The sequence below is a fragment of the Notamacropus eugenii genome, chromosome 5, assembly GCF_028372415.1.
Source record: "Notamacropus eugenii isolate mMacEug1 chromosome 5, mMacEug1.pri_v2, whole genome shotgun sequence".
In the NCBI taxonomy this organism is placed as follows: Eukaryota; Metazoa; Chordata; class Mammalia; order Diprotodontia; family Macropodidae; genus Notamacropus; species Notamacropus eugenii.
The window spans coordinates 161574029-161718207 of NC_092876.1; the positions used below are offsets into that span (position 1 = coordinate 161574029).

At 38.2% G+C, this 144179-nt stretch overlaps 3 protein-coding genes and 1 pseudogene across 5 annotated transcripts in view; 3 read left to right on the top strand and 1 right to left on the bottom strand.

Annotated features, from left to right (window-relative positions):
• Positions 1-14364: 14364 nt before the first annotated feature.
• Positions 14365-16253, top strand: LOC140503196 (kinesin light chain-like; annotated as a pseudogene).
• Positions 16254-58698: 42445 nt separating this feature from the next.
• Positions 58699-60276, bottom strand: JRKL (JRK like). The gene has a single exon (XM_072615681.1). It carries the CDS (start codon positions 60274-60276, stop codon positions 58699-58701), a length of 1578 nt encoding a protein of 525 aa, XP_072471782.1.
• A 690-nt stretch (positions 60277-60966) lies between these two features.
• On the top strand, positions 60967-110031 carry CCDC82 (coiled-coil domain containing 82). Of its 3 annotated transcripts, none has more exons than XM_072611300.1 (10): positions 60967-61119; positions 61333-61399; positions 66458-66673; positions 68062-68795; positions 69325-69529; positions 72021-72113; positions 76157-76281; positions 77536-77706; positions 102164-102349; positions 105801-110031. In XM_072611300.1, exons 4-10 carry the CDS (start codon positions 68076-68078, stop codon positions 105864-105866), a joined length of 1566 nt encoding a protein of 521 aa, XP_072467401.1. In that variant the 5' UTR covers positions 60967-61119; positions 61333-61399; positions 66458-66673; positions 68062-68075; the 3' UTR covers positions 105867-110031. The 3 variants fall into 3 exon arrangements, 2 of the variants coding, with proteins under 2 accessions (XP_072467401.1, XP_072467402.1); XM_072611301.1 differs by having other exon boundaries at positions 61025-61119; positions 61328-61399; XR_011967481.1 differs by lacking the exon at positions 105801-110031 and having other exon boundaries at positions 77536-78593; positions 102164-102246.
• Positions 110032-111977: 1946 nt separating this feature from the next.
• Positions 111978-144179, top strand: part of MAML2 (mastermind like transcriptional coactivator 2) — a 427023-nt gene continuing 394821 nt past the window's right edge. The window contains exon 1 of the mRNA XM_072616389.1: positions 111978-113890. Within this exon, the coding sequence (XP_072472490.1) occupies positions 113363-113890 (528 nt within the window). The 5' untranslated portion in view covers positions 111978-113362. The remainder of the gene's footprint in view (positions 113891-144179) is intronic.

Sequence of the window (144179 nt, forward strand, 5' to 3'; positions counted from 1 at the left end):
TTGTTACATAAATTGAATACTCTCTTATGATCTGCTACGCGCATGACATGCTTTTTTTTCTTTTTAACTTTGTATTTAAGTTCCTATATTTAAGTTTATGACATGTTTTTGGTTCTTTTTTTAAATTCTGTTTTTGTGTTCTGGCATTTGAGTCTAAAAAAAAATTTTTTTAAGTAAAGCAAACACTGAGGAGACGGGGTTTGGGGGAGACAATAAGGGGGGAATCTTTAGAAGGGATAGTGAGGGAATAGGTTAAGGGGGGTATAGAATGATGTTTAGATTAATGGAAATGAGAGGATAAGGGAGGGATCCTGGAAGTTAGGGGGTAGGTTAAGTAATAGAATGACAAGGTAGCAAGTCGAAGTAGACAAGTCAGGAGGGATAGGAAATAAGAAATACACTCAGACATAAAGAAAAGGAGCAGAATTTATTAGGGAAAAAGGAGTAAGGGTGGTAAGCATAATCTTAGACAAAGTTAAGAATAAAATATATAAATATATAATATATAAATTATATATAATTTTATATAAATATAATATTCTTAATTCAATTTAATATTTTAATTTAATTTTTATAAATATAATATTATAATAATATATAACTATATAAATCAAAAGAGAAAAACAGAGAATCTAAGTTTGTGTCAGTCATATTCAACGTTATTTTGGACTATTTAAAGCAACTAGACAGCATAAGATTGGGATATTGTTGTGGTATAGGAAATGATGAGTTGATGTACTTGGAAATATATGGAAAGACTTGGCCTTATGAAGAAAGGGATTATCTATTCTCAGAGAAACAGAGGACCAATTAGTATAGTATGGTCTTACACAAATACATGTAAATGTATATGTCTATATATGATTGTGAGTATATGTATTTGTAAGTGTATGTATATATGGCAATATGAATGAATATGTATATCTTTGTGTGTACATATCTGTATATGCATTATGTATTTATGTATGTAGGCATATATCTGTGTGTACATGTGCATCCATGTTTGATTATAGTCTCCTGGGAGGTAGAGAGAGGAAGGAGGAAGAAAGAAGTTAAAACTGAAAAGCAAAGAACAAAAGAAAACTTAAAAGGAAGCAAAGAAAAGATGGAGAGCTCTCAATACAACACACAGTATTTATTATGGAATTTTTATTACGGTATTTATTATTTTTGAAATTATTATTATTTATTTTATTTTCTATATTTATTTTATATTATATTTATATTATATATTTTTATATTTATTTTATTATTATTTATTATTTTTGAAATTATTTTGAAATTTTATTATGATATTTAGTATATAGGCTTTCTTGAAATGGAAATTTATTGCTGTATATTTTTAATCCACTCTCATGTTCTGCTGTGCACATGGCAGTGCTTTTTTTCTTTTCTTATTTTGTATTATTTTAGTTTTAGTATTTGTTTCTTTTTTCTTTTCTTATTTTGTATTTGTTTACAATAAAATTTGCAAAAAAAAGAAATAATGACTTCATAAAAGTATCAAGATATGACAGAACCTAAAAAAAATCATTAGCTTCTCTGTATGTTTCCAACAGAAGTTAGTGAGAAGGGATAAAGACAGACATTTCATTCAAAGTAACTAGAGAAAGTATAAAATATTTTGGAGCCCACTCACCAAGACACTCAGGACTTACATGAATATAACTTTAAAGCATTCCTTACCAAAATAAAGTAAGACAAATAACTGGAGAGATATTAGTCACTCATTATTGGACTGTGCCAATATAAAAAAGATTACAATTTTACCTAGGGAGTTTAAGACAAATTGTTGACATGGCATTAATAGAAGACTACTCATCATTCATAAGGCAAGGCAGTGAGCTAGTCTGGACTACTGAAATCAGGACATTCTCTGAATTGCCTAGTAAGGAATGAAGAAAGACCAGGAATGCATGCCAGGAACTCTTTGCCAGAGCAACCCAGCAGCTAGAGTGGCAGATCAATAACAAGTTTCTAGGTCAGTTAAGCCTTAGCATACAAGCAACCTGAGATCTAGGGCCATACAATTCAAACTGGTTTTCACTGGCTCACAGAAAGTAAAGGCAGATAGCTGAAATATTTTTGGAAATTTTCATATATGTGAGTTCTGTCTCTATTGACTCAAATAGTAATCATACTTTACCTTCTCACTTTCTGTGATTATGTTCCATATTTCTTCCATTTATTCCATAAATCTTCCAAAGAGGATCAGAACAATTGACCTTACTCTCTCTTATTATCTCATTGGTACCAGTGTAACACTTGGGCAATTTGTTGATCATCTCTTAGTCTTACTATTTCATTTTCACTTCCTATCCCCCCATTCCTTGAATTGTCACCTTCCACATCTCTTCCTCGTAGCTCTTCTCGATTCGTTTAAGCCCCAGCTAAAATCTAACCTTCTACAGGAAGCCTTTCTAATCTCTCTTAATGCTAGTACCTTCCCCATATTGAATATCTATGTATCCATCTAGCTCTCTATCTATACATAATATAGTACATAACTATATCTTCCCCATTGGACTGTGAGTTCTTTGAAAGCAAGGACTATCCTCCTATCCTTTTTCTTTGTTTGTTTTTGGCACATAGTAGATGCATAAGAAATGTTTACTGACTGACAACACTTGACTGAAACATCTCTTTTTCTGGTAATATGTATTCTTGGTAAATCTTATCACTTCTTCAGTGCAAATCATTTTTGGCAATATGTCATGACCTACTTAAAACAACTATATGTCTTTCTTTTACTCTTTAGGTTACTTATGCTTTAAATTCTTCTAAAATTGTGATGTTTTGTAATTTTGTAATTCAAAGCTATAAAGTGTCTCAATAGAATTTAATAAAGGTAAAATGAGGTACAAAATTCCAAGCTTTATCAATTTATTAGCAGGGCACAAACCTCTTAATAAGGTGGGTCAAATAGATACCTCAGTTAGGTCAATGACCAGGGAACAAGACACAGCTCCTTTTCATAAACATAGAATAAAAAACAGAGCTGGATTGGTTAGGAAAACAATGCAATTGGTTACAGAGCTGGCAGCGTCATGGGAATGAGGACAGCATGGCTGGAAATTGGGGATAAGAGGCTAGCAATAACCCCTTCTTCCCTCCTGTGACTAAGAAATGTTCGTTGTTTAAATCCATCTACATCTAAAGGGTAGAAATAGTGGACCAGACTTCTTTGGATAAACAAACCAGACATCCTTGAAGGATAGCTTGGTGATGTAAAGATGCTAGACCATACTCCCTGATGTCTACCTGCATCCCTCAAGAATAATAGATTTCCTTGAGGCAAGAACAGAACAGTGATTAGCAGGAGCAGTGAAGTTCTAAACTTAGCTCATAGACTAAGAAACAAAAAAATGTGGCTTGAGCAACATGGGGTAGTAATACAGAATAGAATCAATTACAGAGTAAAATAATTGTAAAGTGATACTGAATCAATTTAATTTTTTCAATAGCATTACCAAGAGAATACAATTATTATTAAAGAGATGGAAACTTAGAGTAGTGGGAAAGTTGTTGTCATTGAATAGACGCTACAGTTTTAGAAATACAATCCAATCTGATCCTCTCAAGTCCTATCTCATTGCCCATTCATAAAATGGCACAATCTGAGAAATGTTTTCTTTTTCATTTTGTTGTTTTGGCAGGATGTCTAGACTCGTACATTTTACATTGTTATGGATTTTACTGAAGATGCTTGTGGTAATCTGGGAATAAATCAATGTCATATCTCAGCATCAAAATGGTATTACTGAACTGCAAAAGACATCTTCCACAAAAATGGCAAACACTTTGGACAAATACATGCCTTAATATTTTATAAGTTGCTTAGTATCAAAACTGAGTGGATAACTGAATTTCTATAGTTTCATCATTCATAAAATCTTTTATGATTTAACACTTATTTTGAAAGAAATTTTATCTAAAAGAATCTACATCAAGGATACATTTTTTCTGTGCTTTCTCTAAAAATAAACAATAAACCCAGTAGGAACTTACAGTCCCTCAGACTTCTCACTCAGTCTTATGACTAAAAGATACAATACAATGCAGGTGATTATCTATAAAAAGCCTGCTTGTTCCCTTCTCTTGTTTTCATTGGATATACCCTCAATGACCACATGGACTACTATTATAAAAAGTTTATAGAGATGAGAAAACAGTCACACAGTTGGTTTATTTTGTTATTGATTGTCTCTTTTTAAAATAAAATCACCTTTGTAATTATTTCTATAATTTTAGAATTGTCTTCTTTCTGATATATCATGAGAATTGATTTCTGAGTGCTTTCCAAATTTTGCCAAAATGGATTTCTTCATTATGTGAGGTCCAAGCAGGGAGGGATGGGATTCCAGGCTTGGGGAATGTCCAGTGCAAAGGCTTGGAAATAGGAGATTAAGATTTATATGGAATATACATGAAGAAGGGCAACTTGGTCATCCAATCTATCTTAGGGATGCCAAGGGGTTCCCCCTTTTTGAAGATCTCTAAGCAATCCTCTCTGAATACTTTGTAGATATGTTGTACAGTGAATTATTTTTTTAGACATGTCTTGGACTAGATAATGTGGCAACTAAAAGCATTTCCATCTCTGAAATTCTATGCTTCTGAGCCTCCTCAGCCTCTGTGGGAATATAAATTAATCCTCCAAAATATATATCCCAGCAACCTCTAGGGAGATAAATACCTGTAATTTACTGCAAATATAACCACATTGAAGTCTTTTCCCAGACCACTTTTACCAGGATTCCTTCTGGATCAGTTTCTGAGTCTAATCAAATCAGTGCTGAGATCTAGGGAGTCCCTTCCAATCAGTAATCAGAACATCTTTTTTTTAATTGAAAATCAAATTATCAAAGGAAATGAGCATAATACAATGGAAAAAAGATTGGTTCTGGACACCAAGGAATCAAAGGCTTATTTTCAAATTTCAACTCTGATGTCCACTATCAGTGTGACCCTGAGTAAGTCACATAACCTTCCTATCAGTAAAAGTGGGGGAGGGGGGTGGCAATGGGACTAGATGAATTCCAAGCTCCTCTACAGCTCTAAATCCATTACTGTGAAATATGTGTTCAAAAATGCATCCCTTAGATGCCCATCACTTGGAGAAGGCTGAACAAGTTATGATATATGAATGTAATGGAATACTAGTGTTCCATAAGAAATGATGAGCAGGCAGACATCTGAAAAACCTGGAAAGACTTACACGAATTGATGCTGAGTGAAGTGAGCAGAACCAGAAGAATATTTCAAACAGTAACAACAATATTGTGTGATGACTAACTTTGACAGACTTATCTCTGCTTAGCAGAACAAGGATCTAAGAAAACTCCAAATGACTCATGAAGGAAAATGTTATCCATGTTCAGAAAAAGAACTGTAAAAACAGATCAAAGCCTATTATTTGCTCTCTCTTTTTTGTTTCTTCTTTCTCATTGTTTCTCTCTAATTCTTCTTTACAAAATTGCTAATGTAAAAATAGGTTTAATATAGTTGTATACATAAAGCCTGTGTCAGATTGCATGGTCTTGGGTTGGGGAGAGGGGAGTGTTGGGGAGAAAATTTGGAATTCAAAATCATATGGAAGTGAGTGGTGGAAACTAAAAGTTAAGTAATTTATTAAAATAAATTTTTAATTTAGAAAGCATACCTATGAAAAAAATTTTAATAAAAAATTCTGTCTGATAAAAAAATGCATCCCTTAGTGAATCAACCAGTTCATTTAACTTTATATTTCTGTGTAATGTTTTCTTGTTTTACTCAAATGATATGTACCTAAAACATTAGGTATAAAAGAAATTATCATAAATCACATTATTTTAAAATTGTCTAGTGAAACTATCTGTTTAAATGGATATAATGAATTCTTTGAAAAGTAAAAAAGTATTTTGTAAAGTAAATATTTAAGACTTGGGCATTAGAATGCAAGGATTGAGTGTGGCTCTGCTGCTATCTAACTATGTGACCTTGGACAAGTCAAAATTTTTCTAAGTGTCAATTTCTTCATCTCTAAAAGAGGGATAGTAATAATTGTGTTACCACAGATTTTGTAAAGGTCAAATATAAAGTACTTGGTAAACAGTAAATTATAATACATGTGTTTAGATGAGCTAACATTATTATTTGGTTTTTGTGTTTGTCCTTCATTGCCGGGAAAAGACCATGCCATCAGAGAAATGATGACATGACTTGCACTTGACTTTGTTTTGAGTGAGGGAGGGCTGTGCAGGTCACCAGCCTCACTTCTCCTCCAGAGCCATCTGAATCCAGGGCCCAGATATTCATCAGGATGACTGGAGATGACCCAGGATGCACTGGAAGGAAAGTACAAAGGGCAAAGGAAAAATTCAAGGCCGAATTTTTCTAGTTAAGTGCCTTGTCCTTTAACAATATGCAAAAAATAAAGTTTGAGATTAGGTGGAAACAGTAAGTTTATGGAGTCAGTCTAACACAAAGGACAGAACACTTGATAAAAAGTTTAAAAAGCTGAATCCAAACCCTAACTAGGTTGCTCACTGTGTGTGTGAACTGGAAAGATCTCTTGGACTCCACCTGAGTGGGTTAGACTAGATGACCTGTCAGGTTGCTTTGGAGCTCTAAATTTTATGAACCTATGGAATAGATAAACTAGCATATTACCAAGATGATTTGTATGGGAGGAAGTGTAAATATCATTATCAAAGAATGACGTGTATCAGGAAAAGGAAATAAGCAAATGGATAACAGGTCACCTAGTCTCTGTGACTAAGTACTTATTCCATTCCCCTAACATGCCAAAGTGCCGTTGGTCCCCACTTGGAGATCATTTTGAACAATAAATATCCAATGAAACTCACAATATGCCGACAGACATTGAGGAGGACCTCCACCACAATGGTGGGTGGATACATTAAGGACGACTTAGTAGATGGTGTGGGCAAGAACTGTACAGATTCTCGTGGGAAGACATAGATGAGTCATCACTGAAATCAGAGATGCATCAATGTGGTGAAGTCATTCCTAATTTTTTTTTTTAATATGAATTCAAGCAAAAAAACACCTGAAGTGTTTATTTTTGCCACTAGGTGGCAATCATAAAAACTCAATTTCACTAACAAGATCAATCACAAGTGGCAGAGGAAAACGTTTACATCACTGTTCAGAGAGAAACTCATTTTGGGGTAAATAAAAAATATCCTTTAGCAGATTGATTTAAGCCAAAATGATCTATTATCTCTATGTTGCACTGTTATTCATTTCAGTGTCTATTGACCTAAGGCAAAAATAACCCCTTAAATAAATGAGAAACTATATGTCTTGTAACAGATTATTTTATACCCCCTCTTTTTAAAGGGGTCATGTGACTTAGAGGATAGAAGCCATTCTTAAAGTCAAGAAGACTTGGGTTCAAGTCCTGCCACTACCACATAAGGGCTGTGTGACTCCAGCCATGTAATTCATGTAACCTTTCAGTGTTCTAGGTGATACTCTAAGACAGAGTAAGACAGAGTAAAATGCAGAGAAGGGGCAGACTTGCATTGCTGGAGGGAATGTTCTTACCAGTGAGTTCCCTATACTTGTACAATCAGAGCCAGCCCCCATCTCCCATATAAAATCTGTATCAGCTTTCTTGACAGCAGAACTTAATATAAGAACTGTCACTAACTAAAATGTTTTTGAAAGGCTTCATAGAGCCCTCAAAATAAAGCTATTCAATTTATTCTAATCCGAAGTTATAGACCATAGAAATGTTTTTTAACAAGTTTTATTAAGCACCTACAATATGCCAGTCCCTGTGCTAAGGATTTTACAAATATTATCTCATTTGATTCTCACAACAGCCCTAGGAGGTAGGTGCTATTACTATTCTCATTGTACAGATGAGGAAACTGAGGCAGACAAAGGCTAAGTGACTTGCCTAGGATCATACAACTAAGTGTCTGGGGTCAAATTTGAACTCAGATTTTCCTGTTGTCAAGTCCAGGGCTCTATCTAGTTTGCCACCAAGTTACTTAAAGAACATCTAGTAACACACACACACACACACACACACACACACACACACACACACACACACACCCTTTACAGACAAAGAAACTAAGGTCAAAGGAAGTGACATGACTTGCCCAGAGTCACACAAGTAGTTTTTTGCAGATTCATTATAGTACCTAATTAACAGCCCAGGAGAGTGCAGGAGTAGGCCCATGTCTCACCACAGGTCAGCAGCTTCTGTAGGGTGACAAGGTGTCAGAGATACACAGGTTAGCAGCTTCTGTAGTGTGACAAGGTATCAGAGATAGTTACTTCAGCGCTAGCATCTACCCATAAAAGTCTCTGGCTATTGAAGTGATAGCACCACACATGAGAATGGGAGTTTGAAGGGTCATGTCTTTGACCACATCAATCTATTTGCCAGGGACTCCAAGGTCATGCTGACTAGGCAGTGTAGGGCACTGGCACTGCTGGTGCTCAGCAAGATGCTCAAGGTCTAGTCTGGTGTTGTAATTGATATGGTACAGTATTACTGTAAGAACCTATGACTGCTCTTCCAGAGACATTCCAGACTTACACACTCCCCCCCATACCACAAGGACTGGGTTTGTTCCTAGTTAGCACAAAAGTGTGGCCATCTTCCTACTGCTGGAGCACACTAGCCTACCAGGCTTCATCAAGCCAAAGGGGTTTAAGTGCTTCTCCAGCTGGGTGCGGCTGGAGGTACTTTTGTGGAAATGGATGATCCAGGTCACCTTCAGTACCTTGTTGGACTCTAAGCTCTTCAACTGTAACTGGTAGCCATTGTCAATGCCATCTTCCAGCCTGAAACCCAGAAGTAAATGAACATACTGCCTAAATTGGCCCTCACATATCACCACCACCAGTTCTGGGCTACAGGAATAGCTTTGACAGGTGGTACAAAATGGGGGACAGAGATTTCTCATAGAATCTGTCCCACTGTAGTAGCCCTGGAGGAGAATAATTCCAGAACCCAGCAAAACCAGGTAGAACACTGGAAAAACTTCCTAGGTTTGGTCAAGATTTTCTGTATGGGTATCCCTGGCCTCTATTCTGTCAAGATCATCATCATTTCCATGACCCTCACTTTTTGATCTGTACAGCAGCCTGCCTTACTGAAAGCTGAGAATTAAATTTTATGCCAACGTATCTATTTCCAGCAGCTAGATGTGGCCCTAAACAAGGCTCAGGTGCTGGCAAGGAAGGTAGCCTGGCTGTGGGGCATCTGATGAATTGTTCAGAATCCAAAATGGACATCTTGGATACTCTCCAAGATATACATGAGTACATCTACCAAATACCAGAGGTAGAGTTTTTAAGTATCTTGTACCACAGAGGCTCTTAACTTCAGGGGTTCAACAATTAGAAACATAGGCAGACAGATAGATAGATAGACAGACAGACAGATAGATTTGTATGTGTGTATATGGCTATATTTTGAAAACTTTCAATATAATTGTCTTTCTTTGCAATCCTATATATTTTATTTTATTCATTTACAAACATTATTCCAGAAGAGATCCATAAGCTTCACCAGACTGCCAGAGTCCATGACACAAAAAAATACTAAAGAAATCCTTTTCTATGACAGACTAGGCTGTCTGCTCACCAGCTCTGAGCAGCCTCCCTCCTGGAAGCACACAGATCTCCTTTGGGGTTTCCATTCCATAGTGGACATCATTCATGTCAATTATGCAGATACACTGCCTGGGCTTGTTGTCATCTTCCTCAACATCATCATCAATGAGCAGCTGGCTAACACTATCGTATTCACTGAGTCCCTATCAGAGTGGCTGCTCACTGCTCACTGTTATTCAACAGTATTCTGCCTCTGATGCTTAGTGTGCTGGGCACTATCTTCTTTCCTGTCTTCTGTGTCCAAATTTAAGAAGGTCTGCCAGGAGGGGAAGTTGTTATTATTGTTTGATCTTCGTTTTGACCTCCCCAGCATACCAATTAACACAGCTGTGTGATGATAAGATAGATCCACAAGGTAAATCAGAGAACATGGCAGGGCCTGGGTTTTTTGCTCTAAGTACTAAAGGCGCTTAGAAAAGTTTTTGAAAAACTTAAACTCACAAGCAGCCTAGAAATTATTCAATAGAAGAACTCAACAACTAGATGATGACATTTCAGCAGACATGACCAGGCCAGAGTTTTCTCCAAGCCTTCCAAGAAATTTGTTTTAAACAAAATCCTAGGCGTATACAACTTTAAAATGCTTACCTCTACTGTTATAACAAGATTAGAATTCCTATCATAGAGCCTAGGGCAGATGGGTGGCACAGTGGATAGAGTGCTGGACCTTGAATCAGGAAGACTTATCTTCCTGAGTTTGAATCTGGCAACTTTCTAGCTATGCAACCCTGGTCAAGCCACATAACCCATATTTGTCTCAGTTTCCTCACCTGTAAAATGAGCTGGAGAAGTAAATGGCAAACCATTGTGCAGTATCTTTGCCAAGAAAAGCCCAGTGGGTCACAAAGAGTTGAGAAGGACTAAAAAAATGACTGAAATCATAGAACTTGTATTATGGATCAACTTTCTTATGAATTCTCTGCTATAATAGCATTTTATATTCTGAATAATGCCCTGGGTCATGGGTGGAATCAGTAAGTTAGTTTTGGGTGTCAAGAAGATGATAAAAACAGTACTCATATAATCTCTACTTCTTCTTTGCCATCCTCAAGTCAGTCTATTTTACCAGAAGTACTAACATATATTAGAACAAATTTTTAAAAGAGAAAAAAGCATCTATCTAATATTTAGATTAATTCTGTGAGGTGAATATGTGATATATTAAAAGTTGCAAAATAATCCAACTTTCCCATCAGCAAAGGTTTGGGTATTGGAAACTATCCCTTAGCATATGCAAAACAAATTAACCTGTTCTTATTCTGTTTAAATTGGGGATACAGTTCATTGGCATCTACCACCACTAAACATGAGAAGCTTTACCAACATGTCAGGTTTATCCACATTGTAAAACTATTTAGAGCAAGACACGCATGTGTGTGTGTGTGTGTGTGTGTGCGCGTGAGTGTGTGTGATGCCTCTGGCAATCTATCCAAGCCTATGGACTCTTCAGAATAATACTTTTAAGTGTATAGTAAAATACATAAGATTAAAAAGGAAACCAAAAGTTAGTGAAAATAAACAAAAATTTTTCCCATCTAATTTTTTGAACTCCCCAACATTAATTTATGTTCCTGTAGTGATCTATGAATCCCAAGCCAAGAACCCTGGTTCAGAAGACAGGTGGCACAGAAATGAACTTTTTGAAAAAGTACTTATGACTTGGTATAACTAAAGGAGATGGTCTAATATTATATTGACCAATCAGTCAGTCAATCAACAGGCATTTATTAAACATCTGCTACATGCTAGGCACTATGTTAAGCCTGATGAATATCCACATGGCTCAGGAGGAGAAAGTGAGGCTGGTAACATTTCACAGACAGCATTCCCTCGTTCAGAACAAAATCAAGTGAAAATTATGTCATCATTTGTCTGATGTCATGGTCTTCTTCAGAAAACAAAGGACAAACACAACAACTATGCTAAGTACTAAGGATAAAAGTACAAAGAGCAGAGGCACCCTTACTAGCAAGTAGTTTATGTTCTAATGAGGGTGAGAATAAGTAGATATACAAATAAATACAAAGGAAAAAAATACAGTGAATAAATACTACATACAAAACAATAGTGGTAAGACCAACATCCCAAACACTCCTCCCTCCTTCCTCATGCAAAACAAGCTAGTTTTACCTTAAAAGGTATTTAGTACTTCCTTGAAACTGATTGACTCAGGTGACTAAAGGCTCAGCCTGCTGACATTACATCCTCATTGTCTGAGTACAAATTAGCCTTAGAAAGCTCCAGGAGATCTCTGATGCTCTTCTGGAGGAAAGCAATGGGAAATTCAGGCAAGGCACCTTTGCTCGACTAAATCAGCTTAAGGTGTCTTTAATGCCTGTCCTTATTGCATATCTTCTTTCTGCATTTATGACTAAGAAAAAATTTTGTTCACTGTTGAATGATTTATGAGTGTTTCATTTTCTTCCAGTATCAACTCTAAACTACCAGGGTACCAGTCTGAACAAGGCCTAGTAATAAGATACAGTCCTGAATAAGGCCTCGGAGTAAGATACAAGATAATTTGGGAGGACACTAACAGTTGAGGGACCAGAAAAGTCTTCATGCAAAAGATAATGTTTGAGCAGCATCTTAAAAAGGGGAATCTACATGGCAGAGGAAAGGAGGAATAATATGCCAGCCCCAGGGGATGGCCAGTGTCAAGGTACAGAAACAAAAGATTTGCCTTCTATGATGAACCACGAGAAAGCCAGTTTGACTGGATTTCAGAGGGTAGTAAGGCAAAATTGAACTAAAAAGATAGATTGGGTCCAGGTTGTGAAGGGTTTTAAAAGCTAAACAAAGTTTATCTTTCATCCTAAAAGCAAAAGTGGAACAATAGAGCTTATGGAATAGTGGAATCACATGGTCAGATTTGGGTTTAAGAAAAATCAACTTGGCTGTAATATAAATAGTAGTAGTAGATAGACTAAAATGGAGAGACACTTGAGGCAGGAAGACTGAATAGAAATCCTTTGTAATAATTTAGATGAATGGAAATTAGGGCCTGAACTGTTGGTTGTTATTTACATAAAGAGAAGAGCTAAGATTTGAGAGATGTTGTGGAGGTAGAAATGCAAGATTTGGTATTTGATTTATGTGAGATAGGAGCAAGTGAGAAGTAGAGGATACTAGCCTAGCAGGCAACAAGGATGATGGTACCTCTGACAGAAATAGTATAATAATTAATTCATCATATTTCACACCTACACTGGCTTCATCTTGAACTTTACATACAAAGGGGCATTGTCCAGCCAGTACTACTCTTTGTGCCCAAAGAAGGGGCCAAGACTACCAGGTCAATATAAAAGGAATTGATGTTCAGGGATATTAGACTCTGCACAGTGTGATATGTTCACAATTTAGCAGAGACTATGTTGGCTTTACATAGCTTAAACCTACAGGCAAAAGGACCTTGTCTAACTCTTAAACAAAAATTTTTTGCTTCCTCCAAAACACAAAGATTAAGTTTGCATAAACCTGCCACATTGGTAACACAGATGCTGGTTGTCCAGTTTGAAAAACAACATCCCAAACCACTCAGATTTGTCATTATTGTAAATATTCTTTGGAGGAAGATTCTCTCAGCAAATGTCTTTAGGTCGACAACTGTCTCAAACCCACTTAACTTCTTCCCTCAAATGACAATTTCTCAGATGTTTTGTTAATGCTTAAGAATGGAGTGGAAGGATTAAAAATATCTATCCATCCTCAAAACAATTGGAGCCAACAGTTTAACAGTCTTCTACTACTTTAACAATTTTACTTCATTATAGACACTTTGCTATGCTCAAATGATATAAAACCAAAAATGAAAAAGTCTCCACATTCAGGGAACTTACATTCTTCTCAAGGACTTATAATCCATAGGCTATATGTAGATTTGTGTATAATGTCTTATTTTTTCCACACAGAAAGGTAGGTAAATTAGGGGTTATTCCTCCTCCCATCACCCTGGACTACCAGACCACCCCGCCCAGATCCCTCCTATACTCTTCTCTGTATTTAAGTTCCTTCTTGCCTCCATGAAGGCGCTCAGATTCAATCCAGCTCAGACCCTATCTAGCTGGGATTCTATCTGGCCCGCTTGTGAATACAAGCGTTACAAATACTAAGGCTCTTTAAGAGGCAACCCAATTAGGCGAATCTTTAATAAACTTTGTTTTCTTTGGCTTTAAGAAGGCTTGAGTTGAATTCATTCGAGCACGACCCAAACTGTCGGTATTTTGGGGTACCCATCACCCCGAAACCTCGTCAGTGGGAGAGAGGTTGGCCTCCTAAAATCTCTTGGAGAATCTCCCCTCTTGGATTCAATAAGGAACACTGTTTCTTCAATAAATCACTCACTGGTATTCCAATTATCAAATGACATCAAGTCTACACACCTCTTATTTTACGGTTCTTAACAACATGATCTTCTTTCAGACAGTAGAAACATCTAAGCCTAAACTGTAGGCTTAGATTTTTCTTTTTCTTAATTTTTTCCCTCATAGACATACTGGGTGGTATTTTTTAACTCATCAATTCCTTTCTCATGCCACCCTGAGTGATTTATTTTTTAAGTTTCAGAACTCAAATATGAATTTATAATTTCTAATATTTAAAATCAATTTTACTTATAAACTATTTAAAAGTAAGGACTGATTTAAGGGACAGTCCCAGAAGGGGATTGAGTGGACTGATGAACATATGGACATACCAAGGGTTGGGATCCTCCAGCCTGGGATGTTGGGGCTGGTGCTGGGACAGTGGGAAGAGCCATCAATGAGAAGTGGAGCCAAGAGGAGATCCTGGGGAGCACTCAACTGGTGAGCCAGGGCTTGGAAGCACTGAAAAGCAAGTACCAAGCAGTATTACAGAGCCTGGCTCATGCTAGGCAGTTCCTGTAGCATGAGGGCCATGAAGCTGGACTAGTAAAGGAGAAAGCCCAGCAGCTTCACCGATCCATGAAAAACATTGAGCTGGGTCTGGGAGAAGCACAGGTGATGCTGTCTCTGGCAAACCACCTGGTCACAGTGGAGTCAGAAAATCAGAAGCTTAGGGTCTAGATGCAACAATTATGTCAGGAGAGCCAGTGGCTTAGAGATGAACTGGCAGGTACCCAGCAGCACCTGCAGCACAGTGAACAGACAGTAGTCCAGTTGGAAGAGGAGAAAAAGCACCTGGAGTTCATGGGGCAGCTTCGGCAGTATGATGAAGATGGACCCCATGTGGAGGAGAAAGAGTCCAGTCATGATTTGCCCATGGGCGTTTGAGCTGCTCATCGTGGGGGTTATGAGATCCAAGGGAGGTTGCAGACCCTGCACAACCTGGTGATCCAGTACGCAACTCAGGGCCAATATGAAGTGGCAGTGCCACTCTGCAGAGGCCACCCTCAAGTTGCTACCGTGCTCAACATCCTTACCTTGGTCTATTGGGACCAGAACAAATATAAGGAGGCAGCCCACTTGCTGAGCATCCCTGAGAGCACCCTGGGCCAGGACCACCCAGGGGTGGCTGCCACTCTCAACAATTTGACTGTACTGTATGAGAAGAGGAGCAAGTGTAAGGAAGCAGAGCCACTGTATCAGCAAGCCCTGGAAATCTTAGAAAAGGTCTTGGGCATTGACCACCCAGATATGGCAAAGCAACTGAACAACCTGGCCTTCCTGTGTCAGAACCAGGGCAAATATGAAGCAGTAGAGTAGTACTACGGCCAGGCCCTGGCCATCTATGAGGGCCATTTGGGATGGAACAATCTGAATGTGGCCCACACCAAGAACAACCTTGCCTCCTGCTACCTGAAACAAGGAAAATATGCAGAATCTGACACTGTACAAGGAGATTCTAACCCACGCCCATGTGCAAGAGTTTGGGTATGTGGATGATGGACCACAGGTCCTTATGGATGCATGCAGAGGAGTGAGAGGAAATAAACAAAAACCGGCACCAGGACAGCATAACTTATGCTGAACATGGAGGCTGATACAAAGCATGCAAGATCAGCAGCCTTGAGGAAACTTGGAGCTCTCTACTGCCACCAGGGGAAGCTAAAGGCAGGTGAGATCTTGGAAGAATGTCCCCTGGGCTCCAGAAAACAGGGCACAGACTCTATTAGTCAGACTAAGGTAGTGGAGCTGCTTGGGGAAGTCTAGGAAAGCCCTAGAGCCAGTGCTAAATTTGAAGGGGGTGTGGAAGTCTCTGTGGTTGTAGAGTAGTCAAGGAATGGTAGTGGGAATTCTGCAGAGGAGTGGTTCTCTAGGCAAATCAGAGATGTGTCTCCATGAAGCAGCGAACTGCTAGTGAGGAAGCTGCAGGGAAATGAGCCCCAACCTTCCAGAAGCAACATAAAACAGGCCACCTCCTTAAACCATCTAAATCAGCCTACTGAGCAATCCCTTCAGGACTCAAGAGGCCTCAGTGCTAATCTGACCCCCAGGATCTTCCCTACTATGATTCTGCAAACATACAGCATTCTCTGTGGCTCCTACCTCTACCACGTCCTAAGGAAAAGACTGCCAGACCTTGGTAGACCAGTGAGGATGAAAACTTGTAAACTGCTGGGTTGGTCTACCCATTTGGACTTTGGATCTGATGGGGTTCAGACTCTGGGAGCCTCCTTGAGCTCCCCTTGAATCTTCCCACTTAATCTGGCCTTTCTTACTCAAATCTAATCTTCCCATTTGTTCTGGCAGTCTCAGGAAACCCATGGGCTTTTCATTATCATTCTACTCAGGTCTCTGTTGCACCCCCCCACCCTTGATCCCATCAAAACCCCATTCCCCAGGTTGCCAACCACTCCCATCAAGATCTGTATCCATTCCCATACAGTCCCTATCCAGGTTCTATGGATTGCCCCACCTGCTTCCCACCCAAACCCTCCATAGTCTGACATCTCCTGATAGCCTCCAGCTGTTTCCAGCCTTTGACCACAGCCCTCCCCCGCCTTGGATTCCCTCCTTGGACTTCTCCTCAAGACCCTTCCTAAACCCCTCCTCCCATCATCCTGAACTACCAGACCACCCCCCAGATCCCTCCTATACTCTTTTCTGTATTTAAGTTCCATCTTGCCTTCATGAAGGCGCTCAGATTCAATCCAGCTCAGACTCTGTCTAGCTGGGATTCTACCTGGCCTGCTTGTAAACACAAGCGTTACAAATGCTTAGGCTCCTTAAGAGGCAACCCAATTTGGTGAATCTTTAATAAACTTTGTTTTCTTTGGCTTTAAGAAGGCTTGAGTCGAATTCATTTGAGCTTGACTCCGACTGTCAGTTTTTTGGGGTCCCCTATCACCCCTCAACTTCATCAGCTCCACCCCCAGGAAGGCCCTGCTGAGCTCCCTTTTATTCCTCTGCTGTCTTCTAGAGTAGTGCTAAATCCTCCAGGGACTGGGTTAGGAAGAAGGTATGCCACAGGAATGGAGGGCTGAAGCCCACTATCATCGTTTTAGTATGAAGGGTCTTTGGACTGGCCAAATTCCTATTCCTTGGCCTCTCTTTTTTCTATATGCTCCTTCCTTCAGGTCCAAATATTTCACTTTTCTTAAATTTGAAAAGCCCACTATCATCGTTTTAGTATGAAGGGTCTTTGGACTGGCCAAATTCCTATTCCTTGGCCTCTCTTTTTTCTATATGCTCCTTCCTTCAGGTCCAAATATTTCACTTTTCTTAAATTTGAAATTCTTCAAATTTCTTAAATACAATCGGGATAAAAAAAGATAAGGATTAAGTTTCACTCACCCTCCAGTCACTCCTTGATTTAAACAAACCTATTCTGTGGGGTCAAAAAGAAAGACAGTTCTTAAAATTAAAATTGTAAATTTGCTTTGAAATGTAGCCCAATAGTGATTTCCCTTTCTTTGTTCTTACACTGACATGCATGTAGGACAATGGTCTTTAGTTCCCTAAACCCTTTTCTTGCCAACCAAGCCCTAAAGCATACAAATACCATTTCATCTCTAGCAGGAATTGATTAACAAAAGTAAAGTTAATTATTTCTACATCACGAGGATGATTCAGTAGATCTAATCCTAAATTCCACCTAATAACTTCTACATTTTTTTTAATTTGAGTGGCAGAAGGGAAATACCCAGAGAGAGACATCCAGTGCTTATCTCATCTGTTTCTTTTTTCTCAAATCTACATCTTTTTTCTTTAAAACAAATTTCTATAGAATATTGCCCTGAAACTCACGTAGCTATATTAGCATTTATAAAAGCATTCAAACCACAATTTGGAAATTCACAGTAGAGAAACTGCATTTCAGTCTCTGATTAGTTTGTGACACTATAAATTCCCTACAGATTCCTTCTTAATCTGTATCTCTTGCCTGCTTTCTAACTTGGTCAGAGTCAGGAGGAAGACAGAGACTGTCACTGTGAAGATTTCACATAGACAAAAAACTTTCCAAGCTGATAAGGTCATGGGAAGAAAACAGCTTGATATTCACAGATACAATGATGGTAAGCACCAGTAATGGAGCTCCAAAGGGAATCAGTGTGAACACATAAAAATCTCTTTTTCAAGCCAATCATGAGATTTAAGATAATTTGCTCCATGTTTTAATTATTCTCCTCTCCAACTAGGAAGACAAGCATTTCCAGTTCTTTATAGGTTCTAAAGAATGTCAATATGGTATGCATACTCTGATCAATCCCCAATCTCAATTAAGGTTCTTCTTTGAGGAAAAAAATTCCTTCAAGGAATTATCCCTAGGGGATTTTCCCAGATTTCATATCACCAATTATTTCCAAATTATCATACTGAACACAAAACAGCCCCAAGACAAATATAGGCAGACAAAATCGTAACATTTCCCCAACAGGGAGCTTACCTTCTAACTCAGATTCAAAATTGTGAAATGTAAAGTCAAGGGGAAAGCCAGATCTCTGCTTACAGTTCCTCTGGAGAAGCCTCCTTCCAGGTGAAAAAGTCTCACCAGGAGGTCCCCAAGAGGGGAGATTCTCCAAGAGATTTTAGGAGGCCAACCTCTCTCCCACTGACGAGGTTTCAGGGTGATGGGTACCCCAAAATACTGACAGTCCAGGTTGTGCTCAAATGAACTCAACTCAAGCCTTCTTAAAGCCAAAGAAAACAAAGTTTATTAAAGATTCGCCAAATTGGGTTGCCTCTAAAAAGCCTAAACATTTGTGACGCTTGTATTCACAAGCGGGTCAGATAGAATCCCAGCTAGACAGAGTCTGAGCTGGTTTGAATCTGAGCGCCTTCATAGAGGCAAGATGGAACTTAAATACAGAAAAAGCTATAGGAGGGGTGGGGGGTAGGGGGAGGAAGTCTGGTAGTCTAGAGTGATGGGAGAAGAAGTTCAGGAAGGGAATCAAAGGAGAATCAAAGGCTGGAAACAGCTGGAGGCAATCAACAGACATCAGACTAGGAGGCACCTAGGTGGGAAGCAGGTGGGGCAATCAAGAGGTAACAGACAGCGATCACAGATTTGAGTATGAAAAGCCAGGTTCTGTGGGGAGAGAGATACAAGAGGAGCTCAATTTGAGTATGAAAAGCCAGGTTAAGTGAGGAGATTCCAGGGGAGCTCAAGGAAGTTCCCAGAGTCTGAACCCCATCACCATTAACTTGGATAAGCCCCCACAATTTTGGCAAATAAAATCAACAAGGGGGGGCGGAGCCAAGATGGCGGAGTGAAAGCAACGACTCACCTAAGCTCCTGGACAAACTCCTCTGGATATCTCTGAAAGGAGAATCTGACCAAACTTTGGAGGTGTGGAATCCAATGGGTGACAGACTTTGACAGATTCGGAGCCCAGGTTAGACTGGAAGGTCCACGGGAAGGATCTATTCTGCGGGGGTAAGCCCCCAGCGCACAGCGCAGCGCGGTCAGCGCAGCAGGGTGGAAGGGACCTGAGAAGCCCGAGAGTGGCGGGCGAAACCAGCGGAGCAGGAGACAAGCCAAACCGAGCCGGTGAGAGCAGCTGAGCGCCAGATATCAGCACAGCAGCCCTGGAAACCTTCAGCCTGAAGACTAAACTTCAGTAAGTCACCTACTTGAACTTCCGGGAGCCAGGACGGCGGAGTGATCAGTAAATGCTCTCTCCTCCCCCCTGATGACCGTGAAAGAACCATAAAATATTTCCCCGGAAAAATCCTGGATCAGTGGGAACAGCAGAAGGGGGCAAATAGTGTCATAACACCAGAGGCTAGAAAAATAGCAAAGGGGGATTCTTCCTACTGTGGCAGAGGCGATCTGGAAGGACAGACGACCCAGGGCAGAGAAAATTCGCACTGAGACCCAGGCAAGCCTCAGCGCCCGGAGACGAGCCCCAGGAGGGCCGGGAACATGCATTAGCTTCTAGGCGTGCCCCAGCCCTCCAGGGGAAAAGGGAAGACAATAGGGAAGCTGGGATCACCATCCCCTGACCTTGCCTTTGCCTCAGGTCAGCTGAGGAGATCTCCTGAGACCAGACCACCCCTCCCACACACCTAACAAGCTAACCTCAGGGTTGATCTGGGAAACAAAAAACAAAAACCTGCTTTTAGCCTCGACACACATCAGCTCTCAACACAAAGATCTGTACCTTCTGACTGAAAGAACAAATCAAAAAAAGTGCAAATCAAAACAACTCTGAGGTACCACATCACACCTATAAGATTGGCAAACATGACAGAACAAGAAAATGATAAATGCTGGGGAGGATGTGGGAGAGTTGGAACACTAATTCATTGTTGGTGGAGCTGCGAGCGCATCCAACCATTCTGGAGAGCAATTTGGAACTATGCCCAAAGGGCTACAAAAATGTGCATCCCCTTTGACCCAGCAACAGCACTACTAGGACCGTATCCCCAAGAGATCATAAAAATGGGAAAGGGTCCCACATGTACAAAAATATTTATAGCAGCACTCTATGTAGTTGCCAAAAACTGGAAGTCAAGGGGATGTCCATCAATTGGGGAATGGCTGAATAAATTATGGTATATGAATGTAATGGAGTACTATTGTGCCATAAGAAATGATGAACAAGAAGACTTCAGAGAGGCCTGGAAGGACTTATATGACCTGATGCTGAGTGAAAGGAGCAGAACCAGGAGAACTTTGTGCACAGCAATGACCACAGTGTGCGAGAGTTTTTTCTGGTAGACTTGGAATCTTGTAATAACGCAAGAACTTCTTATAAAAAAAAAAAAATCCCAAAGGTGGTTCTCAAGGCAAAATGCCTTCCACACTCAGAGAAAGAAATATGGAAGTCATTCACAAAATGTAGCAGATCATGTTTGTGTATGTGTATGTGTTTGTGTATCATGTTCTGATTTGTTATACGATTTCTTTCACTTATTTTAGTCTGACTACATAGCATGACTATAGTGAAAATATACTCAATAGGAAAGTATATGTAGAACCTATACAGAATTGTATGCAGTCGTGGGGAGGGAGGGGGGTAGTGGAGGGTAGGTGTGGGGGGGATAAAATCTCAATTGTATGGCAGTGATTGTTAAACATTAAAAAAGAAGAAAAAAAGAAAAAAAAGAAAATCAACAAAGATAAACTGATTTTGCTCAGTCATCTCAGTTCAGCTTTAGTGATTTTATTTTCCACAAGCTAACAAGGACAGATAGGAGGTAGCATCATAAAAGAAAATTTGACCCTAATGGAGTTGGATTGACAACATTTATGGTAAGGTTCAGATATAAAGGGACTATTCAAATAAGTCAATCTATTGCTATTCATTAAGCACCTACTATGTGGCAGGCATTGTGCTAAACTAGGAATTGTGTTCGTCCTTTGTTGCCAGAAGAAGACCATCCCATCAGAGAAATGATGACATGACTTGCACTTTGTTTTGAGTGAGGGAGGGCTGTGCAAGTCACCAACCTCACTTCTCCTCCAGAGCCATCTGAATCCGGTGACTTGAGGCACCTCAGGATGACTGGATGACCCAGGATGCAGTGGGAGGCCTTGGGCCCTTTAGGCCAAGGTCTTTGCAGGTACTCACTTAGGGTAAGGCAAAGCCCATTCATTGAATAGGCCTCTTTAAAAAGTAGCCAGGGCATGTCCCCTTTAATGAGGTTGTGTGGGATGGCTCAGGTCCCTACATAAATCAATTACTCAGAGGCCTCTCAAAGTGATGACAGAAAAGAGATTTATTCGATTCTCGAGAAGCGGGGCTCACCTGTAGAAGTAGGAAAGCCGAAGACAAAGAAAAGGCAGCGATTTATATAGACTCTAATGCAAGTCCCTCCCCCCCCACTGACCATCATCCTCATTAGCTGAGAATATCATCTTACATTCTAGACACGAAATCTAACCAATCCCTTTTGAAATGAAGACATTGAAGAATTAGGTAAACTTTATCCAATCACTGAGACCCTAATGTACTACATAGTTTTATATCCTTATATGGAATTATTCTGTTCTAAAAATATAGTAACCTTGAGCCTCTCAATCTTACCTTACCCCTGGGAGAAGAATTACTATCTGAGAAGTCTTCACTAAACCTATCCCACTCAAGGTCAAGAAAAAACAGAGGGGCAGCTAGGTGGTGCAGTGGTTAGAGCACCAGAGCAGGAGTCAGGGGGGACCTGAATTCAAATCTCACCTCAGACACTTGACCCTCACTAGCTATGTGACCTTGGGCAAGTCACTTAATCCCAACTGCCTCATCCTGGGTCATCTCCAGTCATCCTGATGAATATCTGGTCACTGGTCAGATGGCTCAGGAGGAGAAAGTAAGGCTGGTGACCTGCACAGCCCTCCCTCACTCAAAACAAAGTCAAGTACAAGTTATGTCATCATTTCTCTGATGGCATGGTCTTCTTTGGCTAAGAAGGATGAACACACACTGGTTAAGAAAAAAGAAAGACATCAGGCTGGGTGGGAACCAAGCTACAGTTATCGTTGATAATCACTCTAAAGCTAGGACAGTCCAGAGGAGCCCTTAGGCAGAGGCCCACTAAAAGACAAAGGACAATCCTTTACCTCAGGAAGCTCTCATCTACTAGGGGAAGGGGGACAATAAGCAAATAAATATATACAAGCAAGCTATATACAGAACAAATAGGAAATAAGAAAGGAAAGGCACTAGAACTAGAGTTGGGAAAGACTTGTTGAATGCCTGGCAATGGCCAGGTGACTAGGTATATAAATATGTTGTTTTCAGGTTTAACGTTCTAGCCTACAGATAACTGTAGTCCAAAACATTGACCATTATTCTGTTTCTTCCAAATAGTCCTAAAATCTCTAAGACTACCATGCTGACTTTCTTTGCAAGCTGTCTGATTAGTGTTATTTCACTGGTGAGGGGGAACATCAAGTAAGCTGGAGCTCTCCTAATTTGGGAACTGGAAAGACTAGTGGTATTAGGAATGCAAGAGGACATCAGGTCAGAGTTTCTCTAAATCTGAACCAGTTATCTACTCCACCCCTATCTAGTTTTTAGACTAAGTGTTAAGGTGTTAAAGAGTTGGTGAAATTGAAGACATAGAGTAGGGATATTACTTGTCAAATCTAAAAGTAATGCTTCATACTAAAGAGTACAGAATATCTTTGGAACCAGTATTAGGAATTATTGCTTCATAATATAGTTTTAGCAAGAGTATGAAAACAAATAACACATCCTATGAGTTAGAGGATTTATTGTTATAATTCAATTCAAGAAATATTAGGTTGTGAGAATATAAAGACAATAGCAGCCATTGAACTTAATAAACTTGAACCAGAATAAAAAGAAGATCTTATTTGGGGTGAGGGAGAAAGTGTGTGTGTTCAAATTTAAATGCAAAATGTTTCAGATAGCCACCTTTCTTCAACCTTACTAGGGTTCTATGAAGACCACATTCTGCCTCTTTTCCATTAGATTTCTATGAATCATGACTAGTGTGTAATTATCTTTCAGTGGCATTCATGCATTTCTCAAGCAGCTTCTTGGTGGAAATATCAGCATTTCTCTATTCTGGGTTTTTGTTGTTGCTGCTGTTTTCCCATTGAAAAAAAATAACCATTCTCGTTTAATCCTGATCTGACTGAAAAAGACTCCACCATGCTTTCCAGCATTAGTTTCATCTAAGAAACTAGAGCCCTGGGTACATCTGTCACCAGGTTCTTCATCAACTTCCTCATTCCTCCATGGGTGTGGGACCCCTAGGAGGATGTGGTTCTTTTTCTTTCCTTTCTTGAGCTTTTTTTTTCTATTTCAAGAAAATTATATTCCATAAACAGAGGACGTGACATGATCATAGAAACAAAATCATTAATCATTCTCTCTTCTCTACTTGAACCTTTTGTGTTTAATGTGTGGGCACCATGTCACAAATACACTGCCAACAGGATTGTTTTTTTCAAAATGTGTTGGTAATATGCACTAAGGTTACATCTTCTCTACTCACAGAGCGAAGAAATTTCAGATTGCTGTTAGTATCACTTATATCAAGTTCTACATTTATCCTATCTCTAATTCTATGTAATTAGAGCCAATTTCTTCCTAGCAGTGGGCAGATGGTGGCATTTTCCTTTCTCATGCTATGAAGAAGTTCTGTAAAGCAATTTAGTCTCTGGGAAACATTTGGGTTAAGATAAAGTATCAGGGAAATATTCTGGGTCATCCTACCAGTGTAGGATGAACATGGTAGGTTGGTGGGCCATCTCATACCTTCTCTTTCTTTCAGTATATCTAGTCTCCCCAAAGACCTGTTTCTGGAATCTTGTGGATTAAAGTTGATACTAGAATTAAGACTAATTGTCCTTGATTTTCACACAGTATCCACACGTATGTACATAATTTGCAAATGTATATACTTTGTAGCTTAAAGTTTGTTTCACTTTAACCCCATACACAAGGCAGTTTTAGCATCAATGTAAGCCAACACTTCCATGGTTATCTAAAACATGTTCACTATGACAATGCCTTTATAATTGCCTGCAGCTTACCATATTTTAGAAGTTTTTCTTTAAAGGATACAAATGATGATTCTTAAATGTCAAATGAAGTTAGTTGGCAGAACGTGATGTTAGGAAGTGTTATTTATTGCCAAATTCACTAATTTTTACAATCAATGACTGTTAATGGTTTTGAGGGGTTGTTTTTTTTTAAAATTGTGTGTGTATGTGTGTTTGTGTGTGTGTGTTTTTGTCTGTCTGTCTGTATTTGTGTCTGTACCTCTATGTGTCTATGTGTGCTGTCATCCTGGGCTGTCTAGATACTTAGAAAATCCAAAGTATAGTTGATGTTATTTCTGGTATTCAAATGAAAGGAAAAAAGTTTTCCATAGACACAATCTGGAACTAATGTTTGGCAGACACCATCATCTGCATGCATACAACTCTGAGATGCTATGGACTTGTGCTCTCCTCATTGGGCTTCATCTGGAAGTCAGTATCCCTGCAGCATTTTCATAAGGTCTCATCCATTAGTCCATCTTTTAAGCATCTTAGATGTGCCTAGTTACCTGAGCTCTTCTTTCAGAATCTTTAGGGACTGCTCAACGTCCTACGGGAGGCATAGGCAGTTTTGCATCTGCCCTTCAGATGCTAGTACCAGATGAAGACTGTTCTTTGCTGGACTATGAAATTATTTTATTTCTAAATGAATTTTTCCTAACCATAGTTGGTTTAAATTGGGGCAAGGTGTTTACTTTCCTATTACATTCTTGCTAACACCTAGACTAATTAACAGTCTAATGATAATTGAGTTAATGATTAATTTACAAAATTATTGAATGAGACAGGAATGCCTGGTTTTTTAAGTACTTGCCTGGAAAGACTATGATGGCAGCAGGAAATGAGGCTGCAAATACACTTTAATAAGGCACAAAAGGATAGGGGAAAACAGCATAAAAAGTACAGAGACAAAAAACAAAAAGGTATATAGAAGCAGACAGCTCAGAAACAGGGATAGGGTGATGAAGGAAGGGAAGTAGCATGAAGAAGAGGATGGGAAGGAGGAAAGGTACTGAGAATCATTCATGTAACCATGGATTAGAATTGAGAGCATTAAGTAGCATGAACCCAATGGAAATGTAAGAGTTGGGGGGGGAAGTAGGGTCGAGGGGTAAGAATTTGAGGTTTCATTTTGATAGAATTTTTTTGTAGGGGACAGACTAACTCTTATCCATGCCACCCTGGGGTTGGTTCATTAATATATCCAGGGCATCTCAAAGTTATCAGCAACATTTGGTATTCTGCTATCCTTACCTGTCTGGATTATCTGGAACTTTTCTGAAATCACATATGATGGGATCAAAAGGTCCCTACAGCAAAGTTTAAATGGCTTCCCCTGAATCAGCACATGTTATGATTTTTAGTTAATATATGATGTAATTTGTAAAATATGCTCCTTTGATCTTTGGGACAGTTTGTCCATGACTTCTAAGTTCCCCTTTGAAATCTTCCTTCCTGCTATTGCTACTTTCTTTGGCTACTTATTAACTTACTGTACTAACTAGAAGGTGAGGGGGTGTCAGTAGGACCAGAACAAAATAAAATTTTGAGACAGTAATACATTAGATTAGGACATAAACTCCTCCATTACAGCATAAATTCCTTGTGGGCAAGGGCTGTGTTATTTGCTTACATTAGTATTTGTAGGACAAAAACAGATAATGCCTGCCTCCTAGTAAATACTTAAAAAATGCTCTATCTACCCACCTATCTAGCTAGCTGCGATCTGACGCACAGTGATAAAAAAGCTAATTTTTCCAAAGCAGCTAAGTAACTCTGGCTGAAAGATGTTAAGAGTTGGTTTCAGGATGTTGTTTGGAGGCTGCTAGGACTTCCCTACTCTTTGTTACTTAAATTACACACTGCCAACCCCCTCCCCCAGACAAAGAAATGTTTCTTTGGGTAACATTGTGGATTTCCTACTACTTGGTGTTTGCTTCTTAAAGGGTGCCCATTCAAGAGCATGAAGATAATAAAGCCAATTTGATCCTGATCATAGTCTCTGTTCCACGATGCTTCTTAGAAGGGCTTTGTGATTGTCAGGTTAGGAAGTTGCTCTTGAACTCCTTCATCATCCTTTATAACTGCTATGACTTATTTTACCTTAAAGTTAAAGAGATGCGACTTTTAAAAATTCAAACTTGGTGGGGAGAAGGGAAAGCTCAGGATCCTGCTTTTCCTTGTGAATTTTAGCAAGATTAATTTTAAGATAACTTATCTTTGGGATACTGCTTGCTTCTTCAAGCCCTAATCATTGAAACCAAAACATTGCTTATATGGAAGAGGCAATACAAGAAATGGGAAGGGGAAAGTGGGCAAGCAAGTCTCTTGAGAATCACAAGAAGCAATGTGGATTCATGGGAGTAAATGTCAGACTGAGGGAGAGGGAACTAAGTTTTTCTCTTTGTTAACATCTGACTAAACATTTTTATACACTTTTTCATTGGCAGTGTTGTGTTGAATACAGGAAGAACCATGTGGGTTCAGGACTGTGACTCTTCCAGAAATTCTATTCTGCAGATGAAGGGTTGGGGTTACCTAATTAGAAGTCTACTAACCTGTACCGTTCTGTTCCACTAAACAAAGGTAAAAATAGTAATGGTACAAATCTTCTGTTTAAAATGAAGTTCTTGGCCTTATGAGCCCTGAACATAGTTGAATATTGAGGATTCTAAAGCAAATAATTTTTTGTGTGAATTAATTCATAAAAAAATTTCATGGGCATTTGAATTTAGAGTTGGCTATTTTTCTTGTTAAACAAGTTTAGGAGGATGAAATAAGAGAAGAGGAGAAAGAGAGGACAAGCAAGAGGAAGAGACAGAGGAGAAGGAAGAAGAGGAGGAGGAAAAGGAGCAGAACCAGAAAAAGAAAGGAGGAGGGAGAAGAGAAGAAGGAAGAGGAGAAAGAGAATGAGGAGAACAACAATAGCAACCCTTTTGATAATTAATTGCCTTTTAAGACTTCATAGTAGGCCATCATGCTCTGTGATTATATGTGATCAGAACTTAACTGGGTAGGGCAACTAGAACTTGGCCCTGGGCACCAAAATGTAGGGAACATTGACAGCATTTGTACTTCCTCAAGAAGTAAAAACAACTAAACAGCTGAGTGAATAGCAGATGTGGAGGGAAAGAGCTTGCTTGCTCCTGCTCTACCATACCATGTGAAAACCCCAAGTTAACCAAAAGTTAACTAGGCATCCTCTGGACATCCAAATTTACCTTCCTTTGGAGAGGAGAAGGAGGTGGGGACAGAAGGCAAACAATGAGCTGGGTCCCCATTCAGGAAGCTCAGTCTACTCACAGGTTGTGTTTGTCCTTCTTTTTCAAAGAAGACCATACCATCAGAGAAATGATAACATGACTTGCACTTGACTTTGTTTTGAGTGAGGGAGGGCTGTGCAGGTCACCAGCCTTACTTTCTCCTCCTGAGCCATCTGACCAGTGACCAGATATTCATCAGGATGACTAGAGACGGCCCAGGATGTATTGGGAGATCTTGGGCTTTTTCAGCTAAGGCCTATTCAGGGGATTCAGGTGCTTGCTTTCTTTCTTTCTTCCTTCCTTTCTTTCTTTCTTTCATTCTTTCTTTCTTGTCTTTTCCAAAACCTTAAACCCAATGCACTCTGAAGCCCATAGATTGGACACCAATAGGTCCCTGCCCAAACTCCACTTAATGACTGTTTTCTGGATGCTCCTGGCTTCAGAGTGATATCAAAAGTAACTGTTGCTCTTTCCCTCCCAACTTGATTTATTTATATTTTTTTCTTTTGCTCATTAAAGGAGCCATTCCCTGATTACTTCTTAAAGAGGCCTATTCACTGAATGCACATCACCTCTCTCTAAGTGAGCACCTGAATAGGCCTTAGCCTAAAGAGACCAAGGTCTCCCATTGCATCCTGGGCCATTTCTAGTCATCCTGATGAACATCTGGTCACTGGATCCAGATGGCTCAGGAGGAGAAAGCAAGGCTGGTGACCTTGCACAGTCTTCCTTCGCTCAAAACAAAGTCAAGTGCAAGTCATGTCATCATTTCTCTGATGTCATGGTCTTTTTCAAAAATGAAGGACAAACACAACAACCATACTATGGCTTCTCTGTATCCAGATAACAACCATCCTACTGACCATAAAGGGAATGAAAGTATGAAAGTGGTAGTGGGAAGCAAGCACTATTCTTACCTCTCCACCATGACCAGTGGCTCAGAAGCTATGAGTTAAAGTACAACCAGTGCTTGAAAGGGTAGCTAGGGAGGCAGTGTCATTCTGAGGGATCCAGGTTTCAGTAACAGCTAGAAGATGGAGAAAGTGGGAAATAAAATAATATAAAATGAAAGCAACTATTAACTATGGAATAGACATTATACTGAGCACAGAAAAAGGAGAAGATAGACCTGAAGTGGGACATTTGGTTAGGAGAAAGGAAAAAGGGAGTAAGATAGCAGGCAATAGGGAATGGAGGATGGGGAATAAAGTTTGTACAATGAGAGCCCCTGGTTCAAAATCATTGGGATGGGGAGATTATAGCAAGGGGAAAATATGCAAAACATTGAGGAATGAGTCCAGGCAGAGTACCAGGGATTGGAATGGGGTCTCTTGAGGAAGGTGATTAGACTTTTCAAGGACCTCCCTCAAAATCCAACCTTGTATTGAGTGTTAAAGTATAATCCTGTGAGGTCCAGGAAGTCAGATTTACAACATTCAGGAGCATGTAAGGCATATTCTTGGAGAACCTGGATAGGAGTCAGGAACTGGCAATTCAGTATGGGTATGATCTCCAAAAAAGCCCCCCAGAGAACTAGAGAAAGTCTTGGGATGAAGCAGTCTAGATCTGAGACTGATGCAGTTAAACACAGAATGCACTGGTAGATATATGAGTTTCAAAAAGCTTTTCAAGACGTATCAGCTCTTTTCCAGTATGTCTATTATAAGATATAAGCTGAATAAAGCATCATTTATATGTATTCATTATGTGTGGAGAATTTTTCCACAGTTCAGTTTTCTCCTAAACCTCTATTCACTCACTCACGTATGTACCTATAAGTGTGTTACCTCAGGAGCTTAAGTCAAAATTTCAAGAGAAAGTCTAATAATAAAGCAATTACTTCTTTCCATACTGTTCTCTATCAAACTTAAATATGCAAAAGAGACCTACCTTCCTGGAATGCCACTATCATCACCACCACCACCACTATCATCATCATCATCATTACAACACACACACACACACACACACACACACACACACACACACCCCAACACCTAAGGTAAACATGGTTTTTTCTTGTGCCACATGCTGAGATGCTTTTCCTTACCATCATCCAATGCTAAGGGCATATCATTATGTTAAGGTATCCTAGTAAATATTACAGAAAAACTTAAATGAACAAATTACATTGTCCCAATTCCCTCAGTAACCCTAGAAAGTGTTTTCCAATTCGCATCCTCAAATAATCCCCTGCTATCATCCTGGATAACATCCACATTGGCAATTCTTCTTACAGTTCAGTTGGATTTAGCATATATTAAGCACCAGTGATTTTCATGGCACTGATCTAGGTCCTAAGGTTACAAAAAATGAAAAAAGACAAGGTTTCTGACTTCAAGAGCTTATTACCAAAATAGTGCAGCACTCTGGCTTCACAGTTCATTAACCTCCTTAGTTTAAAAAACCTTCATTTCCACTTCATGTAAGCCTACTTCTAGCACAACTATACCTTTAAACTGTATCACTTCTAGAAACCACTCCATCACCAAAATCTTGAACTCAAAAATCTCCCCCCAACTACAACCTTTCATTTATCAAATGAGAATTAAATAAAATCTATTCCTAGAATTTGTAGAGTTGGAAACTCAGAAGTCATCTACTTCAACTCTACTTGAAGGTCCCAATATATGGATATCCCAACTGTTAGAACCTGCTATCACAGATTCAATATTTTGGGGGAGAAGGACATACCTAATTTTATTTTTATATTTTAAAATGCATTTTGCTGATACCTTTTTATTGATTTTGAGCAGTGTTCAGAACTCCCTTCCCCATTTCCCCAATTAAACCCTCCCTTCTGAAAGGAAAAATAATTATGCAAAACCATGCTTAGATGTTGAAAAGCAGAATGCTATAGTGGATAAAGAGAGTTAGTCTCAGACCCAGCAAGACATAGCTGTATGACTCCAGGCAAATCATTTTACCTCTCAGTATTACAGGAAGATCTTTAAGACTCTAAATTGGAAAGAAGGTGCTGACTGACATCGTCAAAGGAAGCTAACCTCACCAGGTGTTCGGCCTAGAGGCCGATGGGCTACCCGAGTCTACTCACCTTTCGCAGGTCTTCAGAGGCCAACCGGATAAACATATTGAGAGAAGAGACTTCCCAGAGTCGAACAAGGGTTAGGCTTTATTCAGGGTCTTAGTTACATATGCAGGGTGAATTCTTCCTCAGGAGAGAGGAATCCTCCTCCTCCCAAGGGGCAAGGATCACACAGCAAGAGGATGGGAGTGGAAGAGGGGAGGGACCCTCTTCCCTCTAAGGGCCCCTCAGTGCAAAGAACGCCTTCAGGCTTTCCTGTCCCTACTTAATCTCTCCCAGCTGCATAGTTTGCACGTGAATACCGTGCCTGCTCTCAGCCCCTAGCTAGTCAACAACAGGGGTGCTCAGACCACAGGCCAATCTCAAGGGTGGGATGCTCTCCCCAGCAAGTTTCCAACTGAGAAGAGGTGGAAATACACAAGATAGCCTGTGTTTCTCGCCTCAATCCCCAGCTGTTCCCTGGGGGGCCTCATGAGAACTCTAAGATTTAGAGGTCCTCACTTTTACCTGCCCGAGACTGTCCTCATGAAACTGAGCTTACACCCCTAACAACCAGGCACTCTCTTCAGCAATGAAATCATAGGTCCAGTTCCTCTCCCCTGCTAATGTATATAGTCTTCTGTCCTGGTAGTCCCCTATCTCTCTTCCTGGAGAATGAAGGTATGTGTCATTATGTGTTCCCCAAGACCCTGAGTTCAGTCTTGGGCACTCTGTAATATTAATTTCTGTGAGTCATTTTACCCCCACTCAGAGTTCCTTCCAGAAAAATCAGAGTCTGGTTTATGTCTTTTAAAAGAGTTTCTAAGGGTACTTCAAGCACTCAGAACAACAAAAGCATTGACCAGAGAACAGGTTTATTAAATGCAGTAAGAAAAGAGAGGGAATGGTATCTAAATTTGTTTAGTAAAGTAGTTCCTATTGTTCCTTTAGGTAAACTCCATTTCCCTTCCCCAAAATGATTTAGTCACAATACTCCCACCACCACCACCAAAAAAAAAAAAAAAAATTCACACATTGCATTTAGTGGAATATAAGAAGCATAAGTGGAATAAATGAACTTAATGGAAAAGCATCTGCATTTTACAGCTTGGCTGCTCCTCTCTGAGATCTGCTCACTCCCTTGCTCCAGTCCCTGTGCCTTAACTATCACTCCAGCACTTTCTCTTAGTCTGCATTTCATTTTCAGTACGGTCCTACAATTCCCTGGTTCCAACATCCATGTGGCCATCAGCCATTACAGATCCTGTCATTCCCATCTTGGCCATGGAATTTCTTGGCATTCACCCAGCAGTGAAGTTTCTTCCTTCAGTTAACTCCACATTCATTGTGGCCACATTCCCTGGAAGCCCTGTCTTCCTATTCCATATCCTTCTTGGTTTTCTTCTATCCCACACAAAGGAGAGGACATGGGCAAAAATGCTTTGAACACTACAACGTGATTCAATGGTAAAAGGGCATTGTTTTTATATATTTTAGTTCCTCCACATCTGAATTGAAACTGGTTTTTCTTAACTTCTACACATTGGTCCTAGTTTAAGCCCCATGAAGTAAAACAGCACAATTTAGTATCTTTCACATGCTAGCCCTTAAATTATTTCAAGACTATTATATTTTCCCTTACCCAATTTTTAAATGAGTCTTAACGTGACATGGTTTTTAGACCTTCATCCTGGTCAATCTCCTCTATTTACTCTAGCTATCAATGTCCCTCTTAAAATGTTGCCACTGCTCAGTAATCAGTCTAGTGTTAGCAGTCCTTCCACCTTCTAAGAATGCTTTCTCCATTCCTTTCCCCCCTTCCATTGTACTCACTTACCAGAGGGTCACTCAGTTTACTGCAGACTGGGCAGTGCCTACTTTCAAGATAATCATTATATCTCATCAGTTCCTGCTGTTTGGCACTTCATGATGATCCTCTGAATCATAGAGCATGTAGATTTTATGATGCCTATTATCCCTCATCAATCCACGTTTCACAAATATGAATGGCTAATGAAAATAAAAGTAGAATCTTAACAATTTACCTCTTACAAAAGGACAATGAGCTTGGCACTCTCAGGGAAAAGTCTGAAAGAAAACTCATTCTCCTCATAATCTAAAGCTACAACAATACCATAAATATTCATACATGTGTATATATACATATATGATTAGTATGTGCCTGGTGCATAGTAGACACTTAATAAATGTTTATTGAATTGAATTGATGCAAAGTGAACTGAGTAGAACTAGAACAATCCATCCACTAAGAGCAATCTTGTAAATATAAGGAATTTTGAGACTTAATAACTGATCAACACAATGATTCCAAAGAACTCCTGATGAAACATGCTATCCACCTTCAGATAGAGAACTACTGAATTTAGAAGGCAGATTGAAGCATATTTTTTCTTTGTTTTTCTTTATTTTGGGTTGGGGTGGAGCATGGCTAATTTGTAAATTTGTTTTGAATGACTATGCATACTTGTGATTGGTTTGAGGTTTTTTTTTGCCTTCCATTAAGTGGAGGGAACTGAAAAAAAAAGGAATAAAAATAAATATAAATAATTTTTAAAATAAAAGGAATGGGGCCTGGGTATTTAATACCCCTAGCTAGCTTCCCAACCTGTGACATATAAATGACATATAAAGAAAAGGTGAAAGAAGAATTGGATCTTTCTAAAATCCATGGTCCTTGTCTGAGTTATTTGAGTTGCTCTGGTGTGGAAGAGGAAAGATCCAGGTATCTAAAAAATTGAACTAAGAGTAGTGAAAAGAGTTTGGTGTAATCTAGATCTATCAAGTCAGGGGGCAGCATTACACAAGATCATAGTTGACCCCTTTCCTCCTCCTGTTGTGTCCTAAAGATTCTTGCCTCAATGCCCAGCAACCTCCCTAACTGAGAACCAGTGGTATTCCCAATCCTGAACACTTCTTCCCTTTCTCTTATTCCACAGCCCTAGATATTTCTAATTAGGAGTTATGCATTCCCTTGAATGAACTTGGGTGAACTCCAATAGCCCAGTGCATTGATGATTTCAGTGATGTGGTATTCCCTCTGCTGATACAAACCAAAATCCTTCCATGTCTACCAATCCTGTGCAATTCTTATCTGTGTCCGTCCATAAATTTGCCACAGGGGGTCAACATGACATGCTCAGGGAAGACATGTAATCCAATTGCATTACATGAATCCCAATGGAACCTCTGGGAAATCTATCAGTCATCACTTTGTACTCTATGAGACTAGTCCATTTTTTTTTCTGATCATGTATTTTTTTATGTCATCTTTTATACTCCTGTTTGTAGTACACTCGTGCCTTGGCATTGCCTTCTAGGAGAGTCTCAGCTTTGATTCTTTGGATTTTTTAGTATTCTATGACACCTATACATATTCATATAACATTAACAGAATACCGATATTTTTTTAATGGGCCTGTATTTCAAGGTGAAATTTAGGATCATTAAGAGAATCATAAAGTTTCCCAAAGGCAAACCAGCCCATTCAATAGGAGCCCTCATATTCAGTTTTAAGAACACTCATTCTTTGTTTGAAATTTTTGTTCAAGATATGTACTAAGGGGATAAATTCTATGGGTTGTCTAACTGCAAATCATAAAATAAACAACAGAAGTGGCTTAATTCAAAGATCAAATATAGACTATTCTTTTTGGCATTTTAATGTCTTCACTGTCCAACTCTCCACACCTTTTATAATACTGTCAATTTGTTTTCCTTGGTGCTCCTTATTCATAATATTCCATTTTTTATCCCCTTTGCCTTTTTACTGGCCATTCACCATCCCTGAAAAGCATTCCCTCCTCACCTCCACCTCTTAAATCTTTATTTTCTCTCAAGCCATAGCACAAATGGGGCTTTTACATGAAGCCTTTCATCTTTTTTGTTGCTGGCTTCATCCTTTCTGTCCCTCCCTCAAAATCATCATGTATTTACTTTTTTATATACCTCTATCTGTAAATGCTGATGGCCCTTCGTTGAGAGCAGGGACTGGTTCACTAGTGCCTGCATTTCCAGCATTGGTATATTGTCTGGCACATAGGCATTTAATAAATGTTTATTGATTGCTTGATGGATTGGTCAATTCTTCATCCACTTGTTTTTGCTATGTGGATAGTTAAGCCAAATTCTTTTGAGTGATTATGGATCTAATTAAGATGCTGTGCAGCGTTCCAGGGCGTGATGCAATCAGCATGACATCATCTACAAAATCATCACTCACCACTTGGGGAACATGCCACCTATGGAGAATTCCTCTTCAGTTTAGACTCTGTGCTAGACATCTTCCCTGACAGTAGTAACCATCTTTAATGAGTACATATCTCCTTGTTTTATTCACTTGATATTAATAATTAAGTGGTTGTCAAAATCATGTCTGTTGTACTATCTTTCAAGAAATCTTGCAGAATTTTGTCATATGAATGTGAGATACCTTATTAGAGGAGACCCTTTAAAGCGATGTTTTTTCTCTAATCAAATTTTTTTTTAATAGTTAACAAGAAATCAGCACAGTGGGATACTGTAATCTATACCTTTCCATTAACTGTTTTATTATTTTATTGTCCACAGGACAGCCTTTCTGCCTATAAAGACAGTATTGAATATGGCTGAAAATCTAGCACTCTTTTCACCTGTGGCCATGCAAACTGACAGAGGAAGCTGGCGCAGAGAATATAAAGAGAGCATGCCTGTTGTCATGGCAATCAGCCTGAGTTCTGAAGGGAAAGGAGAAAGAAGGAACTGAATGGCACACAATCCCTTGCTGACGTAGATTCTCAATTTATGACTATCAGTCTCCAACTACATGGGCAGAAGCTATTAGCTTTTACCTTGGCACCACAAGGACAGACTGACACTATGCAGAGTTTTAGACCACATTCAGCTGAATGATGGAGAAGGTATAATAAATACAAACTGGGCTCCTATCCTCCTTATGGAAATAAACAAGATGTTTCCTATCTTTGGCATCTGAGACTACTTCATATCCCCAGTATATAATACAATATATTTCATGTAATGAATGCTTAATGTAGGTAGCTTGTTTGCTTGCTTCCTTCCAACCCCAGCCAGCCATCCTTAAAGGAACAGCATTCCTCACTAAACCTCAAGATCCCCCAGGAAGTCTGAAGCTGAGCCAGAAGAGAAAGCCAGGCACTCTGACTCCTAATCTTGCTCTGAATCTCACACTCTTTCTGTGTGTAATCTGTATGGTAACAGATCAATTATACTGCTGAAGAGCTTCCTTTAACTTCTTCTGTTTATATATGACAAAAAATGTCAATCAAATAGATCTCTAGGCAATTTAAAAATAGATTGTTTATTTAACAGTTTGATTTGTTTTACAGGGGTCCCAGGGGTAAAGAAGAAGGTATTAACAAATCAAACTCACGTTGCAGATGTTTTATGAGGACAAATAACACACATATACAGGGCTAGGGCTGACATAGAGGCTACTAGGACTAAGGGACTTAGCCACAGTTATAGTCAGAGGCAGAACTTGAACCCTATCTTCCTGACTTCAAGGTCAGCTCTTCTAATTAGTCTTCCTGCCTCAAGTCTCTCCCTACTCCAATTCATCCCTCATTTAACTGCCAAGTGATTTCCCTAAAGCAGAAGTCTGCCTAAGGCAACTCCCCAACTTAGCAAATTCTGATGAGTCCTTATTATCTCTGTAATCAAATTTAAAGTCTTCTTAGAGGCAGCTAGATAACTCAGTGACTAGAGAGCTGATCCCGGAGTCAGGAAGGCCTGTGTTCATATCTGGCCTCAGATACTTACTAACTGTTTGATTCTGAGCAGTTCATTTAATCTCTGTCTGCTTCAGTTTCCTTTCCTTATTAGGGATCATAATAGAACCTACCTCAAAGAGCTGATGTGAGGATCAAATGAGATAATATTTGTAAAGCACTTAGCACAGTGCCTGGAACAGAGGAGGTGCTTACTAAATGCTTTATTTTCTTCCTCTGTTTTTAAATCACCTCATAACCTGGCCCCTTCCTACCTTTCCATTCTTCTTAGGCTTTGCTGCTTTCCAGCCCTCTAAGATACAGTAGTACCAGCTCACTTGCTGTCCTTCAGATATATCACTCCTTCTCCTTTCTCTGTTCCTTTACACTGGCTCCCTGCTAATTGCTGGAATGTTCTCCATCTTCACCTGAGTCTTTTTCCTGACTTCCTTCAAGACAGTTCAAATCCTACCTTCTGCAGGAGGCTTTTACCAGGCGAAGTGATTAGTTTCTCCCCCTCTGAGATTACCTTCCACTTGTGATGAATGTTCTGCTTCCCTTTCCCCATAAGAATGTGAGATCCTCACAGGCAGGGACAGGTTAGTATAACGTGCATAAGGTGCAGTATCTTATACTTGATAAGCATTTAATAAATATCTACGCTGCCCTCTTCTCTTGAGTCCCTTGCTTCCTTCTCATACTATTGTGTTCTGCCAAGCCTAAGCTCTGGATAGGTCCCATATGTATGCTCACTAGGTCCACTACAAATTTATATTGCATAATGTCACTTAGAACCTTGAAATCCTTCTATACATCCCTAATTACTGCATTTATCCTGCTTACCAGAGCAGCTCTTCCAAACCTTTTCCTTTCTCCTCAAACCTTCCATTGTTCTCCCTTCCCCATTCTCACAAGTGAAATAGAATTTTGCCAAATATTTTAACTGAAAAAAAATTAAGGCCATTCACTGTTAGCTCTCTCTTCTCCCCTTCTCTTCACCTCATATCACTCAGATGCCTTCTGCCACTATCTATTCCTTTGCCCCTGTGTCACATAAAGAGGTGACCCATTTCTATGCCAAGGCAAACCCCTTTATCAGCACAAGCAATCACACTCCATCCCATCACCCAGCAGATTATTCCTATCATCCCAGCTCTTAATTTATGTCCAATCTCCCACTGCCTACTGCCTATAAACATGCCAATGTCTCACTCACTCACAAAAAGTCTTCAGTTAATCCTTCCATCCCTGCTAACTATTGTCCTATAGCTCTCCTGCCTTTTGTGCCTAAACTCCCAGAGAAGGTATCTACAAAAGGTGCCTCTACTTTCTCTCCTCTCACTCTCACTCTCATCTTAACTCTCTACAGTCTGGCTTACTACCCCATTATTCAACCAAAACTGCTCTCTAAAGTTACCAGTGATCTCTTAATCGCCCAATCCAATGGCCTTTTCTCTTTCTTCTTCATTCTTTTTTACCTTTTTGAAGGCTTCAACACTGTCCATTACCCTCTTCTTGATGTTTTCTTCTCTAGATTTTCAGGACACTTTCACGTGTGAGGAAGAACAGAAAGATAAGTTTGACTAGAACAGAGTGTATGAGGGAGGATGAACCTGGAAAGGTAGGCTTAGAGCCGGGTTTGTGCCAAACAGTGTCCTAGGAGCAACAGAAAGCTAACAGAGCTTTTTAAACAGACTGACATAGAGAGATTTGTGCTTAAATACTATCACTTTAGTAGTTGTATGGAGGATAGACAGAAAATGGGATAAAGGAAGCAAGTCTTCTTGCTAGTCCAGAAAAAGAGGTGTTGAGGGACTGAATTAGGGTGATGCTCAAATAAGGGACTGAAAAGGGATTAATGGGAGAGATATTGTGGGAGACCATGCATAGAATCAACAAAATTTGGCAACGTACTGGTTATGAGCCTGGGGAAATCCTGCCTTGCTTTTCTCTGCCACTGGTTCTTCAGAATGAACAGCCTCAGCCAAAATTCTTGCTACTGGCTTTTGAGCTCACTGCCCAAACTGGCTCATACTTGGCCCTTCTGCTAACTTGAGACTATATAGTTTCTGGAAAAACCTTCTGTCTCATTCCAGTCTACTTATGTTGGTAGAAATGAAATCCTCTAGTTGTTTATAGAGCTAGTTCCAACCCTGTTTTAAGAAAGATTTAGTCCTAATATCTCTAGCCTCCTTTCTGGGCTTCCTGTTTCTAGATAGACAAACAAGTCAACCCCTTTTGAAAATATTAGATTTAAAAGCACATTTTAGCATCTCCTAGAACTAAGTCAACCATACTGCTCTCAATATAATATACTCCCTAAACTAAGTTTTTCTAGCCCCCTATTCATTTACAGAGCTCTTATGTCTTATCTACTCTAATAGCTACATGTCTAATATCAAGGAACACCAAACATCTTTTGTTAGCTTTTCTACTTTCTGTATTCTTTTCTTTGAGAAATAGGCATAAATTGAAACTTGTTTTTTTTTTTCACTTAGTGTGTACCTTTCTGTGTACATGCTATATGCCTCCAGCATAATTATTTCATATTATTCCTCTTCATGCATAATCAATTTGAAACAAAAACTTACCAGCTAAGAGTTTCATGTACTTGGTATTTTGTCTCCCACCTCCATGCCTTTTTTACAAGTAGTTGCAGTGTCTAGACTGTTGTCCATCCCGATTCCTGCCTTGTAGAATTTCTAGTTTCCTTCTTAGCCTAGCTCTGGTACCATTTCCTAGTTGATCCCTGTTATTAGCACCATCTTAAAAATTTCTTTGTATAAATTTTATATTTACTTATGTACCTGTTGTATCCCCCAGCTTCATGAAAGTTGACATCATTTCAAGTTTGCCTTTCTATCCCAAGAAAATAGTACAGTGTCTTAGGTGCTTAATATGTATTGACTTGACTTGAACTGGTCGCTTCCTTATTGACGGCTCTTAGGACTACGAACATGGGTGTACAAAAAGTACATGGGAAATATATCAATTATCATAGGATTTAGAGCCAGAAGAAACTCTGGAGATCAGCAAGTCAAATCTATTCATTTTACAGAGGCACAGGGAGGTTAAATGATTTGCCCAGTGTCACACAGGTAATAAATGATGGAGCCTGTATTTAAATCTAGATTTTTCTGACTCTGAATTTAGTGCTTTTTTTCAAACTTACAGCCCAGTGCTTTTCTTGTCCTCCCTCTCCTTCCCTCCCTACCCCCTAATCTACTCAATAACGGGCTGGTAGGGCAAAGTCAACCAGCTTATACATGTATATATTTTATTAAATTTCACTGTATAAGATATCCAAGGAGGGTTAGAAATAAGGTAGTTATAACTGTCACTCAGATCCAGACACTATGGATACAGTTCCAGTGTGGGTACAAATTAGCTTAAAAGACTAATTAGAGACTAATAGTCTTTAGTATATTACAATTAAGTTCACTTTGTTTTTCACTACATTTGTAATGCACAGAATCAAAACAGACCAGTCTTAAATACAAATGGCAAATTATCAGTCGGAGCCTGATTACAAGACTGAATGCAGCTGCTTACTTTTGGTTGCCATGGAGTCCTCATACAACATCCCACTGGCAATTTTCTTTAAATGCTTTGCTTGTACAAAAAGCATGCCTTTTTCAAATGAGACAGGCTTTACTATAAAGCATAGGCTTCTTAGATTTTTGGCAATACATATATATAGATACAGAGATAATGTCACTTCTCAATTATTTATGCTGAGGAAGGGGAGCATTAACCAGTATAATTCTAGAAAAGTCCACTAAGACTCATTCCTTGTTGTCATGGTCACACCTGACTCAGAAAGAGAAATCAAAAAGGGGAAAAGAGCTGTGAGGCAGACTCCGGTCAACAATAAAACTACTAAGAAGGCAAACACAATCTGCTAGATCGACAAGTAAGAGGCATCACTACATAAAAGGAAAGAAGCTGCTTGGTTGTTGTTACACTGCCATTTGCCTCTCTATCCCAGGCTGATAGCAAGTATCACTGTCAGCTTGACCATCCTTCAAACCCAAGTGACTGCTGCAATCCCTCAAAGCAACATGAATCTAGTTGGAAGACTCCTATTTTTTCTTTCCTGGCTTCATGCCCCCTCATTGACCTTCACATCCTCATTTGCCTGACAACACTTATTAGGCTGGGGAGATAGTAGGATAGGTTTTTAAAAAAAGTCAGAAAAGAAATTGCAGCCTGGATTAAAGAGAGAAAACAGGTTTTTCAGCAAAAAGGAAGTGAGCCAAGAAGCAAAGAATGCCCTCCTGGGGAGGATATTGGGCAGGGAAGAAAGGACTCCCATTATTCATGGATAATCATATGCACATTCTGTATTGGTTTTGTCATTTGTTGACTAGAGAGTGGGACTCACATTTTCTTTTGTTACCTCTATAATGTCTGAAAGATGAGCTGCTGTGCAGTGTGGTCAATTAATCTGCCAGTTTTTATTAAGCATCCACAATGTGTCAGAAGACCTGTTTCAAATTCCAAATCACTTAACCTCTTTGAACCCTCAATTTATTCATCTGTACAAAATAGAAACAATAATATTGGTATTGAAATCCAAATCAAATGAGACAATGTGTTATTAAGCACTGTACAGTACTTAAAACACCACATAAATGACAACTATTATTATTAGCAGGATGCTGGACACCATCCATGTTGATTGATTTATTGATAAAGTTGAGGCTTAAATTGCAAATTTTTAAGCTAGAGTATCTCTAGCTACCTAGAGCTGGGGGCAGGGCAAAGTGGCAGGTGGAGGGGGATGGGGGGAGTGTAGTCAGAGCAAAGAAATGAGTTAGTTCCCTCCTGAAAGGGAAGGAAAACGTCCAGTTTAGGGAAGAGAACAATGGGGAGGCAGGGGGGAAATGATTTGCTTTGATTGGTTATATAAGAGATATTCAAAAAGTATGCGTTTTTCAGTCATGTCTGAGTCTTTGTGACTCTATCCCAGGCTGATAGCAAATATCACTGACAGCCTGACCATCCTTCAAACCCAAGTGACTGCTGAAATCCCTCAAAGGAACATGAATCAGTAGTTGGAAGAATACTTCATCTCTCCCATTTTTTCTTTCCTGGCTTCATGCCCCCTCATTGACCTTCACATCCTCATTTGCCTGACAACATTTATTAGGCTGGGGAAATTTGGGGTTTTCCTGGCAAAGATACTGCAGCTGGCTGAATGGGGACCCAGCTAACTGGGTAACTCACCTCCTCCTCTCCTGTCTGCCTCCCCCTCTCCTTCCTTCTCCTCTCTAAAGGAAGGTAAATTTGGATGGCCAAAAGATGCCCAGTTGATTTGGGTTTTACTGGCCTCTTTCCTGTCCTATCCTGTCCTGTTCTGTCCCAAAACCTTAAACATACTGTACTCTGAAACTGGGACTCCAATGGGCCCCTGCCTAAGGGGTCCTTTGGACTCTCCTAACTTTAGAGTGATTATCAGTAGTAACTATTGCTGTTTCCCACCCAGCTTGATTTCTTTCTTTTTCTTGACCTCATGCCCTGGCTACTTCTTAAACAGGCCTATTCAATGAATGGGCATTGCCTTACCTTAAGTGAGTACCTGCAAAGACCTTGGCCTAAAGGGCCCAAGGCCTCCCACTGCATCCTGGGTCATCTCCAGTCATCCTGAGGTGCCTCAGGTCACTGGATTCAGATGGCTCTGGAGGAAAAGTGAGGCTAGTAACCTGCACAGTCCTCCCTCACTCAAAACAAAGTCAAGTGCAAGTCATGTCATCATTTCTCTGATGGCATGGTCTTCTTCTGCAATGACGAACGCAAACAAAACTGGAATGGTTGGCCAGTTCCTTCTCCAGCTTATTTTATAGATAAGGAAACTAAGGCAAACAAGGTTAAATGACTTGCCCAGGATCACACAGCTAGTAAGTGTCTGAGATCAGATCTGAACTCAAGAAGATGAGTCTTCCTGACTCCAGGCCTGGCATTCTATCTACAGAATCACCTGGCTGCCCTGTTAAAAAAACAGATGTTCATAAATTAGGTTTAGGTATTGTTCGTCTTTCATTTTCAAAGAGGACCAATGACATTAACAGGCTGATGTCTTAACTTACAAGTGAATTGTATTTAAGTGAGACAGAGCTGTACAAAGTTATCAGCCTCACTTTCTCCTCCAGAGTCATCAAAGTCTAGTGGGAAGACATAGGTCAAGATGACTGGAAATGGCCCAGGATGCAGCAGGAGACCCTGGCCTTTTTAAGCTAAGGTCTTTCTCAGGTTTCTGTTTGTCTGAGGCAACACCCATTCAGGGATTAAAGGCTAGGTAAAAATTGAGGCCAATATGGACTAGTTTGACCACAAAAAAAATTTGTTTTTGTTTGTGTTTGTCCTTCATTGCAGAAGAAGACTATGCCATCAGAGAAATGATGACATGACTTGCACTTGACTTTGTTTTGAGTGAGGGAGGACTGTGCAGGTCACTAGCCTCACTTTTCCTCCAGAGCCATCTGAATCCAGTGACCTGAGGCACCTCAGGATGACTGGAGATGACCCAGGATGCAGTGGGAGGCCTTGGGCCCTTTAGGCCAAGGTCTTTGCAGGTACTCACTTAAGGTAAGGCAATGCCCATTCATTGAATAGGCCTGTTTAAGAAGTAGCCAGGGCATGAGGTCAAGAAAAAGAAAGAAATCAAGCTGGGTGGGAAACAGCAATAGTTACTACTGATAATCACTCTAAAGTTAGGAGAGTCCAAAGGACCCCTTAGGCAGGGGCCCATTGGAGTCCCAGTTTCAGAGTACAGTATGTTTAAGGTTTTGGGACAGAACAGGACAGGATAGGACAGGAAAGAGGCCAGTAAAACCCAAATCAACTGGGCATCTTTTGGCCATCCAAATTTACCTTCCTTTAGAGAGGAGAAGGAAGGAGAGGGGGAGGCAGACAGGAGAGGAGGAGGTGAGTTACCCAGTTAGCTGGGTCCCCATTCAGCCAGCTGCAGTATCTTTGCCAGGAAAACCCCAAATTTCCCCAGCCTAATTAGTGTTGTCTGGGAGGCAAAGAGCCTCAGAGTTTCTGGTCAGAAAAGAAACAATTGCTATTTACATTCACTCTGAGCTATCAAAATCCAAATAATGAGCAAGTGAGGCTTAGGCTGGGACCTACTATTGATCAGTGACAGCTAGAGTGATTTGGGTATAAAGACATAGTCAAGGGGCAGAGCCAAGATGGCAGAGTAGAAAGACGCATATACTCTAATACTTCCCCCATAGCCCACAAGAAACCTGTAAAAAATGACTCTCAACAAATTCTAGAGCAGCAGGAGCCACAGAGCAACAGAGTGAAAGAGGTTTCCAGCCAAAGGTAACCTGGAAGGCCAGCAGGAAAGGTCTATCTCAAGGGATGCTGAGCAGAATGGAACCCTGCCCTGGCCGCAGGGCACTGGGAGGAACAGGACCTAAAAAGACCGCCAGGGCAGAATTCCCAGCAGGGAATGTCCCAGATCTCTCAACCCACAAGCAACAAAGAAAGCTCCACAGGTCAGTGTGGGAGGGCTTTCCCAGCTGGACAAGAGGGGAGTGGGGTCCCCCCAGCACTGGCCCCAGGTGGTGGCAAAGGTGGTGGCAGCAGCAGCAGGGGGTAGCAGGCAGCTTAAAGCCTCTGGCAGAATTGAGCAGCTGATCTGAATCTCAGCCTTGAACACAGTACTGGGGAGAGGAGGAGCACTAGGTCCTTCCTCTTGACAAAGGATTCAGAAGTCAAGTAACTGACTGGGAAAATGCCCCCAAAATGGGAAAAACAATAAGACCATAGAAGGTTACTATCTTGGTGAACAGGCGTCTCCTTCCATCCTTTTGGATGAGGAAGAACAAGGCATACTGTCAGAGGAAGTCAAGGCCTCTGCCTCCAGTACTTCCAAAATGAATATGAAATGGGCTCAGGCCATAGAAAAGTTTGAAAAGCAAGTCAGCAGCCTGCTAAGGGAGAAGCAAAAAAAAATACTGAGGAAAATAACACCTTTAAAAAGAGGCTAACTCAAATGGAAAAAGACGTCCAAAAAGTCAATGGGGAGACGGAGGCTTTAAAAAGCAGAATTAGCCAAATGGAAAAGAAGGTCCAAAAGTTCATTGAATGAAATAGTTCTTTAAAAGAAAGAATCAAGTTCAGGGAAACTAATGACTATGAGATAAACTAAGAAGTTAGAAAACAAAACCAAAAGATTGAAAAAAATAGAAGATAATGTGAAATATCTCATTGGAAAAACAACTGACCTGGAAAATAGATCCAGGAGAGACAATTTAAAAATTATGGGACTACCTGAAAGCCATGGTCAAAAAAAGAGCCTAGACATTATCTTCCATGAAATTATCAAGGAAAACTGCCCTGAGATTCTAGAACCAGAGGGAAAAATAAATATTGAAAGAATCCATCAATCACCTCCAGAACGAGACCCAAAAAGAGAAACTCCTAGGAACATTGTGGTCAGATTTCAGAGTTCCCGGGTCAGGGAGAAAATATTGCAAGCAACTAGAAAGAAACAATTCAAGTATTGTGGAAATACAATCAGGATAACACAGGATCTGGCAGCTTCTATATTAAGGGATTGAAGGGCTTGATTTAGGATATTCCAGAAGTCAAAGGAACTAGGATTAAAACCAAGAATCACCTACCCAGCAAAACTGGGTATAATATTTCAAGTGAATAAATGGTCATTCAACGATATATAGAGGACTTTCAAGCATTCATGATGAAAAGACCAGAACTCAATAGAAAATTTGACTTTCAAAAACAAGATTCAAGAGAAGCATGAAAAGGTAAACAGGAAAGAGAAATCATAAAAGACTTTCTAAAGCTGAACTGTTTACATTCCTACATGGAAAGAGAATATTTGTAACTCTTGAGACTTTTCTCAGTATTTGGGTAGGTGGAGGGATTACATACACACACACACACACACACACACACACACACACACGTACAGAGTACAGGTTGAGTTGAATCAGAAGAGATGATATCCTTAAAAAAAATAAAAAGAAAATCAAGGGGTGAGGGAGGAAAATACTGGGAGGAAAAAGGGGGGAATGGAATGGGGCAGGCTATAACTCATAAAAGGGATAAGAAAAATCTTGTTCAATGGAAGAGAAAAGGGAGAAGGTGAGAGGGGAAAAGTGAAGCTTACCCTCTTCACATATGGCTTAAGAAGGGAATAATATGCTCAGTAAATTTGGTATGAAAATCTATCTTACACTACAGGAAAGTAGGAGAGGAGGGGACAAGTAGGCTGAGGGGAATGATAGAAGGGAGGGAAAATGGGAGAAGGGAGTAACTAGAAGTAAACACTTTTGGGAAGGGACAAGGTCAAAGGAGAGAATAAAAAAAAGAGGAGGACAGGGTAGGATAGAGGACAATATACGTAGTTATTACACAACATGATTATTATGGAAATCTTTTGCAAAACAACACATATATGGCCTATATTGAATTGTTTGCCTTCTCAATAGGGATGGGTAGGGAGGGAGGGAGGGAGAGAAGCTGGAATTCAAAGTATTAGAAATGAAAAAAAAAGACATTCTTCTCCTCAAAAAAAAAAAAGACTTAGTCAAGTAGCTCTATTTAAATCCCAATGGACTTTATCAAAGCCTGGTTTACCAGAGTTGTATTTCAAGAAATCATAAATGAAAATAAGAGTTAATTGTCCCAGTTTTAAAAAAAAAATTATAGAATAAGGAAAAGAAAAAAAATCTAGCTCCCAAACCCCAACTTATCATTGCAAAATATAAGCAACCAAAATTTATATTCCTTTGGACAGGGCTCCCATATGTAAGGGTATGACTTCTCAAGTGGACAGAGGGAAAAGAGGAGGAGGTTTGGGTATATTGTTAAGCAAAAGGAACTTGAAATATTGTTGTTAATTCGTTTGCAGAATTACAATCTGAAAGGGCCTCAGTGAAGATCTAATCCAACTGAAAGAAAGTGTCCCTATGCCCTCAGTAAACTCACATTATCCTCTATCCCTCTGATTGGAGGATGGAACTATGAAATACTCAAGTTCCATTTAAGGATGGGATTTAGAACACACCTCCAACATGGCCTCAGACAGTTCTCCTTTCTCACCCAGCTGTATGTATTTTGGACTTCTGTTTTGCTGGGTACCTTTCTCCAGCCCACCCCCGCCTTTCAGTTTTCTTTTGTGTGTTGTCATCCTCCATTCGTTTGTAGCTCGTTGGGGTCAGGGACTGTCTTTTTATTATTATTATTGTTGTTATTATCAAATTTGTATCCCTAGCATTTAAAATCCTGGCATACTGTAGGCACAGAACATTTATTGACTATTATGGATTATGACATATAGTTGTCTAGGCTCTGTTTTAAGACTTGGAGTGGAGGGAATATCTTCTGACATGGCACATTTCACTTAGGGATATCTCTAAGTGTTAGGAAGTTTTTCCTGACATCAAGCTTAAATTTACTTCTGCTCTAAAGGGTCAAACTGAATAACCTTCATGTTACTCCAAGTCTTCTCTTTTTCCAAGCTAAATATTCCTTGTTCCTTCAGTTGATCATATAACATAGACTTAAAGCCTTTCACCATTCTGGTTCTCTTCTTTTGGATGCTCTCCAACATTTCCATGTCTTATCTTTGTCAGAAGCTAGGTAGTAAAGTAGGTAGAGTGCTGGGTCTGGAGTTAAAGAGATGAGTTCAGATCTGTCCTAGACATTTACTAGCTGGGTAATGTTGGACAAGTAATTTAACTTATTTGTCTCAGTTTCCTCAACTGTAAAAATGGAGATAACAACATTACCTGCCTCTCATAATGTTGTGAGTATCTAATAAGATATATTAGTAAAAAGCTTAGCACTTATATCTGTGTTAGCTTTTATTATTCTTAAACTGTGAACACAGTACCTCAGATGTGAACTGTCCAGGATAGACTCTGAACACTTAGAACCTATGTCTGTCTTAAGATGGCCCAAGATCAAATTAGCATTTTTGGTGGCTACATCATACTACAAACTCATCTTGCAATCCACTAAGACTCCCAGATCTTTTTCAGACAGAATGCTATCTAATCATGCCTCCTTCAGTTTACACTTCTAAAATTTATTGATTTTAACTGAAATGGAAGATTTTACATTTTTGCCTACAATCTCACTTTATTAGATTTAGCATAGTACTCAGGCTCTCAATCTTTTCTTTTTATCCTGTCTCTTTAGTATGTTACCTCTCCTTTCTACAGATTTGACAAGTATATCAACTTTATTTAAGCCACTGATAAAATATTAAAGAGTATAGGATCAATCACAGACTTCTGGAGCACTTCAATGTAGATCTTCTATCTAGCTGAGACAACACCGAATTAACTACTTTTTGGGTCTGGTCTTTCCAGTGAGTTTCTCAACGAACTAACTATTATTGTCTAAACCACATCTCTCCAAATTCTTTACAAGAACAGTATATTTTATTGAATCTTTTTTCTTAAAATCTAGGGAAACTTGCCAAGATGGTGGAGTAGAAAGATGGACCTATAGAAGCTCCCCCCTACATAGCCCATAAAATACCTATAAAAATGACTCTAAAGAAATTCTAGAGCAGAAGAAGCCACAAAACAACAGAGTGAAAGAGATTTCCAGCCAAGACAGCCTGGAAGGCTGACAGGAAAGGTCTATCACACTGGGCTCAGAGCAGAGTGCAGCCCAGTGGCGTGTAAGAGACAGGCCCAGAGCAGGCTTCAGGGTACCACTGCCAGCAGCAGTTCCCAGATTGCTCAACCCACAAATGCCAAAGACAGCTTCAAATGTCAGTGAGAAAGCTCTTTCACCTGGACGAGAAGGGAACATAGTCTAGACCCACTAGCAGCAGCCACTGCAATGGCAGCATGCATTTTTGGAGCCCTCAGCTTAAAGACCCTGGGGGAATTCAGCACTTGATCTGAGCCTCAGCCCTGAGTAGCAGCCCTGGGGTGAGATGGAGCACTGGCCTGGTGGAGCTGGTGGAGGCCCTGGAGAGGGAATTCTACTCACATATCCTGGGCAGAAGAGTACTTATAATTGCTCCCAGAACAGAGCACAGGCCAGGAGAGGAGTAAATTCCTCTCACTTGATCGTGCCACCTTGGAGAAACTGACAGAGTATACCCTCCTCTTGACAAAGGACTCATAAGTCAAGTAACTGGCTAGGAAAATGTCCAAAAAAGGGGAAAAAATAAGAATATAGAAGGCTACTTTCTTGGCGAACAGGTATTTTCTTCCATCCTTCCAGATGAGGAAGAACAATGCATACCATCAGAGGAAGACCTGAAAGTCAAGACTTCTGCATCCAAAACCTCCAAAATAAATATGCAATGGTCTCAGGTCATGGAAGAGCTCAAAAAGGATTTTGAAAATCAAGTGAGAGAGATAGAGGAAAAATTGGGAAGAGAAATGACAGCAATGCAATAAAATCATGAAAAGTGGGTCAAAAACTTGCTAAAGGAGACCCAAAAAAGTGCTGAAGAAAATAACACCTTTAAAAACAGGCTAAATCAATTGGCAAAAGAGGTCCAAAAAACCAAGAAGGAGAAGAATGCTTTAAAAAGCAGAGTTAGCCAAATGGAAAAGGAGGTTCAAAAGCTCACTAAAGAAAATAGTTCTTTCAAAATTAGAATGGAACAGATGGAGGCTAATGACTTTATGAGAAACCAAGAAATCACAAAACAAAACCAAAAGAATGAAAAAATGGAAGATAATGTGAAATATCTCATTGGAAATACAACTGACCTGGAAAATAGATCCAGGAGAGACAATTTAAAAATTATGGGACTACCTAAAAGCCATGATCAAAAAAAAGAGCCTAGATATCATCTTCTATGAAATTATCAAGGAAAACTGCGCTGATATTCTAGAACCAGAGGGTAAAATAAATATTGAAAGAATCCACCGATCACCTCCTGAAAGAGATCCAAAAAGAAAAATTCCTAGGAATTTTGTGGCCAAATTTCAGAGTTCCCAGGTCAATGAGAAAATAATGCAAGCAACTAGTAAGGAACAATTCAAGTATTGTGGAAATACAATCAGGATAACACAAGGTCTAGCAGCTTCTACATTAAGGGATTGAAGGGCTTGATATAGGATATTCCAGAAGTCAAAGGAACTAGGATTAAAACCAAGAATCACCTACCCAGCAAAACTGAGCATAATACTTCAGGGGAAAAAATAGTCATTCAATGAAATAGAGGACTTTCAAGCATTCTTGATGAAAAGACCAGAACGGAATAGAAAATTTGACTTTCAAACACAAGAATCAAGAGAAGTATGAAAAGGTAAACAGGAAAGAAAAATCATAAGGGGCTTACTAAAGTTGAACTGTTTACATTCCTACATGGAAAGATAATATTTATAACTCTTAAAACTTTTCTCAGTATTTGAGTAGTTGGAGGGATTATACACATACACATACACACACACACACACATACATATAGACAGAGAGCACAGGGTGAGTTGAATAGGAAGGGATGGTATCTAAAAAAGTAAAATTCCAGGGTGAGAGAGGAATATATTGGGAGGAGAGAGAAAAAGGGAATGGGGCAAATCATCTCTCATGAAAGAGGAAGAAATTCCTTTTTCAATGGAGGAGAAAAGTAGGGAGGTGAGAAGGAAAATGTGAAGCTAACTCTCATCACATTTGGCTTAAGGAGGGAATAATATGCACACTCAATTTGGTATGAAAATCTGTCTTACACTACAGGAAAGTAGTGGAGAAGAGGATAAGTGGGGTGGGAGGATGATAGAAGGGAGGGCAAATGAGAAGAGGGAAAAATTAGAAGTAAACACTTTTGGGGAGGGACAAGGTCAAAAGAGAGAATGAAATAAATGGGGTGCAGGGATAGGATGGAGGGAAATACAGTTAGTCTTATACAACATGACTATTATGGAAGCCTTTTGCAAAACTACACATATGTAGCCTATATTGAATTGCTTGCCTTCTCAGGGAGGATGGGTGGGGAGGGAGGAAAGGAGAGAAGTTGGAACTCAGAGTTTTAGGAATTCAGGAATTGTTTTTGCATACTACTAGGAAATAAGAAATACAGGTAATGGGGTATAGAAATCTATCTTGCCCTACAAGAAAAGAGAGAAGATGGGGATAAGGGAAGGGAAGGGAAGGGTGTGATACAAGGGAGGGCAGTTTGGGGGAAGGGGTAATCAGAATGCATGGCATTTTGGGGTGGGGGGAGGGGAGAGATGGAGAGAAAATTTGGAACTCAAAATTTTGTGGAAATGAATGTTGAAAACAATAAAAAAAATACATAAATAAATAAATAAGTAAATGAATGAATGAATGAATGAACACTGAAAAGGAAAAATTAAAATCTAGGTAAACTTTTGATGGCCTTACCCTGGTCTATCTGCTCTGCTCTAAACAGCTCTTTAATGAACTGTTCTAGAATTTTTCCAGGAAATGAAGTCTTCTCTCTTGCTTTTATTTTTTTAAACTGGAGCATTTGTTCTTTTTCACTACTATGGTATTTCTTCCATTCTTCTTGCTAAAGTGAAGATCTAACCATGTCTCTCCCCCAATAAATAGACACAATAATAAATCCTGGTGGCTTCCCTCTTTTACTTTGTTGCTTTTCTTGTTTTGTTTTGTTTTTTTGTTTTGCTTTTGCAAAGGGTAATCACTTGTGCACAGGACTTCAAACAAAAATGGCTAACATAGAGATGATATTTAAGGTAAATAAGGTGAAAAAAAGACAAATAAGAAGAGAGGCAGAATGTCTAGCTGTCAAGCTAGCTAATCAAATATAAAATTCTCTATTTAGCATTCAAAACCCTTTATAACTTGACCCCTCCCAGTCCTTCCCAGACTTCTTACACAGCTCCCCAGCATACAACCCTCCACCTTCCCCCTTACTCTTCCATCTGGTGACATTGGTTTCCTTGCTGTTCCTCTAACAAGACACTCAGTCTCAGTCCTAAGCCTTTTCTGTGGCTGTCTCCCCATTCCTGGCCTGCCTTCTCTCCTCATCTCTGCCTCCTGGCTTTCATAGTTTTCTTAAAGTCCCAGTTAAAATTCCACCTTCTCCAGAAAGCCTAAATGCCAGTGTCTTCCTGCTATTATTTCTAATTTGTCTGGTATATAGTTTTGTTTGTACATAGGTGTTTGCATGTTGTCTCTTCCTTTAGACTGTGGGCTCCTTGATGGCAGGGCCTGTCTTTTGCCTTTTTTTTTGTATCCCTGGCACATAGTTGTTGTTGTTATTCAGTCATTTCAATCATGTCTGACTCTCCATGACCCCATTTGGGGTTTTCTTGGCAGAGATACTTGATAAGTTTGCCATTTCTTTCTCCACTGGCCCATAGTAGGTCCTTAGTAAATATTTAATGACTGACTGACCCAACCATGTACCTTATTTCACCTGGGCCAGGTGACTTGTACTCATCAAAGGCAACTAAGTGTTCTCTTACCATCTTCTTATTCATTTTACATATTAACTCATTGTTAGTCATTTTTGTTCTGTTAAGTCTAATGTGAAAGTTATTCTTTACAGGCAAAAAAAAAGGAACAAAGAATTCCTCAGCTTCACCTTCTGTATTCTACTATCATTTCCTTATTCACCCTTAACAGAAGTCTTATCCTTGTTCTGCCTCTTTCCCCGAAGAAACAAGTGTGTAACAGATAGGGCACTGGACTTGGTGTTAGAATGGTCTAGCTTCAACTACCACTTCAGACATTTTCTAGCTATAAGAGCCTGGTCCAGTCAGAGTTGTCTCAGTTTTCTGTCTCAGTTTTCACATCCATAAAATGGGGGGGCAGGGAAAGGGAGTCAGACCAGATGATCTAAGGTTCCTTCTAGCTCTTAATCTATGATCCCTTTTTTGCTGACCCCTGTTTTTCTCCCCAGCCTTGGCACATTTTCAGCTTTACTACTACTCACATTTTTTACAGGATCATATTCATCTTGAATTGGATCTTGTTATTAATAATAATCATAGCTAGCATTTATGTAGCATTTTAAGATTTGCAAAGCACTTTACAAATAATATCTCACTTAATCCTCACAAAAATCCTAGGAGGTGTGCTATTACTATCCTCATGTTATAGCTGAGGAAACTGAAGCAGATAAAGGTTAAGTGCCTAGTCACACAGCAAGTAAGTGCCTAAGTCTGGATTTGAACTTTGGTCTCCTTCCTCACTCCAGGTCCAGCACTCTATCTACTTAGTCACCTAAGTATCCTGTTTGTCTCTTCTATACACATCTTAAAATTTGGTGAGTTCCCTATTTAGCCACATTAGTCTCTTCAGATAATTCCCATTTTATGTCTTTATCTTAGTTGTTCCTACTGAACCTTCATTATTTCATTCTTGAAAGCTTCCTATCCCTCTTGGACTGAAGTCCCTTAGAACACTCTTTTCAAACTCATAGAGAAATAGATCTCTGAGGGTCTCATAATGACTTGGAAGACCACAAATTAACATTATCTTTGTTGAATAGTATTTTTATTTTGCTAAAGATTTCCCAAATATATTTTAATCTAATTCTGGTAGTACTATAGGACTCCACCCCACAGAATTTTAGTCCATGGCAGTTAGTTCTTTCTCTGAACTCCTTGAAATTTGTTTTCCCAATATTTAGGCTGCATGTCAGACTATAACTGGCTTTACTCTATCACAAATTCTACAAGATAGTGCTCACTTCTCTCCAATATTTGTATTATTTCCAACCTAGCAACTAGTTCTTCCATGTTGGAGAGAATCAGATACAGTATAGAATTTTCCCTGCTGGAATCTTTCACCTTTTTTTTTCTTGTGACAATGTATACTCCTCAAGGACAGGAACCATGTTCTGCGTTGGAGTGTAGAGCAGCTAAAACTTACTACCATGTATAGTGGGGGGGTGGGGTTGGGGGAGGGAGAGAAGTAGCTAGAAAGCTTGCTTCACTCCTACATCATCCTAAATAATATTATTTCCTGTTCAATTATAGTATGGAGAAGCACTGTATCAATGCATTTTCATGCATTGCGGCATAATGATAATTAATTTGGGGAGACTGTTGATGCAGGATGCAATCACTTTTATTTGCAATGGACAATTATAATCACATCAACGTTGCATTCAGCAGACTTAAAACAAAGGACAATATTTTTTATAGTTGCTTTCCTTCTTGTACTTCTTGTATGATCACAGCTCCATTGTGTTATTTAGTAGGGAGCAAAAATATTTTATTTATTTACTGGTATTAGAAAGGGGGAGGTAGTAGTGGGAAATGCTAAAAAAAAAAAAAAAAAAAAAAGAGGGAAAGAAGATGAAGCTGCAAGCTCCAAGAGGGCTAGAGCCGTGTCTTATCTAGGCCTTGCATCTACCCTTCTATGTAGCATAGTGCTCTGCAGACACTTATTAAATGTTTGTTAAATTCAGTTGATGAGTGGAGTCCAACAGAGCATATGGCAAACATCGATAAGATGGACTCCAAGAATATACTGTGGTGAGTGATATGGGAATAAAATTTAAAAGCACAGTTGTAAAGCTAGAAAGGAACTTAGAAGTTGTGTAGACCAACCTCTTCTTTCTGCATGAAACAGAACATGCAGAAACAGAACATCTGAAAGATTAATGGACTTACCTGAATTTACAAAGGTAATTAATGGCAGAGCCAGAATTTGAACTCAGGCCTTAGGATTATAGATTTAGAGATGGAAGAGACCTTAAAGACCATAAAGCCAAGTTGCCTCATTTTAAAACATAGAAGTTTAAGTGTATTGCTCAAGGTCACACAGGTATTAATTCTGAGGCAAGACAGGAACCCAGATCTTCCAGTGTCTTATCCATTATACTAGATTCTCTGAGTCCAAATCCAGTACTTTTTTCATTGCACCAGGTGGTTCCTGCTGTATCTCAAGAGGACAAGGTGGAGGATATTCTGATGTCACAGTTAATAAAACGTAATTTAAATATTCAATAATTAGCAAAGTTTGAAAATGTAAGCATGAAGCCAATTAAAGACTAAATGTCAATTATGAATGCGTGTTTGTTTCCAAATAGTATATGTTACTGTGACTAGGATATTTCTGAAAGATGAGGAGGGAAGGGAATGGCAGACTCCCAGAGCTTATTCCCTTCTCCCCAGAGAGCCAACATAGCACAGACCAACTGAAAAATAACCATGAGTATTCCCCAGGCCACATGTTTCTAAAGAGATGTGTAATCCTGGCAGCAGGAACTCTGTAAGGGAAGGAATTTTCATTAGCTGTACATATAGAACAAGGAGTTTTCTTCTTTAGAGAACTGTTAGGAACATAAGGAATAACTACTTTTATCAAAGCTATCCACCAATTACCATAAACATACTTTGAAGGAAAGGGAATGGTCTCAAGACTTTATCAGTCTCATCTCAGCTTCTGAGTCTGCCATATATATTGTTATCATTTTGATGTTTTCAGTCCCCAAATCTCCGACAAGGCCACAAATAAAGGGGAAGGAAACCATTAAGCGTACAAAGACAGAAGGATGGCACCCTGGACATCAAAGAAGATGTCCATGGCTACTAATAAAGGGCTATAGCAGCAAGACCATACTACCATTTAAGTCACTTCTACTTTGTTCCCCATACAGGCACCACATTGTTCCCATACTAGCAAATAAGATAAGCTCCTTGATGTCCAGAGTGTTCTATTTTTGTTTTTGCATCCCTAGCACCGGTCACATAGCAAGAGCATAATAAACGCTGAATGATGTATAGATCTGGTCAAAACACTTTGTTTAAAATCCTTCAGTAGTTTTCTATTATCTATGGAATAATGATAGTGCAGCATAGTGTATAGAGTGTCAGGTCTGGAGTCAAGAAGACTCATCTTCCTGAGTTCAGATCTGGCCTCAACATTTACAAGCTGTGTGATGCTGGGCAAGTCACTTCACCCTGTTTGCCTTAGTTTCCTCATCTGTAAAATGAACTGGGGAAGGAAATGGCAAAACACTCCAGTATCTTTGCCAAAAAACAAACAAAAAACACACCACCCAAATGGGATCACAAAGAATCAGATGCAAGTGAAAACAACTGAACAAGATTTGCCTAGTGTTCAAGGCCACCACAACCCAATACCACTCCAGTCTTTCAGTTTCATGTTATTTTCCTTCATGTACTCTTTCTTTCAAATTAGTGGCTACCCTCAGATCCTAAATGTGGCCTTCACTTTCTAGCCACTGAAATTTTGCTCACATTCTTCTCTATTTATGAAGCATCCTCTCTTCCCTGTATCTAATGAATTCTACTCGTTTGTTAAAATCTCAACTTAAATGTCATCTCTTCCACAAAACCTTTCTTGATTCTCCCTTCAGGTTTTACATACAGGATTGCACAATACAACACATATTTAGTAAGTGCCAGTTATGTAGAATGATGGAGATATAAAAGTTCAGGTAAAATGTGGTATTTTCCTTCAGGATGTTCACAATCTAGTATAGATATCTAAGACCAAGACAGATAGAATACTACATGATGAAGACATTAGAGAAATGCAAAACAAAGTGCTATATGAGAACTGAAGAAATTCAATGTCAATTAAGAGGATCAGACCCTACATTGTAGCACCCTAGAAAGCTAAGGGCAATGGGGAACTAGTGAGGCTGCTTTATTTCCCACCCATTCTCACTCTCTTGGGAGTTAGGTGAAGGCTGGGCCAGAGGCCTTGTAAAGACCAGCTCTTCTAATCCTGGTTTGTTTGGAATCTTTGCACAAAATGAATATCTGGTTGGACCAAAATATTCCCCCATAACAGAATGTTAGAAATACACTAAGCCTTTTCAAATTTTCTAAGTCTAGAATCTTCTAGGATTCACTTGATGCTTTTATTAATCAATTTGCATTTCCTTTCCTTTATTTTTCTGCAAAAATCCACTCTCTCCCTACCCCACACTCATTAATTCTTTTGAAGAATAGGTCTCACCCCAACCGACATATATCCTCCTTGTGTTGAGAAAGACCCAACTATTTCCTGAGAATATATATGTTCAAATACATGTTTCAGTTGTTGTCACCACAGATCTTTTTTTTAAGTGTTCCTACGTGGTACTGCAGCTGGGTTTTAGAAATATGATAAGTGTGCAATCAAGAACGTACATAAGGAAGCCTCAAAGTCCTAAGTTGTCTGAGGGTGTAAAGACTGAAGGTGGGAAGGACTGCATGTGAGTCCAAAGGTTGACCAATGAAAAACTACTGGATAAAACAATGGATAAAAGCATTGAACCAGAGAAGGTAATCTATAACAGTGGTAGTTTTCAGATGGGATGGTGGTTAGCTAGAAACAGACAAGGATGCAATGGTCATACCACAAATGAACCCTTATTTAATACCAAATAGTTTAAAATTACATCACTTAAAAGTAATGTTTATTTACCACTAGATGGCAATAATACAGGCTAGATTTCACTAACAAGGTAAGTCAGAAATCACGGGCAAACCTGGACAAAATTTCTGAGATTTTTCATACAGACTTTTCATTTCAGATAAATTAAAGTGTTTTTTTTTTTTAACTACTGTTATTTGTTTCTGGGACCTGAAGCAGTTCATGCAACAGATTTTTAAAACAAATATTTCATTATAGATCCTACTTTAAATCCTAGATATGATACATGAAAATTTCAAATGGCAATTATGGAAAGTTAAAAATGTCTGTAAGGGGCTTTTAGAGGTCTAAGAAAGGCACTATAAAGATGAAAAATATGTAGATGATAAAGCTAAATATTATTCTTAATGACTAATGAATTGAAGGGCAATTCTTTAAAAATTACATCCATATTAGGATCAAACCAAGAAGTATCAATTTCAATACAAAGACACTGATTTCAAATTATAAACTCCTTAAAGCAATATGCATGTCTTTTGAATGCTTCAGCAACATTAGGTAAACATACTGAGTTCACTATACAAACTTTTAGCTAAATCTTGATTGACATGAATTCAAAACCAATAAAGAAAAATCCCTTCTCTCAGTCTTTAAAATGCACATAGAGCAATGAAATTCCTTATGATCTGAAACTTTCCAAAATAACTTGTCTTCTTCATTAATAGGATGTAAACATATGGCTTATTTCAATTACTCACTTTATCTTTCCATTTTAAGGTTCTTTTGGGGGCAGAGAATTTTTGTAACTGACTTTGGATAGCACCTCAAAATCCCCCAATGGGATCTTTTGATAGTTTTTGAATTAGAAGATTGATATTCCCCAAAACTATCGTGATAGATGGTCTCTGGGGGTAGGGAATCTATACTCTGATATCAATGAATGTTTAATAAGTATTCTTGGGCTGACAGCCTGTCCCTTCTACAATTTGGCAGGCTTACTGAAAAAAGGACTATTTAGTTTCCTTTATACAATACCCTGTATTTACTGTGAACCCAGTGGTTTAGCAAATTTTCAGTTTAACATACTTAACTCTCATGAATCCACAAAGATGGGGTAGAAAACCTTGTTCTCCTCTCACCTGTCTATTTTTCCCATGCAGTTTAACAAGAGAATCCAAAATTACCCAACAATTCATATTTCCAGAAGAGCCTTTCCTCCTGCCACTTTCATTAATGTTAAAGGGAATAATAACTACAACTATCTGAGCCTAAGAAAAAAAATCCATACGTAACCACTCCTTCCCCTATTATTGTGGATCATTTAGAATTAACTGTTAAATATAATTATTATTTGCTTTGGATCTAATGCTTTATGATAGATTTTTCTTCACCCTGACAACCTAAATAAATAAATAAGACAATTGTTCAAGATGGCAGCAATAGTTGGCACAAAGGAAAGGTAACTGTAGCAGCCCCATTAATCAGGCAAAAAATTATTCTGGGTGTAAAGAAGGTGCTCAGTGACTATTTGTTAATTGTAGAATCTTGCCATTAATACTTAGGGGAATGCCACTTGGTCAAAAAATAAGGAATGGGACAAGTGATAGGCATATAAGTTTTACGTAGATAGATATGTATATATATAGGGATAGATTTATATATCAGCTCCTGATAATCTGCAGAAATGAAAAGGGAAAAGAAAAATAATACAAATAGTTTCCAAACTATGGCTCTGGAATACATTTTTGCATTTGAATTTATATCTGAGAATTTGGAACATTTTAAGAAACTAAGCTATATTGCAAATAGATTAATAGTCACAAATACAATTACCAAGACAGTGAAATTTTAAAATACTGTTATTGAGTTGGATTCATTGTCATCTTCTGTTTATTTCTTATGGTGGCCCGGAGCTTCCGTATTACCAGTTTGTCAGGCAGAATCATATCGCCTTGCTGTTCTAGATAATCCAATAAATTTTCAGTCCACTTGAGAGCAGCTGCATGATTAATATTCCTCTCTGGGATCAGTTCTATTTCCTCCTCCTCATTTTCACTTGATTCATCAGTTTGACCCTGTGCTCTTCTGATTATTTCACTATCAGTTAACACCTCATAACCTGGTTCAGTACTGTCCACTTCAAACCACTGTTCAATATTCTCAGTGTCCACCTTTTCACATCCTTGTGTATGCTGTAAGATGGTTGCTAAAGTAGCTGCTGAAATTTCTTCTTCATCAAAGTCCAAAACATCTTTCTCTTCATTGCCAGGGAAAATTTTGTTCCATGCTCTGATAATAGTAACTGGCTTAACCCTGTTCCATGCCATTGAAATTTCATACAGAGCATCTAATAATGTCAGTTTCTTCCAAAACATTTTCAGATCATTACCCTCCTCTAAGTTGTTTTGGAGAAGTCCTGCTCTATAGTGTCTTTTCATTACAGATATGACACCCTGGTCCATAGGTTGAATCAATGAAGCTACATTAGGTGGCAAATATTTTACAAATATTTGGCCATCATCTGACCTTAGGACATTTTCATTTGGATGTGTAGGTGAATTATCCAATAACAGCACTGCCTTTTCCTGAAGGCCTTTGGATCTTAAGTACTCTCGAACTTGTGGCACAAAGATCTTGTCAAACCATTGTCTGAAAATAGAAAGATCCATCCATGCACCTTTTTGGCTGAAATAGGAGACTGGCAGGTTTGAGGTGTCAGTCCCTTTAAAGGAACGTGGCTTTTTTGCTTTTCCCACTACACAAAGTTTAAGTTTGTGCAAACCTGTCGCATTGGCACAACACATGACAGTGACTCTTTCTTCAATTAACTTTCGCCCAGAAGCAGCAAATTTACCCTTGCCAGCCGATGTCCTTGTTGGTAGGCACTTCCAAAACAATCCAGTTTCATCAGCATTATAGATCTGCTCAGGCTGTAAATTCTCCCTCTGAACAAATTCCCTAAGGTTGCTACAAAATTCATCCACAGCCGTTTCATCTCCATTCAACTTTTCTCCTCTGATGTTAATCTCACGAATGCTATGTCTCTGCTTAAAACGAGTTAGCCAACCAGCTGAAGGATTAAAATCTCCATCCATTCCTAAGGCATAGAAGAAAAACTCTGCTCTTTTTGCACAAATCGGTCCAGATACAGGATTCCCCTTGGCTCTCTGCTGGTTAAACCATTCCAGCATAGCCCTGTCCAGTTCTTCATACATGGACGGCTTCATCGACTTTCTCTTGGCCAAGAGACTTGTTGAATCAGAACTGCTGGCGTAAGTTATGATTTTTTCTTTATTCTTCCTTATGTCCCTAACTGTCGTTTCGCCAATCCCATAAATCACCGAGAGCTGTTTGGAGGAGCTGCCTTCTTCAAGTTTCTTTATTATGTCAAGCTTATCCTTAATGGTCAGGACCACACGCTTCCGTTTCCCTGACATTTTGAAGCTCTGGGAATCGCTCCACCCTCTGACTTCACAAAAGCTGTCCGTCTTCCCACGCTTGTCACTTCTCAGACCTAGACTCAGTTACTGGGGCACCGACCCCTTCCAGGCTGGGCTGGCAGAGGGGCTCCCGGGGCAGGAGAGGGTGAAAGTGGCAGGCCCGAGGACCCTGATGGGCAGCCAGGCTGGGGGAGGGAGAAGGCCCAGAGTCGCCGCGGGTAATCCAGATTAGGAGTGTTTATTTACTTCATTCTCCCCTCCCACGCCACGGCGGAGGGAGTAAGAACACAATCTCGGTACTGGCCCCCACGCGGGGCTGGGACAGGTGTCTCCTGCTCCCCCAGGGAGAATCAAACTTGAGCCCGGAAGCGCCCCGGCCGGGGGAGGGACCGGCGTCCGCCGCCTCCCTCTCGCCTGGGGACTCAACCCTGGGGCCGGTATCCCCGGCCGTACCCCGCTCTCCCTCCACGCCGCAGGGACTCTTCCCCCAGTGGCCTCGGCCGGGTCGCCAGAGCCTCCCCGCGCCCCTCCTGGCCCCGCGGGGACCCGCTCCCCACCTCTGAGCTCTCGGCCAGGGGCCCCCCAGCGCAGCGCCCTCACTGCACAGCCCAGCCAGCTCCTCCCACACTCCAGGACGCGCTCCCGGAAGACGGCCCCTCCCACCCGCGAGCCTCCCCGAAAGAGGGCGGGACTTCCGACCGCCGGCTTCTGGCAGGAGCCGCGGGACGCGCCAGTCGTCGAAGCTGACGCCTGAGGCGGAGGTGGAGGCGGAGACGTGGGCGGAGGCGGAGGCGGAGGCGGCCGAAGGCGGAGAAGGCGGCGGCTGCGGCGTTTTGAAAGGTGAGGGAGCGGGACCGCTTAGGGCGGGGGTTTGTCCGCGCTCCCTCGCAGCGAATGACTTTCCTGGAGGGGCGGGGTAGGAGGCAGCCATCCCTCGGCGCTGTGCAGAGAACTCCCCGGGCTCCGGGGCGAGGGTGGTGGCCTCGAGCGAGGAGGCGCGGGGGCGGAGACGGGGACGGCCCGTGACAGCCCTTGCCTTCCCTTGCAGCCGAGCCGAGCCGAGCCTCCTGCAGCCTCTGGGGACACCCCTTCCCCTTCGGGGGAGGCCGGGGAATAGCAGGTAAGTCCGGGCTGGGGAGCCAGGGATTCGGTTTTGTCTCCGCCGCGGCCTCCCCTCGCTCCGCCCCGCGCGTTTCTGTGGCGCGCTGCGCTCCCCGAGCTGTGCCTCCGCATCTGGCTTCTCAGTTAGGTTTCCCATCCCTCCTCCCTCCGGCAGAAGTGGCGGGGATGGATGTGTGTGCGTGTGTGTGTGCGGGTGTGTGCGGGTGGTGTGTGCGCGCGTGTGCAACAAGGGGAAAAAAACATGGGTTATTTATTTTTTTAAATGCGCCATGGTTGCTCTCCTCTCTGACTCCCCGCCTTGCCGAGCTGAATGGGCACTGGCGGGATAACTGGACCAATCTGGAGAGCCAGAGCCGCAGGGCTGGAAGCCTGGGAGAGAGGCGTTTGTTGTGCATCCGAGGCTGGGATGTTTGTGGCTTTATTTTTTAGGCAACAAAGAGCTTTGCATGCCTGATCGCCCTTCATCTTCACAAAGACCCCGAGGTAGAGCTGGTCAATATTTTTAATCCCTTTTTTTCCTTTTGCCATTGAGGTCGTGCTTTTATGTGCAGAAAGGCTTAAGGGGTTTTCCCCGCCTAAGTGGAGGAGGTCTAATTCAAGCCTAAATTTTCTGACCAAATCCTGAACCATGGTTTTTCTGTCATTCCATGCCTTTAACTCCTTTGCCTCAGCGTCTTTATGTTTGTTGCCCAGGCACTGGAGGAAAGATGAATGAACTCATTCATAACTACGCATTAGGTTGGAAGGGACCTCAAAGGTAAACTAGTCCAACTACCCACCTGATAAAAGCATGATCCCCGTCTGTTCCTGAAAAGTTGTCTTGCACTCTGCTTGAATATCTCTGGTGTATCTTGTACAATATTAAATATCAGATAAGGAGAAATAATACTGCTGACATGTCTGTATCCACCTGTTCCTTGCTTTCTCTCTTAGGAGGTTTCTCTTTGTCCTCAACTAGAGGCAAAATAGCATTAAAGAAGCTTGATTGAATCCTGATTTCATGAAATGCAGCAGAAGAGCAATTCTCGAATAACTACAACTGTTCAGTTGGTTTCTTGATAAATATACCACCTCCTCCTGAAAGCCGGGAGAGATGTTTTACCCCTCTGTCAGCTTTACCTTCACAGTTCTCTCCCTGGTTCTCATTTCAGATCTCAGATTTCAGCTTTTCTTTGATCTTCAACTTCTTGCCCCCTGCTGCCCCAATATCCTTATTCCCTGAATGTTTCTGTGGGATCTGCCTTTAAAGGAAATTAAACCAACCATATATTCCCGTTTTAAAAAATCAGTTTTTCAATTACCAGGTAATTTATTTTCTCTCTCTTTTGTGTCCTGCTCCCAGAAAAAAAAGAAAAAGAAAACCATGGCACACAGACTCTTTTAATGTCTTTTGTAATAAGGAAAAAAGATTACACTAAAAGACACCTAAGTGATTAGGAAACTATCCCTTTTTTAAGGGAACTCATTGCACTTCTGGAAAATTCTGATTCAAAAGCTTTTCTTTACATCTAGCTTAAAACTACCTCTATTCTACTAAAACCTATAACTGTTGGACCCTATAGGACCAAGTGGCATGGTGGATAGAGTTCTGGGCCTGGATGGAGTCAGGAAAGATTGATCTTCCTGAATTCAAATCTGGTGATCCTGAGCAGGTCACTTAACACTGTTTGCCTCAGTTTCCTCCTTTGTCAAAATGAGCTGGAGAGGGAAATGGTAAATCACTCCAGTATCTTTGCCAAAAAAATCCTATGTGGAGTCATGAAGAGTAGGACAGGACTAAATGACTGAACTACAAGAACAAATTTAAACCCTCTTCTGCATGATAGACTTTCAAGTTCCTGGAGAACTTTAATATTGTTTCCCTCTCTTTTATCTACCTTTTCTTTTCTTCAGGCTAAATATACCCATTTACTTCAGCAGATCCTAGTTTGACATGGTTTCTAGTTCTCTATCTTGTTCACTTTGCTGAACCTGATTCCTGAGAGTATCTTGAAGATTCAACACCCAGAACTGAACAATATATTCCAGAGGCAGTCTGTCCCACCTGTGTTAAGACTCCTCTTCTAGTCTCCCTTGTTCTGGACACCCTGCCTTTTTAATAAAGCCTAAGATTATGATAGATTTCTGGCTGTCATATCTACCTTCCATCGGACACTATCTCCAGTTTATTCTCTATATGCTTTATATGGACATAATTGTTTGCATGTTGTCTCTCCCGTTAAAATGAAGTCTCCTTGAGGATAGTTTTACCTTTCTTTGTATACCCAATACTTAGCATTGTGATTGATATATAGTAAGCATTTAATAAATGCTTATTGACTACATGACTGATATAATTAGTTCCTTCATCTTTTTTTCCCCGCAGAAATTGTTCTTTGTCTATGATCCCCCTTGTTCCCCCATCCCCACGCTGTACTTGTGCAGTTGATTTTACTTTTGTCCCCTACTATGTTTCATCTTGTTAGATTTAGGCTATCGTTAATAAGATTTTTTAAAATCCTATTTTCTGTTAAGATAATTGTTTCTTTTAGGTTTGTGTTATCAATGTACTAATCATGTTGGACTATCTTTTCACCCAAATCTCTTACAAAATAACATTTCATTGAGAAAAAAAGGAGTTAGCTAAAGAAAGTTACATGGCTGTACTGGGAGTACTTTGGTGAAGCTGATTATATTTGAAAGAAGAATATGTACAAGAGATGAATACAAATTCACAGAATCAAGGACGAATATAAAAGAATGACTTAGACCTGTGAGAATTATGTAGGAAGGTTAAAGACCAAAATGTCCTGAGGCTTGTGAAAAAGGCTAAAGAAAATGAAACATTTTTGGTCTTTTTAATCTGTCTTGGAGATTAAAAAAAAAAGCTAAAGAAAAAAAACCAGCCATTGCATGGGTGATGTTAACTGCTGAAAGAAAGCAGAATTATTTAACTCCTGTTTTGTCCCTGTTTTCTGAGAATAATCTTTAGACTGAAAAGTATAGAATTAAGATAGTCATGAGGGAATTTCTTCAAAGATAAATGAGGAAATAGTAAAAGAGTATCTAAATCAAATCATGTGGCACATTTTAGCTGCAGATTCAGAATACAGAAAGAATTGTAGCTATGATAGCTGAACCAATGTCAGCAAACTTTGAGATATCGTGGAAAATGATAGAGGTATCCCCAAACTTGAACAACATGAAATTTATTGGAGATAAATGTAAAGTACTGGACTTGAGTTAAAAACAAAACACTATGCAGTGCTAGTTGCAAGAGATACGACTAAATAATTCATTGGGGAAAGACCTGGGTGGGGTGTTAGTTTATTTAAAGCACAGTTTGAGTGAACTGTATGATACTGTAGCCAGAAAAGCTAATATGATCCTAGGTGACATTAATGATAATATAATGTCCCGAGCAAATGACTTCAAAGTCCTGCTGTACTCTGTGCTAGTCAGAGTTCTTGGAATCGCATTTTAGTAAGGACTTTGATAAGCTGGAACTTTCCCAGAGGATAGTAGCAGAGGTGGTGAGGGAGCTGAAAACAACCTAGAATTGTTTAAATTAACTGAAGATGATCAATGTGGAAAAAAGATTTAGGGGAGAAATATGAGCTGTTTGTGAAAGAGTTTGTTTTTTTCTTTCCCCAGAGAGGAAAACAAAGAGCAAAAGGTAGAAATTAAAGGGAGGCAAATTTTTGCTCAATACTAAGGAAGAACCTCCTAAGTATTAGAAGTGTACAAAAATGAACTCCTTCATGAAGTCATCAAGAAAAAGTTAGGTGATCACTTGTCAGGGGTGTGGAAGAGGGAGCTCATGCTTCAGGTAGCTGTTAAGCTAGATCACACTAGTAAGGTCGCTTCCAACTCAGGATTCTGTAACCTCCAAATTCTTTCATCAGTTAGCAACCCATTTATTAAGTGCTTACTGTGTACTCGAACTTTCCTTCTTAAGTGATAGATCTTCAGAATGCCCCAAAAGAAATTATTTTCACAGTTTGGAGACCAATACAACCACCCTTCTTTGAAAAATTATCTTTTTTCTGGAAATTTCTAGAAATGTATTAGCATATTATGCTAAAAACCAATGATGTGGTATAGACCATATATGCACATTTTCATCAGTGCTATGTATTCTCTCCTTGCCCAGTGGCTTTCATGGTTCATATAAGTTTATGGGTTATGGCTTCACTAATGTAGACTGAGATTTTTAAAAAACTGATTTTTAAATTTTGCCTTCGGGAATTTTTTCTTAATGTTTTATCCTAAAATTATAATTTTATAGCATTGATATATAAACTACTGGCTACTTTAATGATCTCTCATTTTAACAATCTTAAATATAAATAATGTTAACATCTGTCATTTAGTATCACTGAATTTGGGATTTTACTACCAGTTCTATTTAATATTTATATTATCTGAGAAAGGTCACTTAGCTTCTCTGTTCTCCAAGTTGTAATGAAGGAATAATAATAACTTACATGGATATGGTGCTCTAAGGTTTACATGGAGTTACTGAGAAGAGAAAATAGCATTATGGAAAAGTACTTTGGGAAAAATTAAAAGTACTATTACAAATGCATTCATTTTTTGTAGTATAACATGAGTCCTATTCAGACAACTACATTATCATTACCTTGAATTGATAAACAAAACTCTTTAGTGATGTGGCAATTATTTATAATGATTGACTTATTAATTGATGTTAAAACATGTTACATACATTATGTAATGTGACCAATTAATATTTATAACATCATTTTAGTTCTTGAGATAACCAGCTTTGTTTTTATTTTTTGGAACCTGTAAATTTGCTTCTGCTCATTTGCTAAAACTTGATTTCTTTGTATGTTTTTACACTGTTAACTTATGAGTCACATTTAACTGTATTGTTAACTTTATATATCACTCTTTTAATGGTTAATTTCTGAATTATACTAGGTTTCATACTTCAATTATTATCTAAAATTATACCAATCTGTACAACAAAGCTAATTTCAACAAAGCAACGTTATTGAACTTGTTACTAGAAGGTGTGACTGTAAAGTAATATGACTCATTTTTTTAACAGACATACCAGAGCATATATCCAGAGAAGGATTGCCTCCCTCAAAGTAGTCACTTTGGAGGCTCTAGTGATGCATCTGTTGCTATATGCATTTTTGAAATACCTCTTTTGGAATTGCCTTTGTAACCTGTAGCAACGCCAAAAATCTTTGTCCTTTGAGGGTGGATTTTATTTCTGGAAAGATCCAAAAGTCATTTGGAGCCAAGACTGGTGAATAAGGTAGGTAATCCAAAACATGAGTTGTCACTAGAGTACTGAGAGTGGCTTTCTTATATGACTTGAAAACCTTTTGAAGGCATTTCCAAATGAGGAGATAACACAAATATTTTGAGTAATGGTATCATCATTGAAATACATACTCCCAAAGTGATGTCTTTGAAGGACAATATTTATTTGTGTGTGTGAATTCTACTTTAGTGAATCTCATATTTTTCAGCAACCTCAGCAGCTCATCCTTTGATTTTATGTTACATCGCTTTGCTAATCATATATTTTGACCTCTGTCATGAAGTTTTTCTCTATTACTTCTTTGTGACAATGTTTTGTGGCAATTGTCCTATTCTCAATCTCCATGATAAACCTTTTAGCTTCAGTAACACAGTACCTTGCCTCAGCCATAAATTAAACATAATATTGGTAAAGATGATGTGATAAGGTACAGTGTTTTGATATCTGAATATTCTGTTGGGTTATTTGTATTTTTTCTGTCTGTTTACTCTGCCTTCACATTCTGTTGTTTTATAACTATGGTCATGTTTAACAACCAGTCTCTGTGAGTTGCAGTCTTACAAGTTTCTGTAGAAGTCGCTCCTAAACAGTTAATTAGGCAGTTCTATAATTGTTGATGTTACTTATTGCCCAGCTGCTTTTTTCAGATAGTTGAATGATCTTTTCAGTTATTGTTCATCTCATTCTCCTGCTGAGGAAACCCAATGTTGACAGAATAAAGTTCAACTTTTCAGCCTTCCACAATAAGGCAATACCCTTCTTCTAAACATTTTTTGAACTGAAAAAACAACTCTCTGCCCTCATTAAGTAGGTCTTTTCATTGTTCTCTAGACATACCATATTCTAGCTGAAACTCAAACCTTTGTTCTTACTGTTTTTCCTACCTAGAATGACTCCCTCAACATTTCTCCTTATCCAAACCCTGTCAGCCATTCAGGGACCATGTCAAGTCTTATATATCTTCTACAGTCTTTTATACTCCTACCTCAATTGCTTTTCCTTATCTCTGAACTCTTGTAACATTAATCAGAGTCACTCATTATGGCACTAAATCACAGTCTCCTTGGATGCTATTACTTAACTGTTTTGTATGTGTTTGTCTTGTTTCTAAAATTATAGATTTTTGAAAGATAGGGAGTACATCTTATATTGTTTGTAGCCCTCTCAGCATCTTGCAGTCATATGCATATTATAGGCACTCATTGCATACATGGTGAATGATTGTTTTATTAATACCACTAGGATACTATGTCTGATTTTCTAGATTGATCATAATATGACACTAGATTAATATAATTGACATCATAAAAACATTTTATTACATTAACCTGTCATCTTCTTTATTATGAGATTATTCCTAATAACATTTTTTTTTGTAGAAGCTTAAGTGAAAATGGTACATGTTAGAAGATATGAAACAAGAAATAATTCTAAGACTCAAGTGCCGGCGTTGAAATCCCGGGTTGACTGGAGACGGACTAAACGAAATAATATCTTACAGTTACTTGATAGTGATGAAGAGCTTGATAGTGATGAAGAGCTTGATAGTGATGAAAGTATTGATAGTGATGAAGAGCTTGATAGTGATGAAAGTCATGACAGTGATGAAAGTATTGATAGTAATAAAAAGCTTGATGATAAAGAGCTTGACTTAACTAATAAGGCAGAAAATAACAAAGAACACATAACTAAGAGTGGTGGCCTTTCAGATCATGAGGAAGAAAAAAATGAAAATAAATGTAAGACCATTAACACAGATTATGAAAAGGATCTAAGTCAACAACATATTGATTCTAAACAACAAAGTGACCAAATAGTTACAGAGGAGGATATAGAAGAAGAAGAACACATCACTCGAGGAAAGCGAAAAAGGGTATCTTCTGTGATGTATGACAGTGATGATAGTGATGACAGTGACATTTTAGTTAGAAGAGTAGATGTTAAGCGTCGTCGTATAGTGGAGGATGATGACTGTTCTTCAGTGGAGGTGGATCAAAAACCTCCTAAATCTGAAAAAAGCTCAGCCATTCGGAAACAGGAACAACTCCAGAAGCTGAAAGAGCTCTCAAAACAAAGATCTCGTCAGAGACGCAATAGTGGTAGAGATTTTGAGGTGTGTTTTTTTTTTATTGAATTTCACTTGAAGAATATTTGCATTTTATCGAAAAGAAGTGTTAATTATCATGTATTTTCAATGACTCAAATTATTATTTTTTCTTATTTAAAAATTTCCTGTGTACATTTGACTACACTGTCATATCTAATTTCTTATTTGTCATAACAACATGAGACTCAGCTAGTCCATCATCAGTTCTGTTTTAAGAATTGAAGGCTACTTTTTGATTTTGTACAGTCCTTTCAATTTTCAACTTTTATCAAAGCTTTCATTTTCAATCATTTTGTATCATTTAAACGTTAAGAAAATAATGTCGTCTTCTTCATTTTGAAAGCTCAACAATTTAATATGAAAAGAAAGTCATTTTTTTTTACCTTAAGTCTTGAATTCACTTAATTTCTCTTTATCATGCTTAGAAGTATGACTTGGTCATTGTGTTTCCCATTCATATTGAAATTATTGTAATTTTTAAAAAGTAAAATATTAGATATAAAATTTGCTGACTTGCATGTTCTAATTTAATTAGGATTCTGAAGAGGAATCTTTACCTGATAGTGATCTTGATGATGAAGATGATGATGATGAAGAAGATGATGATGATGAGGAAGGAGATGATTATATTATTGATGGTTTTGTAGTTCAAGACGAGGAAGGTGATGAAGAAAATCAAAACCAATCAGGAGAAAAAATGACTGCATCACAGCTTCAATTAGTGAAACGAAATTCTCTTTGTAAGTTAAATATTAAGGGTAGGGGTTTTGTTTTTGTTTTACTTAGAACTTTTAATCATGATATCCCATTATTTTGGCTTTGTAAATATTTACTTTCCAAACCAATGGTGAGACATGCTGATTTTAAATACAGTCTTTTGTAATCTAGTTTTGTTTTTTTTTACTTAGGCATTTTGCTTTTCAAAGTTTTTTTAATGCATAAGTAAGAAATTGAACACTTTAAATGAGAAGAAATGAAATTCATAGTGGCCTTCCACTACTTTGAAACTTAGGTTTAATATTTTTCTAGATATTTCATTAATTTATTACTATTCCTGTTGTCTTTGTGCATGACTAGTTGAGAGTTGTTAGTATCTTATTCCTTTTTTATTTTATCATTGATAGTTTTTTAAAATACCAGATTCATTGTTTAGTATATCCCTCTTCTCTCCCCAACCTAGCAAGTCACTCCTTGTGACAGATAACCTTTTTTTAAAAAGTATAGGAAAACTAATGAACAAATATCAAGTATTATGTTTTTTTCTCTCTCACCTCTTTCTGTTTATTGGAGTAAAACAGATAGAAAGAAAGAATTGTATTACTTGTATCAACGTCTACTAAAACAGGTTGTTAGACTGCTGAATCATTTTTTTTTCTAAGTTTCCTGAACCACTTCCTTATATTTTACACTGATAAAGACTAAGTAATAAAGATTTTTAAAATTATATCTTATTGTGATCAGACTGTTAAGCCCTATAACATAATTAAGGAATAAGAATAATATAAATTTCAGGAAAATTCACCTTCCTTGAAGAGCTATGTAAATTAGTAGTCCTGTGTACTTCAAGTGTCAGACAATTTTATCTGGAAATAGTTAACATTAATTGAGCTGGCATCTCAAAAATAAGCATAGAAATCCAAAAATCCCAATAGAAATGATTGGTGAGCATAGTAATTCAGGTACGGAAAAAGAATGGAAAAGAAAGAAAAGAATTTCCACAGAAGTTTAAAAGAACTCCAGAAGTAGCACAGCAAAATGTATTTTTCTCCTGGATTCCTTCTGAACTCTGTGTACTAATTTGGGTGCATAATATTTCACTTTTGTAGAACTTGTGCTTTCCTCTCACAAACTTGATGCATGTATGCTACAAGATCAAATGTCTTTTTTCAAACCAACCTGTATCCTGTCTCGTTCCCTCACAGAGATGGTATCCTTGATTAACTAGGGTCTAGTTAGGAAATTTGTTCTGTGAAGTTTGGATGCAGTCAAAGGACCTCACTTGAAGACCTAGAGGGCCACAAGTGGCTTCTAGGCCACATGTTCTCTCCACCCCTGAAATAGACAGTATTAGCCACTGGTCTTGGGGATGAATTGTATTTAAAACAGCCCAAAGAGGTTAGGGGAACCAGAAAGTTCTACATTCTCTGGGATACAAAGTTACAAGGTTCAGAAATCCCACTACAGGTTTCTCTGTTAGGATTAAGATCATCTGGTTTTAGGACTACGATTTAGATGCTGCCTCTTTATCGTTATAACATTAATTATGACATTATAACATATCATTATAACATTATTATGGCATTCTTATTCTCAATAGGATCTGTTATCACATGAGCAACATTTCTGTTTCATTTATCTATTCTCTTAAAGTTCACTGGCACAACAATTTCCTCTCTTTAAATAAAAATTGCTTTGATTCCATAGGACTGTAGTCATTTGACTGTACTAAATTTTTTAAAAAATAGTATCTAATGAAGCTGTATATCCTATTATTTATTATAGGTCTGTCCAGCTTATATTTACTGGGTTTTTACAATTTACAATACATTTGTTTAAGCCCTTATGAAATATCTTTACTCTGTTGCCATATTTGACCTCTTTTCCTGTTTATACTTTTTCTCTCCCCTTACCTAGAACCAGCCTGTATTGGATTGAAATGAATAATGGAAAAAATTTTGTTCTTTATGTCATATTCCAAATTTTTGTGTGGCATTTATATTTTACAATACTTCCTACTGAGCTGCAGCAGAAAATAGAATTGTTATAAAAAGGCCCTTATAAGGGCCTAGATGTTTGATGAAAAATCTCTAATGCAGAGAAGTTTCAGTATCTTTTTAAGCATAACTTCGTATATAATAGTAATAATGTTAACCTTCATATTATGTTTTACTTTAAGAGAACAATTTTAATCATTTTTTCAGAACCCTAATTTATAGTTTTCTTTTTTTTCATTGTCAATTGGACTTTTCTAGGGAGACAGCATGAGATAGCAACCAAAAATACTGTATTTGGAGTTAAGAGATTTGAACTTCCAAAACATGACCTATGGTTGAGCAAATCAAGAATGTAATACTAACATTTGGAGGATAAAACCAGATCCCATATCTATCTGTATCCTAGAGATTTGAACATTAGTAAGCTGATACTTTTCTGAAGTTTAATTGAGAGGTGGATTTAGATATATATAGCTTTTGACGTTACTTTCTAAATGTTATCTAAAACACATTACAGATTCTTTCAGTGACCACTACACTCACTTTGAAAGAGTTGTCAAGGCTTTTCTGATCAATGCTTTGGATGATACTTTTCTGGGAACATTATATGGTAAGTGAATAGTATCTAATAACACATTTAATTGTGTATTTTTTTCCCTCTTTTTCTCATTTGAAACAAAGAAAAGCTGTCCTTAAGACCTTTTCCTTATTCACCCCACAAACAACTTCATCCAAGTCAGGTCAGTTCAACATGTAGTTATTGGACTCCTACTATTCAAAGTGCTATATAAATCATTTTTGAAAAGGGATTCTTAAAAATAAATTGTCATTGCCTTCAAATACTTACAACTTAGTAGAAAATATAAACTACATGAAACCACTAAATAACACAGCAATATATCCTTAGGTGTCAAAATAATTATTACAGACAATAAAATGATGTAAGAATTCAGAGGAGGGAGACATCAGTATGGGTTGGGTTGGTCAGGAGAGCTTTCATGGAGGAGGTGGGACTTGAGCTGGTCTTAGAAAGATAAATAGGTATGATATGTATAGGGAGAAATAGCATGATCAAATTAAGAATAGGTGTTTTCTGTTTGAAGAGCAACAAAGAACCTACCTTAGATGGAGCAATAGGGTTTAGTAGGAGTAATAAGAAATTATATTGGGAAGGTAAGGTGGGAAGATTATGGAAAGCCTTAAATATCAGTTTCTGTGGAGTTTGAACTGCTATATATCCTAAAGCCATTAGAGCGCTTTTCAGTAAGGAGATGAGAGAGGGGATAAAATGGCAAGCCTGTAATCTGGTATTGGCCATCTTATTACCATCAGAAAATATTTGGTAAATACTAAACTGTATACAGCACTAGGAAAGATATTGTACCAAAAGAACTAGAGACCTCTTCCCTACCATTGGGACACTAAGTGATTTTTACTTCCTTTTGATAGTGTGATTTTTACTTCTTTTTGATAGCTCTCCTCCACAAAAGTCCTACTCTGATGCCTCATCGTGGTGTGGAGGTGACCCTGGGTTCTCGAAGGCTATGCCAGCGGAGCGCAAGCTCTGACAGGTTCTACCAAGCTGGAAAGGCTTCGAGTATGGTCCCAATGACAGACTGTGTCTGCTGTCCAAGGACCAGCCTAGCTAAGTACAGAGAGGCTCATCACCAGAAGGCTGGCCTCTAGGTGATGAATTCTTTGTCCATGCTGACGTATGAAACATAAAAGTAAAAGATGGCCTTTCATCTTATGCAGTCTACTTCCTTCTCCACAGTGACAGTAGTGGGAAAAGGGGCAGGGAATACTAAGGATCACACATTGTTTAGACTGTCTAGAGACATTAATTTAATAGTTGGTACTCTTAATATGAGATTTTGGTCCAGCAACTAAATTGACAGGCTCTTAGAGAAATTGAACCACATCTATATTGACATTTTTTTAAAAAGAAGTCTGAAAATATAAAGAAGTTTCATCTCAAATGAAAGATTGTTCACAAGTTTTTCTTGAAGAGATGAATAAAGGAGATTATGAAGTTGGTTTCATGGTGTTCCCAAAGACAACAAAAACATCATTTCATGAGCCACTTGATCATTTTGCCTTGCAGTGCTCATGATGAACATAAGCAGACTATCATGAAGATAATTGTAGCTTTTGTATCAACATCTGCTGCAGAATGTGAAGATATAGAGAAATTCTATGAAGAATTTGATATGATTCTCTGAATTAAATCAACATACTCAGTGATTTCAATGAAAAAGTGAGCACAAGGTATGGAGGTAAAAATACATTGGAAAATATAGTTTGGGAATAGGAATAAAAATAAAACTATTGTAAACTATTCCGAAGTCTCATGCTTATATATCCTGAATAAGTTCTTCTGGAAGAGATTTGGAAATCACTGCTCATATCAAAACTACATCACAAAAGATGAGATTAAGTATATCTTAATAGGGAGGAAATGATTAGTTGCTGACCTGGGAATCATTTGAGAATCATTGGTGATTGGGCTATCAAGTTAATAACTGGTTAGAGCGAACATTAGAACTAATACCAAATTAGAATAAAGAAAGTGAGAAGACCGCACTGCAGGCAATTATGGTAATTCAGTCTTACTTTATTTAGATAATTTGTTGAGTCTGAAAAATTGGAACTAGAGAAAAGCAAAGACATTGACTTTGGTTATCATTTATTAGAGAATTTAAACCAGCAAACAGTTGCCACGGTAAAGGGCCAAAAGATCCCAGAAGCTACCCTAGTTGACCAATGCTTGATTCTCTGATCAGGCAAGGAGGTGTGTAGAAGACAATGGCAATGTCAACTCAGGCTACAAGTTCATTTATAAAACATGGAATGAGATGGCGCAAGAATGCCCAGCAGTAGGTTTGCTCCGGTAAAATAATGAAAAAATGTGGAGATTAAAACTAATCCTGCAGAGAATTTGGTGTGAGATTCAAGAGAATTCATAGATGAAATTGGAAAGACGCAAATAGATACGAAATGGAACCAACTTTCTCATAATGGTCTGTTCTCATCATCAATGATAGTAGAATTACCACATTTTGATTCTTCCATCATAGTACTAAGTGTGCTATGTGAAAAAGTGGTAATGATATCTAAGAAGATACTAATAGGCATAGCATCTGGATCTTCCCAAATGCAGAAGAAATCTATGTTAAAGAGTACAACATGTTAAAAGAGACTCAAGGTTCATCTTTTCAAGATAAATCCAAAAGGAAATTTCCAAATCCATAAAAATGGTCATGGATGGTGTGGTTATGCAAAGTAAGCAAGAAGAAATAATCAGCTATCAGATCATATGCCTACTTTCCTTTAATCTTCATGAGAATTTTATGTACACAAGGTATGCTTGATGGAAATGTAAGAAAGGAATAGGCAGGCTTTCATAGGTGATTTTCTGCTGCATTCCACATCTTCACAGTCACACTGCTGAGAGAGAAAGAAAACAAAATTACTTTGTGTTTGTTGATTCAAATAAAAATTGATTCAGTAGAGCAAAATGCATCCTTAAATACTTTCCTTCAACAAAATGTCTCCCATACATATTTTAGACCAAATAAGTATCCTTGATAATCATCACAGTTAACTTTGTTCAGTGATCTTTGACATATCAAGATCAAGTAAAACGTAAAAGAGAGATGTGCTCACTAAAGGTGTTCACAGATATCATTTAGGATGTCTTGCACCAATTCCAGATAGTTGAGAGCTTCTTTTATAGATGGAGAGGTTTTCTTGGTGCTCTTATTTGTAAATGGCATCATGAGTAAATCAAATTGTGGGACATTATCAAGCTATATAAATGAGATACGTTGCTCAAAAGAAAGCATTTTAGCAATCCATATGAAGATAACAAGTGGTTGAAGAATGCATATTGTCCAGATTATAAAATGTAATTGGATGTTCATTCATTAAATCTATCCATCCATACATCTTGGACAGAAGAGATTGAACTGGATCACATTTGGGAAACATCAGTGCTTTCAGCGATCCCGAGCTGCTTCCTGCCACACAAACCCATTTCTCTAATACCAGTAGTCTCCCCTTGTTGCTCATTTGCAGGCAGTCATGGAAAATCATGACCTTAGAAGAATCAGATTTGCAGGTGATTCAAAGGTGCACTTGAAAAGGGCATGGTGGTTGTAACAAGCTAGTATTATAACTGTGGTGACTTGTATGTAAGTGGTAGGCATGATGGACACACAAGACCAGAAAACACACTAAACGAGTCTTGTAATAAAAATCAGAAATTATAGATTGTACAACATGAGTGCTTACCTGCTATTCATGAAATATTAAAATAACCATAGGAAGGCCTTCAGCATTTTGAATAGATCCTCTATGGAGGACTTATGGAAAATAATGGACAAAAATCGTACAGGATGAGCAGGCGTGGAAGAGTTGTGATGTGTACTATTGGAGGGATTACCTATATCGATGAGATCACGGATCCATTGTGCCAAAGTAAGTTTGATAGCTCATTTTCTCTCAAAATGTACTTTACTCTTCCTGTCTAATCATGGAATCTGCCTGAAAATAGAGGAAGAGATCCTTCAGTGTAAAATTAGCTAAATGTTTTCATGGCTGCAAAATTAATTATTTACTTGCACACTTTTTCTTTAAATTGACTCTTAATAGATGGCACAAGGCAAAAGTCATATGCACAAGACATGTTAACATCTCTTCATTATTTGGATGGCCGTTTTGTTCAGCCTCGCCTAGAAAACTTAGTTTCCAGAAGTCGCTGGAAAGAGCAGTATAAGGTATTCAGTTTCTTTATCAATGCTTGGAGATCCTAATGCCAACAAGAACAGATTTATCACAGCTTCAGGGAAAACTTTACTTACTTACATTTATTTAAAACTTTTGAGCTTGCTCAAATGTAGTGACATTTGTGTGTATTTATAAAATCAATTTATTTTCCCTCTCCCATTTTGGGAAGATGTTGACTCTTTTGATTATTCTTACTTGTATGTAGTTATTGATTAGATTATTCTAATAGCTGATTGATTTCAAATTCTTTAATTTACTATTGAACATACCCTTTAGGTTTCCAAACTTAGCTAATATGCCTTGAAAGTCTTATTTCCTTTTGTACTGTTCTGAAGCCCAATTATTTCACAAGTCTTTAGTCTGTGTTGTTGGGTATCTAATAGCAAGGGAGAAATAAACCTCCACATGACAATCCCTTTTCACTACAAGGTTATTCTAGAAAATTTCCATCCTAAATCTTTGTAGATACAACTATGGTAATTTTAAAAGGAATTTGAAAGGAACAAAAAAGCTAATGCTGGACTGCAGCGCCATCTGGCATACATAAAACAGTATAAGTGTCCAGATTGCTTTACTTTGCATCTAACATATAATATTTAGCACTTAAATTATATTACAGCTTTTCTACAGATGAAGCCTCCCTTTCCATTTTGTTTCACTCCCAAGAACGTTGACAGTGGTATGGGAGACAATTTCCATTACAGTACAGGTTATGTTAGTATTCAGAGTAGACGAATAAGAGGAGTACTGTGGAGAGTTTCCCCCATGTACTTAACATGCATGAGAAGCTTGTGATTCTTCTTGGAACCATTTGTTGCAATTTTTTTATAAATTGATGCATTGGTTGGAGGGCAGCATGGTTGATTTCTAACACACCTAAAATAGAAAATCCACTTTATAGATTATCCAGTCTTTTTGCTTCCTTTTCTAGATAGTTCTTATATAGAGAAAATCATTCAGTTTTACTACTTGTTATCAATTCTTATAATTTAAGAAGATAAAAATGAACATATTAATATTTCCTCATATATATTCCGTGTTTCTTTATATGAGTTGAATTAATGTAATGAACTATGAATCCATTCATTTAACAAACATTTATCAGGTGCCTGCTATATGCAAGACATTATGCTAGGCACTAGAAGAAATAAATACTTCGTTAGTTTTCGTTATGTAATTCTTAAAGTCGTTTTGAATTATTTTTAAAAACACCAATCATTCATTAATTTATTTACTGTTTCCAGGAGCGGGTGGAAAATTATCCTAATGTAAGTATCCGTTGGAGAACTCCTGAAAATTGTTCTTGTCAGGCCTGTGGACTCCATCGATACTGTAAATATACAGTACATTTATCAGGAAAATTGTACAATGACAGGACCATGGAAACAGATGATTTCATGTCACATGACAAACAGGTAATTTGTTTTCTTCTAAATTGTTTTCAATAGATAGGATTTAGAATTTTGTAGTAAGTAAACATGTGCTGGCTATCACCATTAGAACCAAAGGAAGAATATAGGTTCAAAGTGGAGAGGACAGTATGAATAGTTAGTATCTGATTGAATCTGGAATAGGTTGATGACTTTATGCAATAGATTTAACTTACTGTTCATATTCTGTTTATGGTAATATGAACATAAAGTTTATGTCCTTAAATACATGTTAACTGGGTAGTGACTGGGGCAGTAGGTGGTTGTAGAGTAGGCAGTTCAGGAAAGTATTAGGCATTGGGTGAAATTAATCCAGGATGAAATTTTATTACAGATAACTCACCAAATGGAGAGTTACTAATGAAAAAAAAATTTATCCATTTTACTATACACGAAGCCGTAATTTCAGAAATATCTGTAACATCTCACTATACCTTAAGAAATATGAGGAGAGTTCTTACTTTGGGGTACAATGTATTCCTGAATATGTGTTAAAAAGGAGTTCTATAAAGCAAATTTCTGACTGTACCATGTATTGTTATCCTTGTTTGGACTGCAGCAGAAAGCATCAAGTGAATGAGTAAAGCTAGTAGGAACAGTTTCTTTTTAGGTAGTATCTAATGAATTAAAACAATGAAATGATCTGTCCTCCCCCAAATGGGGCCTACTAATGTGCATTTGGGGGGGGGGGGGGGAATCTACATTCTAAAATGTACTGCATTTATAACCAAAAAAATGTCTATAATTGAGAGATGTTCCGGGAGATTAATCAGCATTTCCATTGTCTGGAGTTGGAAACCCAAATCTGAACTCTTTAGTTCTTCACAGCCAGTCATCAGTATGGCAAAGCCTGCATTTCTCTATCATGTAAGGTAATGTGTTTTTTCATAACTCTTATGCAGTGACTGACCAAGTTCCTATGGGGAATTTATGCTGTGAATACTGCTCAGAAGGTTCATAGCAGGTAGTGAACTCAAAATTAGGCTTTATTGATTTACTAAATAAATTATTGTAAAACTTCTGCCTTTCTGAATGTTTTATGCATTACTTACATTATCCAATTAACTTATTTGATAAATTATCATATGAGTCAATAGACAGCCATATAGCATGTGCCTTTTCCAGTAGAACATAATATATTGATCATGGGAACAGGATTTACCCAACCGTGTGTTTGTGGAATTAAAAATATCTCTTCACATCGTGTTTGTTATATGTAACTAACTCTGAGTCTGTCCCAGAAAAGCCTCCCATCTGCTTAATCATGGAGCCAGCTCACAGTGGTAGGTGAAAGACAGATATAGGATAGGGGTAAATATCAGCCCTTAACAGGATGAGATTGGAACTTGGAGAGAAAGCAGAACAGCTGTGGAAAATTGACTAGACATCCATTTCTAGGATTATCTCATATGGGATGGACTAAGCAGGACCATCAGTTTTATTGAGGCTTTTCTGAAGATCCCATAGTCCATAATTCAAGAAAACTAAGATTCCCTCACTTTTATGACAGAGGATATTCATGCTCTTAATGTCTTGATATTAGGCTCTATCTTATTGAAAGGTAATACCTGCCATTAGGAGTTAGGAACCAGGGCTCAGAATAACCCAGATGCTGCAGTCCTGAGCATTTTTCTTCTTCATTGACAGAAAAAGCTCCTTCTTAGTGGCCTGTGGACTTAAAATCTCTGGATTTAAAACTACTAGGGCTGACTGAAAAAGTAGATTTGATTCATTAAGCACTTGAAAGAATCCACCATAAACTTCCCGATTCTGCTTGAGAGTGTACATGTCAAGGACTCATTGGATTAACAGTGAGTCCATTTTAAGAATGAAAATTACCCTATAATTTATTATAGGCTGCTTGAGTTGCTCCTTCATAAAACGGAGCCCATTCTGACCCACCTTAACCTTATTTCCCAAGGAAAGCCTAGAGTGGTATGACAGTGAAGTCAGGGAAGAGCAGAAGTCTTGCTTCCTGAACACATTTGAGAAGGTGCCCTTTCTCCTACATCTCTCAGATGCCTTAGGGAGCTGAGGTTTCCCCAAGTGACTGCTATATAGTCAGATATGCCTGAAAAATGCAGTGTCTTGAACAGAAAATTTGATGGGCTAAAGTACCCTCAGGGACAAGAAGTAAGTCTGTCAAGTAGTAAGAATTGAAGACAACTCATGGAACATTTTAAATAAAAAAGATGGGAAGAAAGCCTCTAGCACACGGGATATGGAGAATTTGTGATAAAACATAGACAAGAGTCACATAGGATTAAAAGGCAGAGTCTGTAGTCTGTGTTAGTATGGACAGTGCCCACCCCAATAAAACCAGAGATCTTTCTAACAGAATATCATAGCTTATGGGAAACACTAATTGATTAGGTTATCCAGTTTTGTAACTTTCTAAACTAATTTTTAACATATTAGTAGCATAGCTAATTTTAACTTCTATCTAAATTTTTAAATGACTACTTTCTTGAACCTAAGTCTTCTGGATTTTAGGCTCATAGGATTTAGATAGAATAAAAGGTCATCTAGTTCAACCTCCTCATTTTAAAGATGAGGAAATTGAGACTCAGCACTGGGAAGTGACTTGTCCAGGATCACACAAGTAGCAGATCCTGATTTCAAATTGCAGTCCAGTGCCTTTCCTACTCTACCACCCTGAAAGCCTATATCCACAGGATAAAACTAGTATATTAGCAATAAATGGTTGGAACAATAATTAACTAAAATCATATTCTGCAAATAAGGTAAACTAGTACAGTTTGATTTGTATTTCATCTGACAAAACAAGTAATATAAATTCTAGTACTAAAATCCACCATAATTTTTCATTGATAATTATCCATGTGCCCTATTTATTTACCAATTATTTTTTGAAACTGTTTACTGGACCTGATGATTAGAAAAGCTTCTTCTTCTGGAATTATGATCTTATCTATATAGGTACTTCTTTAAACAGTGCCAATCTCAATCCATCTACATATTTTCATTGTACCTAATTTTTGTCTGTTGAGTCCTTCCATAAATCCTCCCCAGTCTGCCTAGGGACTTTCCTTTTGACCTTTTTGTGAGTATCCACACAACACTTGGGCTTTCCATCTGTTAGCCCTCAGTTTCATTACATAAACGTCCCTTATTTCCCTCTCATACTTTTTTCTTTTGAAAAGTATTGCAGCCTATGTATGTATGCCTGTCATGTATCTTTTCGTTGTCTTTTGGGCAGCCTGCAATTTTGATTCTTTGAAGATTGACTCTACAATGTCTAGCCATATAGTATCATTGGAAGAATATTGGTGTGAAAAATATAGGCTTTTGGTTTTGGGGAAAAAACTTGAAAATGCTGAGTTATTTGCCAAATATAATTCATCTCCTCTTTCCTTCATGTTCAAATCTAGGCTTAACTTATTATTCATAGGCTTTGTCTGTTGAAAATACAAATGTTGATTGACTAGTATTATGCTAAATATTAATACTATCATGGACACACATGCAAATTACACTATTGTATAAGTACCTGTTTAGCTGGAATTAAAAGCTGAAAAAACAAAATAAGTTCTGAAGGTTTTGAAAAGGAATTGAACCCAATGGGAAATTTTAATGCAAAAATAAATTTCTGACTTCAGGTTTCCATCAGTTTTTCTACACTCACATGGCCAGCCTCCTTGTTCAAACCCTCATCATTTTTCACCTGAACCATTGCAGTGGTTTAATAATTGTTCTTCCTTCAAATCTCTGCCCTCTCCAATCCTTCCTCCACACAGCTGGTAAATTGGTATTCATAAAGCATGCATCTGAAAATGTTACTCCGAGACTCAAGAAGCTGCTTTGACTCCTTAGAATAAATACAGATTCCTTTGTTTGGTATTTAAAATTCTTCAATCTGGCTTCAGCCTGTCTTTATAGAGCAGACACTCCTAACTTGGGTTCCATTAACTTTGTGGGAAAATATGATGATAACTTTCAATATAACTCAGTATTTCAATGTAATTGACTTCCTTTGTAATTCTTTGTATTTTATTTTATGCATTTAAAATCATTATTCTTAGAAAGGGCCATTAGGATTCACCAGATTGCCAAAAGGGTTAATGACATAAGAACTCATGCTCTAGACTAATTTCACGTTGCTTCCCTCATGCACTCTGTGTTCTAGGCATATTTATGTACCTGATATTCTGCATCTGTGATTATTTCATATCCCACCTCTGTGTTTCTGCAGATTGTCCCCCATGTCTGGAATGTTCTTCTCTTCACCTCTGCCTTTTAGAATCCATAGCTTCCTTCATTGCTTAGTTCACATGACACCTCCTACACAAGTTATTTCCTTATTCCCCCAATTATCAGATTTCCCCCTGAAAAATTACTGTATTTTTATTTTGTATATAATTCTCTGTGTATATTTCATCTCTTCTATTCTCCTTCCTTGGTAGAATATAAACTCTTTGTGGGCAGGAACTTTTTTGTTTTTGTATCCCCAGCACATAACAGAGGGCTTGTCACATGGTAGGCACTGAACAAGTCTTTGTTAAATTGAATTCTATCATTTTTTTTTCAATTGATGCATCAACAGATAATATGTTGACTTAGTATAACATATTGAGAGCTTCTAGTTCTTTTGCCACTGAAACTCTGAGAGTCTTCTTCCTGAAGCGTTCCACTTCCTATATTACTATGGAAATTTTTTATATTAATCCCTTTTTGTTAGAAAAATTTCCAAAAATTATCCAAAAACATATAGATGGCAATTTATAAAGGACCTTTATTCTGCATAAGGACATTATAGATTGAATTAGTTAAGCAGTGGTGTAGCTGTTATATTAAGCAACCCATGCTTTACTCCATTAATGACAGAGAAAAGGGAGACACACTGTGCAGTTGTGTAATAAATGGGAGAGAAAATTGGTGGACTAATTAAGGCAACCAATTTAAAGTATTGGCAGAGCCCAGGTCTGTTAGAGTCATGCTTTCATAAGAACATGAAAATGTAGCCTGGATGTTCTCTCCACTTGCACTGTTTTTTTGCAGGAAACATATTGTGTTCTCTAAAATCACAGTTGCAAGGGATTGGTAATGATGTTTGGTAGCTAATTGAAAAAAATTCCAGCCATGATCTTGCCAGAAATGGAGAATGCTGTAATTGTTGCCACAATCAGTTTCCTTAACTTCTTTAAAGTGGCAACTTAGCAGCATTTTAGAAGTCTGGTCATATATTTGCATTGCAAATTCTTTTAGTATGCCAAAGTTGTCCACAGAAGCACCACTGTTGGCAATTACAACAGCCTGCCTAGGATAATTTTCTATAACTTCTTTTGATACAACACAGATAGTGGATAATTCAGGAGATTTACATTTAATTCAAGTTGCATAATAATAAAAGCAAACTTTTTTTACATTTACAAAACACTCTGAATATATTATCACATTTGATTCACACAACAACTTTGTGAAATAGGTAGAATAAATAATGCCCCCACTTGAAATTAGGTCTGCCAAGTCTAAATCTGTTGCTTTTTATTTCCACAAAGTAAAGGAAATATTTTATAGTCAATTTTTAGGTTTGAGAGAAGAGGAATAAAAATATTTTACATTTCAGTTTCCTAGAAACAAAAGCATTCTTTATAGATAATATATATCTTACTTATCTACTTACTTCCATTAGCAACCTCCTGGATTAGATCTTTACCTATCCAAACTACTATTCTTAAAATTTTCTGTAAATATCACTTATACCAGGGCTACTATGTTTTGTTTGCAAAATTTTGATAAGGAATTTAAAAATTTTATAGAATGTAGTCGGTGTCTATTATAAAATGTGCTCCCAGTGTTGTGTGTTTACATTTTAAAATACACTTTTTGCTTATTACATGAATTCAGATACTTTTTGCTTGTTACATGAATTCACATATATTTCAACTCATTTCATGTCTCCTGAAGCACAATTAAACCTAACAAAAGCTTGAACTAATCATGGTAAAGTCTGTAAGGTAAGGAATAGTTTGGACTAACAATACCAATGTAATAGAGAGTACCCTCTGCTGGATTTTGAAAAATTCAATAAAGTTAGTCAAAAGATGTGGCTAGATGTAGTTTCCTTAGTTGTGACTCTTTTCATATATTGAGGGGAGAGGGGAAGTTTGTTCTTTTAAGAGAATAACAGTTTCATTTCTTTTACTTACATTTTCACTGTCAATTTTTAGTTACTGATTATATAATACTCTTCCCCCAGTGTCACTCCCATCCCATCTATTAGTTTTGAATTTTACACAAGAATCAGGACAAGTCTATTTGTGACAATATATACCAGCAATGAGTATGGTTTGTTTCTATGTGTAGAGGAATCTTTATGCTCTTTTGTGTAGTTTTTAAATTTTATATTGTATTTATAATTGCATCTTTTTATTCCATAGTGATCCGGATAGAATAAGATTATAGTTTGCCATAGATATTATTATTTAATACTTATTGGACATTAACATGCTTTTGTTTTGATACTAAAGATGGAGTTTGGCAAAGTTCTTATTTTCTTAAAAATCTAAACCCAGTTTAACAATTTGAGACATGGTAACAGAACTGTACAATAAAGGGGTAGGGGTGGGCATTGAGATCTGTAATTAAAATGTAAGATAATATATACTAGCACTCATTTAAATCCTAAAGTAGTCACCAAAACTAGAGGCCATAAATTTCAAAAATAACAATTTGACTTTAAAAAATAGATCTTTAGGTCTCAAAAAGATGTTTTTCACATTTAACATTTTAGTAAATTATAGTGTTTTTGAGTGCAAAACAATATTTTTACAAGATTTATATTCCTAAATTTGGTATATATTTATATGTGTAATCAGATTCCATGAATAAAAAGCTTACTGTCCTCATCATTGCCTTGGTTGAAGGTGACTCATTGTAGCCACATTGTTCTCTAGTCTTAGGAGGGAACAATTTTTTGAAATATATTTTTGCCCTTTGTTATAAAAGGTTCATTACCAGAAGGTTGGCCACCAGGTGACAATCTTTTTTCTATAGCAACCACATATTAAAAATAATAAGTGACTCTCATTAAGTCCTATTATGAAGAATGGCAGAGGGAAAGGAAAGGGGGCACATAGAATGCTACAAATACTGTCCACAGAAACATTGATCATCACAGTGTGGACTCTATCCAATGACCAAGAATGAGCATACTAATGGAGAAGGTGCACAATATGCATAATGACATTTTCCCTGTAAATAAAATCAATAAACTTTTTTTTAAGAGTTTGCAGTGTGCCAGTCATACTAAACATTGGAGATACAAAGAAAGGCAAAAACAGTATAGCAACTAAATTGAAGGATGTCAAGCTCTTGTTGGAGAGGTAAATAAAAAAAAAAAACAACAAATCAGTGGGATTGGTTTCATCATGTGCCAAAATACAAGGCACATCATTTCACGGGATATTTAGCCCTTTTGCCTCGCATATTCCATCATGAATATAAGAAAAGAAACCACCATGAAAATAATTGCAATTTATATGCTAAGATCCATTGCAGAGGATGAATAATTAGAGAAGTTCAATAAAGAACAAGGTCTTCCAAGTGAACTCAATATATGCCTTTCTACTTGATAGTTTCATTGCAAAAATAGATGGAGGAGGGGAAGCTAAAGCTTGTTGGAAAATGTGTCTTGGAATTGAGAAATATAAAACTATGATACTCAGAAACTATATACCTATACGTTATGAACACTTGATTCAAGAAGAGGTAGATAATGTAGATTATAGAAAGCACCAAAGCACAACATAAAAAATTAAATTTCCAGTATTTTTAACATACTGAAAGTAGTTTGTTGCAGATGGCAGAAGTCATTTCAAAATCAGCTGGCTATGCAATCAGATTGTAGCTAGTAGAGCTAAGGTCAAAGTAAATATTGAACAAGAAAAAAGAGTAACACTGAGAAGACACCTTTTTTTGTTGTTACCACAACTCTAAATCAACCTGAATAAACAGTTAATTAACTCTTAAAAATGAGAAAGGGACAAAGTAAAAAACATAGACTTTGCCATAGTTCAAGATATTTAATCAATCCTCCATACAGCTACTTAAATGATAAACGCCATTCTGTCCTTATTATTATCCCTTATTTGGTAATCTCCACGATAAAATAAATTTCTCTTTTTAAATCATAACATAACCCTTTTCCTACCTTTCTGCCCTTATTATGCACCACTCCCTGCCCTGCATTGTAAAGTTCAGCCAAACCTTATTGCCATATGACATTTTATCTTCCATTTCTGTGCCTTTTCACTGGCTGTCCTCTGCTTGGAAAACATTCCTCAATTCTGCTTTCAAGATTCTTTTGTTTCCTTCAGGGCTCAACTCAAGCACCACCTTCTACATAAAGTGTTTCCCAGTCCCACCTCCGTAATTTCTAGTGACTTCCCTCCCCATAATACCAGGTATACATTCTACATATGTTCATTTATGGGCTTATTCCCTCCTCCCAAGAACATAAGCTCCTTGAGTGCAGGCAATTTCCCTTCTGTCTGCATCTCTAGCATAGTGAAATGTCTGGCACGATATAGGTACTTAATAAAAAAACGATTGCTTGATTAATTGTTGGGAGGAATTTTCAAATCAGTGGGATCGCAGATTGTGTATTTGAAAGATTCATATATTTGGTTTCAACATCTGGAAGCTTAGCTAAATCCCTAAGTCATGAAACAAAGCCATGGGAAGAATAAAATGTGTTGGCAAAAAGATGCAACAAGAGAGACAATACATTTCAAAAATGCTTCATGGAGTCTAGACTTAAATATTGGGGGGGAAATGCGACTGTTTCACTGTGAAAAATTTATTTGGAAAATGCTGCCAAAACGGACAAACAAAAAAAAAACTCCAAAAACTTTTGCCAGGAAAGATTGTATATGCCAGCATTTTCTCCACTCAAACATCTGCTGTTTGCCTCCTGGGACTATACTTAAAAGATGAACTTAAAGATACATTTTACAAAAAAAAAAAAAATTTCCTAAATTTGCTGACCTTTTCTCTAATGACAAGTGGCTGTCAGTAGCATATGACCTAACAGATTTTTGAAAAATAGAAACATATCCCTTCAAGATAAAGCTGGCATTTTAAAAAATATCAATATCTTTTTATATTTATTTTTGTATATTTTTCCCCTACTCAAAGATTTATCCCTTATGACAAAAATTTTTTGGAAGAGGGAAAAAGCAGGCCAGCAAAGCTAAGCAAAACTCTGAGAAGAGGGAAAGCTAGTTTATATTCCTTATTCAGAGTCCAACTTGGTTATTATTACACAGCACTCTATTTCCTTGTGTTTTTGTTCTTTACACTTAAAATGTTGTCATTGTGTATCTTGTTTTCATAGTACTGCTTACACTGTTTCAATACATATAATTCTTCCCTTGCTTCTCTGTGTATTTGTTTCTTATGGTAAAGTACCATAGTCTTCGTATACGTTGTCTAGACAGGCATCTATTTGGTTTGGAGTTCTTTGCTACTTTAAAAAAAGTGCTGCTGTAATTATTTTGTTATATGTTAGAGCTTTCTTTTTGTCACCTCCTTAGGAAAACATACCTAACATATTAGATGTGGATCAGAAAGGAAAAGAGAAGGGATCAGAGAGTGTAAACATTTTTAGTCTGATCTTAACATAATTCCAAATTGCTCTCTGGCATAATTGGACCACTTCAAAACTCCATCAACAAGTATTAGTGTGACTCTTTCCATAACCCCTCCAAACTTGACTATTGAGATCTTTTGCTATCTTTGTCAATTTTGTGCATGTGAAGTGAAGCCTCAGTTGTTTTTATTTGCATTCCTCTTAATAATAATTTGGAGTAATCTGTCATATGGTTGTTAATTTTTTTTGTTTTGTTGCTATTTTTGTAGTTGCAAATATTTGTAGATTACTCTCTGTGAAAGGTCTTTTCTAACAAAGCAAAGCAATTATGCAAAACTAACAATGCAGTAATTTCATCTGAAAGTGCACTCCATCATTCTACATCTGTAGCATCTACATCCTCCTTCACTTACCTGTTTTTTAAATAGTTTTTTCAAATTAACAAAAATCTGTTTTCTCTTTCCCTCACCTTCTACCTTATTGAAAAAGAAAAGAAAAACAAATTCCTTATAACAAATATTCCTAGTCAAGCAAAACAAATTCTTTCATTGACTCTGTGTGTGTGTGTGTGTGTGCATATGTGTGCATATACAATGTGTTTGTATAATAATAATAACAATTTTGTGCTTACTTGGGCCAGGCACTGTGCTGAGAGCTTTATAATTATTCTTATTTCATCCTCACAACATCTCTGGGAGGTAGGTGCTATTGTTATCATCCCCATTTTACAGAGCAGGAAAGTGAAGCAAACAGATTAAGTAACTTGCCCAGTAGTGTCAGAGGCTGGATTTGAACTCTGGTTTGAACTTTTCCTGACTCCAGGCCCACTGCTCTATGCACTGTACCACATTATACTTATCTCATTCTATACCCTAAATCCATCTATGTTCTTTGATCCAACAGTTCCTTACAATTAAGTTATTTAGTTTTCAATTGATTTTAATACATTTTTTAGTGTTCCTTTAATGTAATTTTTATTGTATAGTGGTATAGTGGTCAGTAAAGGGTAAGTATAATACTTTTCTGCTTTTCTGCATTTGTGTGAGGCTTTTAAGTCCTAAAACCTAATCAGTTTTTGCTTTGCACAGCTGAGAAATATGTAAATAAACTACTTTCTATTTCCATTCAATAATCATCAATGTCTCTGTATATTTTACAGTTGTTTTTTTCTTTCTATTTTCTTGGTCTTTTTTTGTTGTTGTTAAATGTAAAGGAGAGGAGATAGTACTATCATAGTAGAGCAGTTTACTTCTCAGAATCAGGAGAAAAACCCGAAAAAAAAAATAGTGCAACAACATGAATCATTTGGCTGATTATAAATAGCTGTTGGTGATTCTTTTTTTTTTAAATTATTTTTAACATTTTAAAATTTTGAGTTCCAGATTTTCCCCCTTCCTCCCACCCCTCCTCCACCACTGAGAAGGCAAACAATAATGATATCAATTATACATGTGGAATCATGCACAACATATTTCCATACTAGCCATATTGCAAAAAAAAAAAAAATGAGAAAATTGTACATCAGTTTGCACTCAGAGTTCATCAGTTCTCCCTCTGGAGGTGGATAGCAATTTTTATTGTGAGTAAGAACTTTTATAGTGGAGGGGAAATGTGGGGTAAAGTGGGCAGTGCTTTAACCTCACTCTCATAAGAATTGGTTCAAAGAGGGAAGTGTATGTGTACACATACACACACACACACATACACACATGCACGCATGCTTGCACATACATACAGAATTCTGTCTTACCCAATAGGAAAACAATAGGGGAAGGTGATAAGAGATATGGGGAATGTGGGAAATGATAAAAGGGAGGGCAGATTAAGGGAGGCAGTGGTCAAAATAGATTTTTGAGGAGGGACAGGATAAAATGAGTGAGAGAGAAGAATAAACAAGAAAATAAGATGAAGAGTAATGTAAAATTAGTCATAACTGAATGTGAATGGGATGAACAATCCATGAAACACAAGTGTATGACACGGGTGTGGACCTACAGCCTCAAGGCCACATGTGGCCCTTTAGGTCCTCAAGTGTGGCCCTTTGATTGAATCCAAACTCTAACCTTAAATTTGTTCTGTGAAGTTTATATTTAGTCAAAGGGCTACACTTGAGAGAGACACAGAACAAAAAATACATTTAATAGGTTGGAGAGCAGAATCTCTTTCAGCTGAAGTAAAAAAGGCAGGGGTAGCAATCATGATCTCAAAAAAAAGGAAAAGCAAAACCACATCTAATCAAAATTGGTAGTCAGGAAAACTACATTGTCTTCTGGATTATCATATTCCAAGTCCTCCGTTCCTTTAACATGGAAGCTGCTAAATCTTGTATGATCCTGACTGTGGCCCCATGTTGTTTGAATTGTTTCTTTCTGGCTACTCACAGTATTTTCTCCTTGACCTGGGAGCTCTGAAATTTTATTATAATATTCTTGGGAGTTTTCATTTTGGGATTTCTTTCAGAATGAGATTGGTGGATTCTTTGAGTTATTTTCCTTCTGGATCTAATATGTAAGGATAGTTTTTCTTTATAACTTTTTGAAAGATGATGTCTAGGCTCTTTTTTTTTAAATCATGGCTGTCAAATATCCAATAATTCTTAAATTATCTATCCTCAATCTATTTTCCAGGTCAGTTGCTTCCAGTAAAATATCCCTTCTATTTTTTTTCATTCTTTTGACTTTGTTTTATTGTTTCTTGAAATGTCATAGAGTCATTAGCTTTCACTTGCCCCGTTCTAATTTTTAAGGATTTTTTAATGAGCTTTTGCACCTCCTTTTCCACTAGGGTGATTCTATTTTTTAAGTTGTTATTTTTTTCAGAATTTTTTTGTGCTTTTGTTTGTTGTTGTTATTCTAGAATCAACTTTAGATCAACTTAAGAAAGTTGATCCATGGTGCAGGCTCTATGATTTTAGTCATTTTCCAGTCAGGCCTGACACTTTGTGACCCTATTTAGGGCTTTCTTGGCAAAGATACTGGGATCATGAAGAATTGGACACAACAAGAACAAAAAACAAGTGAGAAAGTATAACTGCTTCTTGATAGAAACTCATAGTGTGGTGAAAACATTTTGAAAGTGAATATTTGGAAATGTTTCCATCATTATGTGATTTTATCAAAATTTTTCCTAAAAATGGTTACCTATTTTAAAAAACTATAAAAATTCTCATATCCATCTGCTTGAAAAATAGAATTTTCAAACCTATTTAAAATTGTTTCTTTTCCTATTTCCTTCAAACATGCCCACTTCTCCCCTATCTTCTTAAAAAAATTCTTTTACTACATATCACATCTTAGTAATGCAATAATTGAAAAATATCAGTGTCATCTTCTTTAAATACACTTAGCAATTTTTTTTCCCATAAGTGTTCCCTGTTCACTTCTAATAAAAATAACAAAAATAGACCTACCTCAGTAAAACAGTGCTCTGGCCTTTACCTGAGAAGGACCCTTGCTCCTCTGCAACTATAAGTTTTAGTGCTCCTCTTGGCCCTGGAACCATGATGAGGGCCCTTGCTCCCTTGTGAATGATAATATTTATATCTCTCTGTCAGGAAGTAGAATAAGTTGTGTGTTTCATCTTCATGATTTGGGGACTTGTAGTTTATCATTACATTGATCAAAGTTCTAAAGTCTTTCAAAGTTGTTTTTATTGTGTTTTCATCATATAAATTATTCTCCTAGTTCTCACTTCCTTCTATATCAGTTCGTAGAAATCCTCTCAATTTTCTATGAACCTGTCCTTTTTGTCATATCTTATGTGATAATATTTCATTCTATTCTGTATGCTATGTTTCATTTAGTCATTTCCATATAGATAGACTTTTCCTTAGTTTCCATTTTTGACTACCACAAAAAAGAGCTACTAAGATGTTTTGTAAATATAGACCTTTTTTTTTCTTTTATCGCTGGGGTTTAGTTGGATCAAAAAGAATACGTAATTCAGTAACTTTGATGGCATAGTTCCAATTCTTTTGAAAATAGCTGGACCAGTTGTAGCCTCACCAAAAGGGCATTAGTGCTCTTTTTCCGTAGTTACGCCACCATTTGTCATGTTCCTCTTTTGTCATCTTTGCCAGTCTTGGGAATGAGTTTGAAACTCAGAGTTCCTTTAAATTGCATTTCTCTAATGGTGATTTAAAACACTTTTTATGGTTATTGTTAGCTTAGATTTCTTCCTTTGAAAACTGCCTGTTCCTGTCCTTCAGCCATTTATTTATTGTCTTCTCATCCTTAAAAAAAATCTTCTCTAAACCCTACCAGACTCTGAAGTTATATCTCTTTTCCCTTCATCAACCAAACTCCCAGAAAATGCTGTATATACTCATTATCTCCAGTTCTTTCTTCTTATTGGTTCTCAACCTTTTGCAGTCTGTCTGATCTCATCATTCAACTGATATAACTCTTTCCAAAGCTACTCTAGTGGTCTTTTAATAGCCATAGCTAATGATATTTTTGCAATCCTTGTCTTTCTTGACTCATCTGCTTTATTTTGCATTGTTAACTACCCGTTTTCAAAAGAGATAATATTTGTAAAGTGTTTAGCACAGTACCTGGCACATAGTAGCTGCCATATAAATGCTTATTCCTTTCACTCCTTTTCCACTTCTCTTTCTTGTATACCCTATTCTCCAGGGGCTGCTCAAGTTAGTATGTGTTAAATTTTCATTGTTAGCATTTATACCTCAGAAAATCAAGTACTACAGATAAGGGCTTGATTTATTGTTTTGTTGATTGTCTAGATTTAAGAAAGTAATGGGGAAAATGTTAATACAAATTAAGCTGAAAATTTGAGGGAGGCAGAGCTAAGATGGTGGAGTATCAAGAAGCATGACAGCAAGCTTCTCCCATTCTCCCCACCAAAAAAAAAAGAAACTTTTCAAACATCTAGAAAATGCACCATACTGAATCCTATGGGTGGATTGTTTTTATATTTCTTAAAGTCACAGTGAGTCATTTTTCCAGCCAAGAGTGACCCAGGGAGACAGTCCACAAGGTCTGCAGACACTGGGGTCAGGATCTGGCTAGGAGCCAAGAGCCATGTGGAGCTCATTTTCTAGCACTCAAGGACAGATTGTGCCCTAGGAAGTCCCAGGGTACCAAGTTCAGGGTAGGAGAACAGGTACCAACTGGAAACTTTGTCACTTAGTACACATTTCTGGGTCACAGATCCAGGGTAGACTAAGGAGGAAAACTCTTCTGAGGGATGGTCTTTCTGGATGAGGAGGGGTGATTGGCCTGATGCAAGTATATCCAGAGAGGATAAAGTTCAGAGGCAACAGCTGCTATGTTCATATCTCAGGGGCAGAGGAGGGTCTTGTTCCCAGTTTTTACTCCAACATGCAACCTGCAGAGGAATAACCAGGGCTGAAATTCCAGACCAAAAGGGGGACTGCAGTTCTGTCACTTTGGACTCCCCAGCTGATTGAGAGGGAGGGGCTGAGTCCAGTGGTAGTCTACTCTTGTTCAGAGCCAAACCTGGAAGAGGAATTTTCAGCACTCAACAATCACACTTTGCCTTGGATTAGACCAGTTTGGGGGACACTAAAAACTTACAGGTCCCCAGCCCTGACTTATCACCAATAGTCTGAAATAAAATAATGCTCAGTGCCCCAAGAAAAGAGTAAGAAAGCCAACCTAGACTTTCCCTATAGAAAAACAGACTGACCCTAAAATCAAGTCCAAAGTAACATGTCTGAGCAAAAAAAAAATAAAACATCCCACCATTAAAAGTATTGTGGTGACAAGAATGCTCAAGCCATAAATCAAGAAGAAGAGAATGAGTCCAAAATATCTACAAGCAAGCCCTCAAAGAAAAACAAAGTTGGATACAAATTCCTGGAAGAAATAAAGCAAGAGTTTAAAAAAAGAATTTTTTTCTAAATAAAATGATAATGCTAGAGGGAAAGTGAAAAAGAAACAAGAACTATGGAAGAAAGAATTGGAAAAGTAATTAATAGCTTAGCACAAGAGATACAGAACTCCCTGAAAAATTAAATTGGACCAAATAGAAGCCAATGAGACAATGAGAAATATTTTTTTAAAAGTAAAAAGACTGCAAAAAACCAAAATATATGGTATCATAGCAAAAAAAAAAAAACTGATCTGGAAATCAAAGAGAAAAGAAAATTAAGAATCATAGGACCACCTGAATGCTATTACCAAAAAAAAAAAAAATTCTATACATTCTATTTCAGGAAGACTTAAAAAGCTGCTTAGATCTCTTAGAACCAGAGGAAAAAGAAATAGAATATGCTGATCACTCCTTGGGGAAAAAAATATTAAAATTCCCAGAAACATTATAGCCAAATACCAGAGGTCTCAAGTTAAAGAAAAAAAACACTGAAAGCAACCAAAAAGAAAGAATTCAATTGCCAAGTAGCCACACATGATTTAGGATCACACTTGATTTAGCAGCCACCATTATGAGAGATTAGAGACCCTGAACTACAAGATAGGCAAAAGATGCAGACTTGCAACCAAGAATTACCCAGCAAAACTGAGTGCAATCCTATTGTTCGGTCATTTCAGTCACGTCCAATTCTTCATGACCCCTTGGGGGGTTTTCTTGGCAAAGATAACCAGAGTGGTTTGCCATTTCCTTCTTCAGCTCATTTTGTAGTCAAGGAAACTGAGGCAAACAATATTAAATGACTTGCCCAGGTTCACACAGCTATTAACTATCTTAAGGTCAGATTTGAACTCAGGTCTTCCTGATTCCTGACCCGGGGCACTATCTGCTGTGCCACCTAGCTAATCAATCCTATGGGGGGTGGGAGGGAATGAACTTTTAATAAAATAGAGGATTTACAAACATTTCTGGTGAAAAAAAAAAAGCTGCATAGAAACTTTAAAATTCGAACACAGAACTAAAATACAAAAAAGTAAACATGAACCAATGACTGTAAAGGACAAGGATAAACTGTTTACATTCAAAGTGATCAGGGCACATTATTGTTTGGTCATTTCAGATGTGTCCAACTGTTTGTGGTCCCATTTAGGATTTTCTTTTTTTTTTTTTTTTTATAATTTTTTTATTTTTTTAATGTTTAACAATCACTGCCATACAATTGCGATTTTATCCCTCCCCACCTACCCCCCACTACCTCCCTCCCTCCCCACGACTGCATACAATTCTGTATAGATTCTACATATACTTTCCTATTGAGTATATTTTCACTATAGTCATGCTATGTAGTCAGACTAAGATAAATGAAAGAATCCGTATAACAAATCAGAACATGATACACAAACAGATACACATACACAAACATGATCTGCTACATTATGTGAGTGACTTCCATATTTCTCTCTCTGAGTGTGGAAGGCATTTTGCCTTGAGGTCCACCATTGGGATTTTTTTTTTTTTTCAGAAGTTCTTGTGTTATTACAAAAATCTAAGTCTACCAGAAAAAACTCTCACACACTGTGGTTGTTGCTGTGCATAAAGTTCTCCTGGTTCTGCTCCTTTCACTCAGCATCAGGTCATATAAGTCCTTCCAGGCCTCTCTGAAGTCTTCTTGTTCATCATTTCTTATGGCACAATAGTACTCCATTACATTCATATACCATAATTTGTTCAGCCATTCCCCAATTGATGGACATCCCCTTGACTTCCAGTTTTTGGCAACTACATAGAGTGCTGCTATAAATATTTTTGTACATGTGGGACCCTTTCCCATTTTTATGATCTCTTGGGGATATAGTCCTAGTAGCGATATTGCTGGGTCAAAAGGTATGCACATTTTTGTAGCCCTTTGGGCATAGTTCCAAATTGCTCTCCAGAATGGTTGGATGCGCTCACAGCTCCACCAACAATGAATTAGTGTAGGATTTTCTTGATAAAGACATTGGAGTGTTTACCATTTCTTTCTCCAGCTCATTTTACAGATGAGGAAACTGAGGCAAACAGGTTAAGTTACTCACCCAGGGTCACACAGTTAGAAAGTGTCAAAGACCAGATATGAATTCAGGAAGATGAGTCTTTCTGACTCCAGGCCTGGCACTCTACCCACTGCACCACCTAGGTGCCCCTATCAGGGAGCATAGAGGGAATCTAATTGACAAGACTTAAGAGGGGCCCTGTTTTGTCTCAGTGATTTTAAGAGAAAATCAAAAAAAGGGAAAAGAATAAACTAGGAGAATGGGAAGGAAAAGAAAGGTTGGGGAAATTATCTCACATAATCAAGGTATGCAAGTAGACATGTCTATAAACTAGGAGGAGGGAGAGATAGGATACTAGAACCTTACTGTCACCTGAACTAGTCAAAGAGGGAAGAACACACATACACATACACACTTGAGTACAGAATATATTTCACTCAACAAGGAAATAGGAGGGAAAGGGCATAAGAGAAGGGGAAATTAGATTAAGGGAGACATTAATCCTATGCAAAATAAACTCTTAAGGATGTATAAAATTATTTATAGTTTTTCAAAGTAGCAAACAAGGAGAATCTGAGGAGATGCTGATAATTGTGGAAGGGCTGAACAAGTTATATAAATGTGATAGAATGCTTATTATGTTTTGGGAAATGTTGAGAGAGATGGTTTCAGAGAAACTTGAGAAAATTTTGATGAATTGATATAGAGTGAATTGGACAGAACCAGAAGAACAATTTGTACAATGACAATAATATGGTAGAATCAAACAACTTTGAAAGAATTAAGGATTGATCAATGTAATGACCAACAGTGATTCCAAAGGACTAATGATGTTACCCACCCCCCCCATCCTCCTCACAGAGAACTGAAGGCCTCAGAATACATAATGACATAATATTCTTGGACATGGCCAGTGTGGAAATTTTGCTTGAGTATATGTGTTTGTAACAGGAGCTTTGTTTTTCATTCATTCTCAGTTGGGATCAGGTGGGAAGAGAGAGAGATGGTGCATTTTTGCTGAATGAAAAAAAGGAAATATGATTTTTAAAAACCTTAAAAGTTTGTTATGTACATTTTTCTCAGCTGTTCATTAAAATATTTATCAGAACACCCCTGCTACTCTCTCTTCTACTACCTATTCAGCTGTTTCTTTCCTATTTTGTTTGCTGATTCATCATCCATACTATTGATGTCCTCCTAGGCTCTTAAGATTCCCGACTTTTCCTTTTTCTACTCAGTCCTTGTTGGGGACCCTATCAACTTCCCATGGATTTAATCATCTTTCCTATTCTGAAGACTCCCAGATTTACATATCTAACCACAGTCTCTCTCATAGTCCTGTATCACCAGTTGCCTGTTTGATATTTTAAACTGGCTTCCTTGGATAATCTCAAACTCAATTTGTCTAGAACAGAGTTCATCTCATTCCCAACCTCCAAACCCCTCTTCCAAACTTGAATCTTCCAGTCTCCCATGTTTATATACTTGGCATTGACCTTGATTCCTAAATCTAGTCAGTTACCAAATCCTGCTTTTTCTACCTCAGAAACATATGTTGCGTCTGACTCCATCTCTATACTTATACAGCTACTACCTAAGTTCAGGCCCTCATTGCCTCTTGTTTAGATTGCTGCAGCAGCCTCCTCCTAATTATTCTCTTGCCTCAAGTCTCTCTGTAGTTCAGTGCATCCATACTACAGTGTAAGTGATTTTCCTTAAGAATAGGTGTCACCATGCTACTCTCCTACTCGTTCAGCTCCTGTGGCTTCTTATTGCTGGTGCAGAATCAGATATAATGCCATCTGTTTTTATTTTAAAGGCCGTTCACAACCTTGCCTCGACTCATCTTTCTTGATTCATTGCACATCGCTTCACCTCCTGCACTCTGTGATCCAGCCAAACTGAACTTATCTCTGTTTCTTATAATCCTCCATCTTCTGTCATGTTTAGAATGCATTTCTTCCTCACCTCTGTTTCATAGAATTCTTCTCCTCTCAAGATGTGACTCAAGCACCATCTTTTACATGAAGCCTTTACTTCAATTGCTAGTGTTCTCCAGCTACCTCATATGTGACTATTTTGTATTTATTGTATATATCCATTTGCATATGCAAGTCTATATGTCCCTGTTGTTTCCCTCATTACAATATAATTTCTTTGCAAGAAAAGATTGTTTCATTTATTGCATGTGTACCTAGCATATTGCTCAGCTTAGTTGGTGTTTAATAAATATTTTTTGAGTAATTGATTCCAAATGAAGATTTTCAGTAGTGTTTGAACTGATTTATTAAAAATGTAAAATTCAACACTTTAATTTGTGTGCAAGAGTAACTGATTCATTAAGATGGACATTTTTAGCTGAATTTCAAGAAAACTCTTGACCAATTGGTAGAGGGGTTGAAAAAAATGAGCATCATGGTTTAGAAAGCACAATCAACAATGTACTTCTTCCATTTGAAGCTGCATATCTTTGTGAAACATCTTTTTTAGCCATGATAGCCAGTAAAACTAAATATCAAAATAATCAGACTTTAGAATCATATACATGTATAGGGATAAGAACAAGGACTGGACCTGCAATCCATTGATTTAGAGAACTCTCTGATTAAAAACAAAAAAAAAAAGCCCTCTAGCAAGGCAGATTGATACTTTCTGTACAACTTACTTACATCTTACTGAGTTTCCTAGAGCAGTAATTTATAAACAAATATGCATATGTTCAGGATACATGATTTTGGGTTTTTTAACTGTTAAAAGTGCATGAGCAAAAAAAGTTTGAAGAATATTAGTGTAATAGGATGCTAATGGGGGCATTTTGGAGACATGGCTTCAAATCCTAATGGAGACATTTTCTAACTCTATGAGCCCAGGTAAGTCATATGACCTCTCTGAGAATAAGTTTTTTTGAATATACATTTAGCATAGCAAAAACAATGCTTCCCAAGGTTGATGTGTAGAGCAAATGAAATAATTATGTAAAACACTTTATAAATCTTAAAGTGCTAAAGTTATAGATAGAATGAACTATTATTTTCTCATTTTTTTCTTCATCATAATTCTCTTCTGTCACAGGAAATAACCTTTGGACCAAAAAGGGCAGAATAAAAACAGCATATGGGGAGTCTATACTCAGTGTAAATAAGGACACAGTTAAGAGATCACTTAGCTACAACTGATGAATTCAGATCACATGGCAAAAAAGAACCATGTCCCTGAGTACTGAAAAAATTGATGTATGAGCCACCAATAGTTATATTTGAAGGGCTGCATTGAATGGATTCCTCCATTCAGTTGGACAGAGGACTGATATAGAGTAGTACTGTAGGACTGGAAAGGGTAGATTTTCTGACTTTCCCTAAAAGAAACAGAGTCTACAAATTATAATCCAATGAGCTACATCTCAGTTCCTTGAAAAATTCATATGACTTCATCATTCAACTGAAATTATTCTCTCCAGATTGCTGCAAAGTAATTTGGAAGTAAGCCTAGAAAGTTACTAAATTATGTACACCCTTTATCTCAGCAATACCACTATTAGACCTATGCCCCCAAAGAGATCAAAGATACAGGAAAAGGATCCATATGTACAAAAATGTTTCTAGCTGCTCTTTTTGTTAGCTTCAAGGAACTGGAAACTGAGGAAGTGACTGGGAATGGCTGAAGAAATTGTGGTATATTAATTTAATAGAGTACTATTGTGTCATAAGAAATGGTGACAACCATTTCAAAGAAACCTGGAAAGATTTGGTATGAACTGGTTCTGAGTGAAGTAAGCAGAACTAGAACGTTTTTTAGAATAATTGTAAAGACAGTTCTTAAAGAGGAATTCTGATCAATGACTAACCATGCTTCTAGAGGACATGTGATGAAACATATTACTCCCTGACAGAGAGATTATATACTCAGGATGCATATTGAAACATATATTTTTGGCCACGATCAATGTGGAAATTTGTTTTGCTTAGTCATATATATTGGTACAAGGACTTTGTTTTCCATCTCCTTCTTCCAAGGGCATGTAAGAGGGAGAAAAAGTAGATTTTTCTTATTTAAAAAATAAAATTTAATTTAGAAAGAAGCAAACCCCACAAAGTTATCAGTGATCTCTTAATTACCAAATCTAATTGCCTTTTCTCAGTTCTTATTGTTCTTGATCTGTTACTGTGGCCTTACTGTGAATCATCCTATCCTCCTGGTTCTCTTTCTGCCTTTCTGCACCTTCTCATTCTCCTTTGCTGGATCCAGGTCACACCCGCTATATGTGAGCGTCCCCCAAGGTTCTATCCTAGGACTCCTCTTCCCTTATATTTATCTTTTGGTGATTTTATCAGCTCTCATGGGCTCAACTATTATCTCTATACTGTTGGTTCCCACATCCATACATGTCATGCACTAATCTCTGTCCAGAGCTTCCATATCACCACATCACCATATCAACTGCCTTTTTGGACATCTCAAATTGGATAATCCAGCATCTCAAATTCAACAAATTCAAAACACAACTCATTCTCTCCACCTCCATACTCAACACTCTCCTCTTCCAACATTCCTGTTACTATTGAGGGCTCCACTCAGGTTTCCAACCTTGATGTGATCTTCAACTCTTTACTTGAACTCACCCCATATATCCAATCTTTTGTCAGAGTTTTTTTCTACCTTCACTATACCACCTTCTCCAAACTCACACTCTCCTCATATAGACAGATCCTCATTACCTCTTTTGGTGTCTCTGCCTCACATCTCTTTACTTGCTTATCCATCCTGCAGTAAAGTATAGATCTTACCATGTCTATTCAGTGACTCCAATGGCTCCCTATTACCTCTAGGATCAAATAGGAAATGCTTCATTTGACATTTATCACCTGACCCCTTCCTACCTTTCCAATCATCTTACACTTTACTCCCTTCCATGTGCTCTTTGATCCAGCTCCAGCGACCTATTTGTTCCTCACACCTGACATTCCATCTCCTGCCTGCCTTTGCCCTGGCTATCTTCCTCTCCTGGAATGCCTTCCCTCTTCACTTCTACCTTCTACCTTTCCTGATTTTCTTGGAGAGTTAGCTCAAATCCTACCCTCTATGGGAGGCATTTCTCTCCCTCCCCTGCTAGTTCCTTCCCTATGGGATTACTTTCTATTTATACTATATATATATAGTACATGGTTAATTGCATAAAGGGTACCATATTTTTGTCTGTCTTTATATCCCCATTACTTGGTACAGTGTCTGGCACATAGCAAGTGCTTAATAAGTTATCAACAACTTGCTTAGTGGACATCTAGAAAAGGAAATGGTACGTACAAAAACCAGCAGAACTTCATAAGAAACAGTTCGTTCCAAACTAACTTTATTTCCGTTTTTGACAGGGTTACTTAACTGTTAAATCATGAAGATGCTGTATAGATCTAGTTTACCTTGTTTTTAACAAAACATTTAATAAATTAGTTCATGCTGTTCTTGTGGGAAAAGATGGAGGAGATATGGTCATACAGTTTTGTGTGTGTCATCATATAGTTAAATGGAATTAGAATTGTTGGAAAAGACTGGATTCATCATAATCATTACCATTCTGGTTTTTGCCCTGTGCTGTTTGCCATTTTTATTAGTGACTTTAATAAAGGCATAAATGGCATGTTTATCAAATGTGCTGATTATGCAAAGCTGAATATGATAGTTACTGTACAAGATGACAAAATTAGGGTCCAAAAAGATCTTGGCAAGCTCGAATTAGATAAGAAATCTAATAGATATAAATGCAAAGTTTTATACTTGGATTCAAGAAATTAATTTCTTAAGTATAAGATGGGGGAGGCATGACTAGATAGCAGCTTTTCTGATAAAGATGTGGGGAATTTAGTGATTGAAAGCTCAGTCTGAATCAGTACTGTGATGTGATGGGCAAAACAAAAACAAAATAGTATGATCTTGAACTGCATAAGGAAAGCATAATTTCCAGGTGATAGTCCTATTATATCCTGCCTTATCAGATTTAAACATGGAATATCAAGCACAAGAAACTTGCTGTTTGTACTTTATATAGAGTAAGCATAGAGTAATAATAGTTTCCCTCAGAGTTAGAAAGACCTCAGTTCCAAACTAACTCCTGACAGATGCTGTACTTGTTACCCTAGGCAAATCATTTAGCCTTTCAGTGCCTCAGACACTGAGGGAGGGTCCAGATTAGCTCCGTGGATGAAATCACAGATTATAAATAATAATAATAATAACCTATGTATAATTTTCTAATCTCCAACTAGCCATAAATTGCTACAATACAATGAAATAAAATTTGGCTAACTTTTAAAATGCCTTGTGGCATCATAGGTAGTGTTTGCTTTGGAAATGTGGGTTCAAATACCATTCCTGACAGTTAAATTATTGAGTAAGTCATTGTACTGCTCTGGGCCTCAGCCAGTTTCCTAAAAACTCTCTTACCTGTGGTGATATGTATTAATAGGATGATTTCCTTTACTTTTAGCTGACATTGAAGAAATCACAGTTCCTTTCAGTATTTTTATAGCAATAAAAAGTTGCAAAGGACAGAGAAACTTTTTTTAAAAAAAATAAGATACCAATTTAGCCTAAAGTTGGAATTTAAAAAAAACTTTTAGCTCTTTGGAAAATTCATTGAGAAATCCATTGGAAAATCTATAAAAGAAATGTCAATTTTTTTTAAATTTCTATTTGTATAGAAAATTCTTGGAGGACAAGAATTTTCTTTTTAATAAATGTGTCATGTTCTTATGTTGCCTTTAACAGTAACATTAGTAGCTAAAGTAATAATTTTAGTAAAATTGTCAAAATTAGTCAGCTTTAGGATCTGTCATGATCGTAGGTTATTATCAAGGTAAATTACAATATCAAAGTATATAAATATACAATAAGTATGTAAAACAGGTTATAATGTTGTCACTAGTCAGATAACTGCATTTCTCTTATAATTTAGGTTCTAAAGGTTGGCAAAGTTTGTGCTGATCGTACTAGGATTTACCACCAACTGAAACATTTCAAATACAAGTTGTACCAGGAATGTTGTTCTATTGCAAAGACTGAAGAAGTTGAAGATGAACAGGTCAAAGAAACTGTGGAACGAATTTTCAGTCAGTCTAAAGAGAGTGGCTGGATTCAGGAGGTAAATCAGATTCTTCATTATTGTAATGATGATCCCTTTCAATTGAGTAAGAAACCTTTAACAACTCCCCAGCAGTTGGAAGTGACTAGAGAAAACAAAGTTTAAAACAGTTCTCCCTCTTTCCCTCTCTTCTTTATTTTCTCTTCTTCCCATGTAAAGTCTTTTCCATGCACATTGTTTTTCTTTCTTACATAATCACTCAGACAATCTCATGCCTTCACTCCATCAAATAATTTTAAGAGGCAGTGACACTATGGTAGACATATTACAAAGTCAGTGGAACAAGGCCCCTACCTTCTCTTCCTTTACACTCATGTTGTCTTTTATACTTACTAGACTTTTATACTTACTGAGTCCAACTTTCCCCATTTTTGACAAGACTTAACCTATACCTCTCTGCTTTCTATTTTTTAGACTAGTTCATGTGACTTGGGAATGAGGAGGCACCTCAGGCCAATTTCACTGCCACCCATCCTTCTCTTGGGACTAATTAGCTAATTAGTGAGGACTAGAACTGAAGTTGAAGAGGAATACGGAGGTTTCAGGCCACAGCGCTGATTTTTTAACCCCTCATTTCACTGATAATATATTTGATAGCAGTGACATACCTGATGGTTTTAAAAAGTATACCTGGCCTCCTAAAGATCTCTTGGCAGCTTACAGACTCTGTCTGGTATGGTCAGATAGCTGTTAGGATTATTTATTTTATATTTTTAAAAAAAGGGAATATAATAAAAATCTTTTCAATTATATCTAGTTATGCAGATGCTTAAGACATAATAAATAGATTTCCAAGTAAACTTAAATTATCCTAAATTTTTAAAAATTACTGACCTGCCCAGTGCCTGAGGGTATTTAGAGGAAATGTTTTAGTAGAAAGGAAATAAAGGGAAGTCAATTTTGAGAACAAACTCTCCATAGTAGTAAGCAAAGGGAAGAGGAAAAAGGGAACAAAAGAGAAGGAACTTCTCAATTCATTTCTTGCTCCTTGGAGGGCTGTCCTCACAGGGAATGACATTGTTAGTTTTCCCCTTTGGTTATTATCTTTCCTCCATGTTCTCCTTTACAACCATTCTCATTTGACCTCTTGGATTTCTTTCTTTTTCACTTAAGCTTTTTATCTTTTTCTTTCTTCCTCTCAAACCAAGTTCTATTCTTTCCTACTTTTCTTCATCATCTACTTCTATGTTTTATCATCTATATTAAAGAAGAGAGGAGAGATCCATATTCTACCCAGCAACTTGTGCCGCCACCTTCCCAGTTAGCATCAAGTCTTTATTTCCCTGTTATTGTTTACTGTTTTCTCTAGTTACCTAGTTGAAGACTTACCTTTTGCATCGTTGCTTCAATAGAGGATTATATCACTTTTTTAGAAAGATACTATATAAACATACAATAAATTTTCAAAGTTAAAAAATCAAAAAACTGAAACATTTTCTAGAAACAGTATCTTTTGCCAATCACATACCTTGTAGGAAGTTTAAGGAAAGCTGTCCCAGGGGTTTGGGACAGCAGAAGTTACTCAATTCCTGAATCTAGAAAAGGAAAGGCTATTTATTCATGGTGAAGAAAAGACAACCGCATCATATTACATTAAGAAGATCACTTTACATTTAACATTAAAAGCATCTCAAGGTTATGTGTATCTGGGGCTTAATGCTCTAAAAGATCTTTATTTTATTCTTGGCTATCACTCCTTCTTTCTTCCCACTTAAAAAATATTTTGTCCCTGGGACTTCTTAAATAACTTCATTTAAACCTAAGTACTTTAAACCCCAGATAAATTCCAATGCACCCTCCATGCTGCAATTAAATTCAAAAGCTGTAAAGGAGCCTGCCATTCTCAAGTTGAAAGGATACTTCTATCCCTTTCTCTGGGTCATCTGCATGCTACTGCATATACTCCTCTCATGCATGGTGCCTCTCTTCCTGTATCCTTTCAGTATAACTGCTACAATCCCCTACTTTCCTACCATTTTCCACTATCTGAATGCTCACATTCTTGACTTTAGTTTTTGCCTCTAAACATATCCATCCCTATTACCTGACTCAAACTGTATGGTGATGTTATTCCCTCCTCCTACTTGTATTTTTCCTCTCCTTGTTTTCCTTTACAATCCCTTTCTTTTGCCTCCTTCTCCTAACCTCAATTTATTTTCTTCCCAGAAAAGACCCCAGCACTCCATTAAATTAAAAGTCATTTTCCTATTTATGGATATCTCATGACATGCTCCCAAAGACCTGCGATCCTCTCATTCTGCTTATTCCTCCTTTACTTTCATGAACTATTGTTATTCTGATGTTAATGAAAGAACATGATTTTAAGTGACTGAAAAAGGAACAAACTATTGCAAAATAAAATAAAAACATGGGAAAATCAAAATGTTACAAAATCATAAAAGTGCATACTCTCTACTTTAAGCAGAGAAAGAAAAGATGTAAAACATCAGAATTATAGCATGTGTTTCTTTTAAGAAGGTGCACATAAATGCTGAAACTTCCTAGGCAGTTTAGTAGAATATTGTTTCTCTCTGCGAGAGTATATAAGGATCAGGAAATAAGGAAAGTGTGTTAATTTAGCATCCTTTATATTTATGAGTAATTTATAAATATATTGTGTACATACCACATTATGTAAACAAGGGTTTGAGTTGATTGAATAGTTGCACTTCTGTTAGGATCCTGGTAATTGAGTAAAAATATGTTGCTTGAAAGAGAAAGCTGAAAAACTGTGATTTTCACTTTTATGTTTACATTTTGAGAAGCATCATGACATACAGAATGAGAATCAGGCTTGGAAACAGGAAGACTAGCGTACAAATCCTGCTGCTGACACATTCTAACTGTAGTATGTCACTTAATCCCTCAGTGCCCTAGTTGTTATTGTTATTCTTTAGTTGTGCCTGAGTCTTCATGACCCCATTGGGGGTTTTCTTGGCAAGGATACTGAAGCGGTTTGCCATTTTCCTTCCCCATGTCATTTTACAGATGAGGAAACTGAAGCAAACAGGGTTAAGTAACTTGCCCAGGGTCACAAAGCTAGTAAGTGCCTGAGGACAGATTTGAACTCAGGAAGAGGAGTCCTCTTGACTCAAGCCTGGTAGTTATTACATACTGACACCTAGCTTCCCCAATGTTCCAGGCAACTCTCTAAAACTTTAGGTTTCATCAAAGTTGCTAATCTTTGTGAGAGGAAAGATTTTCAGCATTGAGTTCATTACACAAGTGAAATCACAAGTTCAATCTTTAAAAAAAAAATCCTCCATTTTCTTTTCTTTAAACTAAAAATCCTTGATTAAATCAAGGCCTCTATTTATACCATTGGCTCTTTTTTCCTTTACTGTGAATTGTAATCAATGCTATTTTTGTTTATATGCCAAATGAGGCTCAATTCATCTTCAGTCAGTTTTTGCCCTCTGTGAAATAACCAGTATTTTTGTTGTATGTGCAGAAATATGATCAACTTGAAGAATATCTCAATTTTGCGGATTACTTTCATGATGAGAAGTTTGACTAAGTTGTAACTTCCTTTGGAGAAGATTTTGTAAAATTGCAATGAACATGAAGAACAATGAATACTTGTTTCTGCATACCATGCTGAATATATTTGCACATTTTTGAAGATTTTCATAGCAAGAGCTCTTGTTTTTAAATATATAGGTCCATTTTAATTTTTGTGAAATCAGATCAGTGATCTTATTTTAATATTTTATCTGTGGTACATAGAAAGCGTATGCTAAATAATTTTTTAAAAGCTAATCAATGTATTTTTTAAATCATGTTAGTGACTGTGTAATAGATTACTATATGTCAAGTAAATATGAGTTGTTAATTTCTTGCCAGTTTGATGGAGATATGTTGTATTTTAAAGTTGTATTTAGTCTTAAATATTTATGTGTATTTATTGCCTTCCCTCTCCTAAAACTTATTGCCTGTCCATCTTGCAGTATTAAATGACCTTTGCTAACATGCTATTCATGCTATGAACTAAATCAGTGGGCTGGAAGAAATCTCAGTAGACCTTCAGTTCATTTCCCACCCATTCAACCACTGCAGGACTGTACCTCAACCACCTAGACAGAGTAGTGTCATTATATGTTCTTAAATATCCCCTAGAAGGGGATTTCAGACCTCTTATTAGTCCATTCCAGTGTCTCACAATCCTCACACTCAGGAATACTTTAACGTAGTGTCCTTTCATGATTTGGGATATTCTTTCTTTGTGCTTGCTCTGTGTTAAATCTAGATATAAATGATTGAGGCATATTTTATATTTTTAAAATTGTAAATGTTCCCATATCTAAGTTTATTTAATCCGTGGAGATGTAAAAATGTCAAAGGTGATTTTAGCCAAAAAAAAAAAAAACCCTTAGAAAGTATATTTTGTCTTGTGCCAAATCTAGAAAAATCCAGTTTAGACTGGTGAAATAAGTTGTAGAGTTTCAGAGGAAACAAATGGGCCTTGTCAGTTGTTTATCTTTTGTACTTGGGAGTCCCTCTGTAGTAAGACAAGCTTTTATAGTGTGGACTTCAGAATAACATAAATTCATCTTGGCCCTTTTCCAATGTGGCTTAGATACAGGAAGTATCAGATGGACACCATTATAATAGGGTCTCAACAATAATATGTTTTATGGCATAGACGCCAAGGACAGAGTCAAATGAGGCTTTGGTGTCTAAAGCTGGGTACTATTAGAGACTGCTTAATTATCATGTTTCTTCAATTCATTTCTTAAATATGGCTCTTCTCATAGTAACCTACTAAAAAAATCCCACAAGATAGAGTGGATTTGTCAATGTATAATAGAATTGTGGAGCACATAGTCTTAAAAGTGTGAATGACTGAAATTTCACTTGCAAACCTCTTCATCCTTCTGGATGGCTCATGGAAATAATTCTTAGCCGTTTTCTGGGGAAGAAAACAGACACAGCGTTGGAATAAGAGGATAAACTGTTCAAAGAGGAAATGTTTAAGCAAGGAGAGATTGGGAGAGAAGTGATGTTCAAGTTGGAAGGTAGATGGAGTATGAGAAGATGTGATAAATGAATTGGAACAAAGAAGATCAGGAGAAACAAAAAGAAATTGACTTCCTCTACTGTACTTGTCTCTTGATTCTGGAAACTACCCTTTCCGTAAAGTCCAGGGCAAGACAGAGAGGCCAGAGGAGTGCCGGCACAAAGTGCCAAGACTGGATAATTCTTGAAATACAAGAGTCTGGTGAGCTGAGGCATTTTATGTAGTGAATCCCAGTGTGGCTGCAGTTAAGAAGTACTTATGAGTAGCTTCTCAGGTAACTGTAGCACTTTTAAGATCCTAAGATCATTATTCCCATTCCTGCTCCAAAGTTATAAGTATTTGTTTTACCTAATACAAAAGGGAAAGTTTTTAGGAGCAGGATTTTAAAAATATTTTTAAAGAAAAACCACTAGGAAACATCAGAAAGGGACAGGCTGTTGTTAGCTGATATACTTGGTGCCACTTAGGTAAGGAGAAAAACAGTTTGTACCAAAAGCAGTCTGTAGGCAAATTAAGAACTTTGATAATATAGAAATATCCACAATATTATTATATTTCACCTACTATTACTGATAGTAGATATATCATCTCTATAAAATTTTGAAAGAACTTAAGAGTTTATGAACATGTTAAACGTTTTCATGGGCCACCGAATAGGGGTGAGGGAAGAACTACCTATGAGTATTATTTTTCCAAAGGTAGTTGTTATCATAATTTCAAGTGCTTGATTACATTTGTCTAAATCAAGTAAATGAAAATTGGTGGTGGCAGTAGTGGGGAAAAAGGAAAGGAAGGAAAAAGTCTTTTTGTTGGACAGTTGTAGTGTAACATCTGCCTTCTCCTTTTGCCCAGCAGCATTGCTTGAGTAGAGGATAGTAGTGCTAAGTGGTTACATAAGCCACTCATTCTTTAGGCTGGCCACCCTGAACCACTCTCCCCCACCCCTCACCCCATAGTGAGGCTCAGTTATGAGACCTGCTGAAGTCAGGACAGCTAGAAGGTTGAAGTCTAGTCCCTAAGGTGCCTCAGGGTCTATTTGCCCTGGGAACCATTAATAACACTCTTCTACTTTACTAATTCTCTTTTTGAATTTCTCTGTTTCTTTTTAGGGAATCATCCTCTTTCTGATCACTTGGCCCTCCTCTCTCCACTCTCTGCTATGGCACTCACATTTCTACTTATGGCTTAAGCTACCATTTCTATTTGAAATAATTCCCAAATCTGTGTCTCTAGCCATGACTTAGTTCTAGACCTTTATTTCCAGCTGCCTCCAAGGTAATCTAAATCTAGATGTCCCACTGGCACTTCAAACTCAATATGTCTGGTGCTGAGCTTATTATTTTACCCCACTAAACCTTGCTCCTTCCTCTGACTTCTCTCTTTTTGCCATTGGCACGTGCATTCACTGAGTCTTTCTGTGTTCAAATTCTTAGGGTTATTTTGACTCTTTCTTTTCCTTGACTTCTGTCTAGTTAGTCACTAAGTCTTGTGAATTCCAGAGTCATATCATTCACAGCCATCTTCCCTTTATCCAGTTGCCACCACCCAGTATAGCTCTTTTTACCATTTCCCCTAATTCATTCATATGAACTCTCTCCCTTTCTAACTATCCTTTAATCCTTTAATACAGTATAGTGGATAGAGTGTTAAATTTGGAGTCAGAAAGTTCTGGGTTCAGATCCATACTCTGACATTTACTAGCTGTGTGACCGTAGGCAAATCACTTAACCTCTCTGAGCCTCAGTTTCCTCATCTGTAAAATGAGGATAGTAATACCTGTAGTACCTACCTCACAGGGTTGTTGTGAGGATCAAACGAGATATTGTATGTGCTTTGCAAGCTTTAAAGTGTTATATAATTGTCAGCTATTATACTTCTACCAGAGTTATCTTCTTATGCATAGGTCTGGTCATGTTGCTCAGCTCAAATATTTTCAGTAGCTCTCTGTTGCCTACTGAGTAAACTTCATATGCCTTTGCCTGGTATTCAAGGCCCTCCACAACCTGGTGCCGCTCTACATGGTGAGGTGGAAAGAGCACAGGGTTTGGAGTTAGGGGGCCTGAGTTCAAATCCTGGCTATGCTACTTACTACCTATATGACCTTGGTCATTTAATTTCTTTAGTCCTCAGTTTTTTTTCTTTGGTAACTTGAGAAGATTGGACTAGATGATTTCCAAGGTCCCTCTAGCTCTAAACCCTATGATCCTACCTTTCCAGCCTTATCTTACATTAATCCCCTCCACATATTCTGCTCTGGCCAAACTGGACTTCTCTTTCTCCCCTAACATACCCTGTGTTCTCTTGCCTCTGTGCCTTTGCTTAAGCTGTTCCCTATGCCTGTAATGTTCTCCCAACCTTTTGAATTCCTTACCCATCCTTGAAAGCCCAACTCAAATGCCACCTTCTCCTGGAAGCTTTCCCTGATCCCTGTTGTCAGTGATGACCTTCCCTTTTGTACCTCACATGGCACTTTGTTTTGCACTGCTCTAATGCACTTGTTATGTATTACTGTATATTATGGTTGTCTGTGTATGTGTCTTATTTCCCTACTAGACTGTAAGCCCCGTGAGGGCAGGGACCATGTCTTATCTAAACTTTATATCTCTCAGCTCTCAAACAGTGCTCTGCACACAGTTGGTGCTTAATAAATATTTGTTGAATTGAATTGAATGTGTACTTGAAATTAAATGTCTCTGGGTACAATAGATAAGTAACTAGATAGGGTTTGTTTTTTTTTTGTCTATACCCCTAGAACACAAAATAGAAATTTTATCATTGCATGATTTATGAGTCTTTGACTTTAAAAAAAAAAAAACTCTTTCTAGACGAAAGGATTAGTGCTTACAATTTTATAGAAAAATTAATTTGATTCCCCTGGGACTACTTGCTGATATCCGTAAAGCTAAACTATTTTAGGACTGGTAGTAGAGATATTTTATAAATCTAATTTATGTTCTTTCTTATCATGTTAACTTATTTAGGTGTAAATGAGGCAATCATTTCCCATATATCTTATCATACATTCATGGATCCACAAAATTTTTTACAATTTCTACCCTTTTGACCTTAGGGGTAATGGTCTTGGGAAGTATAAGGGACAGATAAAAAGAATGTCTTTATTTTAAACATTTTAAAATTATGCACCAATGAAAAGATTAGTAAAGATTTTTTTTTCAATTGGAGTTAATGTCTACCCAGTTCTAAAGCAACACACAAGAGTCTGAAGAAAAAATAAAACCTGGGAAATATACTACTATATGGGGAACTGAAATATTTAAATAAAAATGAATGAATGAATAAACTATAGTTTTAATGCATTCCCCTTTACCAATTCAATTAATTAATTTGCTAGTCTGTAAACTTTGCTAATGAAAAGGCAGTGTAGAGTAGTTAGAGATCTGGAGTAGTAGTTAGGGCCACCTGGGCTCAACTCAGATACAGGTTTGTCAGATGACCCTGCGCAAGTCATATCCTCTCAGTCTCCAAGGCTTGGATCAAGTGTCTAAGTAGAGAAAGTGTTGACCTACCTTGATACACCTACATCAACGACCTAGTCTTAAAAAATGCAAAAAAAAAATCCCTCATAAAGATGTGATAGGTTTAAATGTATTTTAAGTTGTTGAGGAACCATCTAGTGTCCACACAAATGTTTATGATTTCATTTATATACTAAACAGATGCAAACACCACTCAAAGTCTCTGGAGAATTTAGGTGGTGCACAGCAATTTCATGGACTACAAAGAACAGCAGTGTACGTCTTAGTTGAATTGTTCAATTATTTTTCAGCCCTGTCTGACTCTTTGTGACCCCATTTGGGGTTTTCTTGGCAAAGATACTAGAGTGGTTTGCCATTTCCTTCTCCAGCTCATTTTACAGGTGAAGAAACTAAGACAAAGAGAGTGAGGTGAATTGCCCAGGGTTACACAGCTGTAAGTGTCTGAGGCTGAATTTGAACTCAAAAAGATGAGTCTTCCTGATTCCAGACCCTGTGCTCCACTCATATCAGCACCTAGGTGCCCTCCTCAGTCTTAAGGAATGGATAAGCCTACTTAATGATCACTCATAAAACACTTTACTAAATATTAGTTTCCTTGTATTGCTCTCCAGATTAATCTATACATATAGCATCTGTCTTCCAGGAGCTTACAATCTTACAGTGACTACTGCTCTTCTCTTAGTGTCAGTAATTTAGATGTCCTAATCGTCACTGTGTGGCAGCTAGTAAATGGTTCCCCTTACAACATTAATTAAAAAATGAAAACGAAATCCTCAGAGGGAAGTTGTAAGTTTGAAAGGGAGAACACATTCCCTGACTGGGAATTTCTTCAATATTTAGAGCTGATGAGCTAGTAGGAGAGAAGATGGGGAATCTCCCTAGCTTTCCCCCACCAGAATCCTTTCAGTTTAAGCATCCAAGAGCAGCTCTTTCTGATTTACTTCTTCTGCCACTGGGAGGCCCTCTGTGCTCCTCTTTCCCCTCTGCCCATCTCCAATTAATTACTCACTGGTGCAGTGGCACCAGCCATCCACCAGGGAGTCTCCAAATAAGCTTGCTCTCCCTCCCCCTCCCTCTCCTCCTCACACACCGCCTTCCCCCCCCCCCCGCCCCCCCATCTGCAGCTTTGCTGGCTCTCTCTCTTTCTCTCTCTCTGTCTCTCTCTCTTTCTCTCCTATCCGAGCACAATGAAAGCCTGTGTATCTCCGTGACTCCGGGCAGTGGAGCGAGTGTCAGCAAAGCGACTAACAACAGAGGAGAAAGAGAAAGGAAAATACCAGCTACTTTTTTTTTCCGTATATAAATCGGAGCGATCCAAGAGATTCACATTGGTCATTGCGAGTCCAAACCCCGCAGATCAACTGGCCGGGGATGGAATGTACAAAAACAGAAAGGAAAGTGACTGGACGTTACTTGGTGCAATACGCTGGAAGTTTGTAAGTCGGACTATCATTTGTAAATTACTCTGGGAAGAGTTGTTCTCTGTTGATACTGTATCTGAATAGAGCCCGGGTGGGGAAGAGCTGCCTAAGCGGGAAAGCAATGCGCTAAGTGATCTGCCTGGCTAGCTACTTTAGATTGCTTTCATTAAGGAAAGGGAACCTTACAAGAGATGAGGCTCTTACCAGTGGCTGGATTCGCGGAAGAAAAGAGCATGGTCTGAAAGTCGAGTTATTGACATTGTGAACAACCGAAAAACTGTCTCCCTCTTTTTTTGGGGGGGGGGCCGAAATAGAGGAGCTCTGTTGCAGCAGCCACAGTAACCAAACAAGGAGGAAGCATAGGGAGCACAGAAGGGAGGAGGGGGAGAAAAAAAGAAATTAAAACCAAAAAGACAGTAGTTCCTGTTGGCACATTGTGATCCTCGGCTTCTAAACTCTATTCGAAAGGCAGCACATTTTTTAAAAATGAGGAAAAGTGACTGTGGTGAGGCCATGAATCCAGGCAGCTTTGTATTGTGCTTCTTTGCTGAAATTTCCCCATAAAGAAATATTAGAAACAACTAGGTAAGGGGGGTGGGGGGAGTTCAGGTCTTGATTAACCTCTCTCTCCCTCAACTCGTGTATGTCTTGCTTTCTCTTGACAACTCCTGAGTCTTTATAGCTAAATCCTGTATCCTATAACATTAGCAAAGTACGCAGTGGCTCTTGTCAGCCTGGTTTAAAAAAAACAAACCCTCAACTCTGCCCAACTTCTCCAGAGCTGTCAGATGCAATTAGAGCAAGTTGATTAGGGTTTGTTGTCATCTTGGCCTCTCCAATTGGCTTCCTCCCCACCCTTCTTCTAGCAGGCTATTCCTCCACCCCTTAACTGCTTCACTCCTCCTCCAGGTCTCAGTTTCTCCACATGTACTCGCTCTACATGTGGCTCTGAAAACAGAATCTATATCATTATTGTTCATAATAACATTATTATTATTATTGAAAATACAAGTTTCCAGCACTAGCCAGAGTTAACCACCATACTATCCCAGAGGCAGCAATCATTGTGGCCAATAGGATGGGGGACACAGCTCCCCCTCAGGCCCCAGCAGGTGGGTTAGGGGGGGCTACTGGGGCAGGACTCCTTGGAGGAAGCTCCGTTGCCCCCAGAGTACACAGTGCTATTGTGGAACGTCTGCGTGCCCGCATCGCCATCTGCCGCCAGCATCACCTAAGCTGTGAGGGACGCTATGAACGTGGTCGAGCGGAGAGCTCAGACCGAGAACGGGAGAGCACCTTGCAGCTCCTGAGTCTTGTGCAGCATGGTCAGGGTTCAAGGAAGGGTGGCAAACACGCTAAGGCTAATGCCAACGCCACGGCCACTGCAGCACCACCTCCCACTGCCGCTCCTCCTCCAACATCAGCAGCAGCAGCAGCAGCCCCACCACCTCCACCAGACTATCACCACCACCACCACCATCCTCAGCACCTGCTCAACAATGGCAGTAACTCTGGTGGGAATGGGATCAATGGCGAGCAGCAGCAGCAGCAGCAGCCACCTCCCACTTCAACTACTGGGGACCAGAGAAATTCAGCCCTGATTGCGGTAAGCAACACTTTCCTACTCATTCTCACAAGAATCTCATGGTGTTTGGTAGCCTTGGGTATGTGCTGGAAATGGCTCTCCAATGGGTATCTGATGGGGAGTCTTCCCTTCAAAGGTTAAGGAGGAGATGGTTTTGAAATATTACCTGTCATGTACATTGATATCCACATTGTTTCCTCCACCTATAGATGACCTCCCTATCAGAACCCATGCATCTTTTCTAGGCATCTTTGGAGTTCATGGAATGTAGAAGCAGCCTGAACCTGGCAAGGAAGGGCTGGTCAAACCTCTATCACAATTCTATCTCTGTGCCAGGGGGTGCTTTTCATCACATCTACCATGAGAATGGATTTGAAACACCTTTAGGCCCGACTCACCATTCATTTGCTTTAAAGTACACATTGGTCACCTCTATCCCATTTTAGTTATGTGAACTCTTCTCAAACTAACCCATATCTTTCAGCTTTGAGGATACCTGTGGCTACCTGTAGTTGCAGAGCAAATATTAATTTATTTCAAACAGGAATTCCTATGAAAGTTCCAAAAATTGGAACAGGAGGTTTCAAAATAGAAGGAAAGTTTGATTCTGGTTTAGTTTCCTTGGTGTCTGTTGCTTAATTTACTCTAGATCCGGCCTGTTTTCTTTCCTGCTATGGGCAAACGAGCCCCCTCAACTATCCATGAGAAGTTAAAGTTGACTAACCTGCCTGCGTCAGTGTACACATGAACAAAGGTGTATTTGCACAACATCTTCTAAGGAAGTACCCAGTTGTTGGCTGCTCCCAGAGACAGGATATCATACTTGAAGGGTCTGATTAAGTTTCTGGCCTGGAATTCTTCCCCAGCTGCACAGACACACCCTGTCCCAGAGGGAGGATCTTTTCAATCATTGGCTCTTGGTGCCAGGCACAGTCACCTGACCTCTTGTTGTGTATATGGCTTTGCCCAGATACATGGAGCTAACTGGTCAGTGGCCCTTGGATGGAAGGTGGTGCCTCATCCCACAGCAGCCCCGAGTTCTGTTATGCCACTGATGCTTTGCATCTGTTCACACTGCTTAGCTCAATTCAGCTTCAGCCAACTCTAATGAAAGCCAGTCACAGGAAATGGCCAAGCAAGCCAACTCTAAAGTATTCAGGAAGCCCACTGGAATGGATGAGAAGGCAGATGCAAGTCACCTGTTGAATGGCCCAGACAGTGTGCTCTGGATTTGGGAGCTATAGATGGCAGCCCTGATAGCTATAAGAAGCAGCTAGGTACCACAGTGGATAGAGCACTAAGTCTGGATTCAGGAAGACTTGATTTCAGATACTTACTATCTATGAGAGCTTGAGCACTTAACCACTGCCTGCCTCAGTTTCCTCAACTATAAAACAGACATAACAATAACACCTACCTCCCAAGGTTGTGATGAGGATCAAATGAGATAATGGTAAAGTGGCTTAGTACACACAGTAGATATTCTATAAATGCAAGATATTATTATTATTTATTATTATATGGTACAACTGCCCAAGCAGCCCCTGAAGTATTCAAGGGCCCTGCTGTCACCCCAATTTTCACTCTCTCCAAACTTTGCTGTGGGCAGATCTGGCATTTTAGCATTACTGAGAGATCTCTGTGTGATAAATATGTAGTATTTAGATCCTGTGACTTCATTTTCCTTCATCATCTTTGGTTCTCCTTTCCCTTTACCACTTGCTTTATCACTAGCTAGTGAATCAAGATCCCTCGAAGGGTAACAGGAATTTGATTTGTATGAGAGAATATGAAATATGATAAAATATTTCATATTTCATATGAAGTGAGCAATGGAAGGTGGGGGTTGGAAGAGGTTGCTGGGTTTCATTGAACCAATGAAAAACAATAGGGTTTGTGTGTACGTCACAGGCATCTGGGGGCCTAGAGTATCTAAATGCATTGATTGTCTCCTACAGTAGATTTATAATCTGTCTTCAAGTCTACTAAGAATACAGCTTTGTGTGCTGTCTAGTGTCCTAATCAGTGTGCCTATGTATGATGCACCAAGAGCGAGACACTCATCCCAACAGACAGACCAGTTTCTGCTCTCTGTGCCAAGAGTGGAGAGGGAGAGAAAGTACATTTTGGGACTTTTTTAGGTATCCTGAAAAATCCCTGCCTTGGCAGTGATTTCCCCAAAACCTCCTTCCTAAATGATGATGAAGGGATTTTTGCTACTAGAAAGGGACAGATGATTTGGGATTAGATGTAGAGCCCAGCAAAAATGGTATCTTTACTCCTGGTATTTGGCAATGGAAAAGAAAACAAAATTCTGGGATCACTAAGATTTTTCAGTGTTCCTATGACACAGGAAAGGATGCTCTGCTTCAGCTGAAGGCTTATCCAACTGTAGTATTCACTTCTTTTTCCTAAGAGTGAATCAATTTTGTCTTTTCCAAATATGGATCCTCCTTGGGCACAAAGAATTGGAAAAGTTTCCTAAAAGGTACAGTTAAAATAGTGAGTGAAAGGAGCCTTAAAGACCATAGTTAAGTCTTCTTAGTGGTTGATTTTCAATGACAATGTGATGCTCCATGGGGTTTGTCTTCCCCACTCTAGTTATTGGAAATTCCATTTAGGTTTTGTCTTCTAAATTTGGCGCTCCATTACTCAGCATGGTATATAGAGATGGGGCTGTAAGTGCTGTATTAACCTGATAACATTGTGTCCAAGGAGAGGCCAAATCATTTGGGAGTGATTCACTGGGCAGATTAAATCTGTAGTCAGCTAAAGCTAGACGAACCTTTATGCTCAGAAAGTCTCAGTTTAAAATGCCCTTTTCCGCCTTAGCATGTGTGTCAAAGCTCTTAAAATAATTGATATCCTAGATGTATACAGCTTTATGTGGCCTTAGTTAATTCATAAAAGCTATGTGGTCATAAAGGTCCAAAAGCAGTTTTTGGAGGAAAACATTAATGAGGATACTGATCTTCAGTGAAATATATTTTAGTGTCCTCAGTACGAAAGCATCAGCATCCCCACAGTATCTCCTAGGGGTGCTTTGCCCCTTGCAGGTGCTCAGTAAATATTTTCTGTGAATAAAATGAGATGAGTGATTTAGTATGAAAAGAAAGCTCACTGTTTCCTCTGACAGCCTGGGGTCAGGGTGCTATTCAGCTACAGATGGGTACTTTCCAACAGATAAAGCTGTAGGGATAGTACAACATAATCCCCAATCCCTGTATAATTCTGTACAAATTGAGAGCTGCAGCCTGGAGCCCTCATTCACCCAAAATCTTCATATAGCTCAAGTACAAGTTCAGAGAACAAGCCTGCTACAGCAAAACATCAGAAATGGGAGTTTTGCTTTCAGAAGTTCTATCAATCCAAAAATGATGGTTCAAGGCTATGATATTACTAATAATCGTGTGATTAAGATTGTAGATTAAATATATGTGAATTTAGGTAAAAGCTTGTGGCATTAGATAATTTCTGTTCCATGAAACAACATCATTTTAAAGTCATTGTTGGCCATCACTAATCTTTCTCTTTTGCTTTAGGTAGATGTTTTGTTTTGGTTTGGTTTTTTTCTTATGTGTGGGCTGTTTGGCCAGGATAGGTAAGTAATTCTAAGTCATCCTTGGAACAATCATCAACCTCCAACACAGTGTGGGTGAAAAGGACTATTATACCATGTGTTTGGAGATCTGTGTTCTCATCCTTGCTCTGCCCTAACTAGTTCTTTGATTTCAAGCAAGTTACCCCCTGTACATGGTTTCTTTGTCTGTAATTATGAGGACAGTCAGTCTGAAAGTCATCATGGTACAATGGGAGTGCTGCATTTGGAATCAGAGGGCCTGGATTCAAATTCTCACTCATCCACCACTACCTATGTGACCTTAGGTTTCTTGAGCCCTCTGCTTCCTTAGCCCTAAAATGAGGATATTGAACCTGATGACTTCTGAACTCTTTCTACTCTAAATCTGTTATCCTGTTATCTTACCTACTTAAGAGGGTCAAATGAACTCACCTTTGTGAGACCATCCTGTACAAGGCACTCTTTTTTATTATAAAAAGAGTTCTTCAGTGTTTGACCAGTAAACTAAAATTTTAGTTTTTCTGTGCCTAATAATAAAATGACTTTTATTCTCAATAGAGCTGTTGCCATTTCAGATTCAGGGTTGTCAAGATAAGGCTATCAGGAGAGATATCAATTCACTTAAGCTCTCTTAAAGGCCCTAGTAAATCCTAGTTACAATGTGCGGCTGCTGTTAGCAATGTGTTGGGGTCTCAGAAAACATGTTCTCTGACAGGCACATATTATAGCTCAGAGGCTTTGCTAAAGAGCTTGAAAGGGTGTGTACAAACAGTCCTGATAGGCAAATGCTACTGCTTCTAAGGAATATTAGAAAGGTCGTTTACACAAATGGGCCTGGGAAAGTTAAATATTTTGTTCACAATAGCCTAAAACGTTAATTGTTAGCTTGAGAATGTCAAACAAGTTAAATCATTGCCAGGACTCCTTGGTTATTTTTATTTGATGATAATCAAGTTTCAAATGGACAAGTCAAAGCTAAGGGAACTGCTAGGAAGGCCAAGCAGGGAGGCCTGTACAGAGTCCAGGGACAGCCCAGCTCAGTCTGGGTGTCTGGAACTGCCAGAGTGACAAATTTCCTTTCCAAGACACCAATAGGAACACTTACATTACAAAGATGCAGCAGACATTTCCTTTAAAACTGACCTTTTTTGTTGGGATTCATGGAACAGAGAGGAAGAGAGCATTCTTATCTACAAGGGACCTTATCCCTTTTTTCAATTACCTAGGAATTATAAGATCTCACAAAGGTAAAAGGCTTCAGTGGAGATAGGACTTGACCCAGAAGAGTATTTTCCCTTATCAGAAGTCAAGAAGAATCTTGCCCTGGAAACCACAGGAAGTCCTTTTGTAAATGACAACTTCAAAGCCAACAGGTTAGCCTCAAGTTTGTTTAGCTCAGTGTTGGCTTTCAGAAAGCATCCAGCTTCCTCCGAAATCTTTTCAGTTGTTATTACTACAGCAACAAATAGTAAAAGCAAAGAATAATGACTTGCATTTACATAACACTATATATATATATATATATATATATATATATATATATATATATATATATATATATATATGTGTATATGGTCACAAAATGCTTTTTCATATACGATCTCTTTAAGCCTCACACAATTACATAAGGTAGATATTACAAGTATTATCATTCCCATTTTTACAGATGACCCAGAGAGGCTGTGATTTGTTCACAGCTGCACAGCGGATGGGACATCATAATTGGGATCTGAACCCACATTTTACTGACTTCAGAGGAGTACTCTATCCACTTTGCCAAACAATTAGGCAACTTTCATAGAATTCTGTTTCAGGCCCCTTTGTCTTATGGTTTACTCTAGAGCTAGGTGGGAATGACAAAGCAATGGAGTTTTAATATTCCTAGTTCTGATATATAAATTGGATGAAAATAGTTTGCTCCATTTTAATTAGATAATTTTTAACTTCAAAGAAAATTGTCACTTGGAAGGGAATTCTATCCCATATGCTTTGCACAAACACAATTAAACTAAAGGATTATAGAAATATTTTTTATGTTCATGTGCATTTTTTTATTGAATATATACCCATTAGAATGATATACATACACTTGGGATACATAAACATATGTGTTGAGTGCTTATGCACAGAAAACATACACATGGAGTACACATTGAATTTATACACATACATGTGGTATAGCATGTACATACAAATAGGTGATATACACATGGCAATTCATGAGGCATATGTGCACTTCAGTCAACAATCATTTATTAAGCACTAACAATGTTCCAGGCACTCTGCTAAGCCTTTTACAAATAGTGTCTTATTTGAATCTCACAACAAGCATGGAAGTAGGTGCTATTATTATCAGCACCATTTTAGAGTTGAGGAAATTAAGGCAGACAGAGATTAAGTGACTTGCCCAGTCACATGAGTAGTAAGTAGAGTCAAGGATTTGAATTCAGGTCTTCCTGACTCCAAGTCCAGATCTCTATCTACTCTACCACCTAGCTGCCTATAGAAGCATTCTTAATGTTCTCCAGGGAAAAGAGTCTTCCCCCTCCCTCTGTTAGAATGGATCACAACACTATATAACCAAGATTTCTCTTTTTTTCCCCCTTAGGTCTAACCTTACTTGCTCTTCCAACAATTTAACCCCATTCTCCTTTGTTGATTCAATCAACCAACTTATAGAATTAAGGAATTACTGATAGACTTCCCCTCAAATGTTCTTGGTGAACTTTGCCTGGACTAACTTTGCTCCCATCATAGTCTGTCTTGTGGCATGCTTATTTACAAGCAGGCAATATTCTTCATATATTTTGTTAAGCACATTGTATATGATACAAGATTGCTGTTTTAGTTTAATTTAGAACTTGATCTCAGCCCTGTGCTAGGCTAAGTGGGGGCTATAGAAGAAACCTAAGAAATTTCATATCCTAAAGGAATTTACAATCTGATAGGAGGGACAAGATCAATGCATATGTAACAACAACAAATAGCATAGGTCAGCATTTCAATAAGTGCAGAATTGAGTGTATGTTACAGGTGTTTGAGGACTTGACCTTATAAAGGGCTTTACAGAGTAGCTACTTAGTGAATATTTATTGAATAAGTGAAAGAACAAATGAATGCATTTAAATTGGCCTTGAAGGATGGGTAGAATTTGGATATGAAAAGCAAAAAACATAAGAGGAGTAAGGGGAAATCTGAGCAAAAGCATAAAAATGAAAACAACTATCATATGTTTATGGGTATAGAAAACACTGACTAAGGCTGAGATTGTGGATTAGATGGTAATAAAAGGCAGTTTTTGCAATTTGGCATGGGAGTAGTCCACGGAGGACTTTGTTTAAAGTTTTCTGGAGCCCTGAGAGGTTAAGTGACTAAACTGTCCAGAGTCACACAGCCAGTATGTGTCAGAGGTGAGATTTAAACCCAGGTCTTTGTAATTCCAAGGCTGGCCCTCAGTTTACCACTCCATGAGGCCTCAAATGAAATATCTTCTGTGAAAGCATTAAAAAAAAAAACTCTAAAGACTCAAATGTAGGTATTAATATATTCTAATGTAATAAAAATATCATTTGGGTATTGAAAAATCAAGATACTTTCCTTTGAACTAATAATATAATCTTCCTTCCCCTACCTGAAGAGAGAGACCACATTTCCCCACTGAGAATCATCTACCAGACTCTTGTCCAAATAGCCTTACTTGCCTTTCTTTGAGCGTGTAATGCATACCTTGATCTTTGCACACGGCTCCCATTTATAGTGAACTGTGAACATAGAAAGGAGATGGATTAACATGAAATTATGCTTATAAGAAACAGACGAGAAACCAAAAGAAACATCTAAATTTACTGTTTTCTTAAGATACCCCCAAGGTACTTCCATTGCTAGGAACTTTCTCTGTGAATGGACAACTCTCTCACTGTAGAAACTGATGTTCTGAGTGGACAACTTTGCTTCCTTTGTTATCTTGTAAACAGTTTCTTTTTTGTAGGAAAAATATCAAGAAATTGTTTTTCAAGATGGTCTTTCTGATTCAGATCAGTTTTTAAACATCAATGTGCTAAAGGTCCTTTAGGAGTCTTGTTATGCCTCAGGTTTAATTTAATTTCAGCAGTGGGTCAATTGGACCAGTTCTGTGCCCTTCTGATTTCACAAGGCATGGGAATGTGAGCAGTAAAGGAGAGGAAAAAGATTTTCTTCCCTTCTCCCTTCTGTATCCTTTGTATAAACCTAGCCTATGTACAGTTTGAATATATTACATGATGTGTTAATCATAAGGGACTTAAATATATCTGTCAGATAGGAAGCTTTCCTACACATCTCTGAGACAAAGGTATGAAAGAACACAAGAACAGATTCTGATTCACTCCTGTAGGGAGAATAGTTCATTCATTCTCCCCCTTGACTTAGCATGAGCTCTAGCCTCTGGGTATTGGCCAAATGATTAGGTTAGTAGCATACTTTTCCCTGTGGCTTTTGCCGAATTTAGCAAATGTCTTAAAGCCACATATAAATGACATTTGGAGAGAAAGAGTCTAGACATGGGCATGCGTATGCATGTGGGATTGAGGAAGAAAAAATAGAAATATTAAAGTTGAGGAATTTATGGGAATATTGCTTCCTTAAAGAGTTAATCAAAACTTAAGAATGTTTCACATAGCCCAATAGGTATTCTCTCTGTGGCAATAGCATCAAAGGGTGTTTGGCGGGAAGGCATGGCCCTTTACCTCATTATGCATCCAGGGACATATTGGAGCCAGTTCTAACTGGCTGAAGAGAGCTGATTGTTAAAATGCCCATGTTAACATTTATAACTCAGAAATCAGCACATTCGGGATGAGGAGAGAAGGAGAAAAATAAATACATGGTAGAGAACAAAAAATATTTTAGAAAGAAGCACAGAAAAGCAGGTTAGCGTTGAAAACAATGTGTAATTTTTATTACATAGTTAAAAAAAAGGAAAAAGTCAGAAATGGAAATTCATGGTTTTATACTAAATCTTCTCTTTATGTGTTGTCATTTTGTATTTAAGTTCCAAATGAATAAAAAAAATTAGAATAAAAAATGAAATCAGCAGACTTCAAATCAGGATGCGATTTTTGCTTTGTTGATTTCTACACTTTAAAAAGTGGTAGAAAAAATGTTACTAATGAAGATTAAACTTCAAAGTGTGTCATGTATGCATTTTTTTAAAATGAGAGGCCAGTTGTTAAACATTTGCCAACATGCTCCTGGATTCATCCCATGCTGCCTAGGTTCCCTCAATAACCCAGTATATTTCTGATATCCAAGAAAATTTCATCTATCTATGAATTAGGTATGACACCTCAGAAATAATAAAAATACAATAATAGCTCATATTTATATTTCACTTTAAAAGTTTACAGAGCACTTGGTACACATTAGGTAGCCTCTAAGAGCTCCAGCCTTAGGATTCTGTAATTCTAGATGTAGAACATTCAGGTAAATTAACAAAAGGTTAGATGTGGAGGAGAACCATGCAGGAAAATTCTTCCTTTTGGAAATGGAGAGACACAGAAAGGTTAAATGACATTTCAAGTCATCCAGTTAGTAGTAGAAATTAGACAATAAATCAACAAGCATTTATGAAGCAATCTATACTACTAAGATGCCAGAAAGTATAGACGTCGGACCTTGAATCAAGAGGACCTGAGTTCAAATTCTGCCTCAGACTCTTAATAATTGTGTGACTCTAGTAAAGTCATTAACATCTGTCTACCTTAGTTTCTTCATCTGTAAAATGGGAATAATAGAGGCACCTTCCTCCCAGGTTGTTGTGAGGAAAATATGAGATGATGTTTGTAAGAATGCTTTGTAAACCTTAAAGAGTTGTATAAATGCCAATACTATTAGTATTATTTGTCAAGTACTAGCCAGTGGAGGTACGACTACTAAAAATCAAGTCTCCTGAATCTCAGTTCAGGGTTCATTACAACATAAGCAAAAACCTAGTAGTGGGCGTCCACTAGGCTCTTAGAGCCAAGGGAAGGGTCAAATTGTCAATTTTCTGGTAAATTGTGACTGTGTCTAAACTAATGTGGGTGATTCAAGGAAACTGAAATCCTAAATGCTTAGTTCTCTGAATCGTTAAGGAGACTGAATAACATCTGTTTACATAAAATCGGCAATTTATGGGGCTCCCATTCTTATCCTTTTTGAAAACCAGAAAACTCATTCATTCTCACATTGAGAAGTTATCGGGGCTAATGAACTGGAAAAACCAGTTTTCCCTGTGCTCTGATCTGACAGTGCCAGTGTTGAAAGCTCCATGCCTTGATGTGGTCCTTAGCTCTACCCCTGCTTTGCTTCACTCTACATGACGTATTACTTTCAGGAAGAAACATGAAGATGTTGATGAAGCATCCAAGTAATTTTTCTGAGTTTTGATAACTCTTAGTCACAAGTCGAATGTTCACATGGACCAGTCATTAGCCTAGGGTATGCAAAGTCATCAATTGCTCAGTGGTGTAAGTGAGCCAGGCAATGGAGACGCTAAATCTAATTAAGATAGTGCAAAGAACATTGTCAAAAGATCATAATTCAGCTGGATATTTTTTCTTGCTCGCTAATAATGATTTTTAGATCAATTTTTGTTTTGTTTTGTTAAGAATAATTTTCCTTTGTTGTCTTCAAATGCTGAGTTATTATTTCAGACTTCTGCAGCAGTATGAAACCATTCACATTACCTTTTTTAAAATTTTAAATGATCTTTTCTTGGAAACTTAGTTACCTTCCCTTCCTGTTAGGTTTTAAACTAACACAAATAAAACTCAAAAAATTATAAAAGAAAGAGCAAGGCATGTCAATGGGGCAGTGATAACTGACAACAAACACTGAGCTACTAAATTTGGATTCTATTTCTATTTCCTCTTCAAAGGAGAATGACCTTTGCACTGGAGATGACAGTACCCAAAGGGAGTTGATACTCAAGATAAAAAGATAGAGAGCACTCAGTTGTTCTTGAGGAGATCAAGTCACTTGGACCAGATGGACTACATCCTCAGTTCCTGAACAGACTGGCAGGTGACTGCCAAGTCATTCTCTGCAATAGTTATTCCTTCCACATCGTGAGGATTAGGGGCACGGAGACTTTGTGATCTGGAATATCCTCTTAAAAATTTTTTGGCCCTCTGTATACACTAGAAAAGAAGTCTGAATTTTTTTCTTTTTCTTCTATGGGATGTTTATAGTACCTTATTGTAAGATTGGGTCAAGTACTTGGTCACAGGCTCTGTGTCATCCACTGGCCTTTATGTGTTGTCCATGACACCCACAAAACTCCCCCAAAATTCCCATTTAATTTCTTATTCAGCCACAGTGGTGAAAGTTGCAATTTGGAAGGGACAACTCTATATGAAAGACTTTGGAGAATAGGAGAGGTAGCACAAAATAGGAGAAAGGCAATTGTCTCGATTTTCATAAAAGGGAAAGAGGGCAAAGTATGCAAGCCAAAGGCCAGTGAGTTAGACTTCATTTCCTGGGAACATTCTAGGACACATTATTAAAGAGATGGTTAGCAAAGGAGAAAGGTAAGCAGAGATTACAAAGTGCCAGGCATGACTTCATCAGGAACCATGCAAGACTAACTTCATTGCCTTTTATGAAATGATTGCTGAGCTAGTAGATGAGCTGAATACTGTGTATATAGTTTACCTGGATTTTAGCAAGTCTTTTTATAAAGTACCTCACTATTTGAGTGGAAAAGATGAGCAATGGGGATGGGCTAAAATTCAACAAGAAAAATTGGATGACCCAGCTTATCAAGTAGTTATTACTGAGTCAAAGTTAGAGCATCAGGAGGTCTCTAGTGGAGTACCCCAGGGATTTGTGCATGTCCCTAGGCTTTTTTTTTGTAACTTCTATCAGTAACTTGGATAAAGGTATATATGGTATACTCATTATCAGATCTGCAGCTAACAAAATCAGGAGAGAGAACTAACACACTTGATGACAGAGTCAGGAACCAAATGGATCTTGACAGCAGAGCATTAGGCTGAATCTACTAAGATGAAATTAAATAGTGATAAATGAAAAGTATAAGATGGAGGACCCATGCTTAACAGTAGTCATTCTGAAAAAGATTGGGGGTTTTAGTAGATTGCATGCAAGTTATGACTCAGCATTGTGATGTAGCTGCCAAAAAAAACACAAAAGCAACTTTGGGCTGCCTTACAAGGGGTATAGGGAGGAATAGGGAGGTAATTTGTTGTTCAGTCATATCCATCTCTTTGTGACTCCATTTGGGGTTTTCTTAGCAAAGAAACTGGAGTGGTTTGCTATTTCCTTCTCCAGCTCATTTTACATATGAGGCAAAAAGGGTCAAGTGACTTGCCCAGGCTCACATAGCTAATAGATATCTGAGGCTGGATTTGAATTCAGAAAGATGAATCTTCCTGACTCCAGATATATCCACTTTGACACCTGGCTGCCCTACTTCTTAGTTATAAGGAATGGATAAGCCTAGTTAATGATCACATAGCCAATAAGTGTCTAAGGCCTCATTTGAACTCAGGTTTTCCTGAATCCAGACCCTTCGCTCTAACTGTACCACCTAGCTGCCCAGGGAGGTGATAGTCTGTCTGCACTTTGCCCCCATCGGACCTCTTCTGGAAAAGTGTGTTTAGTTCTGGGCCCCCACAATTTAAGGATATTAACAAGCTAAAGAGAGATCTAAGGATGATAGGCTGTTGGAAAGCCTTGAGTCCATGGCATAGAATATCAGTTGAAGTGGGTGGGCACGTTTAGCCTGGAGAAAAGAAGTCAAGGTGAGGGAAGGGAGGGACATGATAGACGTGGTAGGTGTCTTCACATATTTGTACGGATTTTATTGTAGAGTGGAAATTAGACTTGGCCTCTTTAGCCCTAGAGGGCAGAACCTGCAGCAAAGGGTAAAAGGGTTGCAAATAAGACCCCTTGAGGCTTGATGACAGGAAACAATTAGAGCTGTCCCAGAGAAGAGTGAGCTGCTTCTAGAAGAAATGGTTCCCCCATCCTTAGAGGTCTTCCAAGCAAAGGTTGGAAGACTACTTTTCTGGTATGTGATATTGGGATATTTCATTTATGTATGGGTTGTACAAGTTGACCATGAAAGTTCTTTCCAAACTCTCAAATTCTATGATTCTGTGAATTTCTCCTTTGTAACCAGCTGCTTTCAGGTGATTTCAGCTGATTTGAACAGAAATTTAATTGTTTCCCCCCTCCACCACCACTCCTCCCCAAAATTACTCAAGGCAAAAGTATGATGAACTTATCAGAAATGTGTAGATACAGTAGAATCTCTTTGAGACCATGGAAACAAGGGGTGCAAAGAAATTGTTTAACAGAATACAATATGCACTGTGTCTCTGGATTGGCCATGCTTGTGTCTCCTGTTCATTTCTGGAGGTCTCTGGAGTCTCAGTTATTTAAAACACAGTAGTGTTCTTCTTGTGGTAGCATCTGAGAAATCTAGCTGTTTTTGCATGCAAGAGTGGAATGATACTTGGTAAACCTGCTAATGCTTGTGAGATTATCACACTACACCATATAATTTCACAGAGGGAAAACAAAACAAAACAATGTGTGCTCGGAGTATTATCTCAGTTTGAGTTTGTTTTTTTTTCCTCAAATGTGTTTCGAAAATTCAAAGTATAGATACCCACAAAAACCAAGGGCACAAGTTACCAGTCAGCCTTGCTGTGACAAGCAGAAGTAATGTGGAAGTTGGGGTTCTAGGCCTAGCCCTTAGATCAGTAAAAACCCTGTTTTACTTTAATAGGACGGTTGAATATAGCAGAGTTTGTAGGTTAAGCCTCTTCAGAGAGGAGAAACTGAACTTTCTCTTATGCTAAATTAAACATTAGTTTACTCCCTGGGAACTCGCACCTTCCGGGAACCAGCGAACAGTGGCTGTGCCTTCAGGGAAAGTCCTCAAGTTAACTGATTTCCCCAGGAAAAGAAAAACCTCTGGGGCCTTTTCACCTTTGTAATGCAGCCACCTTCTGTGCTGGTTGAAGTGTTCGTGTGTGTGTGTGTGTGTGTGTGTGTGTGTGTGTGTGTGTGTGTGTGTGTGTGTGTGTTCTGCTCTGTTTTGTCTATCTTGCTCAGATCACAAGCCCTTCCAGCAAGAACTGGGTCTTTAGCATAATTCTGGAGGAGCTGCTAGCGTCCAGTTTGGAATAACTAACTAGGGCCCCAGCAGTAGCCTGATGGCGTTAGATTCCAGGTCCCTCATCAGAGCTTCCTGTTTGTTACTACCTCCAGGAGCCTCGTGGCTTCCTGCTCCTAAAGCAATAGAAGGGGCTTGTGTATTGTGAACCTGAACCCCACCTCACCAGAGTCCAGCCAACTCTCACCTCAAGCCCTCCCCACCCCAGTGGCTGCGAAGAGGACTATTAAGAGCCTTGCACAGTTCTGCTGATTTCAAAACAGGACTTCACAACATAGAAGGGGGCTGATTAGGGAACTCCTCCGATCATCCTCCACCCCCACCCCCCATTGCAACAGCATCAGAGTTTTAGAATGTCAGAAACTTGGAGGTCATCTAGGCTGCTCACCTATGTTTCCCCCCACTCCTCTAGAGTTATGAAGTGAATAGCCCCCAGGTAATCTGGCAGCAGAGAATACAGATCTCTTGACTCCCCAGTCACAGTTACTTCCAGGAAATTAGAACTTGAAGGGACCTTAGAGAACATCTGTTCTAAGCCTCTCATTTTACAAAGGAAGAAAATAAAGACCAATGAGGTGAATGGTGAATAGTTCAAGTTAAGCAACCTTCCTTTGGATTTCTGTAATTACACACACACACACACACACACACACACACACACACACACGCATATTTAAATCTAGAGCTAACTCTGCATACTGTAACCAATATAGGTGAACTCTCAGTATGGAGATTCTCTCCATAGGTACAGATAAGCAACTTCTCTGTACCTTATCACCTTTGAGAGCTGCCCAGAGGCACCAGGAGGTCAAGTTATTAGCTCATGGTCACAAGTCTAGTATGCTATATAACCTCCCTGGGCCTAAATTTCCTCATCTTTGAAATGAGGGAGTTGGACTGAATTGCTCTGAAGTTTCTTCTAGGTCTCTGATCTATGAATTCATGATCCTTTGTGTCAAAGGCAGATCTTCTTGACGCTAAGGCTCCTGGCCCTATCACTAGCCACATTGTCTCTCAGTACTTTCATGCAGGTCCTCCCACCCTGAAAGTGGGTCTGGCTTAAGGATCATTTGTACCCTCTCTTCCTCAGATCTCATTTCCCCATCACTTATGATCATATTAGTTTCTAACTCACTTGTTTCCTTCCCCCTAGAAGCTTTACCAAACTTCCTGTTCCCTTGCTCTCTCACACTGAACCCCATTCCATTCCTTCTGGAGGATGTGTTGATGTCGTCATTCCTTCCACTAAGCAGCCAGTTCAGAACACTCTTCTCATATTCTTGAGGCTTCCTTGGCCTCCAGTAACCCATCAGCCAGCCATTAAACAGTTAATTCTGTCAAGATGTCTCTCTGAATGTACTGTTATGTTGCCCTTGGGACAGGTAAAACAGTAGAACAAATATATACAACATAATGTAATTACATTCGATCTCCTAGGTCACAGCAGAAGGCTTCATATTATCTATAAGAGAAAATAAATGGTTTATTTTTCAAGAGCAATGTTTCTCCCACCTTTTCATCTTTTTTTTTTTTTTAAATTACCTTGGGCAGAATTCCCTGCATAAACCAACCTACTCAATACATAAATAACCCTTTGCTTTTGTTTCTCAAATTTTTGCTTCTTAGTTATAATCATTTTTTTTTAGAACTAGGTAGAAGAAAGAAGAGAGAATTATAATACATTATGCCTCATAGTACTTTAAGATTTCCAAGAATAACAGAGATTAAGGTATGGGGCTGTGATTTCCTTGGTATAGAGAACCCTTTGGATGAGACAACTGCCACCCTCACCCCCACCCCCACACCATACAGGGTGCAACCTTACCTGAAGTTCCTTGCTTTAAAGATGGCCCGAGCCCTGAAAGGCTAAGTCACTTGCCCAGAGTCACACAAATCAGCATTTTTCAGAGCAAGGACATAACCCATATCTTCCTGGTTCTGAGGGGAACTGTCCATCCACTGTGTAATGCCCCCTCTTTTCCAATAACAATAATAATAGCTCCTATTTGTATAGAATTTTGAGGTTTAAAATGTGTTTTGCATGATAATATGTATGAATAATATATTTTATGTATTATATAATACATAATTATATGTGTGATATACAAATTAAATTCACATGTATGTGTGTATGTGTGTATACTATGCCATAAATACATATACATAATCTATGTATATTATATATACATATATTATATACTAAGTTATATGTAATAATGCAATATGTACATGGTATTATATTACCGTGTATCTATTATGTGTACCTATGATGTATATTATATAATATAAAAATATATACATATATGCATTTATTATAATAATTATTTTTATATAATGTATATATGTGTGTGTGTGTACATATATATATGTGTGTATATATATAGGCAGCTAGGTGGTACAGTAGATAGAGTTCTGGGCCTAGAGTCAGGAAGACTCATCTTCTTGAGTTCAAATCTGGCCTCAGATAGCTGTGTAAGCCTGGACAAGTCATTTAACCCTGTTTGCCTCAGTTTCTTTATCTGGAAATGAACTAAGGAAGGAAATAGCAAACCACCTCAGTGTCTTTGCCAAGAAAACCCCAAGTGGAGTCATGAAGAGTTGGACAGAACTGGAAATGACTCAGGAACATACATATATACACACATACGCATATATAGACACACTCAACTAGATTGGACTAGATCACACATATGCACAAACACACACTAATTTCAGCAATGGGTAGGAAGCACTAGGGCTGGGGGAGTCTGGAAAAGTCACACATTGGAGATGATGCTTCAAATGAATTTTGAAAGAGACTAGTATATCCCCAGAGATCAAAGTGAGGAAGGGGTGCATTTCAGACTTGCAGGAGTCCAAGGCAGCAGGAAGCTCACTGATTGTTGAGAAAGGTCCCAGGAGATAATGAAGAAATTATCGTGACTTATTCTTACCATTGGGATTTCCCTGATTTATCCAAGCTCCCAGAGCAAGTCTTCTCTCATTCCATTTATTTCCAGCGGCTGGTGTCATAGATCGAGAACCATCCCCAGAGCCAGGTAGATTCTGCCTCTGACACATACTAGCTGTATGACCTTGGGCAAGTCATTTAATCTCTGAGCAATATTCTGGGCAACTCTCTAAGACTACAAAAGAGGTGTCCGCCTACATTAATAGAAGAATTTCATCATCCAGGGAATTACCTATAGGAATAAAATCACAGCTCTATCCCTACCTCTATCTTTATCTCTAGCTAGTACAAACTTTTCCAACCAACTTCAGTGGTAATATAGAAGATAGTATTTGTGAGGAAGGAAGGAAGGAAGGAAGGAAGGAAGGAAGGAAGGAAGGAAGGAAGGAAGGAAGAAAAGATTTTCAGTGTCTGTATAATCCTATGTAACAATCACATGTAAAATGACAAGTCAAAACTTCAGGGAGGAAAAAAGATTTCTTTTTCATCTTTAGCCTCAGGATCAGGTGCTCAGGTTTCATCTAGCTACCCCCTTCCCTCTGGCAAGCAAAGGGAGGATACAGCTTAATGGATGGGATTACAAAGGAAGAAGTACTTTTAAAAATATATATGCTACAACTCTTTTAGAAGGGAGCTTGAAAGGAAGGGCCCTGAAAAATGGACCTGTAAGAGGTTGTTGAGTGGGGGAAGGGGAACTCTGTCCACTATCTCGTTCTTATCTTGGTGCCTAGCACAAACTAAGTATTTAATAAATGCTTGCTTACTTACTGATTGATTAAAGCCTCAGGCTGGGTAACTCCTCAGGGAAATTCTTAACTCCCCAACTCAAATCTGCCCAGGGTTTACTGGGACCCAAAAAAGGTGGTGAATCCCTTCCCAACAAACCAATTAAAGGCAGGTTTTCTTGTTTTACCACCCCAGGATTTCACTGAAAAGGTGTCAAAAGTGAAATCTCACCAATTCTTTTGATAAGACTATTTGTCCTCAACTAGTAGCACCAGATTCTCAACAGTGGCTGATTATTTATAGAAAACAGTTTTGTCAAAGGGGATGCGTACGAATCCTTTGATTGAAGGTGATCGATTGATTTATAATAGGGTCAAATCCAACCTAAACTAACTCCTCGGAGCCTCAGTTTTCTTATCTCTAAAATGAGGCTGTGACAAAGGACTGTTGTAAGACTCAGATGAAATCATGTATGTAAAGTGCTTTACAAACTTCAGAGTGTTATATGAATGACCATTATGGTTATTATTATCCTTATCTAAAATTTGATTGATATATATATATATCTTCCAGAGTGAAAATACCCACTATTGCTGCAGAATAGCTACATTGTCTCAAGAGAGTCACCTGGGGCCTGAGTATTAAGTGACTTACTCATGGTCACAAAACCAGTGTCAAAAATGGGACTTGATCCTGGATCTTCTTGACTTCAAAGATAGCCCACTACTTCCTACCGCCTCTCACAGTAATAATTAGAGGCAGCCTGGTATTACCTCTGACTGATAATGACTTATCATGATGATGGTGATGAATGGCAGCATGAATGGAGAGCCATCCTAGGGGTCAAAGAAGATGGGTTCAAGTCCTGTCCCTGACACATTCTGGCTGGGTGCAGATCAATTAACTTCTCGGTATCCCACCTGACTCTCTAAATATCAGACAGTTACTGATATTCATGAAGGGAGAAGTTTCACACCAGCATGTTCGGGAACTGGGGTGGGGACCCCAATTCAATCCCAGACCTGGAAGAAAGGAAAATGTGGCTTCTCAGTATTAAAGTTTAGCCTCTAATTTTAAAATGTATTTTTAGATGCCCCCCACCCTTTACTTGACCAGATGGTTTATGATGACATAGTGTAGTAGAAATAATTTGGAGTTAGCTATGCTACTTAATACCTATGTGACCTCAGATAAATCGCTACCCTCTTTTTCTTCACGTAGAAAATGAAGGTGTTGGAATAGATGAGCTGTATCTAAAGGTCAAACTTTCAGTTGGAGAGCCTGTGATACTTCAAGTCAAGAGTTCAGGTTGACTTCCATGTATCCATCAATCTTTGTAGGATGTAGGGACTTTGACTGATATGCCACAGGAAATGCCTAGGAGAAAGCTACAAGTATGAAAGTAGTGCCCAAGTAAGAAGGGACTGCCAGAGAATCACAGAGGATATCAGGTGCAGAAGGCTGAGGAAGACAGCAGCACAGTACAGCACAGCATGATTTGATATCTCAGAGCTAATTTCTACAGAATCAAAAGAATCACTTTCAGCTTCCTTCTCTGCCTTTTCTTAGAAACGTCCATTCCCAGGAGCTGAATGAGGCCAGGGCTGACTAGTACAAAATTGAGAAGCCACTTGAAAAAAACAGATTCTTCTAAGGAAGTAGTATAATAATGTAGTGAGAAAGGGACAGACCTGGGAATGAAGAAATAGTGATAATTATAATAACTGTGATAACTACCTTTTATATGGTAATTTGAAATTTGCAAAGTGATTTACATGTTATCTCATCTGATCCTCATGACATCTCAGTGAGTTAGGTGCTATTTTTATCCTCATTTTAGAAATGAGGAAACTGAGGCTGAGATATTGACAGCTTCTCATCTGTGTGAGGCAGGATTTGAACTCAGATCTTCCTGATTCTCCGTCCGACACACTATTCACCTGCTGTGAATTGGGTTTAAATTCTAACTAGCTGTTTGACCTTAGATGATGGCCTTCCTTATCCAATAAGTGATGATTTTTAAAATTTCCTTCTAGCTCTAGCATTGAAGAATTCTTGAGGACATTCTCCTCCAAAAGAGTAATTTATGTGACCCTTGTAGAGGCCAATTTTGATTAAAAAAAAGAAAACTTTGGAAGATGGGAAAAGACTATCATTAAAATTATTCATTTTTTCTTTTTTTAAATTTATTAATTAATTTCTAGTTTTCAACATTTACTTCTCTATGATTTTAAGTTCTAAATTTTCCCCCTTCCTCTCCTCCCCCTCCCCCAAACAGTATGCAATTCAATATAGGCTATACATGTATAATCATATTAAACATATTTCCACATTAGTCATATTATGAAAGAAGAATCAGAACAAAAGGGAAAAACCATGAGACAGAAAAAACAAAAACAAAAAGAAAAAAAGAAAATAGCGTGCTTCAATCTGCATTCAGACCCCATAGTTTTTTCTCTCCATGTTGATAACATTTTCCATCATGAGTCTTTAAAAAATTATTCTTTATACATAGGGGCCTTTTCTCTTTCATGTTGAATGAATGAATGAAAATTTTAAAAATTAAGCAAGCATTTTTAAAATGCTTACTGTGTGGCCAACCCTGGGGATACAAATGGTAGATACAGTTGCTGCTCTCAGCAAGTTTACATCCTGAGGAAGAAGATTTCAGTTGCAAATCAGATGGAAAGGTCCCAGGTCCTTAGAGTACAGCAACAAAGCAGAAGGTAATGTCTTCTTTAAAATGTCATTCCACTGATAAAATCATACCAGTTTCTGACACTGAATGATGCTTTGGGTAGTTTAACATTACAGTTTTGAAATGTGCGTGCTGACTACCTTAATGAGAGAAGATGGCCATGTCAGCACCTTTTGTGTACTAGAGATGTTGCCTTCATTCATCTGGGTTAGGAATCATTGGGATTTAAGATTTTTAAATGAAGCTTCTGAGAGGATTATGGTTTCTTTTGAGAAAGAACAATCCCAACAAATGTGGTTCCACTTCAGGAGTAGGAATTGGTGATGAGACATGGAAAGTAGTAAGGAGGTAAGCAGAGACAGGTGATTGATTGGTACCTGAGACAGTAGTTATCAGATCAACTGAGAAACCCAGTGTCTCAAGCCCTTAGTTTTTCTTGCACAGAAAGAATGTATTACATGGAGCTATTTCAGACAGAATGGCTGACAGGTATGGAATGAAGTGGCCATTCTCTCCTCACACGTTATAACTAGTAGGAATGCATGAGGGCATTAAAAATCACTTTTTCAACCAGTTGCTTCTGGGGAGATTAGAAAAAGTGAAATAACTGATTTATTCCCAGGATAATTGAGATTTAGTTGGGTTTCCAGGGAGTCAACTCCCAGGGGTGAAGAGAGAAGATATTGGAGGTTTGTTGCAAAAAGAGACAGTTTTTAGAAACTAAGGAAAAGTCTTCATCACTCAAACCATATCTGGTCTTTGACCTATGCTTATTTTAGTTTTAATAGCCCAGGTTGACTTGGAGATAGGCATTAGTTATTACTATGCTTGTGATTTAGGATAAGTTCAGATCTAGGTGTTATGATTCCCTTTGTGTTGATCACTCATTTCTAAAAATGAGGTAAACATTATTCTAGGAGCTTGCCTGCTTAGCTGCCCTTTACAATGTCTCAGTTATTGACTGATATTGCCTCACTTTGAGCTATTTAGAATGAAGAGGAAGATATAATAACTTGCCTAGAGTAACTCCCCTAGACAGTTATAAAGGATAGTAGGTCTCCTGAAAGGGGTAAGTCATGTGATTGAATTGAGAAGGCACTTTTCTGATGTTGAACTCCCTTTAAAACAGACCTTTTCCTTGAGAAAGGGTAATACTTCTATTGAACCTCAGGTCTGGCCTAGAATTCCATTTGTACAAAATGTGTAGCATTGCCTTCAACTGTCTGGGGATACTGAGGAATAGGCTATCGCAAGAAGAAACATCGTTATGAACTAGAACTAGGCCAGAAGGAGGAGGAGAAAGAGCTGGGTGATCCCTGTATCTTCTGAGCTGTCTGTGCCCTTTCTAGGGGGCAGAGAAGAAGTCAACAGCATATTTCTGGTTTTTCCTTTAACTCTTCCCCCAGATCTCAGACAGATAATAATTGATCATCTAATTCCATCCACAGTTCAGGAATACTTTTGAATCTATTATCTTTAGAGTTAATGTTAAACACAATCTCCTCAATTTATACAAATCGTTTTAGATGGACTTGCATGTTTTCACTGAGCTATAAATTTCCCCAAAAGTTCATATGGGATTTTCAAGTCCTCATCAAATATTTCCCTCCCTCTCTCTCTGGCAAAATTATTTCTTTATTCAGTGGATTTTGTATTGTCAAGCATCTACTCTTTAAAAATTCTATTATTGTCTGGGAAGCAGAATGGGATTGGAGTCAGCTGCACCTCCAAATTCCTTACCAGAGGGAGAGCCTTAATAAAATTGACTGGTAATTAAGTCATGCCATTAATTGATAAAGTGACATTGGCCACAGTCTTTGACCTCCCCAGGCCTTAGTTTCCTCCTGTGTAAAAATTAGGAGTTTGGAGTAGATTATCTCTGAGGTTTCTTCATAATTTCAACTCAGAAATTCTGTGGATCAGCATCAGTACATAATTACAAGCTTTGGCAAAACCTTTAACAGCGTCCTCTTTCAAAATGGAATTAAGTGAATCTCTTATATCTTTCTGCAGCCACAGAGGCCCAGAGTTGAAATGACATGTTGGCATTAAAGGATAGGTAGCAATTCAAAAGAAAAAAGGGTGGGAGGAGGATATTCCAGGCAAAGAGGTGAGAAAGCATTGAATTTGGTGTTAAGAAGGAGGTCGTTGTTGACCTATGAGAGAGCAAATTCACTGCTCTGAGCTGGGGTCTAACCTGGGGACTGAAAGATGAAGAATAATCATTTGTGAGGAAGTGGAGTTATCAAATGTTGACAACTTGCTTCAAAACTTTGACAACGAAGGAGGAGAAAAAAAGAGATGATTGTTAGTTGGATGGTATAAAAGAAGGGTCAAAGGAAGATACTTTTTTTTAGATAGAGGATATCTTGAGCATGTTTGTAGGCAAATAAGAAATAGCTATAGTGGAAAAAGCAAGGTTAAAAATGTGTGATAGCTGAAATGTAAAAAAAAAATACAAGGCATATATATTGCCTTTATATATGCACATATATATGCATATATATATATAACCTTTAAAAATAGCCATATATATATAAAACCTTTGAATATAATATATAACCTTAATATATATGTGTGTGTGTGTATATATGTATATACACACACACACATACACATATATATGTGTATATATAAAACCTTAAATAAATTTTTAAAAAAAGGAAAATGCACATGAGGGGGTAACCGCTAGAGCAAGATCCTGGAAGAGGTGGAGAGAAAATGATTTGGATTATAGGCAGAAGGATTTGCCTTAGTGGGAGTCAGCCATACCTCTTCCTCTATTAGTAGAGGGAAGCAAGAGGTTGAGTGATGATTTTATGAAGCCTCATGCATTAAATTAAAGGAAGGACTGATGGAGTTCCCTCTCATAGTAGATAGCTAAGACATCTGCTGTCATTGTGAAACTTGGAAGTGTGTTTGAACTCTTGAAGAAAGAGGAAAACATTTGAAATAGTACTTGTGAAGTATGAGATAGGAAAAGAATAAGGGTGGAGTACAGAGTTTTGATGAAATCCACCTCCAATTTTAACTGATAAAATATTTAAAGAAGAATGAATGAACATAAGGATACATGACCCCTAGAAGATTCAGCGATCAGAATCAGGAGCATCATTATTATAGATACCTGTGGGAATACTATTATAATACAGCTAAGCCTTGATTAAACAGAAGGCTTTTTGGATGGGATGTTCTAATTAATCAGATTTTCTGGTTGAGGCAGGTTTACGGAGGGAACTGTTTCTGTCTGTTATCTGCTTTAAATTATGTCTGTTATCTGCTTTAAATATGTCTAAAATGCATTTTGTGATGAAAATACACTGGTCTGTAGTGTAAGAGACCAAGGTTTATTCCTTCCCCTGAAACTTGCTACTTTTGTGATCTTGAATGTCACTCAACCTCCCCAGGCTTATTTTCCTTATCTGTTAAAAAAAAAAAAAAGGGTTAAACCAGATGACCTCTGAGGTCCCTTCCAACTCTAGATCTATTATCTTAGTTTACTTTCTAATTTGTTGAGGAAAGTATATTACATATAATTGAATCTTTCTTTAGGTATGAGTAACATTACCATGCTTCAGGAGGAACATACTTCTCATCATGAAGGATTATAGATGAACAAGGCATTAGAATCTGGGCTGATTCCTGCAAATATTCTCTTTTGAATAATTCCTGTTCTGGCTTGGGTTCTTGCTTTGTTCCTCTTTCTCCTAGGAGATGAAAAGTGACAATGAATAGACAAAGAATCTACTTGATTAATCTGCTTAATTTAACCGTTTGCTCTCTCTAGGGCAGTTGTCATCATTAGACCTGAGTGTGTCTGTGGTTAGTTGACTCACTACATTACTTGGATTCTGCAGAGAAAGTAAGAGCAGCTGTATTGGTGTCTGATATAGTTCCTTCCTCCTGGACTCTTGATGTCTTTCCCCTTTGAGGCTACTTACCCCTTTCAGGAAAGAGTGACCATCCCCAAGTAGCACTGTTTCCTTTGTGACTGAGATTTGAATTGAGTCTAGAGAGTTGCATTTTCTCTTATGATACATTTTAAATTTATTTTTAACTGTCCTTCCACACCTTCCCACTTATTTTTTTTTCTCTCCAGGATAACAAACTTAAGACCCATGTCTACACATCATCATTCACAGACAACTTTTTAGAGACCAGGAGAAAAATTGAATTGGAACCTTCTCCTTAGGTTTTTCATGGCAATGCTAACTCTTTATTAATAGCTGTGCAATCCAGACTGTTAGTCCATATTTTGGCAGTGGACCATCAAATGCCTTATTTTTAAGAGCCTTTAACTCAGTTGTAAACATTTGCTATGACTGGGGGCTCACTTTCTTACATTTATTTACTAAAAGTGGGTAAGCTGTTGAAAAGTTTTTGAAAAAAAAATTTTATTTGCAGGTTTAAGGGTGTATTTTTCCACCAATCTAACTAAAAACCATTTTTGAGTTGCAGAATAAAATTTGGAGTTCACTTGTCCCATATGACTGTCTAGTTGCTATTGGTAATTTTAAGGGAGATGATAGTCAAATACCTAAGTTATTTTGCTCCCTGAAGTGCCCAATAACATGCACAAAAAGAACTGTTGCTAAGAATGATTGCTATACATATTTACATGATAGACCAGAATAGCTCAAAGGAAGTTGGTCCAGTCTACCGAGTAAATAGTATATGCTTTTAAAATTCTCTATATTTAGAATAAATACTTTCTATATGCACAGTTATTGCACATTCCAAACTTTAAGGGACTCATTGGTGCCCTTATGGAAATAGAGGCGCAATTTAAGAAAACTCTGTGTGGGTACTTGTGTCAGAAAGCTCATAGATACACATTTATGTTGTCTGAAAGTCTGTCCTTAAAAAAACAAGCAGAGATTGGTGGTTTCTACCAGCTTTGTTTCTTACATCTTTGAATGGAATTTAAGAAAAACTGACAAAACCCAAACATACGTTTGAATAGATCAGGCTGGTGGCGCTAAACCAGAAGCTTGAGGAATTTCAGTGTTAAGACTGAGATGGTGACCTTCAACCTCTTTTCTGCGGTTTCAGATTGTAAAAGAATTAGCAGAGCTGGGCAAACTGCTAGCCACTGCTAGCCTTCATCTCTGGAAAAGTGTCAAAGTTTTCCAAAGTTTCCCTTATTTCTTAGCATACTCTTAGACCTAGCAGGAATTTTGCAGAGTATTTGTAAAGGGGAACAGACTCAGAAGGAATTTCAGGGTGTATTTTAATGATGAGGGAAGAGCACCCAAGTTAGAAATGTCCCAGCGCGATCTACTTCACATTTCTTTTATGGCTTTCCAGTTAATAAAGCACTTTCTTCTCAGTCCTACTATGGGGGTTGCCACTGAAGAGCAGTCCAGTCCAGTAGAAAGAGAATTGGATTTGGAGGCAGGGGACCAGGGTCCTTATTGTGATTATGCTACTTAATGTCTGTGTGACCTCAGGGAAATCACACAGTGTCTCTGGGCCTCAGCTTCCCCATCCAAAAGTGACTGGAGCAAAGTAGTTGATCTCTATGGCCTGTTCCAGCAGCATGTCTGTGCACCGGTGCACACACTGTTTGAAGTCACCTTTTCTCAGCTTGATGTTTTTACCCCTCATGCTGTTTTGGGAGGCTGTCTCCTCCTCAGCATCAGAGGCAGATGTGCACCAAGCTCACAGAACACATGGCTTCCACATGTTTGGTCAGTCTTTCCCAATCGTCGTGCACTCAGAAGATGTTCTCTTTCCTCAGTCCTTGTCATTTAATATGTTGTCTCCTTGCCATGTTTCCTGTTCTGGCTTTTTAAATCACTCTCTGTTCCCAGTGCTTTTCTTTTGTGTAATAGAAACTCTGGGCCCCAGGGAGAGCTCCCTGGACAAAACTGCAGCTCATGTACTTGAGAGTGTTAGAAAAGCATCCCTGAACAAACACACACACACACACACACACACACACACACACACACACACACACACACACACACACCAATCACACTCCCCTTAATGCAACAATGAGAGGGAGAATCTAAAGGGTTAGAAAATCAGGAAATTCAAGTGATAATGTCTCCAGGACAACTGGAGGTTGGGGGAGAGAAACACTACTGACCAGGGCAGAGGCAAACTCTCCACCCTGCTCCCTACTGTTCCAGCTACTCCCTGGTTGTAATGTGAATGGTGACTGTGATGTGAATGTCGATGAGAATTCTCACTGTACATGCTCTATTGCTCTCTGTTCATGTTGCCAAGTAAAGCTTGACTGTGCAGGCACTGGATGTATCAGAAAGCTAGTAAGGAGTACGTAAACGCTCTTTTGAGTCAGCTGAGGAGACAAGCTCCAGGGACCCAGTGGGACACTTCAATGACAACATACCTTAGCAGTCACCAGCCTTTTACTTTGTGGTGTTGATGATGTTTAGGGGAACCTTGAGTAACTGGCTCGTAGATTTACAGCTGGAAGAGAATTCAGAGATCTTTTAGTACGAGAATGCCAGACCTGGAGTCAAGAACACCTGAGTTCAAATTCAGCTTCAGACTAGCTATCGGGCATGTCACTTAACCTCTGTTTGTCTCAGTTTTCTCAACTGTAAAATGGAGAAGATAATAACACCTACCTTTCAGAGTTTTTGTGAGGATCAAATGAGGTCATAATTATAAACTGCTTAGCATAGGACCTGGCATATAGTAAGCACTATATAAACATTAGCTATTCTTATTTTACAGAGGAAGAAACTGACCTCAGGAGGGATTAAGTGACTACCTTGTGCCATAAAGTAGGAAATAACAGGATTTGATACAACCTCTCTTAATTCCAGTATCTTCACTCTGTTAATTACTCCCTTTTTATCATGTACGTGGTTGACTCTGTATATGTTATTTAAATGTTGTCTCCCCCTTTAGATTCTAAGCTCCTTGTGGGCAAAGATTGTCTTTTGCCTCTTTGTATCCCTGGCTCTTTGCACAGTGCCTGGTATGTAGCACTTTGTAAATGTGTATTAATTGATCTATTGAATATCTGTATGAAGGAATTGAGCTGTGAGTAGGATTCTACTGTACTTTACTTTGTTTCCTAAAGTTGATGAGCTCAAAGCATTTTATAAAAATGTCCTAGCCCCATGATATTCTCATGATGAAAGCTGTCATTTCTGCTAAAGAAGCTGCAGAGGATTGTTGGGCCTTTCATAATGCATTAAGGTTGTTATCCTTAGGGCAGTTAGCAACATACTCTTATTCACTAATTAATTCACAACAAATGAATTAATGAAAACCTGCATTAATTAACCACCAACTGGTTATTTCCCTGTTTGAAGTTCCATATCAGATTTCTGTAAAATGTGGAAAAATATGTTTGTGCCTTCCATAATCAAATTGTCATATACAAGTAGCAGTAGGCAGGGTCAGACCTAGAGATCTAACTAGGGTGGGGCCAAAGGAACTTTGCTCCAGGGTGGAAAATTTAGATAGCACTCTCCCAGAGTGAGCTTCCTCCCCTTCCTGTCCCCACCCCAACAGTAGCCTCCTCATAGGGAAGGAGTACTCCATCCCCCTGGCTGCATCCACAGCACTTCCTTCCACCCACCCTCCCTCTCCACCACTCCAACCCTCCACATTTACATATACACACTACCCCATGCAAACAATTGCTGCTTATGATTGTGGTCTGGTCATCTCTGCCCAACAGAGCCCACACAATTCTGTGATTCTAACCATTAGGTGGAAATTATGAAGTTGTAGCTTTCAAAGACTGGTGGCAAATCCCTAGAATGGGAAGGTAGGGACATAGCTTGCTGGCCTTTTGTTTATACAAAGAATTGTAGGTACATATATTACCTTGGATAAATGCCAAAACACTCTCTGTCGTGGTAATAGCAGCTGATCTTTACATAACACTTGAATATTTACAGAATGCTTTACATGTCTTGTTTGATCCTCACAAAAATCTTATGAAGCACATGCTATCGTTCTCCTTGTTTTACTCAGGAAGAATCTGCAGTTCAGAGAGGTCACACAGCTAGTAAGCATATGAGGTGATATTCAAACCCAGTTCTTCCTGATTCCTGAATTCTATCATTCTATACACTCTCCCATGCTGCCTCTCAGGGATAAGATAGTGCTCTGGTGGAACTGAAAGCTAACTGAATGACATGTGATTTATAAGGTATCACAAGGGCCTAGTTACCATAAAATATCTCTGCCAATAACTAGCCTACCATATTACCTGAAAAGTCCAACACTGGAGTCATTCCTTTGGATCAAGAAATTGCCTATAGGAGCCTCTGGTTTAGATGTGTGTGTGCTCTCTAAGTATATAACATATTCACACATTAGTATGGAATTATGAATAACTCAATTAGTTAGGTATCACCCAGCAGTGAGTAGAGCCCTAAAGGAAAAGGACACAAGCCAGGTACATTTTAATGGGAAGAGGTCAGGACATTTGCCTTCTGTGTGTGCATCTTCTGCCATCTACATCTAATCGCTTCTTGATCTTTGGGCTAAGATCAGATGTAGCCTATTGATAAATGCTCAAGCATTATGATGATCTACAGTCCTATACAATGAGAAATGAAGAGCAGAATGATGAATTGAAGTACTCTAAGATCCTTAGTCATCAAAGAAATAGTTAATTATGTTTGTTATACTGTATTTACTAAGCCAGGAAACTGATAAATCTTCAGCAACAAAGCTTGGCTGCTTTATCTTGAGGGAAGCAAGAGGAGGGAAAGAGAGGGAGGAGGGAAGGAAAGGAGAGAGGGAGGAAGGAAGAGGAAAGAAAGAAAGGAGAGAGGTAAGATGGAAGTGAAGAGGAAGAAAACAAGGGATAGAAAGGGAAAAAGGAGGAAAGTGACTTCTCCCATAGCTAATATGTTCCTGAGTTAGATCTGAACTCAGGCCCAACATTCTATCTACTTTGCTACCTAGCTGCCTCTAGAAAAACAGATAATTCAGTTAAAACAAAATGTTCTGCTTGGTGAGCACTAAAATATTAGATCTCATTAAAATATTTTAACTTCAGAGTGAAGCTTTGTGTGTTGTTTTTGTGTTCTTACAAAGTAGCCAACAAAATGTCTGAGCTAAACTAATACTTGGTCTAGCCACTGGACCTTTAGCCTTACCTTTTTGTGAAGTCATTTTTTACTTATGTCTGACTCACTGTGACCCCATGTGGAATTTTCTTGGCAGAGATACTGGAGTGATTTGCCATTGCCTTCTCAGTTCATTTTACAGATGAGGAAACTGAGGTAAACAGGGTTAAGTGACTTGCCCAGGGTCACACAACTAGTAAGTGTCTGAGGCTAGTTTTACACTCAGGAAGATGAGTCTTCCTGACTCCAGGTCTGGCACTCTATCCACTGTGCCACCTAGCATGACATGTCTGAGCTTTAAAGGTCAGGTTCCCCAACATCTAGGCTTGTGCCTAGAACTCCAATAAGTTAGATACGTAGATGAAATAAAACCAAACCAAGAACATCAACTGTTAATCCCTCATTTAATAAAAAAGTAAAAGCATTTAGTGAGAACTGAGGTGGGCAAGCTTGTGGTCTTGCTGGCAGATAGGACCAGTTCAACTTCCTTAAGCTCATACTCCTTTTCACCATGTAGATCACTCAGGAAGTGTTCCTCATATTAATGAGAAGAAAAGGCTCATTAATGAGCAAGGCTTTGGTCTCTGCTGGAGGCTAATGGATCTCTTTCTTATAATTACCCAAGGAAGGTATTTGCCATTGACTGTCCTCAGATTAAGCCCTTCCTGGGCATCGCCTATTGCCTGGTTTAGGTCACTGTTATCTTGCCAAGTGAACATGCTTCAAACTAACACTGCAGTCTGACGACTTTGTGATGAGTACAAGGGCCAGTGTGGTGCTCATTTTTCTTTCTTTCCCCTCTGGAAAAGGGATCAAAGAGTCATAGGTCTAGAGCCGGACAGGACCGGTGAACCATCAGAAAGGGTCAGCAGATGCTCTGCTATCATTATTTCATACTGAATTCGTTATTGGCATTATCAGACCTGAGTTGCCATGTCCACCCCATTATGTCACTTATTTGGGTCTCAATTCTCTCCTCTATAAGGAGGATGGATGGGTGAGTGGGAATGTTTCTTGATCTCCAAGGTCCCTTTCAGCTATAAATAACAGGATCTTGTTTCCCTTTCTCAATCTTTGATAGCTCAGATTTGTTCCATAGGAGCCAGAGCAGCCATACCAA

Bases quoted from the DNA above. Each gene is read 5' to 3' on its own strand.
- JRKL (XM_072615681.1), bottom strand. From the start codon at position 60,276: ATGTCAGGGAAACGGAAGCGTGTGGTCCTGACCATTAAGGATAAGCTT.
- CCDC82 (XM_072611300.1), top strand. From the start codon at position 68,076: ATGGTACATGTTAGAAGATATGAAACAAGAAATAATTCTAAGACTCAA. The intron at 72,114-76,156 runs GTAAGTGAATAG...GACTCTTAATAG, and splicing joins TTTTCTGGGAACATTATATG to ATGGCACAAGGCAAAAGTCA. The intron at 102,350-105,800 runs GTAAATCAGATT...TTGTATGTGCAG, and splicing joins AGAGTGGCTGGATTCAGGAG to AAATATGATCAACTTGAAGA.